Raw genomic sequence first — 140,958 nt, forward strand, 5'->3', positions numbered from 1 at the left:
TCCTCACAACATATGGGACATTCTGGGGCCCCCTCTTGGAGGCGCAAAATGGTTTAGTCCGCCTGACAGCGACCGGTGACAAGTGTAACGTCAGTGAGCCCAGATTGAATGATCTGGGGGCGAGACATGATGCTGCACAAAAAGCACAAATCAGGGTGTCAAAAAAAGAAGGAGAGGAAGGAAAAAGAAAGACGGCAGAATGAGGGGAGGCAGCTGCTGACTTCTTTCTTTCCCAAAGGTGAACCCAGTTTGCTCGTTAGTTTGCTTTAAGTCCAATTAAAGTTAAGGTAGTCCACTCCAGACAGCTGCTGCTGATGTTTGTATGCTCACGTGAAGTCTTTAGCTTAGCTAGTTCCCAACCAGGCTGCTTGCGGCAGTACGTATAAAGACAATTATGGGCCAGCTAACGTTAGTCGTCAACATTAACCAGTTTCAGACACAAGCAGTAGCACTGGTGCAGCCGCAGCAGCTGGAGCAGCAGCAGCGACCAGTCCAGGTGGCTCCTCTGAAGATGAGCAAAGACAAGGTGAGATCGTTGTTCCAGTAGGCTATTCAGGGGCGAGCTCCCCCCACCGACCCCCCTTACTGAGAGAGAGAGAGAGAGAGCTGCTGCCTAAATGCGAGTTGTTTCAGTTTAACGTAAGTTAGCCTTTTGGTTCAGTGTGTGTGCTACAGCCTATTGTCTACTAACACAGCATAGCTGAAAGTGAAACTCTGTGCTGAGACTTAATAAATGATCCACCAAGCAATATTTCTACTGCATATCAACATGTAAATCGCCTGCCAATATCACTGTAGGCTCAAGTGCACACTAGTAATATATTAATTGAACAATAAATCAATGTTTTATTTTTGTCTGGTAAAAAGCCTCAGCATTGCAGTGCAGTACTGTGCTTAAAAGCTATTGTCAATGCTCAATAAATTCATGATGTTACCAAAGCCAATGAATAATCATGTTAAATAACTGTGATCTCAGTATCAATCAAAAATAATTGTGATGATGGATCTCTCACAAGAATTTGAAAATGAAGTGCTACACTTCCGCACCATATATGATGCTACATTTCCAAAAAATCTGTCCTCTCTTGAGCTCCTTAATGCCATCTGGAAGATGCAGCTACAGAGCATTTTTGGAGAACTTTGTATTGCTTTGAGAATTTTCTGCACACTTCCTGTCACAGTTGCAGGGGGTGAACGGGCTTTCAGCAAGATGAAGCTGGTTAAAAACTACCTGAGATCAACAATGGGCCAGGACAGACTGAACAGCCTCGCCATTCTGTCGATTGAAAGCCAATTAGCCAAACAATTGGACTTTACAGATGTTATTAGTGACTTTGCAAACAAAAAGACCCGTCAGTGGGCATTCACTGGGATGTAAATTACATCTTTACATCTCGTGTCAGGAAGGCTTTATTTCTTTTTCTGCAAGCTGAATAACAATTTGACAGTTGGCATTTTGTACTATCGCAGGCTCTATTGATAAGATGACATAGGCCTTTGATGTAAAAAGCAGAAACCAGTCCCAACTTCTTTTTTTCACATTGAAACTTAATATTTTTCTGTTCATTTCTACTGTACCTTCTCATTACAAAAGTAATGTAGCTTATTTGATCTGATTCTGAGTGTACAGTTGTCTCCTGTTCCCCTGTTCAAGAATAAATGTTTTTTCAAAATTTGCACGAGTGTCAGGGATCAAAACGTTAGTACACAAACCAGATATAGGCTAATGTTTTAGGTATTTGAGCACAAGTAGGTCAAATGCATTAATTCAGGTGGTGAATGAAAGAACCATTCATCAATATAATCTGATTGTAGCTTAAAACCCTATTTATGCTTTTTTATTTGAAATAAATACCCCTTTTTTTTTCTTTTGTGGACCGTGCACTGGCATGGATAGGGGCCCACTGACATTGAGAGTGTACAGGGCCCAGAATTTGGTGCTACGCCCCTGTTTGTATTATTATTATTATATCTGTACAGTCTGTATCCTGCACCACAGACTGTATATAAAGATTATATGACCTCATTATTATTATTATTATTATTATTATTATTATTATTAGATCTGTACAGTCTGTATCCTGCACCACAGACTGTATATAAAGATTATATGACCTCATTATTGTTATTATTATTATTATTATTATTATCATTATATCTGTACAGTCTGTATCCTGCACCACAGACTGTATATAAAGATTATATGACCTCATTATTGTTATTATTATTATTATTATTATTATTATCATTATATCTGTACAGTCTGTATCCTGCACCACAGACTGTATATAAAGATTACATTACCTCATTATTATTGGAAACATCAGTCAGAAACATACCTTAAACGGGTCAAACAAGCTGCTTAACCAGCTTAACCATCTTAACCAACTGGTCAAGCTGTTTTTTTCAGCAGGGATATCACCTTACATGAGAAACTTTGCAAATTGAAATGTGTGAAACAAATGCAAATTGATATATGTAAAGGTATATGTTGCAGTATTTAAATATATGTGTATTTATGGCTATTTATCGTGTTTTTCAAGTGTAGAGCATCAGATTAGATGCTCTACACTAAAACCATCCTTGAAATACGAACTGTGAAGAACCCGAGTTTCTGAATAACTTTATTGACTTTACATGGACTCAGTCAGGTAGTGTTGGGATATAAAACAGTGACAGGAAGAGAAGCTGCAGATGTAAACACGAATATGGCGTGCTGCGGTAACACTGGAGCTCTGGGCGAATTCTGAAGCTCTGGACGAACTCTGAAGCTCCAGGTGAATATGGAGTGGCGGCTCAGATCATGGCGAAGCTTAACCACTGCAGGAAGAAGACAGAGAAACGTTAGTTCACTGACAGGTGAGTCCTGCTGACCTGGGTCTGGGTCTGGGTCTGGGTCTGTGTTCTTCAGACGATAGTTTTGTTCTCACCTGGTTGAAGTCGAGCTCGATGGAGCCGCTGTCGTGAGCGTCAAGCTTCTTAAAGATCCCTGAGGAGGAAGAGAAATCACACAGTTTTTCTGACTTCATGTTTTGAAGCTGTTTCGTTAGCTCAGAAGACAGCTAGCTACATGAGCTATCAGTAGCCAGTAATTACCTTTACGAGGGACAAACATGACAGAGTCCCCGGTTAATTGTCTTTCTTTCTTTACAGGGACATCAGCTTCCTTTGCTAGGGGGCAACTTTTGCAAAATGACAGGAGGCCTGGGGCCGGCTGCAGCAGCCCACCATGTTAGGGTCTTACGTAGGACCTCTGTCGGGGCGGGGGATCCTCCACGGGCTCTTTTTTTGATTAACAAGCTTTATTTGATGTTGTAGTAAGAAAACTTTCACATTTGAACAAGAATTTTGACAGTTTGCTTTCTTTCTTAGCTTTCTATGTAAGGTTTCTTTGTTAGTTTTCTTCATTAGCTTTCTTTGTTAGCCTTCTATGTTACCTTTCTTCTTTAGCTTTTTTGTTTTTGCTTTCTATGTTAGCTTTCTTTGTCAGCTTTCTTCATTAGGTTTCTTTGTTAGCTTTTTGTTTTCCTTCTTCGTTAGCTCTCTATGTTAGGTTTCTTGTTTACTTTTTTGTTAGCTTTCTATGTTGTCTTTCTTTGTAAGCTTTCCGTGTTACGTTTCTTCGTTATCTTTCTGTTACCTTTTTGTTAGCTTTCCTAGGTACCTTTCTTTGTTAGCTTTCTATGTTAACTTTCTTCTTTAGCTTTTTTGTTTTTGCTTTCTATGTTATCTTTCTTTGTTTGCTTTCATCGTTAGCTTCCTTTGTTAGCTTTTTTTGCTGTCTTCATTAGCTCTCTACGTAAGCCTCCGTCTGACTCACTGAACATCATCTCCAGCCTCATCAGGCAGCCCACGAAGTTATCAAAGTCGATGGTCATGTCTGGGTCAGAGTATCGAGCCACCAGCTGCTGGTAGATGGTGTTGTTGAGAGTGAAACCTGGAGGAGCAGAGCAAAGCGTCATCATCACGCCATCATCACGTCATCATCACGCCATCATCACGTCATCATCACGCCAACCATGTGCAAGCTATCATAGCATCAGCTAACTAAGCTGAATAACAGCACAAACAAAAACAAGTGATCGGTCGATGCTTCGTTGCATCATTGCAGCGCTGACGAAAGCTCAACTTGACCCTCGTGTCATCGGCTTCCATTGAAAATGAAGTGTGAACTCAGCGTACATTGTTAATGGAGCTAACGCTGCAAACTATGCTAATAGTGCTAAAACTGCTTACTATATTAATAAAGCTAACACCACTAAAATTGTTAATGGAGCTAACACTGCTAATGGAGAGAAAAAAAGCTCATATCAATAATACTGCTAACAAAGCTAACATTAATAATAGATCAAACAACACTAACAGTTATGGTTTGAAATATAGCTAAATACAGCTTGGAGCTTGGGTCTGTGCAATATGACAGGACTTTTTTTTAGCCCTCCTCCAGCAGCTCTTCAGTTCAGCATCATCTTAACTGTTTCTTCAGTAGTTTCTAATGTTTATGTTCTTCTATTGCTCTATACAATATGTTTGTGTTTTTATGTCAGACATCCAGTTGTCAGTTTGGCAGATAAATTTACCTCAGAGGATTTAAAGCATCTTCCTTCCTTCGCTAACATGCTAACATTAATAATACTGCCAACAATGCTAACTGTTACAAAACTGCTAACACTGCTAGCAGTAATGACACTGCTAACAATGCAAACAGTAAGAATACTGCTCAGGGTGCAAACAAAGCTAACAGAGCATGTGCAGCAGGACGTAACATACCATGAGCATCAGTTTACTGACAGTAAAGTGTGACGAGTCCAGACAGCAGCAGAGAAAAACACAAACACAAAACACATTAATTTATGGAGAGAATGCATTAGCAGAACAGGAAAAACATTGTATTTTGAGAGTTGTGAGAGTGAAGCTTATCAAAATAAAGGCAGCTGGGAGGAGCTCGGTCCACCATCAACACAATGGGTACGTGCCGTTTACGCATCCACGTTCCCCTCGTTCGCGTCTCTTCCTTGCGTCTTAGTCCCTCTCACAGGAGATACGAGTGCAGGAGCCAAGGAGGAGGTGTGAGAAGAGAGATGTGTCTTTATACGTCCTTTTCTCTGGAGCGTCACGAGACGTATTTCTGATGACGGCAGCAGCCGATCCCAGATGGATCAGCTGTCTGTTGGCTTTATTAACAGATGATGGTTACAAACTTCTGATGGAGTTTGTGTCTGCACACGCAGAATGTAGGCTTAAATATATACAGTATATATATATATATATATATATATATACTATATATATGCGGTTATGTGGTTTGTTTAATATTTCCATCTGTCTCTACAGATATTCTGATTGTAGACGTGTTATTTAATAACACAGAATATGATCATTCGTCTTTAACGCTGGCCATTATTTATTGGACTAAATGTTTCAGGGAAAATCTAAATCCTGTAACTCCTCAAAGCCGCCGCTCAGGAACGATCAGCCTCACGTATGGATGGAAATGACGATCAGTGTTATAATAAAAGTTAAGGGGGGAAACGACAGATCATGACAAGGTGGTGGTGAATCAGGAAACATTAATGTATAAATTTGGGAGTGATGCAGTGATGTTGATGTGTCCGATTGGTCTGATCAGCTGGAGCTGCAGTGTCTGATCATTCACTGATATCTGCTCATGGGGGTGTGTCGGTGTGTAAGACATTCGTGAAGGCCGCCCTCGTGTATCCTGACTCCCATCTACTCCGTGAGCCTCCCGCCTCCTCCACTCCCAGACTCCTCCACTCCCAGACTCCTCCACTCCCAGACTCCTCCGAGTGCATTTGAGCAATTGGGATGTCCTTACGTCCTTCGGCCTTGATTGGTTTCCGGGTCAAGTGATCGAGGATAGAAGATGAAAGAGTCGAGGAGGGATATTGGGATATACCCAATATGTCCTCAGGGATGTATGTGTCCATGGACCAGTCAAGACTGTTCCACAGTTTACAGCAAGTCTGTGAGGACATGGATGCTGAAGAAGAACAACAAGAGACTGACCTGCGTCTTTGAAGGCAACCCTCATCTCTGGAGTGCTCATCGTCCCCGAATTATCTGTATCATTCTTCTTATAGATGGACTGAAGACAGACGGAGAGACAGATGAATGGACAGATGGATGGACAGACAGACAGAGAGAGAGACAGACAGAGGGACAGTTTGTGGATCTTTGTCTCTGTGTTTCAGATCTTTGGGGTCAAATGTCACCAAGGTCTTACCAGGTATCTCTGCACTTTCTTCCACAGGGTAGCAAACTCTCCGAGGCCAAGCTTCCCGTTCCCGCTGTCCTGCTGTCAGTTAAAGATCCGATTCAATCTGTGCCATCAAACCAACGCCTAACCCGTCACACCGAACTACAGCGCCAAAACCTCCGCCATCCTTCCAGATCAAGTTATTCTGCTGTCAGAAAACTAACAGCTCAGAAACACGCAGACCAGCAGACCAAAGGTTACATACATCTGCCAAAAACAGAGTTTTTCAAATGCTGGAGCTCAGCCAGAGTTTAGACAGAGTTTAGCCAGAGCTCAACCAGAGCTCAACTAGAGCTCAACTAGAGCTCAGCCAGAGCTCAACTAGAGCTCAACCAGAGCTCAACTAGAGCTCAGCTAGAGCTCAGCCAGAGCTCAGCCAGAGCTCAGCCAGAGCTCAGCCAGAGCTCAACTAGAGCTCAGCCAGAGCTCAACTAGAGCTCAGCCAGAGCTCAACTAGAGCTTAGCCAGAGCTCAACTAGAGCTCAACTAGAGCTCAGCCAGAGCTCAACTAGAGCTCAACCAGAGCTCAACTAGAGCTCAGCCAGAGCTCAACTAGAGCTCAACCAGAGCTCAACTAGAGCTCAGCTAGAGCTCAGCCAGAGCTCAGCCAGAGCTCAACTAGAGCTTAGCCAGAGCTCAACTAGAGCTCAACTAGAGCTCAGTCAGAGCTCAGCCAGAGCTCAACCAGAGCCAGGGGCGTCGTAGTGGGGGGAAAAGTGGACCCGACTATCCAGGGCCCGAGCAGGGAGAGGGGCCCATGACAACCCTGATATTTTTTTTTTGTGTGATGTTTATTTCAAATGAATTGGGCCCTCCAATTAATTGGTGTTATTACATATATTGATAACATCAACGGAGAGAATGAACTATGTCACAGTCCTCACAACATATGGGACATTCTGGGGCCCCCTCTTGGAGGCGCAAAATGGTTTAGTCCGCCCGACAGCGACCGGTGACAAGTGTAACGTCAGTGAGCCCAGATTGAATGATCTGGGGGCGAGACATGATGCTGCACAAAAAGCACAAATCAGGGTGTCAAAAAAAGAAGGAGAGGAAGGAAAAAGAAAGACGGCAGAATGAGGGGAGGCAGCTGCTGACTTCTTTCTTTCCCAAAGGTGAACCCAGTTTGCTCGTTAGTTTGCTTTAAGTCCAATTAAAGTTAAGGTAGTCCACTCCAGACAGCTGCTGCTGATGTTTGTATGCTCACGTGAAGTCTTTAGCTTAGCTAGTTCCCAACCAGGCTGCTTTGCGGCTTGCATTATAAAGACAATTATGGGCCAGCTAACGTTAGTCGTCAACATTAACCAGTTTCAGACACAAGCAGTAGCAGCTGGAGCAGCCGCAGCAGCTGGAGCAGCAGCAGCGACCAGTCCAGGTGGCTCCTCTGAAGATGAGCAAAGACAAGGTGAGATCGTTGTTCCAGTAGGCTATTCAGGGGCGAGCTCCCCCCACCGACCCCCCTTACTGAGAGAGAGAGAGAGAGAGCTGCTGCCTAAATGCGAGTTGTTTCAGTTTAACGTAAGTTAGCCTTTTGGTTCAGTGTGTGTGCTACAGCCTATTGTCTACTAACACAGCATAGCTGAAAGTGAAACTCTGTGCTGAGACTTAATAAATGATCCACCAAGCAATATTTCTACTGCATATCAACATGTAAATCGCCTGCCAATATCACTGTAGGCTCAAGTGCACACTAGTAATATATTAATTGAACAATAAATCAATGTTTTATTTTTGTCTGGTAAAAAGCCTCAGCATTGCAGTGCAGTACTGTGCTTAAAAGCTATTGTCAATGCTCAATAAATTCATGATGTTACCAAAGCCAATGAATAATCATGTTAAATAACTGTGATCTCAGTATCAATCAAAAATAATTGTGATGATGGATCTCTCACAAGAATTTGAAAATGAAGTGCTACACTTCCGCACCATATATGATGCTACATTTCCAAAAAATCTGTCCTCTCTTGAGCTCCTTAATGCCATCTGGAAGATGCAGCTACAGAGCATTTTTGGAGAACTTTGTATTGCTTTGAGAATTTTCTGCACACTTCCTGTCACAGTTGCAGGGGGTGAACGGGCTTTCAGCAAGATGAAGCTGGTTAAAAACTACCTGAGATCAACAATGGGCCAGGACAGACTGAACAGCCTCGCCATTCTGTCGATTGAAAGCCAATTAGCCAAACAATTGGACTTTACAGATGTTATTAGTGACTTTGCAAACAAAAAGACCCGTCAGTGGGCATTCACTGGGATGTAAATTACATCTTTACATCTCGTGTCAGGAAGGCTTTATTTCTTTTTCTGCAAGCTGAATAACAATTTGACAGTTGGCATTTTGTACTATCGCAGGCTCTATTGATAAGATGACATAGGCCTTTGATGTAAAAAGCAGAAACCAGTCCCAACTTCTTTTTTTCACATTGAAACTTAATATTTTTCTGTTCATTTCTACTGTACCTTCTCATTACAAAAGTAATGTAGCTTATTTGATCTGATTCTGAGTGTACAGTTGTCTCCTGTTCTCCTGTTCAAGAATAAATGTTTTTTCAAAATTTGCACGAGTGTCAGGGATCAAAACGTTAGTACACAAACCAGATATAGGCTAATGTTTTAGGTATTTGAGCACAAGTAGGTCAAATGCATTAATTCAGGTGGTGAATGAAAGAACCATTCATCAATATAATCTGATTGTAGCTTAAAACCCTATTTATGCTTTTTTATTTGAAATAAATACCCCTTTTTTTTCTTTTGTGGACCGTGCACTGGCATGGATAGGGGCCCACTGACATTGAGAGTGTACAGGGCCCAGAATTTGGTGCTACGCCCCTGACCAGAGCTCAACCAGAGCTCAGCCAGAGCTCACCCAGAGCTCAACCACAGCTCAACCAGAGCTCAGCCAGAGCTCAACCAGAGCTCAGCCAGAGCTCAACCACAGCTCAGCCAGAGCTCAGCCAGAGCTCAGCCAGAGCTCAACCAGAGCTCAACCAGAGCTCAGCCAGAGCTCAGCCAGAGCTCAACCAGAGCTCAACCAGAGCTCAGCCAGAGCTCAACCAGAGCTCAACCAGAGCTCAACCACAGCTCAGCCACAGCTCAGCCAGAGCTCAGCCAGAGCTCAACCAGAGCTCAGCCACAGCTCAACCAGAGCTCAGCCAGAGCTCAACCAGAGTTTAGCCAGGTGCTGCTGGTGGATTCTGTATTTTTTGTGTGTTTTGTGTTAGTTCCTGATAAAGTCCATGATGGTAGCATCATTTTGGTTTGTTTTTTTTTTTTTGGTTAACACATTAACACGTTATCATGTGATCAATACGTTATCTCTACAGGATGATGTTTTGTGCCCATTCTGCTGCAGGTGTGTTCCTGTTTCTGTTGGTGTTTGCTCACAAGCTAAAGTTTGTGAAAAGAACGAGATGTCTGTGTGAGGATACGTCCATCAGGTTGACCATCACCCTGGTGGTCTCCAGACTGAAGCCATCCGTCTTTATGTCAGTCCCTGTGGACAAAAGACAGGAACAATAAGAACAGATCATTTCAGTTTTTAAGTTTCTGGCCATAATAAATATAAATAAACATAATAAATCATTTTAGTGGTTTCTATTTGTAGGGAAAAAATGCCAATAATAAAAAAAAATCCATACATTTTTTAAAAAACACTTTGGAAGGCATGTTTTCTTTACAAATCAGCCAAAACTGAAACAAGAAAATAAATCTGTAAATGCTTTCAGGGGAAAATATTGCCAAGAATAAAAAAAAAATGCTTTAAAAAGCTTTAAAAAAATCACCAACAAAGGTTAAAAGGAACAAAAGCAGTCTGGAAAGCATGTTTCATTACAAAGGTTTTGCTTTTTTCCCCACAGAAGTCTGAGCAGATGAGCAGGTGATCAAGTAAACAGGTGAGCAGGTGATCAGGTGAACAGGTGTTCAGGTGAGCAGGTGATCAGGTGAGCAGGTGAACAGGTGTTCAGGTGAACAGGTGATCAGGTGAACAGGTGAACAGGTGTTCAGGTGAGCAGGTGATCAGGTGAGCAGGTGAACAGGTGTTCAGGTGAACAGGTGATCAGGTGAACAGGTGTTCAGGTGAACAGGTGAACAGGTGAACAGGTGTTCAGGTGAACAGGTGAACAGGTGAACAGGTGAACAGGTGATCAGGTGAACAGGTGTTCAGGTGAACAGGTAAGTAGGTGATCAGGTTAAATGGTGATCAGGTGATTAGATAAACAGGTGATCAGCTGAAGAGGCGATGAAGTAATCAGGGAAATAGGTGAACAGGTGATGAAGTGATCAGGTAAATAGGTGTTCAGTTCAGGTGTTCAGGTGAACAGGTAATAAGGTAAATAGTTGATCAGCTTGTTACGTGCTGTTGTGTTTTGCAATGCTGTTTTCTCTGACATGCTTCAGCTGTGTGTGTGTGTGTGTGTGTGTGTGTGTGTGTGTGTGTGTGTGTGTGCTTCTCTTTGTTCCACAGTGCAGCTCAGCATTGATCAGGGCCTGATCACTCTGATCAGGAGCAGCTGTGGGCGGAGTCTATATTAGCTGCACGCACGGCTCACATCTCTGCAACCAACACACCTTTTTGTTGTGTTGAGGATCATTTTTGTAAATAAATGTTTTTCTTTTTGCAAACAGCCCGGTGTGTGTGTGTGTGTGTGTGTGTGTGTGTGTTTGTGTGTGTGCGTGTCCTTGTATGTTGCGGCATTTGAGCCAGTTGTAACAAGCTGAACAGGTAATCAGGTGTTCAGGTGAACAGGTAAATAGGAAATCAGGTGATCAAGTGATCAGGTGATCAGGTGAACAGGTAATGAGGTAACCAGGTGATCTGGTGATTAGGTGATCAGCTAAATAGGTGAACAGGTGATCAGGTGCTCAGGTGTTGGCGGGGAATCCCCCGAGGGCAAGTGCTGAGGGGAAGTGAAGAAGGACATGTTGAACGACTTTTGACTTGTGCACAGCCAAACAGGTGAGCAGGTAAACAGGTGAGCAGGTAAACAGGTGAGCAGGTAAACAGGTGAGCAGGTTAGTGAGGCGTCGGCTCACGTTTGCAAACGATCTTGTTGAGGATGGTCCTCAGCTCGGCAGCAGAGATCTCCATGTCCTGAAACACGACAGAAACACGTCACACCTGCAGGCTGTGGCACACCTGGTCTGCTGTTTGACCTTTGACCTCTGCAAGATGACTGGTGATGATGAGTGATGTCACACTCACGTCTCCGGCCAGTTTGGTGAAGAGTCCTCTGAATCCTGCGTCCACGTCCTCATCAGACACTGTCTCCTGGAAACGATCACCATGGCAAAGGTCAAAATGTGCACATCTTTATTTACACAGCGACACATAAACATTCATCCTCCAACAGAAACACAAGGAAAAGGCAACTAACGAGAAATGTCGCACAAAACGCAGGTGATTTATAAAGGTGAAAAAGAACCAATGCAATAGAAATGACAATTCAACTAAGTAGTTGTAATTATTATTAACATATATTTAAAATGATGTTACAGAATAAATATTTATTTATTTTATTTTATCTCGCTCACTTTTTCCAGGTCATTTTTGTGTTTATTTTTGCTTTTACCTTTTTTTGACGATGATTTGCTTTAATTAGAGATTAGAAGATGCAAAAACATAAGCTAAAAGCAAACTGAAGTATACACAGAGAGACGATGCACTAAACTAACCCTAAAGCTCCCAAATGAATCAGAAATCATCGGAGTTGTTTGTGAAGTTCCTCGTCGGGGCTCTCCGTGTTTTTGAAAGAAATCAAGCCTCTTTTCAGGTTTCAAAGGGTTAATCTTTCTGATCTGTGTCTGCACTCTGACAGGGGTGTCTCAGTGTCCCCGTGTCTCTGTGTCCCCATGTCTAAGTGTCCCTGTGTCTCAATGTGCCCTTGACTAAGTGTCCCTGTGTCTCAGTGTCCCCATCTCTAAGAGTCCCTGTGTCTCAGTGTCCCCATCTCTAAGTGTCCCTGTGTCTCAGTGTCCCCATCTCTAAGTGTCCCTGTGTCTCAGTGTCCCCATCTCTAAGTGTCCCTGTGTCTCAGTGTCCACAGCAGGTTGAGATTGTTAAGATTTTTTCAGACCTCTGATTGGATGAAAAGGGATCACCTGCTTGTTGGACAGCAAACCACAGAGGACACGAGGACAGACACTGTCAATCAGCCTTTACTCACATCGTCCAGCTCCGCGTTGACAGGGTCGTCACAGGGTCTGACAGGACAGACAGAGACATTTAAAGGTTAGAGGACAAACAAAGGCATTAAAGTTAGAGGATAGACAGAGACATTTAACAGTCTGACGCCTTCGACCAACAAACAACCAGCGAGCAAACAACGCCTAGAGACAACGTTCAGCCTGCAGGACAGGGGGACGGTCCCTGCAGGACAGGGGAGGGTCCCTGCAGGACAGAGGAGGGTCCCTGCAGGGCGCTGCTGTGTCTGTACGTCCCTGTACATCCTGAGGTCCCCAGCCCCCAGAGCAGTGTTACACAGGGGCCAAAAGGGTCCTGGGCCCCAAAACATGATGACATGGAGACCAAAAAGACTTTCATTGTGAAAGTGCCGTGTGCAAATCAGTGTAAACTTTTCTTTATAGAAATGACTCACTGTAAAACTTCAAATTATAGGCCTGGTCCCGCTGTGGCTCCACACTCTGTGGTACGCTGTGGTTACCATGGTTACCATGACGAGCTTGTTTATACAGGTTGTTCGGGTGTATAGAGAGTGTTGTCGGCTTCCTGCTGCAGATAACGTCAGTTAGATACTCAGATCACACGGACAGACGTGTTTAAATGTTTACACGTGTGTCCGTACGGACTCACATCGTCAGCTCGCTGAGATTAATGATTATAATTTTATTTCATAATTTTAAATTTTAAAAACCACGAGCAGGAAAAAACCCCTGAGTGAATGAGAGAGATGCAAAGAGAAGAAATAAATAATCTGATTGCATTTCCGTCTTTGCTGATCGACAGTTTTACAGGAAATAAAAGTCCGTTCTGTACAGACGTCTGTCCCAAATATCAGCCTGCTCAGGTCTTTGGTTTAAGAAAATAAAAGACGTTAACGATGGTATTCAACAATCAGGAAATTTTTGGTAATTTTAATTTTTTGCCACTTTTTGGGGGATTTTTTTTTCACTAAAACTTTTTTGCTGTTTTTTTTTCTTTTTTCTAGGTTAAAAAAAAGAAAGAAGCTTTCCAGGGCTATTCCCAAAAAGCTGCGAACGCTCAGGCCTTATGGCGCCACTTCTCAGCAAAGACTTCCTGTTGCTCTGGCAGCAGGGTGGAGACATGCGAAACTTTGCCAAAATAAAAGCGGGGAGGGTTTTTCAAACAGATGACTGGCTGCTCGGCGCCAGTCGAAACACGCGCACCGCGAAACACGGAAACGGCCAGACGTTTGCTCGCTGGTTGTCGTGTCGTCCAGTCAGGATGAGGTGTGACCGGAAACCCCGAAGCGTCGTGTGAGGACAGTGTGTCGCGCCTTACAGCGTCTCTGACTGCTTCTCGGAGAAGACACGGATGCAGAAGTCTCCATTCAGGTGCGGCTCGAAGGTGGATGGGACGATCAGGTACTCTCCGGGCGGAAGCTTGAAGCGGTTGCTGACCTCACGCAGGTTAATGAAGGTCTCAGACCTCGCCGTCTGAGCGTGTGTCAGGAAGAAGTTCTTGTCCAGGTGAACCTCCCTCTGCCCACTGAACTGAGGAGACAGCAGCCAATCAGGACACAGAGCACAGGAACATTATGTACGGACAAAAATACCTGAATACCTGGGCACCTGGATACTTAAATACCTGGATACCTGGATACTTAAATACCTGGATACCTGGATACTTAAATACCTGGATACCTGGATACTTAAATACCTGGATACTTAAATACCTAGATACTTAAATACCTGGATACTTAAATACCTGGATACTTAAATACCTGAATACCCGACAGCTGAAAGTTGTCTTAAACACTGGGGGGAGTTTAAGTTGCCTTTAAAAAGATCCAGAAAATAAGATTCGGTGGCGACTGTGAAGTTGACAGTGAAATGTGCACGTGTTGATTTTAACGTGGCGCTCTGCCGCTCGCTGTCTGTGACACGTGGCGGTCTGTGACACGTGGCGGTCTGTGACACGTGGCGGTCTGTCTGCTCATATTTACCGTTTTCTGTTATTTACTGTTATCCTCAGAATAACGCAGTTGAACGTTGCTTCTTTGTCATTTAACCTCACAGGAACATTATTTGAAATGAAAAACATTCTCAAAACGTTCTTGAATGTTAGATTCAAATGTTTTCTGTAAAACATTATTACAACTTGTAGGGAACGTTAGCCAATGTTGTGGGAACATTCCCTGTAGTTTTGGCGGTTTGCGCTCAGCAGCTGAAATCTGGGATTCTCAGTTTCCCGTCGTCATCACAGACTCTCGTTTAGCGTTTTCAGTGTTTGACCTTTGACATGTGGCTGCTGCCGGGCTCCGCGGCTCACCTGTTGGGGGACCTAAAGTCAAACACAGAGGTCAGAGGTCAGAGGTCAGAGACTCCTCAGCGTCTCGATGAGGTCTTTGACGTGGTCTCTGAGGCAGTCTGACCTCGTAGATGGCGAATCCAACGGTGTGCATGTCCTCGCCCTGTTTGCGCAGCTTCCTGCGGTTCTTCTGGATCAGACCGACCACGAAGCTGCAGCCGTTCTCGCCGTCGTCGGGGTCGTCGTCCTCCTCCTCCAGCTTGATCACAAACTGCGGGTTCATCCAGAACGTGTCTGCGGAGACAGAGCGGCTCACATAAGCCGGCCCAAACAACCCGGCTCAGACACACTCAGACTTCCTGTACTCACAGGGGTGGTTCCTGCAGCCTCCGGCGGTGGACCCTCTCCGCCAGGACCCGTCAAACTTGCTGACGCTCCAGTGTTTAACCGAGTCGTCTAAGATGGTGTCAGGCGTCAGGGTGCACACCTCGATCCGAGAGTAGTGACGCAGGAAGTCGTTGTAGGACATCCTGCAGATACGGACAGGACAGAGAGGTGTCTCACTCTGCAGCCGCAAACACAGAGTCTGAAAATGTCCCCCAGACTCACCAGAACTCTCCGTCCTCCGCGTTGGCGTGCGGACAGTCTCCCTGCACAGAGTTCCACTCAGACGACCTGCGGGGACGACAGGACGAGTCAACGCACCACAGACAACACGCCAACATGCAAAGACAGGCTCAGACTGCTGGGGGGTGGTTTTTTTGTCTCGTGTTTTGTCCTGTTGTGTCGTGTTGTAGCGTGTCATATCGTGTCTTGGCGTGTCGTGTCATGTGGTGTGCTGTCGTGTCGTGGCGTGTTGCGTGCAGTGTCTTGTCACCCGTCGCTCCAGGCTCCAGTCCACTCCACCTGACCCCAGGGGTTTCTCACCCTCACCAGCTTCTCCATGCGGCCGCGGTAGTTCACCTGCAAACAAAATCAACATTCACACGTTTCTCGCCATATTTCATATCGACTCGTCTCGGTTCATTCTCAGGAAGTGACATCACCTCCACGGCGCCAGTCAGCGAGTAGGCGTGGCCTTTCACCAGCTTCTGACGAGTGACGGCCTCTGAGTCTGAGGCGCTGGTGATCTGCAACAACAGACAGAAAATAAAAACATCTCCATCATCACAAATGTAATTCTGTAAACCTGATGTCTTCATCCTCAGGGCGGGCATGTCCAGGGTTCCAGGACACTGGGGGGTTTGAGGACACTGGGGGGTTTGAGGACACTGGGGGGTTTGAGGACACTGGGGGGTTTGAGGACACTGGGGGGTTTGAGGACACTGGGGGGTTTGAGGACACTGGGGGCTTAGCCCCTAAAAGTTTTGTTTTTAAATTGCCAAAAGTTTTGGAATCACGTTTTCCTTAAAAAATTTTGGCAAAATTTTTCTTTAAACATTATTCACTTTTTTGTCCCTTTAAAATGTCCAATGGTTTTTAAAACCTTTGGTAACACACTATAGACACGGTCTTCATAGAAAGTGTAACCAAACAATTTTATCAGTTCTTTTTTTCTTTTAATATTTTTGGCAATGTTTTTTCTTTGAAACTTTTTGGGGGTTTCTTGGCATTTTTTTAAACCATGTAGGTGATTTTTTTCTCTAAAAAATTGTTGACATTTTTTTGCACATTTTTGATGATTTTTAAAGGAAACATGACTTCCAAAATGGCATCATTTATCACAGCTTGAAACTGTCACAACAGAAAGCATGTTTGGATTTTCAAATTTTGGACAGTCCTTGAACAGATATTTTTTATGCTGATTCTCAAACGTTCGGGGACATTCTGATGTCTCTGGACATCACAGGTCATCAGTTTTTACGGGCTAATCTTTGTTACTTTCTTCTCCTCAGAGTGAAACATTCACACACACACACTCGGTGTGAAGTGGAGGGCAGAGCCGACCGTTTGAGGTCAGCTCCCTGTGCCACTGAAGCTTCAGACTCACGTCGATAGAGCAGCCAAGCAGCGCTCCAGCCTCCAGAGCCTTCTTGATGATCTGGAACAGGTTGGACGGCGGGCGCTGGAGGTCGTAGTTCTCTGCGATTCCTCCCGTAAAATCCTCAAAGCCCTCAGTGGTAGAGCCGCCAGACAGAGCTTCATAACAGCCGTTCACCCTGAGAGCATCAAACAGAGCATCACACACACAGTGTCACACACAGAGCATCAAACAGAGCGTCACACACAAAGCATCACACACAGAGCATCACACAGAGCATCACACACAGAGCATCAAACAGAGCATCATTGAGCGCCTCATGCTTCCACACATCAAAGACATTACTGACTCACACCTGGACCCCCTACAGTTTGCCTACAGAGCCAACAGGTCTGTAGATGATGCAGTTAACCTGGCCTTGCATTTCATCCTCCAGCACCTGGACTCCCAAGAGATCCTATGCCACAGAGCATCAAACAGAGCATCACACACAGAGCATCAGAGCATCACACACAGCAGCACACAGAGCATCACACACAGAGCATCAAACAAAGCATCACACACAGAGCAGCACACAGAGCATCAAACAAAGCATCACACACAGAGCAGCACACAGAGCATCAAACAAAGCATCACACACAGAGCAGCACACAGAGCATCACACACGGAGCATCAAACAAAGCATCACACACAGAGCAGCACACAGAGCATCACACACGGAGCATCAAGCAAAGCATCACACACAGAGCAGCACACAGAGCATCACACACGGAGCATCAAACAAAGCATCACACACAGAGCAGCACACAGAGCATCACACACGGAGCATCAAACAAAGCATCACACACAGAGCAGCACACAGAGCAGCAGGAGTTACAGAGCTGATTGTTTCTACAATCTGATCATCAGTCAGCGGGTTTCCATTAATTGAAATTGCAAATATGAATTATGTCCAATGGAAACAAGCCAATTTCAAGAAAAAAAACTCCCAAAAGTTTTTAATCTTTTCTAGATCACATGACACTGCGAGGTCACATGACGCTGTGAGGTCACATGACACTGTGAGGTCACATGACACTGTGAGGTCACATGACACCGCGAGGTCTTACTTGGCGTAGGCCTTCTCCAGAAGCGCGCTCCAGAACTCCCTCCCCTCGGCTGAGTGCACAAACATCAGCTCGCCATCTTTGACCGGGAGACGGTCGTCAATCACAACGTCCACCCATTCCCCGAACTGCCAGAACTGCAGAGAGACAGACAGAAGTACAGAAAGACAGAGAGACAGACAGAGAGACAGAGAGACAGAGAGACGTTTACTTTGGATTGACCCCCTTCAGCCACCGTAGCTCAGCTTCTGTTGTGTTCAGCCAGCCAATCAGAGCGTCCCGTTTCTGTCACCTGGAAGTGGAAGATGCCGGCGTAGTCGTCTCCGAAGCCCTGATCGGTGGGGACGACTCTGGCCATCACGAACTCGTTCAGTGTCAGCGAGGCAATGGCGGCCAACAGCCAGCAGTCACCTGGAGACAAAGGACACACCTGAGGGTGAGCGCTGCTCCTGCAGGCGGCACTGAGACACTGCAGCTCAGAGAGACAATGTCCGTCCTCAACATGCGGACGCTGCAGGAGACAGCGTGGACAGGAGAAAGTAATATCGAGAATTTTGGACTTAAAAACTGATTTGTCTTTCACCTTTCTGTAGCTTTGGATTATTCAGTAAGAGGGACACAAACGTCTTTACGGACGCAGGCAAAGAAAGACATTTACAAAATGCTGCAGAGGACTCTCTTAGTTAATTCTATTAATTTAATGGAAAACATGACTTTGTCCTTCAGACGACAAACAGAAAAGGAGATAAATATGAGGACAAAGTGGACTCTCACAGTCAGTCCATGTTGTGGCTTTTGTCCGTCCTCTGTTGTTTCAGACCTCACCTGTTAGACGTCTTCTTAGAAAGAAATATGAAAATAAAAGAACTGGTCTTTTAACATTATATAAATGATTTAAATATAAAATGTGTGGGAAATGTTTTAAATGACATAAAGACAAACTTAGTTTAAGAACTAAAGTTTTCACCGAGACACAAACTGCTTTTCCTCTCAGCTTCCTCAAACGCTCAGGAAGCAGCTGAAACACAAACTGCTGACGCTTCAGCGGCGCCGACGAGGACGCACGTGGACACGCAAACAACAACAACAATAATATTAATAATATTAATAATAGTGATGAAAGTGTCCTGAAGCGTATCAAACAAACCTCACTGGGTTTGATTTACTCTGATGGTGAGACAGTGGATTAACCCTTTCATATCTGCATCAGCATGACTTTTTTTTTTGCATTTTAATGCCTTTTAGAAATATATTAACCCCTGACACTCCAGCAAACTTGTTTGATTTGGGTCATTTCTTGTTAAGTTGCTCTTCTTCATGTGTTTTTAAAAGAAATCAGCTTTTAAAGGGTTAAACTCTCAGCAGGAAATGACTGCCTGCTGCTGCTCCGCCCAACCACAAACATTCACTGTTTCAGTGTTTAACTGAACAACCGACTGTAACACACACACAGACACACACACACAAATACACGCACACACACACACACACACACACACACAAATACACACACACACACACACACAAATACACAAATACACACACACTTTTCAGCACACAACTAACTCTGTGTGTGTCTGTGTGTGTGTGTGTGTGTGTGTGTGTGTGTGTGTGTGTGTGTGCGTGTGTGTGTGGGTAAACAGATATTTGCAGCAGTTTCACAACAACATCACAGTCTGTGGTTTAATGAAGGCACGACACGCTGATGACTCACACACACTCACACACACCCAGTGTCTGACTGTGTGTGTGTGAGTGTGTGTGTCTGTCTGTGTGTGTGTGAGTGTGTGTGTGTGTGTGTGTGTGTGTATCTGACTGTGTGTGTGTGTGTGTGTGAGTGTGTGTGTATCTGACTGTGTCTGTGTGTGTATCTGACTGTGTGTGTGTCTGTGTGTGTGAGTGTGTGTGTATCTGACTGTGTGTGTGTGTGTGTGTGTGTTTGTGTGTATCTGACTGTGTGTGTGTGTGTGTGTGTGTGTGTGTGTGTGTGTATCTGACTGTGTGTGTGTGTGTGTGTGTGTGTGTGTGTGTGTGTGTGTGTGTGTGTGAGTGTGTGTCTTAGGGTGTGTCTCTCTCTCTCTGATGTTTGTCTCTCGCCCTCTAACAATAGCTGGCAGGCCTCTCCTGTCCCTCTCCTTCCTGCTCGGCCAATCAGGGCTCAGCGTGGCAGCGCCCTATGATTACAGTGGATCAGGTTCTCATCAGGTTCTCTGCACAGAGAACCTTCTGCTGTAAACACATTTGTTCTGTTCTGTTAAAACACTTAATCTCAACTCTGATGAGTTTTTTTTAAGGTTTTAGAAAATGACTCATCTGTGAATCTGTTTCACTTCAACCTTTCAACAGTTTAAACTGTGTAACTGTTAAAGGGTTAAACGTTTTATAGTTATAGTTAAGTAATGTATGAAACCTGTAACAGTGTGAACGGTGGTTATAGATTTATAGCTATAGTTAAGTAATGTATGAAAAACGTGTTACAGTGTCAACGTTGGTTAGAGGTTTATAGTTATAGTTAAGTAATGTATGAAAAACGTGTTACAGTGTCAACGTTGGTTAGAGGTTTATAGTTATAGTTAACTAATGTATGAAACCTGTGATGTGTGAATGGCGGTTATAGATTTATAGTTATAGTTAAGCAATGTATGAAACCTGTGACGTGTGAACGTTGGTTATAGATTTATAGTTATAGTTAAGTAATGTATGAAACCTGTGACGTGTGAACGTTGGTTATAGATTTATAGCTATAGTTAAGTAATGTATGAAACCTGTGACGTGTGAACGTTGGTTATAGATTTATAGTTATAGTTAAGTAATGTATGAAACCTGTGACGTGTGAACGTTGGTTATAGATTTATAGCTATAGTTAAGTAATGTATGAAACCTGTTACAGTGTGAACGTTGGTTATAGATTTATAGTTATAGTTAAGTAATGTATGAAACCTGTGACGTGTGAACAGTGGTTATAGATTTATAGTTATAGTTAAGTAATGTATGAAACCTGTGACGTGTGAACGTTGGTTATAGATTTATAGCTATAGTTAAGTAATGTATGAAACCTGTTACAGTGTGAACGTTGGTTATAGATTTATAGATAGTTAAATAATGTATGAAACCTGTTACAGTGTGAACGTTGGTTATAGATTTATAGATAGTTAAGTAATGTATGAAACCTGTGACGTGTGAACGTTGGTTATAGATTTATAGCTATAGCTAACTAATGTATGAAAAACCTGTGACAGTGTGAACATTGGTTATAGATTTATAGTTATAGTTAAGTAATGTATGAAACCTGTGACGTGTGAACGTTGGTTATAGATTTATAGTTATAGTTAAGTAATGTATGAAACCTGTGACGTGTGAACGTTGGTTATAGATTTATAGTTATAGTTAAGTAATGTATGAAACCTGTGACAGTGTGAACGTTGGTTATAGATTTATAGCTATAGCTAACTAATGTATGAAAAACCTGTGACAGTGTGAACTTTGGTTATAGATTTATAGTTATAGTTAAGTAATGTATGAAACCTGTGACGTGTGAACGTTGGTTATAGATTTATAGTTATAGTTAAGTAATGTATGAAACCTGTGACAGTGTGAACGTTGGTTATAGATCTATAGTTATAGTTAACTAATGTATGAAAAACCTGTGACAGTGTGAACGTTGGTTATAGATTTATAGTTATAGTTAACTAATGTATGAAAAACCTGTGACAGTGTGAACGTTGGTTATAGATTTATAGTTATAGTTAAGTAATGTATGAAACCTGTGACGTGTGAACGTTGGTTATAGATTTATAGTTATAGTTAAGTAATGTATGAAACCTGTGACAGTGTGAACGTTGGTTATAGATTTATAGTTATAGTTAACTAATGTATGAAAAACCTGTGACAGTGTGAACGTTGGTTATAGATTTATAGTTATAGTTAACTAATGTATGAAAAACCTGTGACAGTGTGAACGTTGGTTATAGATTTATAGTTATAGTTAACTAATGTATGAAAAACCTGTGACTGTGAATGTTGGTTATAGATTTATAGTTATAGTTAAGTAATGTATGAAAAACCTGTGACAGTGTGAACGTTGGTTATAGATTTATAGTTATAGTTAACTAATGTATGAAAAACCTGTGACAGTGTGAACGTTGGTTATAGATTTATAGTTATAGTTAACTAATGTATGAAAAACCTGTGACAGTGTGAATGTTGGTTATAGATTTATAGTTATAGTTAAGTAATGTATGAAACCTGTGACAGTGTGAACGTTGGTTATAGATTTATAGTTATAGTTAACTAATGTATGAAAAACCTGTGACAGTGTGAATGTTGGTTATAGATTTATAGTTATAGTTAAGTAATGTATGAAACCTGTGACGTGGGTAGGAACCAGAGCCTTCAGCTACCACGCTCCTCTCCTATGGAACCATCTTCCATTTTCGGTCAGGGAGGCAGACACCGTTTCAACTTTTAAGGGTAGACTTAAGACCTTCCTCTTTGATAAAGCTTATAATTAGGGCTGGCTCAGGCTGCAGCCCATAGTTAGGCTGACATAGGTTTAACCTGCCGGGGGACTTCCTCTGATACGCTGAGCTCCTTTCCTTCTCTCAATGCCGCCATCAGAAATCATGCATGTCTGTTTACTGCATTGCCATGTGCAAGCTTAGCTTAGCTCTGTGATAGCCATGTGGTACTCTCACTACCTGGGGCTCGCGATTACAGAGCCTGGGTCTGTTGAACTGCACTACGCTAATCCTGCTGCCTCTCAGGAGCGTTCCTGCTCCCTTGTTTCCTAGTTTCCCTGGATCCTGGCCGTAACCTTGACTGTGCCTGACCGTGGTGATAGCTGTGCTGATGCTGTTATCCTGCCTTTGGTTGTGCTCGTGCTGTGGCTGTACTGATTCTGTGCCCCCCGCTCGCCCTGATCGTGGTCTGGTCCTGGTTGCGCCGATGCTGTGATCTTGCCTTTGGACAACTCCCTTTCACATATGCATGAGACTGTTATCATCTCTATCAACATCATCATAGAGAGCAATTACTAATTTCACACCTGCTGTTATTGTAATATGACATGCATCTGTTTCTATTATTGCTGTGCCTCTCTCCCGCCTCTCTCCCCCTCTTTCTCTCTCTTTCCTTTTTTGACATGATTGTATTTCATTTGCTATTTACGACATCTATTGCTCGTCTGTCCGTCCTGGAAGAGGGATCCCTCACTATCCTCTACCGCTCATCCTGAGGTTTCTTCCTCTTTTTTTCCCCGTTACAGGGGTTCTTTTTGGGGAGTTTTTCCTCGGGTGATGTGAGGGTCTAAGGGCAGAGGGATGTCGTACACTGTAAAGCCCTCTGAGGCAAACCTTGTTTTGTGATAATGGGCTATATAAATAAAACTGACTTGACTTGACTTGACATGTGAACGTTGGTTATAGATTTATAGTTATAGTTAAGTAATGTATGAAACCTGTGACGTGTGAACGTTGGTTATAGATTTATAGTTATAGTTAAGTAATGTATGAAACCTGTGACGTGTGAACGGTGGTTATAGATTTATATTTATAGTTAAGTAATGTATGAAACCTGTGACGTGTGAACGTTGGTTATAGATTTATAGTTATAGTTAAGTAATGTATGAAACCTGTGACGTGTGAACGGTGGTTATAGATTTATAGTTATAGTTAAGTAATGTATGAAACCTGTGACGTGTGAACGGTGGTTATAGATTTATAGTTATAGTTAAGTAATGTATGAAACCTGTGACGTGTGAACGGTGGTTATAGATTTATATTTATAGTTAAGTAATGTATGAAACCTGTGACGTGTGAACGGTGGTTATAGATTTATAGTTATAGTTAAGTAATGTATGAAACCTGTGACGTGTGAACGGTGGTTATAGATTTATAGTTATAGTTAAGTAATGTATGAAACCTGTGACGTGTGAACGGTGGTTATAGATTTATAGTTATAGTTAAGTAATGTATGAAACAGCCGTGAACACAGAGGGTTTATTCTGATCGGCTGCTGATCAGTGAGCTCGGTAATAGCAGCTGCTGTTCTCTCTGTTAGAAAGGGTTAAATCCTTAAACTGTGAAAGGGTTAAACGTTTATAGGGTTAAACTGTTAAACTAGACTAGTAAACTGTTAAAGGGTTAACTGCTGTTAACACTATTACAGGTTTTTCATACATTAGTTAACTATAACTATAAAACGTTTAACCCTTTCACAGTTTAAGGCTTTAACCCTTTCTAACGGAGAGAACAGCAGCTGCTTTTATCAGCAGCAGTCGGTCAGACTTCAGTCTGCCGAGGAAAAACTGATCCGGGTCCGCCTGGAGCTCTACGGCGTTTCACTGCTCACAAACATAATTCACCAAACGATCTTCAAGGAAATTCAGCTTCAAACTCACCCAGAGCTCCCTGACAGATATCAGTCCTGGTGGCTCCACCCATGATGAACTCAGGCTTACTGACCAGCTCCTGAGGGGGGACAAGACCAGATCAGGGACACTGAGACACTGAGGACACTGAGATACTGAGACAGTGAGGACACTGACATACTGGGGACACTGAGACACTGAGGACACTGAGGACACTGAGATACTGAGACAATGAGGACAATGAGGACACTGAGATACTGGGGACACTGAGGACACTGAGGACACTGAGGACACTGAGACTCTAATGACACTGAGACACTGAGGTATTGACGTTCTACCACCACACTGAGAAAATACTCCACTGTCAGCAAAAGTGCTGCATTAAACCTGACTCCTCTTTACTTCCTGTTTTTAAAACGTCTCACAGTGAGACATCTGCACAAGGACGCTTGTCCGACGCTCGTCCTCTGAAGACGCTCGTCCTCTGAGGACGCTCTTGACTCGGTCACCGTCACTCTGTGTTTGAGAATATAACAAAAACACAAACTAACGCTGAATAAAAACACACAAACTTTCCTCCCGATCATCAGTTTCTGACGAGAACATCGAGAAAAGTGTTTTCATTTAAGTTTAGGACGAATAAAGGACGGCTGAGGGGAGGGAAACACTGGAGTTTCTTCTTTAACCCTTTGAATCCTGGAGCCTGATCAGTTTTCTTGTGCTACTTTCAGACGTATTTAACAAAAATTTGAAGCTTTAAAAATCTGCACAAACTGGTTTGATTTCTTTCAACAACATGAAAAAAACCAACAACGAGCGACTCAGTGAGAAATGTTTCACAAACTGTGACAACATTCGTTGATTTAGAAAAAAAATTTAAGCTCGGGAAAAATATTAAGGAAAAAAAAAAGCTGGAGAAAAACTGTAATTATCATTGTAATATATTTAAAGTTATGTTACAGAATTATTGTGATATTTTTCTGGGTTATTTCCTCATTTGTTTTTGAAGCTCTTTCGCCTCTTTTCTTCTTTTATTGATTCATTCACATATTTACTAATTTTCACGTCAGTTTCTATTATTATATCTAATTTGGGGTCATTTCTTCTTTGCTCAGTGAAGAAATGAATCATTTGAGGATTGAAAGGGTTAAATTCTTGAGGTTTCTTTGGGCGTAACGTTGGCTCCGTTTTTAAGGAGTTGTATGTTCTGAAGGAACACGAGTGTCGTGACGGCCTGTTTGCACATCGAGCACAGACTCGCACTTTGACTTTGATGAAATGACTTTTAGACTTTCACTCGGTGAGTTTCGGACAGAAACGACGTCATTTTCCGCTCAGAAATCTGAGCTCCGGTGTTGCCTTCAGGTACTTGTTGCTGTTGTTGGAATGAAGAGTTTTGACTGCGAACGCCGCCTTTTTTATGAAATGGTTGAGCTGATGTTTCCTCGCAGGAACCTCCTGCATGTTTATGGGAGCAGAGTGACTCATCTGTTGGGTATGAAGGATCTCTGATGACTCACTGCGACTGCGTGTATTTCAGCCACAGCTGAACATCCGGCTTTGAAACGATCTCTGAATATTACAGATAACATATTTAATAAACAGTCATAATCTCTGAAACCTGAAGGCATCTCTGTAACATTGTTTTGGTTTTGACTTTGTGAGCCGTCAGCTGATCACGAGGACGTTTGACATGTTTTTATTTTCTGCATCAAGTTTCTATAAATCTGTCATTTCTTTTTCTTTCCCACTTCCTGTTTGTTTTAATTGCATCTGTAACTCCGTCATTGTGATAATCATCGACATCAAAAGTTTTCCATGATTTACTTTCATTTATTTACATGATTTCTGCAGTTCCTGTTCACATACACTCACAGCATTCTTAGGGACTGTTGGTTATTTATGGGCGGAGGGGCTCGTGCAAAAAGGAAACAGTGGTCAGAGTGTGTTTGGCAGCTTCCCCTGACTAATGATTTGTTATTTTGACGGGCAAACGATGTTAAATGGCTGGATTTTGTTTTTGAGTTACTGACTTTGAAAGAGAACACGCACAAGTCTGCAGAAGATATTTTCCTTGATTTTTTTTTTTTTTTTTTTTTTGCCAATTTTCAAAAAAAACTTTTTTTTGGTGCTATTTTTAATGTCTTTTTTTTCTTCAATATTTTTTGCCATTTTTAAGGAAAGTCCTTTTTTCTGTAAGAGCTTTTTTTCTTCAAAATGTTTGTGAATAATTGTTTTGTTGTTTTTTAAAAAAAAATTTCTTTATCTTTTATCTTTATTTTCTTTAATTTTTTTGGGCAATTAAAAAAAAATCAAAAGGTGATTCAAGAAGGCACTTTTTTTTCTCTAAAAATTTTTGGAATATATTTTTTCTTTAATTTTTTAAAGAAAGCATTTTGTCAAACTTTTTTTCTTTTCTTCCCTTTTTTGTGATCTTTTAGCTTTATTCTTTAAAATGTTTGGCTTTTTTTCTTTATCATTATTGGGTAAATTTAAAAGAAATAGTTCTATAATTTTTGTTTACTTAATTTTTTTTGAGAAATAGTTTTGAATACCCAAAATGACAGCAGAAAGTCGAAAATCTGAAACTCTAGTTGCATTTTCACATTTCTGACGGTGCTTGAACGCATCGTGAGTCCCGCTGGGAGGAGCCGTCTCCTCACATAAATACTGAACAGTCCCTAACTTCAGGGCGGCGTCTCGCAGTTATGTGCCTGAAGGGAGTCTGACAGCAGATCTTCTCCCAGCCCCACCCAGTCCCGGCCTCGGCCCGGGCCTCCGGTCCCGGTGGTCTTACCGTGGGCCTCTTCCAGGTGACGCCGCGGACCTTGTAGGAGCTCCGGCCCAGCTCTTTGAAGCCCAGCGCCTCCGGGGCGGCGGGGAAGGTCGGGTCACAGAAGAGCCTCCCGGAGGACAGACACTGAGCCCGCAGCGCGCTGAAGTCCTGGTTCAGGTACCGGACCGCTTTCGCGTTGGTCCCGAAGCCCGCAGCCATGGCCCGCTTCTTGGCCAGGGTGCTGGCCACTCCGGACATGATGGAGGAGCCGAGGAGAACAAGAAGGAGGACAAGAAGGACAAGAAGGAGAGAGTCGGTCCAACGGTCCGCAGAGAGACGAGAAAAACTTTTTCCTCCCAAACAGATTCAGTCTGTCAGACCTCCGCCCCAAAACCAGAGGAGGAGCCGGACCTCCCCCTGCACCACCCTCTGTCTCTGCACCTCCTTCACAGTCGGCAGGGAGCATTCACACAACACTAACGTTACCTACAGGTTGTAATAATGTGTTAAAGAAAACGTTGTAATCTAACGTTCAAAGAACGTTTAAAGGATGTTTCTGATTTCAGGCGAAGTTCCCGTGAGGTTAAATACTGATGTGTTTCAGTGATGCAGAGGGGACAGACAGAGTGGACACCGTCTGGACATGGAAATGAACACAGGGGGGACAGACGGTGTCCACTCTGTCAGCCTCTTCTCTTTGTTTTAAAACAATATGTTTACTGCTTTGTTTTATTATATGTTCCAAATAAACGTTTCAATCAAACACTGAATCTCACTTCCTGCCTCACTGTGACAAACACAACATTTACCAACATTTACCAACACTTACCAACAGTTACCAAACATTTACCAAATATTTACCAACATTTACCAACATTTACCAACACTTACCAACATTTACCAACACTTACCAACATTTACCAAATATTTACCAACATTTACCAAACACTTACCAACATTTACCAACACTTACCAACACTTACCAACATTTACCAATATTTACCAAACACTTACAAACATTTACCAACATTTACAAACATTTACCAACATTTACAAACATTTACCAAACATTTACCAACGTTTACCAAACATTTACAAACGTTTACCAAATATTTACAAACGTTTACCACACTCACTAAATCCTGATTATCCACAAAAAACTGCCGTTTATATCTGGAATATCATCATAGACGAAGAGAAATCAGCTCTACGCCAAATGTTTCTACGTAACTAAAACAGAACGTATATAATACGTGTCTCAAATATATTTTTGTAATGTATTTAATAATTTAACAATCTGTTATTTTGCTTTGGCGACAACATAGCAAAAACATCCGTGCCAATAAAGCTGATTTGAATTTGAGAGTTGACGGATCAGAGAATGTTCTTTTATGAAACGTTCCCACTATGTTACATGAGAACCAAGGAGGAACATTTCCAAAGCACATTCAGAACATGTTATCGAGGAATGAGATTACACAACATTTTTTTAATCAAAATGTAATGTGGTATTTTAACAGTATATATATATATATATATATATATATATATATATATATATATATATATATATATATATGAATGTTGCCTGAAGTTTAACAAAAACGTTTTGGGAACATAAAGAAAACCTGCTGAAACAGTCAGTGGTTGCATTTAAATGTTCTCAGAACGTTTTTAGAACCAAACCCTGCTGCTGTGCTCTCTGTCTCCCTCTGTTGTCTGACAGTGTCTCTGTCTGTCTCTGTGTCTCTGTCTCTGTCTTCCTCTGTCTCCTTCTGTTGTCTGACAGTGTCTCTGTCTGTCTCTGTGTCTCTGTGTCTCTGTCTCTAGTGGACAGAGGCAGGAAACAAACATTAAAACATGCCACAGAAAAACTGGATGGCCATAAGTATGTGGACGGTTGAGGTTGCGTAACGATGGGTTAATGAGTGACCAAAAAAAACTGTGTTCATTGACATGACGCTCACTCTCTGTTTCCTGTCAGACACCAGGGCCGTCTCTCAGTCTGAGGACTCGGGGGCCTCAGCCAGGACGGCGATCAGCTGGGATCCTGGATCGATTTCACTACTGAAGACGTGTTTTCTTACAAACTTTTGCTGTTTTTGTTTTCTGTAAAAACGTTTTGGTGATTTTTTCCTTAAACTCAGCTTCTCAGGTTACGGTTCGAACGTCAGGCGAACACCACGCAGGACGTGATTCCCATGATGCATTTCTGTGGCAGCTGTTTCTGGGGGTTGTCGGTCTTGATTTCACCGCGGGTTGCCGTGTCTCATCGCTCGCCTAAAAACGTCCCGTTCAGTGCTCAGCGAATAATTGATGAGTCCAGTTCATCCTGTCAGCAACCCTCCGTCTGTTTCCGTCTGTTTTTTCCCACCAAAATTATCAGCTGATGTCAGAATGAACAGGATTCGTGGATGCAGCTCGTCGACCGCATGAGCTGTCATCAGCTGAAGCTGCGAGCTCCGCCCTCTCAGCCGCAGCCCAAAATATGAAACCAAACCCGAGTGTGTCAACAGCTGCCGACTTTATCACACTGTTTGTTCTCTGAATAATTCACGGCCAAGTGATATCACAAAGCCCCGCCCCCTCACACCTGACCACTCTACACCTGATACACACTCACACACACTCACACTCACACACACACACACACACACACTCACACTCACACACTCACACACACTCTCACACACCCACACACACACACACACACACACACTCACTCACACACACACTCTCACACACCCACACACACACACACACACACTCACACACACACACACACACTCACACCTCTCAGGCTGTCGACAGACGACATTTCACTGACCTCCACAAACGGTTTGACTCGGATGAATCTCAGTTCAGTTATCGATTTCTGAAGCAGAGGTTCGTTTTCTCGATCAGCTGACGCTCAGCTGACTGTTTGTGACCTTTTAACAGACCGGCAGATTTTCGGCTGCTCCTTTGTAGAACTTTGGTGCACCTTCAGCAGACTCGCGTTCTGTTAACCTTTCAGCAGACTTCTGTTAGATTTTCGGTGCTTCTTTGTAGACTTCAGCAGACTCTTTGTAGACTCTCCGTAAAACCTTTGACGGCGTCTCAGATGGCGAGCGCGGCAGCAGAGCTGGCCCGGAGGAAGGCCCGGGAGGAGGACAGGAGCGGCAGCCGGACCAACGCCGTCCCCTTTAACGGGCAGGACTTCGAGCAGCTGCGTAACGAGTGTCTGCAGAGCGGCTCGCTGTTCTGCGACCCGACCTTCCCAGCAGCCTGGGACTCTCTGGGATACAACCAGCTGGGACGCTACTCTTCCAAAACCATCGGCGTGGAGTGGAAACGACCCACGGTGAGTGGAAACACGCTGCTCTAAACACACGAAACTGATTTAGTGATTTATTTATTTAAATGGAGTCTGGCTGGTTGGCTTTTAGGGATTTCAGCTTTGTTTCGGGTTAAGAAAAAGGATCTAACATGTCTCTTATTGTCAAAAATAATTCTGAAAAAGAAAATTAACAAAAAAAACCAACTAAAATATTTAAAAAATCTCCAAAAATGTTAAAGGACAAAAAATATCCAAACATTTTTTAAAAAATTTAAAAACTTGGGCTTTTAGTCATAAACAACTATTTTAAAGGGTCAGGTCAGGTCAGGTCATCACGCCCCCTCTAAACATGTCTATAGACCGTTAAAGCCCCACTGTCCTAAAATCCTAGAAACGCCCCACGAACTGACATCATGGAAACTTTGACCAATCATATTGATCGTATTGTCTTACATCATCACGCAGTCACAATGACATCACCTGCTGTCTCGTCCAATCAGGAGCTGTGTTCAGACCCACAGTTTATTATCGACGGAGCGAAGAGGACCGACATCTGCCAGGGAGAGCTGGGTGACACACACACACACACACACACACACACACACACACACACTGCAGACGCACACACACACACACACACTGCAGACGCGCACACACACACACACACACACTGCAGACGCACATACATACACACACACACACTGCAGATGCACACTGCAGATGCACACACACACACACACACACGTACACACAGACATGTGCTCACCTGTGTGAGGCGTGCTCATGTTGCCCTGCTCTGTGTCTGTCAGGTGACTGCTGGTTGCTGGCTGCCTTAGCCTCTCTGACTCTGGACCCTCAGATCCTCAGCAGGGTCGTTCCTGCCGGGCAGAACTTCAGCTCGCAGTACGCCGGCATCTTCCACTTTCAGGTCACATGACTCTACACACACACACACACACACACACACACACACACACACACACACACACACACACACACACAAACACACACACTTACTGCCTCTCTCTCCCGGAGTTTGCAGCCCTGAGTGAACTGCATTCTGGGAGATCAGATGTTTGTTTTCTTTGCCTGTGGCGGTGCGGGGAGTGGGCGGGGCCTCCACAGGAAGTGACTTCAGCCGTGTGTGTCTGCAGCTGTGGCAGTACGGCGAGTGGGTGGACGTGGTGGTGGACGACCAGCTGCCCACCAGAGACGGGAAGCTGCTGTTTGTCCACTCAGCCGAAGGGACGGAGTTCTGGAGCGCCCTGCTGGAGAAGGCCTACGCCAAGTAAGACCACACCCTGACCCTGACCCTGACCTCTGACCCTGACCTCTGAACGTGACCTCTGACCCTGTCCTCTGACCCTGACCTCTGACCCCGACCTCTGACCCTGACCCTGTCCTCTGACCCTGACCTCTGACCCTGTGCTTTGACCTCTGGCCCTGACCCTATGCCAAGTAAGACCACACCCTGACCCTGACCCTGACCCTGACCTCTGACCCTGTCCTCTGACCCTGACCTCTGACCCTGACCCTGTCCTCTAACCCTGACCTCTGACCCTGTCCTTTGACCTCTGGCCCTGACCCTATGCCAAGTAAGATGGCACCCTGACCCTGACCTCTGACCTCTGGCCCTGACCCTACGCCAAGTAAGACCGCACCCTGACCCTGACCTCTGACCCTGTCCTCTGACCCTGACCTCTGACCCTGTCCTCTGACCCTGACCTCTGACCTCGACCTTACGCCAAGTAAGACCGCACCCTGACCCTGACCTCAGACCTCAGATCTCTGACCCCGACCCTATGCCAAGTAAGACCGCATCCTGACCCTTACCTCGCACCACGACCCCTGGGGCCAACATGGGCCCCGGGGCCGATCCTGAACTTTCGAAGTATTTCGCTGTTTGTGTCTGAAGCTCCAAATGAAACAATGATCTGACTTCAGGTCAGCCTGAGCACACCTGCAGAGTCACAGCAGAGCTCAGCTGCAGCCTGCTGTGTGTGTGTGTGTGTGTGTGTGTGTGTGTGTGTGTGTGTGTGTGTGTGTGTGTGTGTGTGTGTGTGTGTGTGTGTGTGTGTGCAGGGCGGAGGACGGTTTACTCAGTCAACACTTCGGTCGACAAGCCTGGAAAACAAACAGAGCTGCTGACTCAGCTCGTTGTGTTGAACAGGTAGCATTCACACGTGTCGCTCTGATTTATTCCGCCTCACTTCATCACGTTCACACAGCGTTCCCTCATTTCTCTCCCACAGTTTGAAGGATAAAATAAGGATTTTATCAACGTGTTCTCAAAACTACATCAGACGGCGCCTCTTCAGCACAGAGCTTTACTCAGGTTGCTGTTTAGATTTATTTTTATTTTATTATTTTTTATGTTCCTGAAAAACTTAAACTTAAGATGTTTCTGCAGCTTTCACTTTAAATGACAAAACGACCACAAAGACACACAAAACGACCACAAAGACACACAAAACGACCACAATGAGACACAAAACAACCACAAAGACACACAAAACAACCAAATGACCACAAAGACACAAGAGACACAAAACAACCACAAAGACACAAAAACACACAAAACAACCACAAACAGATACAAAATGACCTCCCTCCATTCACACAGCAGACTGTCCATTTCATCTGGACACAGACAACATTCACACACAACCAGCACGGCTTTAATCTCAATATTATATTTAATATTAAGAAGGCAGTCAGAGAAGCTGATGAGATCAGCTGCTGCTTTGATTCATCTCCAGCAGGGACACTCACCCTGCTGTGATTGGGGGCCACTTTGCAAAATGCCAGGGGCCAGGGGCCAGGGGCCGCAGCCCCACACTCGTTTCTTGGATTTTAAGATGTTCTGGGATTTTAGGGCATTTCTACCTGTGCTACAGTGTCAGTGTCACTCTGAAGCGCTGCCGTGTGAACGGTATCCTGCAGGGTGAACAGCTCATACGAGGCTCTGACTGGAGGTTCGAGTATTGAAGGTTTTGAGGATTTCACTGGAGGAATCTCAGAGAGCTATGACCTGAAGAAAGCTCCGCCCTCACTGTTTCACATCATGAGGAAGGCTCTGAAGCTCGGCTCGCTGCTCGGCTGCTCCATTGACGTAAACATTCACACTTCAACACGTAAACATTCACACACTTTAACATGTAAACACGTACTCACTATAACATGTAAACATTCAGAAAGTTTAACACAAAAACATACTGACACGTAAACATTCACCCACTAACACGTAAACATTCACACACTAACACGTAAACATTCACACAATCCAACACTTGAACATTCATAAACTCTAACATATAAACATTCACACACTGACACATAAACATTAACACACTATAAACACACAAACATTCACACACTCCAATAGGTAAGCATTCACACACTCCAATATGTAAACAGTCACACACTCCAAAACGTAAACATTCACATAATTACACCATTCATGTACTGACATGTAAACATTCACACACTGACATGTAAACATTCACACATTGGAATGTAAACATTCACAAACTGACATGTAAACATTCACATATTGGAATGTAAACATTCATACACTGACATGTAAACATTCACACATTGGAATGTAAACATTCATACACTGACATGTAAACATTCACACATTGGAATGTAAACATTCACACACTGGCATGGAAACATTCACGCACTGACACATAAACATTGATACGTTGACATGTAAACATTCACACATAAAAAGCATGTTGTGTGTTGATACCCTGACAGGCGTGTGAAGCTGCTCATGTATGATCTGCTTTTTGTCAGATTTCCAGCTCGTTTGAGACGGAGGCCATCACCAGGCAGAAGCTGGTCAAAGGTCACGCCTACTCCATCACTGCAGCACGGCAGGTGAGGCATGATGGGAAATGACAGCGTGTCTTACAGGAAGCTTGCCGTCTGAGGCGTGAACACTTTGAAAACCTTTTCTTGTGCTGCGTTCAGGTGCTTTTCGCCGGTATTAACCAGTTGAGTTCTGAGCACAGTGGTTTAATTTCTGTCAAGAAAAGAAAAAGAAATTAATTCTGGTAAGAAATGTTCCCAAAACTGCAAAACATTTGTAGGTTTAGAAAATTATTTTTAAAAAAGCTGCTTGTCAAAACTATTTATAATGATCATATTTATTTACAAAAAATTATGTTACAAAATCATATTATATTTGAACACATTTTCCAGATCTTTTATTTTTTCATATCTTATTTATCTTTTTTCATTTTTCATATTTTTCCCCTTTTTTAAACACATTTTCAGGTCATTTTCTTCTTCTTTTTACTAATTTATTTGAATTTTTGGATAGTTTCTTCTGTTGCTCGGTGTCCTCGTGTTTTTGTTCAGGTTTCAGAGGGTTTTCACCCGAGTCAGCGGCTCTTCCTCTCGGGGTCACAACAGACTGACCGTTGAACGTTGTGCGTATGAAAACATAAAACCGGAGGTCATTGGCTGTTTTCGGTGCTGCTGTGAATTCTGGGTGATGCGTCTGCAGCTGGACGAACTCAGACTCGGACTCGGAATCGGACTCGGACGTGGACTCAGACTCGGACAGTCTGGATCACGGGAGTTTTTGGAGGATCCGGCCGCAGACGCTCAGCTCTTCATGACCTTCCATCAGCTGCAGAGCTCGTTTGCGTCACGGCCAACAAACACAACAGTAACCAGCAGACACAGCTGGCGTCACAGCGGGACACGCCCACAGCTCGCTGACATCACCCAGCAATTTGTGGATGTCAATACTCGATGTGAGTCCCCCCGAATCTTAATGCTCTGAATCATAAAGCTCCAAATCACGTAGGGACTCACGCTGAGTGGGGACTCTCATCGTGTATTAACGGTCGTTTGAAGCCCTGAGTTCTGCATTTCAGGCATCGCCAACTTTTGCAGGCAGCGGTGACCATATTTGGACAAGAGGGAGCTAATGCTAGTGGCTATGGTGAGTGATGGTTAAGTGTGATTATGCTAATACAAAGTTTTGCTGGTGGATTTCCATCATCCTCCGTGACCGAAACATGAAACCAGAATCTGAGTAATTTTCAGCAAACAGGTGAGCGCCAGCACCGGAAACACCGTCAAAACATAGGCTGAAAACGTGTTAAATGAGGTCACCGTGACCTCAACCTATGACCTTTAAGAGCAGATACTAATCAGTTCAGTCTGAGCCTGGGGAAACTCTCTGAAGCTGTTCAGCATCAGGAGCACTTTGGGGTCTAATCAGCTGATCACTGAGTCGTTTGTCCCTTGTGTGGTTGAGAGACGGCATTCACAGACCGTGCTGGACGGACAGATCTCAGACATCACTGGCGCAGAGACGTAAAGTCGTCTTGAGTGTGTGAACGCTGCAGAGAGCCGAGGGCTGAGAACGCGCAGACCTCTTCGGTCTGAACTCGGGGCTCTGCGGGGGCTGAGTGTCAGAGCCTCTGCAGGTTTGGACTCAGGTTTAGAAGGTCCCCCCCTTGACCTGAGCTCAGACTTGGCCTGGCCCCGCCCCGGCTTCACCCCTGACCCTGTCACTGTCCTGCAGGTCCATCACCAGGGCTCTGCGGTGGAGCTGCTGAGGATCAGGAACCCCTGGGGTCAGGTGGAGTGGACCGGAGCCTGGAGTGACGGGTGAGTCTCCAGTCTCCAGTCTGGGTCCCGAGTGAGGCGTTCAGGGACCCTCTGATGTTTGTGTTTGTCAGTTCTAAGGAATGGTCCGCAGTGGAGCCGGAGGAGAAGCAGCAGCTGGATCACGCTGCCGAGGACGGCGAGTTCTGGTGGGTCAGACACAAACACCGTCAGCAGCTGCAGAGAGCAGCGTCTCTGAGTTAGCTTTAAAAGCGCTTTATAAATGAAATGTTTATGGATATTTAGATTATATTATGTGTATATTATTATTACTACTATTATCATAATTATTACTATTATTATTGTTATAATAATTAGTAGTAGTAGTATTTATTATTATTATTATCATTATTTTTACTATAATTATTATTAGTATTTATTATTATCAGACTGTATTTAGTTTTGAGTACAGGACTTGAAGATGTAACACAGTATTTGTACCTTGTTGTGGTACTTGGTAAAACTTGTTCTGTGTAATCTGAGTAAATGTGTCTGTATCAGATCTGAGGTCAGAGGTCAAAGGTCAGTGACTGTCTCACTGTGGAGAGGACGGGGACAGGTGAGTTCATCAGCAGGATAGAGACATAGTTGGTAAATATGTCTCTCTTCTTCTTTGTCTCCGCAGGATGTCCTACACCGACTTCCTGCGTCAGTTTACCCGCCTCGACATCTGTAACCTGACACCCGACACGCTGAGCAGTGACGAGGTGGGACGCTGGAGCTACGGCGAGTTTGAGGGCATGTGGAGGGTCGGTTCCACCGCCGGCGGCTGCAGGAACTACGCAGGTACGACTTAGGACATGTCCGGGTCACATGACTCTGCTGCAGTCACGCACAGGTCACATGACTCTGCAGCGGTCACGTCCGGGTCACATGACTCTGCAGCGGTCACGCACGGTGGACGCTCAGCCTGGACCCTGCAGGAAGAAAAAACAAAGTTTTTGTTTTGTTTATTTTTGTTTTAAAATGTTTGGCTTTTTTTTTCCTGTAACATTTTTGGTGATGTTATAAAACTTTTGGAGACTTTTTTTTAATCTTAGGCTACTTCTTTTTATTTAAAAGTTTCAGTGATTTTTAAAAACTTTTGGCAGTTTTTCTTTCTTTTAAAATTTTACCCATTTATTTTCATCTGAAAGAAATTTTTGATTTTTCAAATCAATGTGTGGCAATTTTCTGTATTTGGCAGTTGTTTTCTGTAACATGTATGCTGATTTTTGACCAAAAACCATTAAAGAGAAAAGAAAAAGTGGAAAAACTTCCTAAAAATGTTTATAGAAAAAAAACTTTAAAAAGTTTGTAAAGGATTTTTTTTTTAAATTGCAAAAAAAAGTTCAGTAAGTCAACAATTAAAACAGTCAGTTAATTTTGTTTTTATTTGATGATTAAAAAGTCATTACATTTTTAACTAATTTTCACTGAAAAAAAACAGTATTGTAATTTGTTGAAGAAATTAACTCCATCTTCAGCATTGCACAGATATGTTCTCATATTTATTTGTTTTATTAATTTTCTTCTTCTGGAAGTTTTTTGGCGTGGTCAAACTTTCTCATACTTAAAACTTTAAAAAAAAATTCAACTTAACTTCAAACTGTTGGCTGATTTATGATGCATCTGCTTATATTTACTTTTCTTATAATTTTCATATTTTAAAGATTTTTTTGGGGCATTTTTGCTCAGACCTCCTCTGTTTGTGTGTCTGCAGCCACGTTCTGCTCCAACCCGCAGTTCTTCATTCGGCTGGACGACGTGGACGACGACCCTCACGACGGCAAGGATGGCTGCACCGTCCTCATCGGGCTGATGCAGAAGGACGGTCGTAGGGAGAGACGCTTCGGACGAGACCTCAACACCATCGGGTTCGCCATCTACCAGGTCAGAACACACACACACACACACACACACACACACACACACACACACACACACACACACACACTTCTTTTCTTTCAAAATTTTTGTTAATCAAAAAAAAGACAACGTGCCTGCAGGTTTGTAAGAGATGTTTTCTTTACAAATGTTGGATGTTTTTTTTTTTTTTTTTAAATTTGTTTTTCTTCTCAAGTTTTTGGTGATTTTTTTCTTCTCTACAAATGTTTGATTTTCTTCTGGTGAATTTGTGATGATGATGTGATTTGTAAAGAAAGCATGTTGTCCAAATTCTGAAAATAAAAAACTCCAAAATGACCCAATTTATCAGCCAGAAACTGTAAAAACTGAAACTGTGTGTTTGAATTTTGTCCGTTTGTTTGTTTTTCTCTGTTTGTTTGTTTTTCTCTGTTTGTTTGTTTTTCTCTGTTTGTTTGTTTGTTTTTCTCTGTTTGTTTGTTTGTTTTTCTCTGTTTGTTTGTTTGTTTTTCTCTGTTTGTTTGTTTTTCTCTGCTAGGTTCCTGTTGAGGTGAGTTCAACCAACCTGAGAACCACAAATACTTAAAATATCTACTGACCTCTTCTTCTGTGGTCAGTATAAACTCTGACCCTCCTCTTCTTCTGTGGTCAGTATAAAGGTCGCAGTAACGTCCACCTGGGCGCAGACATCCTGCTGCGGCGTGCGGCGGTGGCTCGCAGTCAGACCTTCATCAACCTGAGGGAGGTGTGTGAGCGCTTCAAGCTGCCACCTGGAGAATACGCCATCATCCCGTCGACTTTCGAGCCGCATCGCAAAGGAAGCTTCATCCTGAGAATTTTCACGGAGAAACACGCTCACAGCAGGTCGTACTGGGACTCTGTCTCATACTGGGACTCTTCTGTCTCATACTGGGACTCTTCTGTCTCATACTGGGACTCTTCTGTCTCATACTGGGATTCATCTGTCACATACTGGTCACATTGGTCCTCTGTCTGTCTCAACTCTGTCTCTGTCCATGTCTCTGTCCATGTCTCTGTCTCAGCCCGATGGAGGAGGACCTGGACGCTGACGTCCCTGAGGTTTGTGACACGTCCGGTTCATGACTTAAATATTTAGTTTCTGAGTTTAAAATGTTTCACTCAAAAATATCTGCGATACTAGGATTAGATCCTCCCGAGCAAAGATATAAACTGGTTAGAACAAGAGAGACCGAGATAACTCGTAAGAATGACAAAATAACAAAGAAAATAAATAGAATAAAAACAAGATCATCTGGAAGATTTACTCGTTAGAGCAAGATAACTCGTTAAAATGTCATAACTCGTTAGATCAGGATAACTCGTAACAACATAAGAACTTATTAGGATGAGATAAGTTTTTAGAACAAGCTATTAATTAGCTGCAACGAGATAATAACTTGTTAAAAACGAGATAATAACATGTTCAACTGAGATATTAACTTGTTAAAATGAGATATTAACTTGGTAAAAATAACTTCCTACACAAACCTTCAGGTCAGTTTAAGTCTCTGATGTCTCGTCTGTCATGTCTTGTTGAGACAACGTTTTATTTAACGTCTGAGTCTCTGTGTAAAAATGTGGTATTTTGTTTTTATTTTTTCATCCATGGTTTTAAATGTTGTCCGTGCAGCCAGACATTGGACAGGAGGACGTGGACCCACACTTCAAACGTCTCTTTGTCCACATCTCTGGAAATGTAACTAAACATTTTATCAAAATGTGGTCTTCATCTGAAAAGGTAATTTCCTGTCCACCTGCTGGGACACTAAACGTCTCACATTTTATATCCTTCTGTCTCACAGGACTCTGAGATTTCTGCCTTCGAGCTCCAGCAGATTTTGGACAAAGTTGTTGCTCAGAGTAAGAAAAGTCTAACGTGGCGTCACCTTGATGTGATAAAGAGTTTAATTTATTTATGGTTGTAATGTTATATGAAGTTTACTGTTTTTTATAGATGTTCATCATTTTAAGTGTGCTGAAGAGTTCTGATGTAGGAATAATCAGTGTTTTCTGATGTAGGAATAATCTATATTTTCTGATGTAGGAATAATCAGTGTTTTCTGATGTAGGAATAATCTATATTTTCTGATGTAGGAAAAATCTATATTTTCTGATGTAGGAATAATCAGTGTTTTTTGATGTAGGAATAATCAGTGTTTTCTGATGTAGGAATAATCTATATTTTCTGATGTAGGAATAATCTATATTTTCTGATGTAGGAATAATCTATATTTTCTGATGTAGGAATAATCAGTGTTTTCTGATGTAGGAATAATCTATATTTTCTGATGTAGGAATAATCTATATTTTCTGATGTAGGAATAATCAGTTTTTTGATGTAGGAATAATCTATATTTTCTGATGTAGGAATAATCTATATTTTCTGATGTAGGAATAATCTATATTTTCTGATGTAGGAATAATCAGTGTTTTCTGATGTAGGAATAATCTATATTTTCTGATGTAGGAATAATCAGTATTTTCTGATGTAGGAATAATCAGTTTTTTGATGTAGGAATAATCTATATTTTCTGATGTAGGAATAATCAGTATTTTCTGATGTAGGAATAATCAGTGTTTTCTGAGTCAGTTGTTGCACTTTACTTTTGTACTTTTATTTTGTTGTTGTTGTTGTTTGTGTTTGAGTCCAGAGGGACGGATGTGTCCTCAGCAGCTCACAGAGCGGCTGCTCTGCATGCAAACTTTGATGGAAATGAAGCGCTGCCTTCACCGAAGTGCTGACCTACTTATTTTCATGTATTGTTGTTTTGTGTTGTTGTGTGTTACTGTGTGTTTGTCAGAGTAATGCAGGTATGTGTGAACGTGTCTGTTGTGTTATTATTCTGTGTATTTGTGTTGTTGTTGTGTACTTGTCTCTTTGTCAGACCGAGGCAGGCTCCTGTGTGAACGGATACTCTGTTGTGTGTTTGAAGGGTCAGACGTGAAGACGGACGGCTTCAGTCTGCAGACGTGCCGCAACATTATCAGCCTGCTGGACGTATCCTTCAAAATAAAATCACAGCAAGCATCATCAGCAGTTTTATAAGTATTTTCTGATGTTTTCATCAATTCATAATCTGGATATTATTCACCAGGTGTATTAAAAATAAAAATATAATCAGTTATGACAGGAACTATGTCCACTTCTGTATGAGCAGAGCACCAGAGTTTTGTTTTTTTAAAATCATGAAACACGAAGTAGAAAAAATCTAAAGATTCAAATTTCATCAACATACAATTTTTAAAAAAGTAAAACTAGTAATTCAAGTTCAAAATTCTACAACTACACATGATTTTCCTGCCTACCTGCAGACAGTTAGTTCTCTCTGTGTAGGTCTTTAACTGGTCTTAAGATGGATGGCAGCAGTAAACTGGGTCTGCTGGAGTTTCACTGTCTGTGGATGAAGATCCAGAAATACCTGGTGAGAACAATGTGACAGACAGACAGACAGACAGACAAGTGGCAGGACAAGTCTGAGCCAGCCCTGACTATAAGCTTTATCAAAGAGGAGAGTCTGAGCCAGCCCTGACTATAAGCTTTACCAAAGAGGAAGTCTGAGAAGTCTGAGTTACACAAGTTACACAACAAGGTGCTTTTAACTCTTTGAAACCTACGAAAAAAAGAAGACAATGAGCAAAAAACTGTCTTTTTTCCCCCCAGAAACACAATTTTCAAGATACTGTATAAGAATAAGATTTAATATACTATACTTTTCTGGACATTTTTCCCTTGATTTTGAAAATATATAATCCCCACACTTAGTTTTCAGATCTTTTTTTTGTTACGTTTGTCCATTTTTAGAATTTGCAGGACATTTTTTGCCAAGTTGGTCATTGCCTTTTTCCATGTTTCCATCAAACCAGTTCTCTCAGGTTCCAGAGGTGAAGACGCTTGTGGAGGGCATCTTAATGCAGCATACTGATGCAGGACCAGGTGTTTAAGGGTTAAACAGCTTTTTCCTCCTTCTTGTGGTTCTGCAGGAGATCTTTAAGAGTCACGACTCGGATGGTTCTGGGACGATGAGCAGTCACGAGATGAGAGCAGCTCTGGCTGAAGCTGGTGAGAGTCCTGATCTGATGTCCACAGGTTCTTTACAGAACGTTCTCTGATTCCTTTACGTAGAACCCGATGCAGGTCCTGAGCCTCTCATTGGACTGACAGGGTCAAGACATCAGCTTGGTTCTGTCAGTCATTTAGAGGACATGTTTCCAGCGCCGTCTCACATGTTGTAGAAGCTCTGAAGGTTTTACGAGAAGTTTCATGGTTCGTTAAAGATGCTTCTTGTTCGTGAAATGATGGAGAGGTTCTCAGATCTCAAAGACGGTTCCCTCAGTAAGACCTTCCTGGTCCCGATCCCCCTCTGCTCTTCTGATTCTCTTATATTCCTCTTCCTGTGTTCAGGGTTCCAGCTGAACAGCGCCATCATTCAGGAGATTGTCAGTCAATACGCCGACACCAACTACGCCATCGACTTCGACTGTTTCATCGGCTGCTTGATCCGCCTGGAACTGCTCTTCAGTGAGTCTCAACTGATGACGACAAGAGGGCGTCGACGCGCTGCGATCGTAGCTATAATCATACCGATGACAATAACAATAGCTGTAACTATTACTGTAACTATAACATTAACTATAACCATAACTATAAACTATAACTATAACCATAACCATAACTATAACATTAACTATAACTACAACTATAACTATAACTATAACCATAACTATAACATTAACTATAACCATAACTATAACTATAACATTAACTATAACTACAACTATAACTATAACTATAACATTGACTATAACTATAACTATAACTATAACTATAACATTAACTATAACTATAACTATAACTATAACTATAACCATAACTATAACTATAACTATAACATTAACTATAACTATAACTATAACCATAACCATAACTATAACATTAACATTAACTATAACTACAACTATAACTATAACTATAACTATAACATTAACTATAACTATAACTATAACCATAACTATAACATTAACTATAACCATAACTATAACTATAACCATAACCATAACTATAACATTAACATTAACTATAACTACAACTATAACTATAACTATAACATTAACTATAACTATAACTATAACTATAACTATAACCATAACTATAACATTAACTATAACCATAACTATAACTATAACATTAACTATAACTACAACTATAACTATAACTATAACATTAACTATAACTATAACTATAACTATAACATTAACTATAACTATAACTATAACCATAACTATAACTATAACTATAACTATAACATTAACTATAACTATAACTATAACTATAACTATAACTATAACTATAACCATAACTATAACCATAACTATAACTATAACATTAACTATAACCATAACCATAACCATAACTATAACTATAACATTAACTATAACTACAACTATAACTATAACAATAACATTAACTATAACTATAAACTATAACTATAACCATAACCATAACTATAACATTAACTATAACTACAACTATAACTATAACATTAACTATAACTATAACTATAACTATAACTATAACTATAACTATAACTATAACTATAACCATAACTATAACCATAACTATAACTATAACATTAACTATAACCATAACCATAACCATAACTATAACTATAACATTAACTATAACTACAACTATAACTATAACAATAACATTAACTATAACTATAAACTATAACTATAACCATAACCATAACTATAACATTAACTATAACTACAACTATAACTATAACATTAACTATAACTATAACTATAACTATAACTATAACTATAACCATAACTATAACATTAACTATAACCATAACTATAACTATAACATTAACTATAACCATAACCATAACCATAACTATAACATTAACTATAACCATAACCATAACCATAACCATAACTATAACCATAACTATAACTTTAACTATAACTATAACCTGTAACTATAACATTAACTATAAACTATAACTATAACTATAAACTATAACATTAACTATAACTATAACTATAACTATAACTATAACTATAACTATAACCATAACTATAAACTATAAACTATAACTATAACATTAACTATAACTGTTTACTATAACCATAACTATAAACTATAACTATAACTATAGCTAGTAACTATAACTATTAACTGTAACCATAACTATAAACTAGTAACTGAAATGTATTAATCATATTTATTTATTTTTGATTATTTTGGGGTCTTTTGTTGTCTTTAATGGACAGTTTAAGGATGAAGGGGGACAGAGAGGGGGGACATGCAGCAGAGGGTCAAGGCTGGAATCGAACGCGCGGCTGCTGTGGCGAGGATATAACCTCTGTAAATGGCGCGCCTCTCTTTCCACTGAGCACCAGGTGCCATAATCACAGGCGGGACACAGAGATGAGGACTCATTAAAGGCTGTTACGGATCACGGAGATGCTGACGTTATCACGAAACTCCTTAAACTTTCTTGAGTAGCAAAATGTGCCGAAACGTCCCGATGAGCCCAAAGTGAAGCTTTTAAACTGCGAAAATCAGCAGATCAAGCTGAAGTTTGTCGTTTCTTCTCCTCCTCACAGAGGCTCCGTCTGCTACCGTCAGGGAGAGACAGCCAGGCAGGTTTCTGATCAGTTTCTGATCAGTTATTGATTGGTTATTGATCAGTTTCTGATCAGTTATTGATCAGTTTCTGATCAGTTATTGATTGGTTATTGATCAGTTTCTGATCAGTTATTGATCAGTTTCTGAGGACTACACTCACAGGAAGAACAACACAGACAAAGCACGCAGTCCTCTGATTGGCTGTCAGTGTTTCTGTCCTTCAGGAAGTCTCTCTCAGAGATCCAAATGATGTCCATTAACCCTTTCATCGTCATCACCGTCGCAGTGTGACTCCACCGTCCACTGCAGCTGGAACCCTTTAAAACCTTCTGTTTATGGTTCTGGTTCTGGTTCTGGTGTGGACGGACCCTCACAACATTACTGCCACCATCAGGCTTCAGGGTTCCCAAAAACCACCAGCTCTCGGGTTCCCATTGTTCTCCTTTTGTCTTTTTGCGTAAAGGTTCTCACACTTTGTTTGTGCTCCTCAGAGATGTTCAGGACTCTGGATAAGAAGAACCAGGGGAGGATCCAACTGGACCTGCAGCAGGTAAAACTGACCCCAGACCAGTACAGCAGTGCAGAGCTGTGCTGGGAGGCTCGGGCTTAGTCCTGGACAGGTACGGTCTGATGACGTCGTCAGTGAACTCTTCTTCTTCTGCTCCTGCAGTGGCTCTGCCTCGCCATCAACTGACCGTGCCAGCTCCAGGTGCATGCTGGGAGAGTTTTGACGCATCAGCTGATGATTTCATGAAAAGTCTTTCAAAGTCTGTAAAACTTTATTCATTTTGAAATCAACGAAAGTGAAGTTGAGCTGTTTTCTGTGATTAAAGACAAAAAGACATGAGACAATAAAGCTGAAGAGACACTTTGTGTCTCACAATCTGTCTCAATGTTGTCATTTTATAACCAATGAAGAGAGACAGGAGACAGACAGACAGAGACAGGAGACAGTGTGGACATGCTGGGAGGACACAGTCTCTGCTTCCATTGTTTCTATAAACGGTGATAAAGTCTCAGATTTTTGGAGAAAATATTGTGTCTGATCCACTGACATAGACATCAGTGTGACGGAGCGACGCAGATCAGACTGCAAAAGGTTAAATTCTGATGCGCGTCCATCAGAGTCTCAGAAACAGCAGCTTCAGTCTGAGCCGATCAGCTGTTAACCCTTTCTGCTTCAGACTTGCACGCTCACAGAGGACCAGTAACACGACGCTTTCATGGTTTGACATTATAAATAACTGATAGCGTGCCCCCTGTGAAGAATATTAAAAAGTATTTCAGCACAAACAACACCGTGGCTTCAGCTCAGAAAACGACGTTTCGTGAATGAACAAGTAGATATTTTCGATCCGTCTCCGCGTTATTTCAGCTGCTCATTCTGCAGCTGCGACACTTTAAACTCGACGCAGCAGATTTAAACTTTATCATCAGTAACTATATTTAGGTCTGACTGTGATGAAGGAGACTATAAATCACTTTAGTTTTTGGACGAATCAGAGTCGAATGAATGTAACTGATTGAATAATATCTATGATAAACATTAACAGACGGATGCATCAGCTGTAATATAACAGTAAAAACAGACTTCGGCCAATCAGAACTAAGCGTTTAAACGTGAGAAGTGGTGACTCCGATCTGATCTGAAGGAATTACGTCACATTTAATGTGAATTAACATCCTGAGTAAAAATGTAAAGTGAGCTCTTCATGTATAATGTGATCTGTGGTTTTACAGAAGCTTTTAGAGTCACTATGGAAACATTTAGCACCAAAAACCCAAACCTGAGCATTTCAGTCACATTACACCTATCAACGGTTGTGTAAAGTGTATTTATAACATTTTCTGTTCACGTGCTGGCCGATTATAGAGAAACGCTCCTCAGAGACGCTCTGGAAGACGCTCTGCAGCTGATTTTAAACCCAGAACATTAATCTGCTCCTGACCAGGTTCAGTCTGCAGCATCAGTTATCATGGTGACCCAGTCTGCAGCATCAGTTACCATGGTGACCCAGTCTGCAGCATCAGTTACCATGGTGACACAGTCTGCAGCATCAGTTACCATGGTGACCCAGCAGGTTAAAGAAAGCCACATTTGTAGTCCAGGAAACCCTGATTTAAGAATAAACAGACCTTGCTAAAACAATAATCTGGTTTGGTCGTACCTCTGGAGGAAACATTTTGGGAAGGGTGTAAGAGGCTGTAATCAGAGCAGAGTGAGGGCAGGTGTGTGTGTGTGTGTGTGTGTGTGTGGGTGGAGGAGTGACACTGTGTTAAGGAATGAGGCTGTTTGTTGAGTCTCTGAGCCAACAGGAACACGCCCTTCCTGCTCCGCGATGACACATTTAATTCCAATAGCACAGGAAGCCTGACATGTGCTCTTCACAATAAAAGCACCAAGCCGTGCCATTAGGTACACACACACACACACACACACACACACACACACACACACACATACACACATATAGTACATACACCGACAACAGAGATGCAAAAAGACCCCAGATACAGAAAGAATGCAAAGAGATGAAAAGCAGCTACAAACGTTTGTACGTTTGTCCTGTGGAAGACAAAAAAGACTCATCTTATCTTCGGACATCTGAGAATAAAAGCTGCTGTAAATCTTTGTCTGGTTTGTGAGTCCGTTAAAAACTCAGAGTGAAGATCTTTACGATGGCGACGTGGTTTTATCGGTTTGCAACGTTTTATTTTATTTTCATCTGATATATTTCATTGCTTCCTGCAGACTTCAGGCTGGTTAAATACTGGCTTTATTTTGAAGCTCCTCACCGGAAGTCTCACCTGTGACGGTGTCCTGGTGACTGTGTCAGATCTCCACAGACTTGGACACACCTTTCCTGGCGTCGCACACCTGCAGCTTCTCTGCGCTCTCCAAAACTTTCCAGCACCCCACAGACCCTCCAAGTTCCAGGTTCCAGACCAAGCAGCATGTCCGGCATCGCGCAGACCCTGCTGCACAAGCGGGACCGGGACAGGGGCGTCGGCTCCAACAGCCAGGCGCTCAAGTACCTGAACCAGGATTACGAGAGTCTGCGCGCGCTCTGCTTCGAGACCGGCTGCCTTTTCCAGGACGAGACCTTCCCGGCGCTCCCATCCTCCCTGGGATTCAAGGAACTGGGCCCCGGTTCCTACAAGACCCGGGGGGTGTCCTGGCAGAGACCCACCGTGAGTCCCGCAGAGACACTTTGAGTTCTCAAAGCTCAGAGAGAGAAACCAGTTTAACCCTTTAACCATTCATTAGTTTTAGAATCCAACAAACACGTTTCAAAACTTTTCCAAACTTTCCAAAGTGCTGAAATACTGAAATAATCTGAAGTGACGTCAGCTGGCGCTCACTGATTGGCTGACAGGAGCAGCGCACCTGTTTCTGGTCAGAGTTAATTAGAGTAGCGTCACTGATCAATACTTGTGAATATTGATTCTGCTCTCCATAACTGATCAGACTGACTGACTGATTGATTGATTGGTTGATTGATTGATTGATTGGTTGATAAGGCGGTGCTGCAGTTTGACACATTTTAACAAGACGTTTCCAGGACATTCCAGGACTTTGAGTGAAATTTCAAAGACCAAACATTGTCTGAAACGATCGTCCTGATTGGTTATTTAAAAAATGATTTTCCAAAAAGAAAATCATGAATTCAGACCAGGATTATAACTTAATATTTCAATATAATTTAGGGACGGTTAGTCATTTATGGGGGGGGGATTTCAGTTAATTTTCACAGGAAACATTGACCAACAGAAAAATGACAGCCGAGAGCCGACAGCCTCACTAATGTAACGAAATATTTATCAGACGAGCGGCGGGAGACTGCGAGTGGAGAGCGGCGGCGTCGAGCAGTTCCCATTTCAGAGGGGGCGGGGCAGAGCGCTGCACGCCGTCTGTGTCATGTGTCCTGACTCTGGAGCAGCTGAGAGTGAAGACGAGAAACTCCGCGTGATAAATTCAGTGAAGCGGTTTGACGTTTGTCTTCAGGTCAAAGCGGCTCAATGTGAAAACAAAGACGACTTCCTGTTCCTGTAAAGACGACTTCCTGTTCCTGCAAAGCTTTGACCTCCTGTCTGTCTGTCTGTGTGCAGGAGTTGACCTCTGACCCCGAGTTCATTGTATCCGGAGCCACCAGGACCGACATCTGCCAGGGAGCGCTGGGTGAGACACACACACAAACAAACAAACAAACAAATTAACAAACACACACATATCTCCGGCATGTTTTAATCTCTGGTGGCGTTTTCTGTGTGTGTGTGTGTGTGTGTGTGTGTGTGTGTGTGAGTGTGTGTGTGTGTGAGTTTGTGTGAGTGTGTGTGTGTGAGAGAGAGAGAGAGAGAGAGAGAGAGAGAGAGAATGTTTTCACCCTGTGAATTCTGGGTAAATTTGTGTGATTCCTTTAAAAACACAAAAACAAAAGAGCGTCTTTGTACGAAATGATGAGAAAAAAAATTATATATTTTATTTTATACTATTAAAAAAAATATTTTAAAAAAGTGGAAAAAACGTCTCAGTAGAAAAAAATCAGAGAAACTATTTTATATTTACCATAATTACACATTTATTACACAAATCTGTTAAAGCGACTGTCCAGGTCTGTGTCCAGGTCTGTGTCCAGGTCTGTGGTCTGTGTCCAGGTCTGTGTCCAGGTCTGTGGTCTGTGTCCAGGTCTGTGTCCAGGTCTGTATCCAGGTCTGTGGTCTGTGTCCAGGTCTGTGGTCTGTGTCCAGGTCTGTGTCCAGGTCTGTGGTCTGTGTCCAGGTCTGTGTCCTGGTTTGTGTCCTGGTCTGTGGTCTGTGGTCTGTGTCCAGGTCTGTGGTCTGTGTCCAGGTCTGTATCCAGGTCTGTGGTGTGTGTCCAGGTCTGTGGTCTGTGTCCAGGTCTGTATCCAGGTCTGTATCCAGGTCTGTGGTCTGTGTCCAGGTCTGTGGTCTGTGTCCAGGTCTGTGGTCTGTGTCCAGGTCTGTGGTCTGTATCCAGGTCTGTGGTCTGTGTCCAGGTCTGTGGTCTGTATCCAGGTCTGCGTCCAGGTCTGTGGTCTGTATCCAGGTCTGCGTCCAGGTATGTGGTCTGTATCCAGGTCTGCGTCCAGGTCTGTGGTCTGTATCCAGGTCTGTGTCCAGGTCTGTATCCAGGTCTGTGTCCAGGTCTGTGGTCTGTATCCAGGTCTGCGTCCAGGTCTGTGGTCTGTATTCAGGTATGTGGTCTGTATCCAGGTATGTGGTCTGTATCCAGGTCTGCGTCCAGGTCTGTGGTCTGTATCCAGGTCTGTGTCCAGGTCTGTATCCAGGTCTGTGTCCAGGTCTGTGGTCTGTGTCCAGGTCTGTATCCAGGTCTGTGTCCAGGTCTGTGGTCTGTGTCCAGGTCTGTGTCCAGGTCTGTATCGTCATCTGTGTTTTTCTCGGTGATCGGGTGGTTTCTTCTGCTCATATATTTTTGATTAATTTTTGGTTTGTTCAGGTTTTAAAGGGTTAAACCTTTACAAACAAGAGCAAACAGGTTTAGCTGAAAGTCAAATTTTAGAAAAAATACACCTGAAAGGAAAGTAAATCAGCTGTTAAAGAACAAAACAAAACACAAAGAACCCAAATTTTCAGAGAAATAAACATCAGCGAAACGTTAGAAGACGAAGCTCGAGGTCTGCGGATTTCTGCTCGACTCAGACGTTCAGCTGAAGACGCTGAATCAGGTTTTATTTCGTTTGTGGCTCAACAGGAAAAGTCAGTCAGTCGCAGTGAGCAGCCATGTGAACGCTCAGCGTGTTGAAAAAAAACCAGTTCATTTATTCTGCAGCCGGTCAGACTGGAAGTACTGGTCCCAGTAAGCCACACCCCCGAGCTCCACTTCAAACAACTTTATTATTCAGCAGCACAGAGACGATGATGACACTGACCGAGGACGCCACGAGAGTCTGACATCAGCAGGAAATATAAACAAACAACAGGAAATAAAGACAAGCATCAACAGGAAATACAAATAAACCAATTCCAATTTCATTTTTTCAATTTTTAACCAGAAAAACAAGTATGTATGTTTCTATCGCACAGGTGTCAGGTTACCTGACGGAGTGTTTAAGGACACCGAGGCTGCGTTTGAACCCGCCGACTACACCAGCAGCTCGTACTGATGTGGTCAAAACATAGTATGGAGTATGCAGTATTCAGTGTGCAGTATGCAGTATGCAGTATGCAGTATTCAGTGTGCAGTATGCAGTATGTAGTATGCAGTATGCAGTATGTAGTATGCAGTATGCAGTACGCAGTATAGAGTATGCGAACAAAAGCCAAACCCACAGTATGCCAGAACTATGCGGATGTCATACTGATTCTGAAAAAATCCTCCGTCTGCATCGGACCAGCCTGCCTCGCCTACTGTTTCCCACAATGCATTGCACTGACATTTACCAGTCAGAGCCAGAGAATGACGGAGAGCTCATCTGAGGCTGTTGGTGACGAACACAAACGTTGGGGTCGTTAGTTCGCCCTGGTGTTATACTGTATTAATTAGGCCAAAATCCTTTCCAAAATCCTACAATTACACAGAAGACGAGTAACGTATTTTATTGAAAATATTTGGCTTCTGTAAAGCGGATATGGTTCATGATCCGACCAAACCAGCGTGGACTTTAACGTGAAGATACAATTTAAAGATGAATGCAGTGACTGAAGCAGAATGATAACAGCATGCAAAGCTAAATTCACGCTGGGGGAACGTGACGGCGGTGTATCGGGGCGTTACCTGTCTCACAGGTGAGCCTTCATCAACTGTAGTACGATGGACGCCGTTTTGAACACAGCCCGTGACATCACGCAGCCATGTCATGAGGCTTCACTTCCTGCCTAAGCTCCGCCCCTTCTTGTGTGCCTACAGGTGACTGCTGGCTGCTTGCCGCCATCGCCTCTCTGACCCTCAACGAGGAGGTCCTCACACGAGTTGTCCCTCATGGACAGAGCTTCAGGGACGGAGAGTATGCCGGCATCTTCCACTTCCAGGTACACAAACCTGAACACACCTGAACACACACCTGAACATAACTGAACACACCTGCACACACACCTGAACACACACCTGAACACACACCTGAACACCACTGAACACACACCTGAACACACACCTACACACACCTGGACACAAATGAACACACACCTGAACACCACTGAACACACGTGAAAACACACCTGAACACACACCTGAACACCACTGAACACACACCTACACACACCTGAACACAAATGAAGACACACCTGAACACACGAAAACACACAGCTGAACACACAGCTGAAATATGACCAAAATGAAAACACATCCCCTCTGTCTGTCTGTCTTTCTCTGTCCCTCTGTTTCTGTCTGTCTCTCCGTAGTTTTGGCAGTTCGGGGAGTGGGTGGACGTGGTGATTGACGACCGTCTTCCGGTCAAAGACGGAGAGCTGATGTTCGTCCACTCGGCTGAGGGGAGAGAGTTCTGGAGCGCGCTGCTGGAGAAGGCCTACGCCAAGTAAGACACGAGTCTGAGAGAGCACGAGTCTGACAGAGAACATGAGTCTGACAGAGAACACGAGTCTGAGAGAACACGAGTCTGACAGAGAACACGAGTCTGACAGAGAACACGAGTCTGACAGAGAACACGAGTCTGACAGAGAACACGAGTCTGAGAGAGAACACGAGTCTGACAGAGAACACGAGTCTGAGAGAGAGCACGAGTCTGACAGAGAACACGAGTCTGACAGAGAACACGAGTCTGAGAGAGAACACGAGTCTGACAGAGAACATGAGTCTGACAGAGAACACGAGTCTGAGAGAACACGAGTCTGACAGAGAACACGAGTCTGAGAGAGAACACGAGTCTGAGAGAGAACACAAGTCTGACAGAGAACACAAGTCTGAGAGAGAGCACAAGTCAGAGAGAACATGAGTCTGACAGCGAACACGAGTCTGACAGAGAACACGAGTCTGAGAGAACATGAGTCTGACAGAGAACACAAGTCTGAGAGAGAGCACAAGTCAGAGAGAACATGAGTCTGACAGCGAACACGAGTCTGACAGAGAACACAAGTCTGAGAGAAAAAAACTGTGAAACCTTGAAGAACTTCAAAGAACTCTAAAGTTCTCTAAACTTCACTGACTTGTGACTCGTATGCATGTCATTATTGATGTGTCTGCAGATCGTTATTGACGTGTCTGTAGGTTAAGTCAAGTCAAGTCAAGTCAGTTTTATTTATAGAGCCCATTATCACAAAACATGGTTTGCCTCAGTGTAGGACATCCCTCTGCCCTTAGACCCTCACATCACCCGAGGAAAAACTCCCCAAAAAGAACCCCTGTAACGGGGAAAAAGAGGAAGAAACCTCAGGAAGAGCGGTAGAGGATAGTGAGGGATCCCTCTTCAGGACGGACAGACGAGCGATAGATGTCGTAAATAACAACTGAAATACAATCATGGCAAAAAAGGAAAGAGAGAGAGAGAGGGGGAGAGAGGGGGGGGGAGAGAGGAGGGGGGGGCACAGCAACAATAGAAACAGATGCATGTCATATTACAATAACAGCAGGTGTGAAATTAGTAATTGCTCTCTATGATGATGTTGATAGAGATGATAACAGTCTCATGCATATGTGAAAGGGAGGTGTCCAAAGGCAAGATCACAGCATCGGCGCAACCAGGACCAGACCACGATCAGGGCGAGCGGGGGGCACAGAATCAGTACAGCCACAGCACGAGCACAACCAAAGGCAGGGTCGCAGCATCAGCACAGCTATCACCACGGTCAGGCACAGTCAAGGTTACGGCCAGGATCCTGGGAAACTAGGAAACAAGGGAGCAGGAACGCTCCCGAGAGGCAGCAGGATTAGCGTAGTGCAGTTCAACAGACCCAGGCTCTGTAATCGCGAGCCCCAGGTAGTGAGAGTACCACAAGGCTATCACAGAGCTAAGCTAAGCTTGCGAATGGCAATGTAGGTTGTTGACTCGTGACTTGTGTGCAGGTTGAATGGCTGTTACGAGGCTCTGTCGGGAGGATCGACCACGGAGGGTTTCGAGGATTTCACTGGAGGAATTGCTGAAGTTCATGAACTGACTCGACCTGATCCCCATCTGTTCCACATCATCCAGAAGGCTCAGCAACGAGGCTCCTTGATGGGCTGCTCCATCGACGTGAGACCGCACAGGGGACAATGGGGGGACAACAGGGGGACAACACATGCGACGACATTGGGGGACAGCAGTAGACAACACAGGGACAACAGGGGGACAACACAAGGGACAACAAGGAGGGACAACAGGGGCACAACACGGGGACAAACATAAAAAAGTCATCAGCTGCTTTTATTTTTGGAATGTTTCAGATTGTGAGCTGCTTTTATTTTGAAATATTTCAGATCACGAGCTCAGCCGACTCGGAGGCGGTGACTCGTCAGAAGCTGGTGAAAGGCCACGCCTACTCTGTGACAGGTGCAGCTCAGGTGAGAGGACACGCCCCTTGACCTCACCACAGTGTCAGACCACATTTCCCATGGGTCTCAGCAGTGGGAGGGGCTCACAGTGTGTACCTTAAAGTTCGGCAGCTCACCTGTAGGGCGAGGCTTCAGCTGTGTGAAGGTGAATGTGTGAGGTCGTGGTTGTCCAATCAGCTGTATTCTGTGCTCCGCTCTGCATATGATGGCTGCAGGTGGAATATCAGGGCAGGTTGGAGAGTCTGATCCGGATCAGGAACCCATGGGGTCAGGTGGAGTGGACTGGCGCCTGGAGCGACAGGTATGTCGTGAAAACCTGTAGACATTGCCCCTCTGGCTTTTTAGAATACTAAAATAAATGATTTCCTGCAGTTTGTGGAACATTTCTCACCAAGTCGCCTTTTTTTATGTTTCTGGAACAAATCAAACCGGTTAGTTCAGATTTCTTAAAGGGTTAAATTCTTGTGGACATCGTCTGAATGCAGCGCGAGACATCCATCCAGGTTTCAAAGGGTTAAATATCGACTTAGTTTCTTGTTAAATAAAAACATCTTAAGTGTTGTTTCTGTGAATTTGGTGGTACATCCAGTTGACGTGTGACCGCAGCAGCTCAGGGAGCAAAACTGAGAGCGGACATGTCGTCCTAGCCACCGTCTGAACCCGCCGGCAGCTCAGCTTGTCCGGTCCTGTCTCGTCTCGAACCCTGCGGTTTCTGACTGATCGGTTGAGCTGTCAAATTCACAGAAACTACACTGAAGACATCTGATGGTGATGAAACAAACTTTCAGCACTTTGAGTCAGCTTCAAGTTTTTGTGAAACGACGACAGTGTTTGAGTTTTTGTTGATGATGATGATGGTGATGATGATGATGATGATGACGATGATGGTGACAATGATGGTGATGATGATGATGTGATGATGGTGGTGATGGTGATGATGATGGTGGTGATGATGATGATGGTGATGACAATGATGGTGATGATGGTGATGATGATGACGATGATGGTGATGATAACGATGATGGCGATGATGGTGATGATGACGGTGGTGATGGTGACGATGATGGTGATGGTGACGATGGTGATGGTGGTGATGACGATGATGGTGATGATGATGGTGGTGATGACGATGATGGTGATGATGATATGGTGGTGATGATGATGGTGATGACGAATGATGGTGATGATGACGATGGTGATGATGGTGGTGATGACGATGGTGATGATGATGGTGGTGATGACGATGATGGTGATGATGATGTGGTGATGACGATGGTGATGATGATGGTGATGACGAATGATGGTGATGATGACGATGGTGGTGATGACGATGATGGTGATGATGATGGTGGTGATGACGATGGTGGTGATGACGATGGTGATGATGATGGTGGTGATGGTGACGATGATGGTGATGATGATGGTGGTGATGGTGATGATGGTGGTGATGACGAGGATGGTGATGACAATGATGGTGATGATGACGATGGTGAAGATGGTGATGATGGTGGTGATGACGATGATGGTGATGATGATGACGATGATGGCGGTGATGGTGATGATGACGATGGTGATGGTGACGATGATGGTGATGGTGGTGATGACGATGATGGTGATGATGATGATGGTGGTGATGACGATGATGGTGATGATATGGTGGTGATGATGATGATGGTGATGACGAATGATGGTGATGATGACGATGGTGATGGTGACGATGATGGTGATGATGACGATGGTGATGATGGTGGTGATGACGATGATGGTGATGATGATGGTGGTGATGACGATGACGGTGATGATGATGATGGCGATGGTGGTGATGATGACGATGATGATCGTCATCATCACCATCACCATCGTCATCATCACCGTCATCGTCATCACCATCATCGTCACCATCGTCATCACCATCACCATGATGATGACTATGATGATGGTGATGGTGATGGTGATGATGGTGATGATGATGGTGATAACGACACTGTTTCCTATTCCAACAGCTCGTCTCAGTGGCGTTACATCAGCGACGAGGACAGAGAGCGCCTGAGTCACCGCTCTGAGGACGGAGAGTTCTGGTAAAATTTTTCAATGTTTTTCATCGAGCTGAACATCACCTGCAGGCTGTGCAGTCAAACCTCTGCTGTGTCTTCCAGGATGTCTTTCGATGACTTCCTGTCTCATTATTCCCGCCTGGAGATCTGCAACCTGACGCCCGACGCGCTGAGCGACGACTCCATCTCCAAGTGGGCTCTGAACAAGTTCAACGGTGGCTGGAGGCGAGGCTCCACCGCCGGAGGCTGCAGGAACTACGCTAGTGAGTCAGCCTGACAAACAGTTAGCAAATTAGAGAGGCTGTTTTCCAGGCCTGGAAATGCCTTAGAAATAACAGAGTGTTGAAAGATGGTTTGAATTGTTTTAGTTATTGTCTCAATTATGTTCATAAAATTCCTTAAATGTGTCAACAACACAAGAAATTTGTTCTTGTGGTCCTGAAAACCCTGGAAAAGTCATGAAATTTGCAAATAATTTCCAGGCCTGGAAAGTATATTTAGAAAACTAAATATACCCTGAAATATTGGGAAAAGTCATGAAAATTTGTTTTACAAACCTGTATAAAAACACATCATGTGTTGGGGCGCCTGGTGGCTCAGTGGATGGAGCGGGCGGCTCACGGACAGAGGCTGCGTCCTCTCTGCAGCCGCAGGTTCAATAACGGCGTCGGCCTTGTGCTGCACGTCGCCCCCTCTCGCTCTCTCCCTTTCACCTGTCCGATCTTAAAAAGGCAAAAAAGACCCTGAAAATACTCGTGTTTAAGGACCTATAGAAATGTAAAACTTCAGCGATAATTTCTGTTTTTTCAGTTTCTGTCTGATGAAATGGGGAATTTTTTGGTGATTTTTAAAGAAACCTCCTGAATAAAGTCATGAGTCAGATATTGAGGAAAATTGGTCGGTGAAGCTGAAGTTTTGTTTCCAACCTGCAGACACGTTCTGGATGAACCCTCAATTCGTGATCCGGCTGGACGAGGAAGATGACGATCCCGACGATGGCGAGGAAGGCTGCAGCCTCGTGGTCGGTCTGATCCAGAAGGACCGCCGCCGCAAGAGGAAGATGGGCGAGGACATGCACACCGTCGGCTTCGCCATCTACGAGGTGAGAAAGCGGCGCGTTCCTGGATCAGGGGACAGACACTCAGAGCAGACAGTAAATGTTTCAGCTCAGGACGCTAACTTGTCTCTGGTTTTTCAAAATAAAATCTGTTCTCTTTGAGATTCAGACTAAAAGTTTGTTTTTCTTCTGTTTCAGCTTCCTGATGAGGTACAAAGACCAGCTGATCACTTCCTGCTGTCTCTGCTCTCACCTGTTGTTTCTGCTGCTGTCTCACCTGCTGTCTCCATCCATCAGTTCTGCGGTCAGAGGAACGTCCACCTGAACAGGAACTTCTTCTTGCGTCACGCCTCGGCGGCACGTTCTGAGACCTTCATCAACCTGCGTGAGGTCAGCAGCCGCTTCGTGCTGCCGCCCGGAGAGTACATCATTGTCCCGTCCACCTTTGAGCCGCACAAGAACGGAGACTTCTGCGTCCGCGTCTTCTCCGAGAAACAGGCTGACTTCCAGTAAGTTTCATTCGGACCGAGAGATGTCCAAATGTCCACACGTCCACGTGTTTTTTTAAAGTCATTTTTGGGTAATTTTCTGGTAACTTTTCACCAATTTCTGTTTGTATTTGGGTCATTTTGGGTCAACCGATCAGCTCAAGTTTCAAAGGTTAAATAACATTGTGTAATTGCATTTTTAATGAGGCTGTTTATTCCTGCAGAGAGCTGGACGACCCCATTGAGTGCCGAGCAGAGAAGGTGAGAGTGGCTGATCGAGTCGCTGATGATCGAATCAATGATGATCGAGTCACTGATGATCGAATCAATGATGATGATCGAGTCACTGATGATCGAATCAATGATGATCGAGTCACTGATGATCGAATCAATGATGATCGAATCAATGATGATCGAGTCACTGATGATCGAATCAATGATGATGATCGAGTCACTGATGATCGAATCAATGATGATCGAGTCACTGATGATCGAATCAATGATGATCGAGTCACTAATGATCGAATCAATGATGATCGAGTCACTGATGATGATCGAGTCACTGATGATCGAATCAATGATGATCGAGTCGCTGATGATCGAATCAATGATGATCGAGTCACTGATGATGATCGAGTCACTGATGATCGAATCAATGATGATCGAGTCGCTGATGATCGAGTCACTGATGATCGAATCAATTATGATCGAGTCACTGATGATCGAATCAATGATGATCGAGTCGCTACTGATCGAATCAATGATGATCGAGTCGCTGATGATCGAGTCGCTGATGATCGAGTCACTGATGCTCGAATCAATGATGATCGAGTCACTGATGATCGAGTCATTGATGAGTTTCTGGTTGCAGAAATTAGAGATTTAAATTAGGACTGCAACTATGGATTTTTTTTTATAATTGATTAATCGGTAGATTGTTTTTTTTTTTGATTAATCGATGAATCATATTGAAAAGAATTAAAATAGAAATAATAAAATAAGCATTTTTTTCCCACTTTGTTCAAAAACAGATTGTCAACATTGCATTAAGTGCAGTGCATAAACACCCCTGAGCTGTCAAATAATATTAAATTAGAAATAACTTCTTTGTGCATACCATTACGTTTCCTTACTTTAAAACTGAACATACTTAGTTTTTTGTCGACACTTTCGGTTTAGATACTTCATCATAACAGTCGTGCTCGCAAGCCGTGTGAGTTTTGCATATTTTGTAGCTATTTTGCTAGCTCTCCACTTAACACGAAGACTGTAAACTTAACTCTAAATCTTAATTTTAATCTTTTATTTTGCCTTTAAGACTAAATACCAGAATTCATAAACATCTTTACCAAAACATTTCCAGGATTCTTTCAGTTTTCAGGCAGATGTTAAAGACCAAACATTCTCCGAAACAACCATTGATGCCCCTTATCGCTTCTTTTTCATCACTGTATAACAGCTTTTTAAATATATGTTATTCAAAATATAATAAAACTAATTGTTAAAAAAAAAAACTCAGGTTCATTATTTGTGAGCAGGGAGGAGGTGGTGCAAAAAGAGGGCAGCATGTCAAATCATTTTTTAAGCCCTGTAGGGGGACTTCTGTTTGTTCATCTTTTTGAATTAAATATCTTTAAAAAGCTGTGATATCATGATGAAAAAGATCCGATGAGGAGTATCGATGCTCCGTTCAGACAATATTTGGTTTTTAAGATTTGACTTAAGACCTGGAAAAGTTTTTGTAAAAATGTGCGAGCCCCAACATGGAATGACGCGAAGTGTAAAGAATATTCTGAATGTATTTTTGTTTCAGATCGAGATCAATGAGGACGACGTGGACGATCGCTTCAGAGGTCTGTTTGAGCAGCTGGCAGGACGGGTGAGCCGCTCACGCACATCTAATATGATTGATACATAAAATATTCAGCTGAACAAAGATCATTAATAATATTGTTCATATATAAAAACATTTCTATAAACAGAGATCACCTGTAGTATGATTCATACATAAATATATATTTATATAAAGACCAGCGGTTCTCCTGTGCAGGACTCTGAGATCTCAGCCTTTGAACTGCAGAGGATCCTCAACAAAGTGGTGACCAAACGTAAGATGCTTTACCTTATCAGCAGGTGTGAACGGTGCTCAGGTGTGTCTGCAGGTGTGAACAGTGCTCAGGTGTGTCTGCAGGTGTGAACGGTGCTCAGGTGTGTCTGCAGGTGTGAACAGTGCTCAGGTGTGTCTGCAGGTGTGAACGGTGCTCAGGTGTGTCTGCAGGTGTGAACAGTGCTCAGGTGTGTTTGAAGGTGTGAAAGGTGCTCAGGTGTGTCTGCAGGTGTGAACAGTGCTCAGGTGTGTCTGCAGGTGTGAACGGTGCTCAGGTGTGTCTGCAGGTGTGAACGGTGCTCAGGTGTGTCTGCAGGTGTGAACAGTGCTCAGGTGTGTTTGAAGGTGTGAAAGGTGCTCAGGTGTGAATGGCGTCTCTGTGTGACAGGTGGAGACATTGAGACGAGTGGCTTCAGCCTGACGACGTGTCGTAACATGGTCAACATGCTGGACGTATCCTTCAGAACAATCATCAGTAACTTTAACGGATTTAAATGAAATTCAGATTTTTTTTGACGAAAGATTCTTTGAGAAAATCTCAAACTGAATGAAAATCTTCGTTAGCTTCAGTGAATAAAACTTGTGTGAACGTCACTTCCTGAGCAGAGGCTGCAGAAAGATGGCAGCGGTAAACTGGGTCTGGTTGAGTTTAAGGTGCTGTGGACCAAAATCGAGAACTACCTGGTGAGTCTCAGATTTAGAAGCAGGTTCCTGACTGACCTCAGACCAGGGAGGCTGTAGTTCCAGGGTCAGCTCCTCCAACTCCAGGACTCAAGGACTCCGGGGGACCACATCTGTGCTGACAGGAGATCTTAAAAAAATCTGATTTACATTCTGAAATCCTAAAAAGATCCTACAGATTTTTAAAACCTGGAAATGTCCTTAAATCCCAGAAAAGTCCTAAAATCCTTTAAACGTCCAAAAATCCTAAACTTCTGGAAATGTCCTGTCCATAAGTCCCAGAAATGTCCTGATGTCCCTCTGAGTAAAGCAGGGCGAGTAGCTCTGACGGCCGCCGTTTCTTCTGCTTCATGTTTCACAAACGAAAACATTCGTGCAGCTACTTTCTGTGCAGTCTTCTAAAAGAACCTGATCAGAGTGTCTCTGCCGTCCTCTCTGTGTGACAGAAAATTTACCGGGACAAAGACGTGGACGGAAACGGGACGATGAGCTCCGCCGAGCTGAGGACGGCTTTGGAGGAAGCTGGTAAAACACGACATTTCACAATAAAATACTTCCTGCTGCGTGTCCTCAAAGACTAAAGACATCATGCTAGGACACTGTCATGTCCTGTAACCCATGTATCCCCTATTAGCAGTGTGTCCTCTGTGTCCTCAGTAGACTGTCTGTGTGTTCCAGGTTTCAGTCTTAATAACCCGCTCCATCAGATCCTGGTGGCTCGTTACAGAGAACCTGATTTCACCATCGACTTTGACAACTTTGTCAACTGTTTGATTCGACTGGAGAGCATGTTCAGTAAGTCCCCACTGTCCCCACTGCCCCCTATGTCATGATGGTGATGGTGATGAAGATGTCTCCTGTCCACAGACACGTTCAGTGCCTTCGACAGGGACGAGTCAGGGACGGTTCGGCTCACTCAGCTGGAGGTACGAAGCTTCGCTCTGAACGTTAAACAAACAGCTGCAGTTTCTTCATCCGTTAACTCGTGTGCTTCTCCTGCAGTGGCTCAACGTGTCCCTGATCTGAGGACCAGGACCCCCTGATCCTGGACCGGGTTACAGCCGGGACCTCGCAGCCTTTATGTGGTCTATGGGGGGGCAGCTTAGACACTGTCAGCTACACTCGTGTCATCAGCGTTTCATTCAGCCACACTTTTATTATCGTCATTAAAGATCTCTGATCTCCTCATCATGTCGTTTATTATCTCTTCATCATGTTTATTATCTCTTCATGTTGTTTATTATCTCTTCATCATGTTTATTATCTCTTCATGTTGTTTATTATCTCTTCATCATGTTTATTATCTCTTCATCGTGTTTATTATTTCTTCATTGTGTTTATTATCTCTTCATCATGTTTATTATCTCTTCATGTCGTTTATTATCTCTTCATCATGTTTATTATCTCTTCATGTTTATTATCTCTTCATCATGTTTATTATCTCTTCATGTCGTTTATTATCTCTTCATGTCGTTTATTCTCTTCATCGTGTTTATTATCTCTTCATCGTGTTTATTATCTCTTCATCATGTTTATTATCTCTTCATGTCGTTTATTATCTCTTCTTCCTGTCGTTTATTGTCTCTTCATGTTGTTTATTATCTCTTCATCGTGTTCATTATCTCTTCATGTCGTTTATTATCTCTTCTTCCTGTCGTTTATTATCTCTTCTTCATGTCGTTTATTATCTGTTCATGAAGCAGACTGACACCAAAGATCAGAAACTTCTGATCCTGCAGGTTTTGTCTCTGTCTTTTCTTAATCATGTCTTGTTTTGTGTCTGATATTAAAACGCACCTGGACGCCCTGTTTGTTATACAGGTGTTATTAAGGCCTTAATGAAAATAACAATAATAATAATAAGTAAGCGGACCAGTGATTTTTTTGAAAAAAAAATGGAGATTTATGAAATATCAGTTATAAATAATAAACCATCACACCTGATAATAATCATCTGTACACCACTCACACCCAACTCACAGCAGGGGCCCCTGAGTTGAGTGTGAGGGGCCCCTGAGTTGAGTGTTGACTGCTGTGAGGGGCATAATGACTTCAAAATAAATCAATAAATGAGTGAATCTGATTTATTACAAAACAAAAATCATCTGTCATAAATAATAATCCGTCACACGTGACCGTGTCGTCCAATCAGGAGGGCCTGACTGCAGCAGTGGGTGGGGCTTACAGTTACAGTTAAATTGTAAAATCGTATAGAGGTCTCTGATTGGCTGAAAGCAGCAAAGGGAAGCCCCGCCCACCCACCAGGCCGCACTCCCACTTCCCACATGGTGCCCCGCCCCCACACTTCCTGTCCAAAGAGGAAGCAGCTCCTCAGTACAGCAGATACCTGATGACATCATCGCTGTATTTTGTGGCGAGCGAAGTCCTCGGCCCACCTCAGAGCCTCCGTGATGTCATCGCTGCTTCCTGTTCCCTTGGCGACCAGCGCAGAGCCCCCGGCGCTCCCCCCGAGGTGACGACACACCGCCAACGCCCAATCAGCGGCCGAGAGGGACGACGAGTCCTGAGAAGAGAGGACAGCCAGTCAGACGCTTATGGCAGGCCCCGCCCCCTCTGTGAAGTCACAGGTGAATCGTCATTACCTTCGGAACCTGGCAGGCGCACAGGACCCTCCCAGAATGCCTCTGGTGAGCAAGCAGCATCACGTGACTGTGCGGCGCTGCGGCACTCAGCTGGTTCACCGTCTTCATCACCACCTGAGGACAGCAGACAGGCGTGATGTCACAGTGATGACATCAGAGAGGAGCCTCTCAGCACTGATGCATGATGGGAAACGATGGACCTCACCGACAGAGAGTCCGTCTCTACGGCGTCCACCTGCAGCGTCCGTATGCCGTTCTTCTCCAACAGAGCCCGCGCCCTCAGCGCTGCCTGAGCAGAGCATGATGGGAAAACACAGTCAGACATGGAGAAGAGACAGGCAGCAGGCGGGGTCACTGACGCCCTGATCCTGGTCTGTCAGGGGTCAAGCAGGGCCTCCAGGGGCCAAACTCACAGCTGAGTCACTGATGCCCTGCACCAGATGTGGAATGCGGCCCTCAATGATGTTGAATGCGGCCCTCAGTGAAGTGGAATACGGCCCTGCGGCCCTCAGTGAAGTGGAATGCGGCCCTCGCTGTGCTGAGGATTTTGGGCTCCTCTGACCGTTTTCACAGATTAAAGATTTTCAGCCTGAAAAATTCGTTCTTCGTGATCTGATGTCTGATTTAAGGGTTCCCTGATAATTTTTTTTTGGAGCTTTAAAAATTTAGTGATTTTCAAAAGAAAAATTTGGGCGATATTTTGTTTTTGTTTTTTTCCCCTATTTGTCTTTAAAAAAATGTTGGTGATTTTAAAAAAATCAAAACAAATTGGGTTATTTTTTTCTTTAGGTTTTTTGTTTCTTCATGAAATTTTGGTGAGTTTTAAAGAAGACACACTGACATATTCTCTTCGAAAATCCCCAAAAAGACCCCTTTTACCAGCAGGACACTAAAAACGGAGAAAAAGGAAACGTACAGTTTTCATCGATGCCGATTTTCAACTGCTGCCAGTTCTTTTGACCCTGAGCAGTGTCTGTCAGGCTGAAGAGCTCAGCCAATGGTTCTGCGTTTCCTGCAGCAGGGGGCGTGACGTCTGGAGGCCTTGACGAGGAACGCCGTGAACGCCGTGAACACCGTTTGGGTTCGAACTCTGGAACCTTTGTGCTGTTTATAACCCTGAAAACTGCAGCGGCCAATTATTTCAAAGCTCCAGAATAAAATATCACTAACTCACCCTGTCAACATCCCAGAAACACTGGAGTCTGATTTTGGCTGCAACACTTAACCCTTTGAAACCTGCATCTTTTTGTTTGACTTCTTTCTGAAACACGATGGGAAAAAGGAAATTAGCAACTTGGCATCAAATGTCTGACAAAAAACAAAAATTTAGTAAAAAGTGACGAGATGACCGGAAAACCTGATTTAAAAAAAAAGAAAAATAAAAAAAAAAAGATTAATTAAGTTTTAATTTGACACTTTACAGTTCATTTCCTGGTTTTGAAGTTTTTACTTTCCCTGATAATATTTTTAAGTTGATCTTTGCGTGTATGTGTGAGTGTGTGAGTGTGTGAGTGTACAAGGTAAGTGTGTGTGTGTGTGTGTGTGTGTGTGTGTGTGTGTGCTGACCTCTCGGTCCTGTAGTTTTCGGACGCTCGTGTTGCTGCTCCTCTGCAGGACTCGCAGGCGGCTCTTCAGCTCTCTGCGCTGCCACTGAGGGATGGGCGTGGTGTCCACAGCCTGACAGACGCAGCGCAGGGACAAACGGCTGTTAGGACGTGTTTAATCACCATCTCAGTGGCCGTAATGCATCGTGGGTAGTGTACCTACATCAGAGAGGAGTCCGACCTCCTTGGCGAAACGCTGGGCGGACTCCAGGCCGGAGGGGGCGGAGCCAGAGAGCCTGACAGCCAGGGAGTCCACGTCCTGAGACAGCAGCTGACCGTCCTCCCTTGCCTGAAGACAACGAGACAAGATGGACGTCATCCTGCTGGTCAGAACCATCTGTTTATTCTGACCGCCTGACTTCAGCTGATTCATCATCAAACAGCCAATCAGACGCAGAGATGTTATTCTGAAGATGACTGTCACATATTTTCCAGCCGTTCAACGCTCATCATCAGGATTTTCTCTGACTTCACAGAGAATTTGTGAAATCCAAAATATTCTTTGAAACATTTAGAAGGAGATCAACTCTCATGCATGTGTCCTAAATGTAGTCCAGATTGTGTATTTGAGTGTAATCAGTGAATTTGCAGCTCAGCTCCTACAATAAGTCTAAAATACACTGTGGAAACTAAATAGTTACATTCAGACTGTTCAGGTCCAAAAATGCTCCATTGAAACCCATTCAAACTGACATTTTTGATCCCACAGCCATCAGAGCAGAAAAACAGGACTTGTATTATTTCTGGGTGTCATTCTGGGCTTTTGACTCTGAATTTGTCATTTTGACTATTTTCCACCTGATGAGGTCATTTTGACCATATTTGGCATATGGAGGAAATACATGCTATTTCCACTAGGTGACCTGTCACAGTCAATGTAGCTGCTGATCACTGACATATCCCAGACTGTCAGCAGCTACACTCACACACTGACATATCCCAGACTGTCAGCAGCTACACTCACACACTGACATATCCCAGACTGTCAGCAGCTACACTCACACACCGAGGAGGAGGACACTCAACATCATTCATTATTTAATCTAAAAACATGATGGCATCACGACAAAAACCTGGCATTTAAAAGGATAAAGTTCTGAAAATTAATGCATAATTGATATTCATGATGCTGGTTAAAAAATAAACTCAATGAAAAAAGAAAATTATATTAATATATATTTGTCTAAAGATTTATTTTGAAAAGTGCGTTTTGTGTGCAGAGCAATGTGAGTAAGGGGCAGTAAGGGTTAATGACTTAAAAGTCAAAGTGACGTAGGTTATTACTGTCGTGTGAAACTAAAGATCTCAGGAGTCCAGTGCTGCCGAGCAGATTGCGCTGGCTCCAGTCAGGAGTCACGAGAAAAGTTAGGCTACATTTGGCGATGTCATATTGTAATCATTTTGATCTGTAACTTTCATTTAATTACTTTTTTTCAGTAATTTGACTATAATTTGATTTGAAGTTGATTGTCATAAAATACTGTGACTAGTTACATGTAACTTGTATTTACCCAACACTGAGTGCAAATACAGTTTGTATAAAACACGTTCTACACAGAACCAAACCAGACAGATACAACAAAATTACAAAGGCTCATTGACTCAGAAAAGTCGCGTCCCCAGAACGTATCCCTGTGGTACATCGCTGTTAATAAAATTAAATAATTTGAACAGAGATACACGAAATGTGTTTGTCACTAAATCTAAATCAAATGATCAATCTGTCAATCAATAACTGTCATTCTACATTTCACAGCTGCTGAGAGGAGTTCGTATCTTTGACTCTTGACAGAACGACGCTAACTGTTTTGCTATGCCGCCAGCCTTTGTGCTTTGCTCAGCTGACAGGCGCCTGGACGTCTCTGCTGGACATGCAGACGAAACCGATAAGAAGACGTGTTTGAAACTGACCCTCCTGGCGTCCCGTCCCGTCACGGCGACGATCCGACTGATTCCTCTCACCATCTGTTTCTCAGAGACGATCACCAGATCCTCCACGACTCCAGTCTGCAGCACGTGACTGAACACAGACCACAGCACACGCTAGTCACCTGCACCAGGTAAACACACACACTCACACACTCACAAACACTCATAAACACACTCACACACACACATAAACACACTCACAAACACTCATAAACACACTCACACACTCACAAACACACACACATAAACACACACACACACATTTTTTGGCAATTTCAAAAAATAGTTTTTTATTCTTAAGAAAAAAAAGTGCAGATTTTTTTCTTGAAAAAGTGTTTCAGTGTAAGAAGTTAACAGGTGTGTCTCTGTAAGAAGTTAACAGGTGTGTCTCTGTAACAAGTTAACAGGTGTGTCTCTGTAACAGGTGAACAGGTGTGTCTCTGTAAGAAGTTAACAGGTGTGTCTCTGTAACAAGTTAACAGGTGTGTCTCTGTAACAGGTGAACAGGTGTGTCTCTGTAACAAGTTAACAGGTGTGTCTCTGTAACAAGTTAACAGGTGTGTCTCTGTAACAGGTGAACAGGTGTGTCTCTGTAACAAGTTAACAGGTGTGTCTCTGTAACAAGTTAACAGGTGTGTCTCTGTAACAAGTTAACAGGTGTGTCTCTGTAACAGGTGAACAGGTGTGTCTCTGTAACAGGTGTGTCTCTGTAACAGGTGAACATGCGTGGCTCTTAGGTCTTACGTTCCACAGCAGAGCTCCACAGACGTCTCTCTGTCCGTCTCGTCGTCCAAAAGGTCAGAGGCCGCCACCCCGACAGACACAACCCGAACAGGGTCAGGATACACCTGCAGAGGGACAAGAGAACAGAGTGACAGTCAGCACACCGGCAGAGAGACAAGAGGAGAGAGACAGTCAGCACACCTGCAGACACAGACAGACAGACAGACAGAGACAGACGGACTGTCACCTCGTCCACTGTCCTCAGTCCACTGATGCTCCTGGCTGCCTGCAGAGGGAGCTCCTGGCTGTGCACTATGTGATTGGCTGAGATGATGTCATTAATACACCTGTCCACCTGCTGCAACTGGGACACGTCCAATGAACCCTGAGGACAGAGGACATCAACAGTGGACATTTACAGAGAATAGTTAGTGATTGATAAGTGTGAGTGATTGGTTAGTGTAATTTAGTGATTGGTCGATGTTGGTGAATGATTGGTTGGTGTAAGTGAGTGATTGGTTTGTATTGGTGAGTGAATGGTTGGTGTTAGTGAGTGATTGGTTGGTGTTAGTGAGTGATTGGTTGGCTTTGGTGAGTGAATGGTTGGTGTTAGTGAGTGATTGGTTGGCATTGGTGAGTGATTGGTTGGTGTTACTGAATGATTGGTTGGTGTTAGTGAGTGGTTGGTATTACTGAGTGATCGGTTGGCATTGGTGAGTGATTGGTTGGTGTTAGTGAGTGATTGGTTGGTGTTGGTGAGTGATTGGTTGGCGTTAGTAAGTGATTGGTTGGTGTCGGTGAGCGATTGGTTGGTGTTAGTGAATGATTGGTTGGTGTCGGTGAGCGATTGGTTGGTGTTAGTGAATGATTGGTTGGTGTTGGTGAGTGATTGGTTGGTGTTAGTTGGTAAGAGGTCGGTTTTGGTGATTTTTTTCACCTTGACACTGAAGTCAAAGCGGAGGCGATCAGCTGACACATGAGATCCTCTCTGCTGAACTGAAGGACCCAAAACTTTCCTCAGAGCAAAGTTCAGGATGTGAGTCGCTGTGTGATTCACCATACAGGACAACCTGTGGACCTGAGACAAACATGGGACAGACAGAGGTGTAATGTCCAGATGACACTATTCCTACTGTTGGTTCTAGCTCCAGAATTCCTGCAGCTGTCTTTTTCTGCTGCACATCGACCTGTGTGGGTCGGGGTTTACCTGGTCCAGGTGGAGCTGCACCTGGTCTCCAGTCTTCAGGCTGTCGGCTGCAGTCACCTGATGGACCACGTACCCCCCCACCAGGACCACGGCCTCCACGGGGTATAGGACGTCCTAAGAGACAGGAGACACACCTGGAGTCAGAGCAGCCCCGCTCTATGACAAATCAGCAAATGTCTCGTGGATCTTTACTGGTTTTTCTTTCAGTTTTTGTTTTATTTCACAGTTTTTGGTAAAGTAAACATATGCTCGCCCACGATTTCTCTTTTGCCTGAACACATTTGTCCAGAGGTTTCTTTAATTTAAAAATGGTCACACTGAATCCAGCTCTCAGCCTGAGTTCGTCCGGAGTACCTGAACCATTTGATGATACATCAGAGTTCAGGTCAAAAAAGACAAAGACAGTCCGAGTCAGAGCGTCACTCGTAGCCTGAACTCTGCAGCGCTCAGAAACTCTTTACACCTTTCTGACATTTCCTCTTGAAATACGGTAAAAAAGTTTCTATCCATTTTACTTTCATATTTAATGCATTTATCACGGAACAGGATCGTCACGTCAGCGGTGCTCAGTGCAAAGCATTGTGGGACTGAGTGCAGACCAGCCGGCAGGTGGCGGTAATGCACCGAACGATGTTTGCAAACAGCCAATAAACCTCTCAGACGAAGACGACGACGCTGCCGTGGAGTTTATCCAGTTTGCAAAGACGGCGTGACGGTGAGGGTTTGCTGATGGAACGGTCTCACTGGTGGTCAGACGGTCCGCAGTGAGATTTTTTATTTGTTAGCTTTCCAGCTCGAAACTAAACGGCTGATCTGAAGTCGCCGACTCAACAAAGGGGAGCCGCGTGACATCATCATCAGCTGTTTGGCTGTGGGTATCGTTACCGTGGCAACATGTGACAGGGTGTTTTGGAAGATTAAAGGTCGTTTTCTAAAGCTGAGATTGTTGAGTCTGTCTCACTGATCGACTTTCAGACAGCGAGACGGACGACCGCTACCGTCACGCCACGTCACGCTGCTACACGCCGCCGTCACGCCCCGACACGCCGTTCACCAGTTCTCTGTACAAAACCGTATGGATTTGTTATGTCGCGGTGTGATGTGTCCCCCATGTGACGCCGTAGTGACAGCGCACCAGCTGACCTGTTGTCCGTCCCGGCTGAAGTAGCCCTGGTCATGTGACTGTCCCCCCTGCTCGGAGTAGAAGCAGGTGTGATCCAGGACGACCCCGCAGAGCTGACCCTCCGTGACCTCTGACACCAGACGCCCCCCCGCGTACAGAGCCACCACCGATGCACGGCATGCTGGGAACACTGGGGGGACAGAGAGGGACACCAGGTCAGCTGCTGAGGGACAGAGAGAGACAGAGGGATAAACAGAGGGACAGCGGACGTACCGTATCTGTCCTGCTCCATTCTGTACTGGTATTTGAGGCTGTCGTCTGTATGAGGGACGCCGAGACGCTGCAGCTCGGCCAAGCTGAGGACATCCAACATCACCTGAGACTCAACACCTGACTGCAGGTCAGACTGCACCTGAGAGGGACACACAGGGACACATGGGGGGCCAAGTGAGTGAGGACATCACTACTGCAGCCTTTTACACAATAAAAGTCTTTCACTGTAAAAAAAAACTTAGCGGATCAGAGGGGACACAACGTCCATCTTTATTGACAGTCTGCGTCTCAGACCTTGTGGTTTTCTGCGATGAGACAGTCCAACTCCTGACGGTCCACCTGGACTCCTCTGTCCTCCAGCATCAGGTCCACCAGGTCTAGAGGGAAGCCCAGGTCCCTGTGCAGAGACCAGGCCACCGAGGCTGTGGGGGGGGCACAGGGAGGGGACACAGTGAGAGGGGACACAGTGAGAGGGGGCATAGAGAGAGGGGACACAGAGAGGTGAAACAAGAAGAGGGGACACAGATAGAGGACACAGCGAGAGGGGACACAGAGAGGTGAAACAAGAAGAGTGGACATGGACAGTGGACATAGAGAGGGGACAAAGGAAGGAGACACAGTGAGAGGGGGCACAGAGAGGGGGGAGACAGAGTGGGGACGCAGAGAGTGGGGACACAGAGAGAGGGGACAAAGAGAGTGGGGACACAGAGAGGTGAAACAAGAAGAGTGGACATGGACAGTGGACACAGAGAGGAGACACAGTGAGAGGGGACACAGAGAGGGGGGAGACAGAGTGGCGACAGAGAGAGGGGACAAAGAGACAAAGAGAGTGGGGACACAGAGAGAGGGGACACAGTGAGAAGGGGCACAGAGAGAGGGGACACAGTGAGAAGGGGCACAGAGAGAGGGGACACAGAGAGAGGGGACACAGTGAGAGGGGACACAGAGAGTGGGGACATAGAGAGGGGACACAGAGAGAGGGGACACAGAGAGTGGGGACACAGAAAGGTGAAACAAGAAGAGGGGACACAGAGAGAGGACACAGCGAGAGGGGACACAGAGAGGTGAAAGAAGAAGAGTGGACATGGACAGTGGACACAGAGAGGGGACACAGGGAGGAGACACAGTGAGAGGGGACACAGAGAGGGGGGACAAAGAGAGTGGGGACACAGTGAGAAGGAGTACAGAAAGAGGGGACACAGAGAGTGGGGACACAGAGAGGTGAAACAAGAAGAGGGGACACAGAGAGGTGAAACAAGAAGAGTGGACATGGACAGTGGACACAGAGAGGGGACACAGGGAGGAGACACAGTGAGAGGGGACACAGAGAGGGGGGACATAGAGAGTGGGGACACAGAGAGAAGACACAGTGAGAGGAGACACAGAGAGGGGGGACAAAGAGAGTGGGGACACAGAGAGTGGGGACACAGTGAGAAGGGGTACAGAGAGAGGGGACACAGAGAGTGGGGACACAGAGAGGTGAAACAAGAAGAGGGAACACAGAGAGAGGACACAGCAAGAGGGGACACAGAGAAGTGAAACAAGAAGAGTGGACATGGACAGTGGACACAGAGAGGGGACACAGGGAGAGGGGGCATAGAGAGTGGGGACATAGAGAGTGGGGACACAGAGAGAGGGGACACAGAAAGAGGGGATACAGAGAGGGGGGAGACAGAGTGGGGACACAGAGAGAGGGGACACAGAGAGAGGGGACATAGAGAGTGGGGACATAGAGAGTGGGGACACAGAGAGAGGGGACACAGAAAGAGGGGATACAGAGAGGGGGGAGACAGAGTGGGGACACAGAGAGAGGGGACATTTATGTGGTCAGTTTTCGGTGGTATGAAGAAATAACCAGATGAAAACTTGGAAAAATAAAATCCGAGTTTGAGCAGTTTGAGTTTGTGAGCTGATGATGGAAGTTTAACGAGTCCACATTCACACAGAGACAATAACTTAATGTCCTGATGGACGTCAACATGTGGACATTTTGTCAGTCTGAGTGCTTAAACATGACAGAAGTCTCTGTGACCTTTCAAACACGAGCTCAAGTTTCTGATAACACATTTCTGTACCTGTTGTGTTTTTAAAGAGTCACTGACTTCCTGTGATCACATGACCAAACTGTCAGGTCACATAATAACTACTACACTGTCTCCATGACAACTCCATCCCCCGAGGAAGTCCACGAAGACGGGCTGAAAGCTTCAGTCAGGTGGAACCTCAGATTTATTTTTTTTTGCTGTGATTAGGTGTCTGCTGAATGTCTGTCTGCCGAACGTCCGTCTGCTGCACGTCCGACTGCCGAACGTCCGTCTGCTAATCTGTCTGCCGAACGTCCGTCTGCCGAATGTCCGTCTGCCACACGTCCAACTGCCGAACGTCCGTCTGCCGAACATCCGTCTGCCGAACGTCCGACTGCCGAACGTCCGACTGCCGAACGTCCGATTGCCGAACGTCTGTCTGCTAATCTGTCTGCTGAAGATCCGACTGCCGAACGTCCGTCTGACGAACGTCCGTCTGACGAACGTCCGTCTGCCGCACGTCCGACTGCCGAACGTCTGTCTGCCGAACGTCCATCTGCTGAACGTGGTTTTGTGTGAACATGTTTTAGTGTTTAGTGTTTCTCACTCGTGTTTTCCGTTTGTTGTTTTTTTTGTGAAACTTGCGGCACTGCTGTCTCGGCCTCGACTCCCTGATAAACAGGTTTTTAAATCTCAGTCGGACTGTTCCTGGTTAAATAAAACTAAAATCTTGCCGCCTGCTTCCTGTCCAGGTGGCTGATGGGAGAAACTGACCAGGGAAGACTCCATGTTTGTAGTCCTTCCTGCTGAGCGTGCGTTGGATCAGCCGGCTGCCCTGCTGCAGAGATGACAGGAAATGAGCCTCGTTCTCGTTGATGACGTCCACAATCTGAAAGAACATACAACAACTTGCTGTCACCCAAAAACATCCAGAGGAGCAACTGGACCTGATCTGAATCCAGCTGATCCCGACTCACATCTTCTGACAGGACTCATGCAGTTTTACCAATAAACCTTTTCACGCTTTTCTAAAACCCTCAGAGTGTATTTAGTTTTTTAAAACTTTTCCAGGCCTTCAAATTGCTATCTGTGAAATGAGCGTACGAAGGAGCAGACGGCGTAATGTTACTCACCCTGTCGGCCTCCCTGTGGAGCTCAGGATACACGTCACCCTGACAACGCAGAGAGCGGGATCAATCAATCAATCAATCAATCCATTAATTACTGGTCCACGTCACTAATCTTCTTGCGTGCCTGTGTTTGTGTTTGTTCAGGGGGGATTGTGGGAGTTGTAGTTTACCAGTATATGTGTGACGGTGGGAACCAGGCTGGCCAGCGCTCCCGGAGGAGCCTGAAGGACCTCGACACAGAACCGAACTGCCCGCCGCAGGATCCTCCTCAGCACCAACCTGACACACACACACACAGAAACAGACACAGACACAGACACACACACACAGATAAACAAACAAACAAACCAACAGGTAATCATGGTTATCCGCCAGCTGATTGGTGGAGGACTCACTCTGCTCCTGACATGCCTGGATACACGCCGTCAGCGATGCACACCGACAAAGTTCGCACGTGGTCGGCCACCACACGGTACGCCATGTCCACCCTCCCCTCATCTGCTGCGCCTGTCCTGCCGCCGTACGGCCTGACCTTTGACCTCTGAGGACAGACACATCGCCATGACAACAGCAGGCTGTCAGTCACACCTCACGCACCTGGAGTGACTACCTGCTCTGTGTGTGTGTGTGTGTGTGTGTGTGTGTGTGTGTGTGTGTGTGTGTGTGTGTGTGCGTGCGTGTACCTGGTGGATGGCGTGCAGCAGTGGTGTGAACAGGTCGGTGTCGTAGTTTGACCTCTTCCCCTGCAGGACGCATACCAGTCTCTCCAGTCCCATCCCAGTGTCCACACTGAACTGGGGCAGCAGCTGCAGACTGTGGTCCAGCTCCCTGACACACACACACACACACACACACACACACACACACACACACACACACACACACACACACACACACACACACAATCACACTGGGAACTGACCAGTTTAACCAGCACACACTGACATTCAGCCCCTCCAAACATTTTCTTTTTCCCCATAAACATACGTGACTGACACGGAACAGCTTTTGTCGAATCAGAGAGCAGAAAACCCCATCAGCACAGAGGGCCCAGACCCTCAGATCGTAAAATCACAGGAACATGGCGCCCCTGGCCAGGTTTGGGGGTCCTGGTCTAGGTATGTTTGCACCTGTTGTACTGCATGAAGACTATGTTCCAGATCTCGACCACCTCGGGACTGTCGGCGTTGACGAGTGCCGCGGCGTCGCGTCCTCCCACGTGGTCGTAGTGAATCTCGGTGCAGGGGCCACAGGGGCCAATGTCCCCCATCTCCCAGAAGTTCTCCTTCAGCCCGAAGGGCAGGATGCGAGCAGGAGGCACGCTGAGGAGGACACGGAGGCTCTGGTCACTGACTGGACCATCAGTCTCACCTGCGGCAGGTGTTCAGACAGTGGACCAATCAGCAGACAAAATAAGCTGAGAACTCACCCGACCTCCAACCAGATCTGTCGAGTCTCCTCGTCAGCTGCCAGCCCCGAGTCAGCGTCGCCCACAAAGTACGACACGTACAGTCTATCTGCAGGTATCCCATAATGCTCTGTGAGGAGACTCCACGCCATGCTGCACGCCTCCTCCTGAAAACAACAAAAACAACAACAACATCAGTGTGGCGCTGTGCTGCCCCGCCTTGCAGACAGGAAGTCCCCTACCCCACAGACAGGAAGTCCCCCCTCACCTTGAAGTAGTCTCCGAAGGACCAGTTCCCAAGCATCTCAAAGAAGGTGTGGTGGGAATGGTCTCGGCCCACATCCTCCAGGTCGTTGTGTTTGCCGCCGGCGCGCACACACTTCTGACTGTTGACGACTCGCCGATACGAGGCCATCGGGCTGCGAGGGTCGGCGGTGCCCAACAGGATCGGTTTGAACTGAAACCAAAAAACAGAGCATGACCTGACTTTCAAGTGGTCTGATATCAGATCTGCGTTCAGTGTCCTGTTTCTCATTTTTATTTTCTGTCATCTTAAAAATTAAAAAACAAGTCACAGACAAAATTCAGAGTCCTCAGTGTGTTGACACTTCATACAGTTTCCTTCTTTTAAATTCTAGGACGCCATTGATATCAGTAAAGGGACTACAGATGAAAACCAGGACCCAGTTTAAGCCTGATCCAGACCGCTGACTGAGCCTCAGAGTTTTTGGTTCAGAGCAACTGATCAGCTTCAGCTCACAAAGATCATCAATTTTTATCATCTTTACATCCAGTCTGACTGTGTTCAGCCTGAGGAGACGTTCAGCCTGAGTGTTCAGCCTGAGGAGGCGTTCAGCCTGAGTGTGTTCAGCCTGGGGAGACATTCAGCCTGAGTGTGTTGAGCCTGAGGAGGCGTTCAGCCTGAGGAGGCGTTCAGCCTGAGGCGTTCAGCCTGAGGAGGCGTTCAGCCTGAGTGTGTTCAGCCTGAGGAGGTGTTCAGCCTGAGGAGGCGTTCAGCCTGAGTGTGTTCAGCCTGACTGTGTTCAGCCTGAGGAGGCGATCTTTAAAAATAAATGTAATCCAGCAGCTGCAGCTTAACAGTGTGAGATGGCATCATTGGGAAAATATTGTAGAGCGTTAATGTGTCAGTTTTAAATACTATAAAGTTTATGAAGTCCACTCATTCATGAATTACTGTCTGTGACGTGTGCGTGGCTGAAAAGCGGCTGATGTTAAGTAGACTATGAATATGCAGTATACCTATGTGTATTATATGTATAAATACAGACCTCTTGTCAACCACCTAAAATGAAATCATAACATCTACGAGTCACTAATTACGAATTTTGTTGAATGATTTGGCTGTAGGTAGAAAGAGAGAAATACTGACTAGATATATAGACATTTCCTCAAAGTTATTACACAAAGGCGTAATTAATGGCGTGCAGTGTCTCAATATGTGATTAAAAGAGAGAGTTACATGCTGCCAACAAGAAGCTGCAGGACATCGAGGAGGCAGAAGTAGTCCCTGTCCAATCCAGACATAACACTTCTCATAAGACATAAGACATAAGCAGCACTGTGAAGAGACGGAGCTGCAGAGGATCAGACACTGCGCATATTTCTGAGCGCATGGAGTTTGAAACTGATTTAAAATGTACGATTTTTTTTTTTTTTTTTTTTCCCACAAACAGGAAGAAACTGAATTTCAAGCTAAATAAACCGTGTGATGAGTGGGGAAACTAGACGCAGTAAACGACAGACATGAAAACTCCGAAACAAAGCACAAGAGGAGCTCACTATGGAGGAGAAGTCAGTCGACGAGGAGATGCTAAGAGCTAACACCGTGTCACTGCACAAGGAGCTAACTAGCATAACAAAGGAGATACGAGAGCTCAAACAAGAAATGAAAAACGAGCTAACCACTTTTAAGGAGGAATTCAAAGCCGACTTCAGACAAGAGGTCAACGTCTTCAAGGAACAAATTGACAGTAAATTGTCGGCAAACAGCAAGGAGCTACAGGAGCATAAACAGAGCATCACAGAGGCACAGTCACACATCAGAGAACTTGAGGAGTGGAACATCGAGGCTAAAGAAGCCCTACTAACAGCACTGAAAGAACAGAGAAATCTTAAAGAAAAATTGACTGACTTGGAGGGAAGGTCGCGAAGAAATAATGTGCATATTTTCGGAGTCCCAGAAGGTGCAGAAGGCGACTCGGTGCCCCACTTTGTGGAGAACCTGTTGAGGAGAGAGTTGGCACTGCCGGAGGAGACACACCTGCTGATCCAGCGTGCACACAGAGCAACGGTGGGAAGGCCCAGACCCGGAGCGACACCACGATCCATAATTGTCAACTTTCTCCAATTTGACACGAAGGAAATGATACTCAAGAAAGCATGGCAGAAGCGGATAAAAATAGACGGCAAGCCTATATTTTTACGACCATGACTATGCAAACGAGGTGGTACAAAAACGCAAAGCCGATGCAGAAATAAAAAAGGTGCTAAAAGAAAAGGGGATCAAGTTCCAGACTCCGCTGACTAGGATTAAAATACATTGGTCAGACGGCCCTAAAATCTACAGCAGTGCACGGGAAGCAGTGAGCGAGATGGAGAAGCGTGGAATCGTCGTTCGGATGAGAGACAACGAGGAAGAGGACTCGGTGGAGAACCGAATTCAAGGAGCCTTCCATTGGCAAAAAGTCAGGGGATCAGCAGAGCAGTACGACGTGAGACAGAGGTCAAGAGAGGAGCTCCAGGAGTTTCGGAGATAATACAGACAACCAGGAAAAACGGGAGGTAGATGTAAGTAGGACATATAATGAATATGACATTTGAAAACAAGAAACATTAACAAAAAATAACAATATGCTGTAAAGAAGATATGTTTTTGTTTATAAGCACCTTTTTAAAGCTGTGACATTATTTATTTTTCCTTAATTTTATTTTTTTTAAATTTTTTTCTTGATTTTACCAACTGGATAGGTCACAGGACAATTTTATTTAATTAAATTTTATCTGAATACAGCAATTTGATGCAAAATTGCAGTCTACCTCCCAATACATACAAACTGTGATATTTGAAAAACATGACTGGCAGAAAAATATAATGATTAAAGTTGGACTTAATTAGAAGGAAAGGAGGACTCATGGAAGAGTCAGCATCTTCCTCTCCTGAGGGGCCCTCCCTTGCTAGGAGGTCTTTCCCCTCTCCTACCAACGGGACATTGGGACCAGAAGAAGGACCCACATGGTATCAGAAGTATGTTCTTGGTTTTGATGTTAGGGTTCTTATAGTTCAATATGTTGTTAGTGCCAGAAGCACAAAGAAGTGTAAAAGTGATGGAAAAAATGCAAATTAACCATCTGAAAATAGCCTCTCTTAACGTGAATGGGTTTAATAACACGATAAAAAGGGGTAAGGTTCTTACAAAGTTTAAAACAGTGAAAACACAGATCATGTATTTGCAAGAGACTCACCTTTCTCCACAGGAACATCAGAAACTAAAGAATCTGGGATTTAGAAATACTTTTAAAAGCTCATTAAGAAGGGCTAGTAAAAAGGGGGTTGCAATTTTAATCTCCAACAAGATAAGATTTGAGATTCTAAAAGAAACAAATGATAAAGAAGGCAGATACATTATCGTAAAGGGGAGACTGGAAGACCAAATGGTCACATTAATCAATATATACGCGCCACCAGAATCTGATAAACATTTTTACAAAATTTTGTTTGACATTATCTCCCTTGAAACTGAGGGAATACTGATCTGTGGAGGGGATTGGAGCCTTGTATTGAATCATAACTTGGACACAACTAGTACCAAAAAAAGTAGTAAAATACAACTGGCTCGTTATATAAATACAACATTAACAGAATTAGGAGTAATAGATGTTTGGAGAGAAACTCACCCATTAGAGAGAGATTATACATACTATTCCGTTCCCCATCTGGTACACACGAGAATTGATTATTTTTTTATGAGCTCTGAGGACAGATTTAGGGTGGTAGAATGTAAGATAGGAGTAGCAGACCTGTCAGATCACTGTACCCTATATCTGACATTAAATTTAAATAAAAGAAAAAAGAATACAACCTGGCGACTAAATCTTGACCTATTAAATGACACAACGCTGGTAGAAGCATTAAAGAGGGACATAAACGCATACAGAAAAGAGAACGATAATGGAGAGGTAGATCCCACTATTTTGTGGGATGCTATAAAAACAGTAAAGAGGGGCAAACTAATATCCTACGCCTCTTATATTAAAAAAAAAGGGCTAAGGACTTTCAGGAAAAGATTGAAAAGCTTAAAACATTAGAACAAAAACGTAAAAACACAAATGATCCAGAGACATACAGTCAAATTAAAGAAGCCAAGAAAAAAATTGATGAAATATTAGGGAAAGAAGTAGAAAAGAAACTTAGATTTTTCTTAAACAAACTTATTATGAAGGAGGACCAAAAGCAACTAAATCGTTAGCCAGGCGCTTAAGAAATAAACAACAACTCAACACAATTCATAGAATTAGAGAACCTACAACAAACTCATTAGTATTTAAACCAGAGGAGATTGAAAATTGATGATGATTGAATGATTTGAAAAATTTGAAGAATACTATAAAAGCCTTCACTCTCAACCTGTTGCTGCAGATGATGAGACAATAAAAACATTTTTAAATTCATTGGACCTTCCAACAATAGGGGAATCACAAAATACTTTAATATGTTCACAGATTACAGAAAAAGAATTAGAAAACGCCATTAAGAAATTGAAATCAAATAAAGCCCCAGGAAGTGACTTTTAGAAAGGAACTAAACCCGCTATTATTAGCGTCATTGAATCAGACAATAAAAAAAGGCATACTCCCCCCCTCATGGAAAGAGGCCATTATCACTGTTATCCCAAGGAAGGTAAAAACAAGGAATACTGTAAAAATTATAGACCAATATCGATACTAAATTGTGATTACAAGATATATACACGTCGATTTAAGCCAACAGATTTGAAACCTTCATGACAGAGCTAATAAGTGAAGATCAATCTGGCTTCATTAAAGGGCGACAGACCCAGGACAATATAAGACAGACATTGCATATAATAGAAGAAGTACAAAAAAAAGGAGAAAGTGCCATATTAATAAGCTTAGATGCTGAAAAAGCCTTTGATAGCGTTAGCTGGAGAGTCTTGGATCTTTGCTTGGAGAAATTTGGCTTCAAACCAGAGTCTGTTTCATGTGTTAGAACACTGTATCAGGACCCAATAGCAAGAATAAAAGTAAATGGCAGTCTTACTAAGTGGTTCAAGTTAGAAAGGTCCACTAGACAGGGGTGCTGTCTCTCCCCCACCCTATTCGCAATCTTTATTGAACCTCTAGCTCAAGCAGTGAGGCAAAAAGAGGAAATAGAGGGAATAAATATAAGAGATACGGAACACAAAATTGGGCTGTTCGCGGATGACGTCTTTTATATTTTAAAAAAACAGACTCCAGCCTACCAAAATTGATGATAAGGTCATCAATTTTGGTAGGCTGGAGTCTGGTTTTTTTAGAATTCAGGTGCCCATAGAATTCTATGGGCACCTGTCTGGATATAAATTAAATGTTGAAAAAACACAAATCTTGTCCATTAATTACTCCCCATCTATAGAAATTCAACAAAGATATAGTTTCAAATGGGACAAAAAATCCATCCATTATTTAGGAATAAAAATCACAAAAAATCTATCTGAATTATATGAAATAAATTACAAACCTCTAAATCAAGAAATCTTAAAGGATATGGAAAGATGGGAAGTTCTGATGTTAGATTTTAGCTCAAGAATAGAAATTATCAAGATGAACGTGTTGCCAAGAATTTTGTATCTACTTCAGTGTTTGCCAGTGCCGATCCCTCCCTCACAATTTATAGAGTGGGACAAAAAAATTTCAAGATTTATTTGGAAGGGATGCAAACCAAGAATTAAATATACAACACTTCAAATATCTAAAGATGGGGGAGGATTGGCGCTGCCAAACCTTAAAGAATATTACTATGCTGCACAGCTCCGGCCGTTGATATGCTGGTGTGCAACAAACTGTGCCACAAGATGGAAGGAGATAGAGTTAAATATAGAGAACTGTCATGTGCAGAGTATGATTGCTAATAGAAATATCTTCAAACAAAAAGAAGGAAAGCTGGATCCAATCACCAAATTCACCTTGGAGATTTGGTTCAAAGTAGTAAAGAAGTACAGACTGGAAAATTAGATAAAAGTTTTGAATTGGATGGCCTATGACACTAATTTCAAACTAGGGACTCTGAACCAGAAATTTAAACAATAGGCAAATAGGGGCCTAAATATATTAGATACAGTAATTGAAAAAAGAGAAATCAAAAGCTTTCCTAAATTAAGAAGGGAATATGGATCAGAGCATCAAGATTTTTACATGTATTTACAAGTCAGAGACTACTTTAATAAAGAAATAAAGCCAAACCTCCCAGGTGAACCAAATAAAGTGATTGTGACTCTATGTAATACACACAAGAACCAATTTGGAAGAGTAATATCTGAATTATACCAAGGTATGGTAGCAAACAGAAACACTTCAACTTTATACATAAGAGACAAGTGGGAGAAAGAACTAAAGGAAGTAATAACTGACGATATGTGGTATAATATATTTAAAACACAGCAAACAACTAGTAATTCCAGAACATGGAAAGAATTTTGCTGGAAAAACATTGTGAGATTTTTCATCACACCGAAAACGCAAAAGGGACGATCACCTACTCAACAACTCTGCTGGAGACTGTGTGGGGAACAGAATGTGGGTCATACACGTTTTTTGGCATTGTACCAAAATTACAAGATACTGGGATGATGTGTGGAAAGAGATGAAAAAGATATTAGGCTATGAACTGCCTAAAACATGCACTGTACTATACTTGTGAAATGTAACTCGAGAAAGCATTCAAGACAAAGACTGGTATCTGATCAAGATTTTACTGGCGGCTTCAAAAAAAGCCATCACAAGGAAATGGCATAAAGAAGACCCCCCTACTCGGAAGAACTGGATGGAAATCATTGATGAGATACACGTTATGGAGAGACTCACGCATATTATAAAACTACAACAATCATTATGCGAAAGCAGATGGGAAAAATGGACTGTCTACAAAAAACATCATAAAGACTGAAAGTGATTCCACTGACACTATGTTCTATATGTATTGTGTTGTTTAAATGAGAAAATCAATAAAATATGAGTTAGAAAAAAAAAAAAAAGTACGATTTTAAAGCTTTAATTTGAAAAGAGTCCGTGTAGTTTACCAAAACGATTAAAGGCTTCGATTCGCACATTTCAGAAGATAAAAATGTCACCATTGCAAAGCCGGCAATAATCCTGCTCCCAATGATCCTGCTCTCTGCAGCCCTGCACCCAATCCACTTGTCAGATCCTCATCACATCACCTGTTCATCTGGATCAACAATCACCTGCACCTGATCCACCTGCACCTGATCCACCTGCACCTGATCTACCTGCACCCGATCCACCTGCACCTGATCCACCTGCACAGAAGAGTTTGTCCCACATGATCCCAACAATAATCTCTGTTTACAGTTTCTGGCTGATAAATGAGTGTGTTGACATACACGAGAGGCGTGTTGTGTTCTGGTTTGGGTTTTGGGGTTTGGGTTCTGGGTTCTGGGTTCTGGTTTGGCTTATATCTGTACTAAAGATCGACAGGTTCACTGCACAGACAGACACATGAGCTTCTGTGTCATATAAAATATCCAGTTATCAGTTCATATTAAAGCTGACTGCAGTAAAATGCCGTGTTATATTCTTCAGAGGGAAGTTATGAATGTTGGCGTGTGTGACAGTTGTTCAAAATGATTTTGTTTTTTTTAATGATCCGATGTCTCTGGGCTACATGGACGGAGTTTATGTCCCATTTTGACAGAATAAATCAATAGTGCATGTAAATACAGCTACTTCTAAAATGATTGAATCTTTAAATGTTGCAACACTGACATAAAAACACACGTTACCTTCGACACAAACAACAGGAAACAGGAAGTGCTATTTGTGTCATTTCCTGTTCTGACAGTGGAGGAAAAAAATCACCAAAAAACAATATATACATATATATTAATAATAAAATAAAAAGAAAAATTGACTATGTTTTTAAGGAGAAAAAAACAAAAAAAATTTAAAAAAAGAAAAAGCCACATTAATTTTAAGAGAAAACAACTGCAAACCCACAGATTGTTTTTATAATGCAGTAAAATAATCCAAAGTCTTGCTCTTTGTAGCTGTCTGTCCCTCCTCAGAGATTCAAACATCATCTGCACCGCCCCCTCCGCTCTCATAAATACCGAACAGTCCCTAAATCCCGTGAAACTGCGCTTCAGCACTGTGCAAATTTAGAGGACTCTTGTTTTGAAACAGTTAGCTGTTAGCCGCTAGCTTACGGGACGGACCGGGTCTGGACTGACCTGGTTCATGCCGGCGTTGACAAACAGCAGGCTGCGGTCTCCTCGGGGTCGGACCGGGGACGACGGGACCAGCAAGTGTCCATGTCTCCGCCGGAAGAAGTCCAGGAAGCTGCTGCGGACCCGTTCAGCGGGCACTTCCGGCGGAGGAGAGCAGCTGAGGGAGCGCGCGGAGAGGACAGCCGGGGACCCGCCGAGGGACCGGAGCCTCCGGAGGGACACTGTCCACATCCCGAGGACACGTTCTCACTCAGCGCGGAGACCGGGAGCAGAGACAGCAGCGAGGACAGCCGCGGGGACAGAGACAGCAACGGGGGCAACCGCGGGGACAGAGACAGCAACGGGGGCAACCGCGGGGACAGAGACAGCAACGGGGACAACCGCGGGGACAGAGACAGCAACGGGGGCAACCGCGGGGACAGAGACCATGGCGGCGACCCGAACAGGTTGTTATGACGCACATGCGCACTGCGGGTCTGTTCTTCTTCTCCTGTGAGAATGTGAGCAGGTCTCAGTGACGCCCCCTGCTGAGGACACACTGAGAGACACACTAAGGACAGACTGAGAGACACACTGAGGACAGGCTGAGAGACACACTGAGAGACACACTAAGGACAGACTGAGAGACACACTGAGGACAGGCTGAGAGACACACTGAGAGACACACTGAGGACAGGCTGAGAGACACACTAAGGACAGACTGAGAGACACACTGAGGACAGACTGAGAGACACACTGAGAGACACACTGAGGACAGACTGAGAGACACACTGAGGACAGGCTGAGGACAGACTGAGAGACACACTGAGAGACACACTGAGGACAGACTGAGAAACACACTGAGGACAGGCTGAGGACAGACTGAGAGACACACTGAGAGACACACTGAGGACAGGCTGAGAGACACACTGAGGACAGACTGAGAGACACACTGAGGACAGGTTGAGAGACACACTGAGAGACACACTGAGGACAGACTGAGAGACACACTGAGAGACACACTGAGGACAGACAGAGACACACTGAGGACAGGCTGAGAGACACACTGAGAGACACACTGAGGACAGACTGAGAGACACACTGAGAGACACACTGAGGACAGACAGAGACACACTGAGGACAGGCTGAGAGACACACTGAGAGACACACTGAGGACAGACTGAGAGACACACTGAGGACAGGCTGAGAGACACACTGAGAGACACACTGAGGACAGACTGAGAGACACACTGAGGACAGACTGAGAGACACACTGAGGACAGGCTGAGGACAGACTGAGAGACACACTGAGAGACACACTGAGGACAGACTGAGAGACACACTGAGAGACACACTGAGGACAGGCTGAGAGACACACTGACTGACAACACACTGAGGACAGACTAAGAGACACACTGAGGACAGGCTGAGAGACACACTGAGGACAGGCTGAGAGACACACTGAGGACAGACTGAGAGACAGACTGAGAGACACACTGAGGACAGACTGAGAGACACACTGAGGACAGACTGAGAGACACATTGAGGACAGAGTGAGGACAGACTGAAAGACACACTGAGAGACACACTGAGGACAGACTGAGAGACAAATTGAGGACAGACTGAGAGACACACTGAGGACAGACTGAGAGACACATTGAGGACAGACTGAGAGACACACTGAGGACAGGCTGAGAGACACACTGAGAGACACACTGAGGACAGACTGAGAGACACACTGAGGACAGGCTGAGAGACACACTGAGGACAGGCTGAGAGACACACTGAGGACAGACTGAGAGACACATTGAGGACAGAGTGAGGACAGACTGAAAGACACACTGAGAGACACACTGAGGACAGACTGAGAGACACATTGAGGACAGAGTGAGGACAGACTGAGAGACACACAGAGACACACTGAGGACAGACTGAGAGACACACCGAGGACAGACTGAGAGACACACTGAGGACAGACTGAGAGACACACTGAGGACAGGCTGAGAGACACACTGAGGACAGACTGAGAGACACACTGAGGACAGACTGAGAGACACACTGAGGACAGGCTGAGAGACACACTGAGGACAGACTGAGAGACACATTGACTGACAACACACTGAGGACAGACTGAGACACATTGAGGACAGACTGAGAGACAAATTGAGGACAGAGTGAGGACAGACTGAGAGACACACTGAGGACAGACTGAGAGACACACTGAGGACAGGCTGACAGACACACTGAGGACAGACTGAGAGACACATTGAGGACAGAGTGAGGACAGACTGAGAGACACACAGAGACACACTGAGGACAGTCAGGTCAGACAGATCAGTGTGTCTCTGTCTCCTTGTCTCTGCGTCTCTCTCTCAGTGTCTCTCTGTCTCCTTGTCTCTGTCTCAGTGTGTCTCTGTCTGTCTCCGTGTGTCTCTGTCTCTCTGTGTGTCTCTGTCTCCATGTGTCTCTGTCTCCGTGTGTCTCTGTCTGTGTCTCTGCAGAAACATCAGATGTTCAGCATCACTTTATTGTCTCTGATTCGACTCGTTTTATTGACGAACTCGTTCGGACAGACCGAGGTCGAAAACTAATGAAGACCCAAAAATTAGCAAGAAATTAGTCAAAATTACAAGAAAATTACCTGAAAAGTATCCAAAAAGTAGAAAAAAAACAGGGAATGACCAAAAAAAATAAAAATAAAAGGTGATTATTAATCACTTTTGCCTTTTATAATTATAATATTGGTTTGACGTCTTGATAATTTTTTTCTGAGGTTATTTCATCGTTTTCTGATTCGTTCTTATTTCGCGTATATCAGAAGTTACCCTCCTTGTAAGTGGTGTGTGAATGCAGCACAGGGACACTGTTGTCAGGGACACCGTTGTCAGGGACAAAGGGACACTGATGTCAGGGACAAAGGGACACTGATATCAGGGACGCTGTTGTCAGGGACACTGTTGTCAGGGACAAAGGGACACTGATGTCAGGGACGCTGTTGTCAGGGACACTGTTGTCAGGGACAAAGGGACACTGATGTCAGGGACAAAGGGATACTGATGTCAGGGACACTGTTGTCAGGGACAAAGGGACACCGATGTCAGGGACACCAATGTCAGGGACACCAATGTCAGGGACACTGTTGTCAAGGACAAAGGGACACTGTTGTCAGGGACACTGATGTCAGGGACAAAGGGACACTGATGTCAGGGACACTATTGTCAGGGACAAAGGGACACTGTTGTCAGGGACACTGATGTCAGGGACAAAGGGACACTGATGTCAGGGACAAAGGGACACTGTTGTCAGGGACACTGATGTCAGGGACACTGATGTCAGGGACACCAATGTCAGGGACAAAGGGACACTTTTGTCAGAGACAAAGGGACACTGATGTCAGGGAAAAAGGGACACTGTTGTCAGGGACACCAATGTCAGGGACATCAATGTCAGGGACACCAATGTCAGGGACACTGATGTCAGGGACAAAGGGACACTGACGTCAGGGACAAAAGGACACTGATGTCAGGGACACTGTTGTCAGGGACAAAGGGACACTGTTGTCAGGGACACCGATGTCAGGGACACCAATGTCAGGGACAAAGGGACACTGATGTCAGGGACAAAGGGACACTGATATCAGGGACAAAGGGACACTGTTGTCAGGGACACCGATGTCAGGGACACTGTTGTCAGGGACAAAGGGACACTGACGTCAGGGACAAAGGGACACTGACGTCAGGGACAAAGGGACACTGACGTCAGGGACACTGTTGTCAGGGACACTGATGTCAGGGACAAAGGGACACTGATGTCAGGGACACTGTTGTCAGGGACAAAGGGACACTGATGTCAGGGACGCTGATGTCAGGGACAAAGGGACACTGATGTCAGGGACGCTGATGCAGGTTTCAAAGGTTAATGGGTGTGATTTTTGTAAAGGTACAGTTTGGCGGCTCAGAGTCCTCTGCATTCACAGTGCTGACCTTTGACCTCTGGGTTCGTTCGTTTGGCAGACACGACGATGCAGGTGTGGTGCCTGTCGTTCCGGCAGCCGTACGCCGGTCTGGTTCTGGATGGCGTGAAGACGGTGGAGAGCCGCTGGAGGCCCCTGCTGGCCCCACTGGAGGGCCAGACTCTGGCGGTCCACATCGCCTGGCAGGACTGGGAGGGCGAGGAGTGGAGGGCGGTGCTTAGTGGTCCGCTGGGGATGAACGGCGTCCAGATCCAAACGCTGCTGCAGTCTGGAGAGCGCTTTGGCCGCAGCGTGGTGGCAGGTGGGAAACAATGTCAAAACACATCAACATTTCATTGTTTTCTGAAATGCTGAAGTGTTTTCTGAAATGCTGAAGTGTTAACTGAAATGTTGGTGTTTTGACACTCTGGGCCACCATAATTGCCTGCCTGGGTGTACCTGAAGGCCTCACCTGTGAACCTCTTTCAGGATTGGTGGATGTGGGCAGGTCGTGGCAGTGCCCCGCCTCCCTGCAGGGGGAGGAGCTACAGCAGCTGGAGCAGTCAGCTGTTCTGATTGGTCTGCAGGAGAAACACCTGACTCACCTGTCCAACCCTCGCTGGCTGAAGGAGCCCCTGAGCGTTCGGGGGGGTCGCGACCTCTGGACTGTGGACATCCCTGCGGAGCTGTTACCATGACGACGTGTCACAGGACTCTGCAGTCAACGTCTTACGGGACGACGATGTTCCTGTCTGCAAGCCTGTTAGCATAGCCAGGCGAACGTTCGGTATGAAAACGTTTTGCAGCGTTTTGTTGTTTCCTGTTTGAACAGCATATTTCTGTGAAGCGGTGCGACACGGCTCACAGGTGTTTTCTGATTGGTGGGCAAATAAATGTGTTTACTTTTCACGTGTGTTTGGTTCATTTAAGCGTGTTTCCCATGATGCCAGTAAAGCTCTTTGAATAAACCTGCGCTGTTTAAGTCGGAGCGCTGCATGACATCAGGGCGTTCACACTGTGTTTAAATAAAGGTTTGTTTGGAGCGGTCTGTAAGAAACAGCACACGTGAGGTCAAACATGAGCTTCGGTCTGTTTCACCCCGACCTCTGCGCAGACCACAACCAGCGACAGAGCTCAAAGATCTAAGACACAAGGACTCAAAGGCACAACAACATTTAGGCACAAAGGCTTTAAGATAGAGACTCAAAGACACAAAGACTCAGAGACTCAGCTGAAGCTCCTTCAGTGCGCTGAAGTGAATCTGAGTGTAGCGTTTTTCTGTTTTTATCAACACTGAGAGCAGACCCTCTTCTACAGAGACCGCCATGATGCACCCCCACGTTTCTATGGGAACCCAGAGAGGACAAACCAAACTCTGATGACGGACACAGACATTCATGTTGTCATGACGACAATGCAGCCAGAAGCCAGCAGCCCAAACACAAACATGAACACATGAAGACATGACAACATAAACACGTGTGAACCATGAATGCATGAAAGCATGGACACATGACAACATGAACACGTGAAAACGCATTGGTAAAATCAGAGCGGGATCATGTGACCCTCAAAAGCATCGTGTTCTGCTGGTGAGTCAAACTTTATTCATCCGGAAACAAAAACAAACCAGTTTGAACAAACTTCAACACAAATACATCCCATCATAAACAGGGACTGGCCACACCCCCCTCGCTCTGATTGGCTGGTTGAGAAGATCATCAAACACAAAACTGAAACCATGCCGGCAACATCAGCACTGTCAGCACTGTTAGCACCGTTAACACTGTTAGCACCGTTAGCACTGTTAGCACCATTAGCACTATAAGTACAACTGGCAACTTTAGCACTGTTAGCACCATTAGCACTGTAAGCACCATTAGTACTGTAAGTATAATTGGCAACTTTAGCACTGTTAGCACCATTAGCAACTTTAGCACTGTTAGCACCATAAGCACTGTTAGCCACAAGCTAACAAAAGAACAGGTTAGGGGGTCTTAGAGGGAGGGGAGGGTAGTGGGGGACGTGTGATGGGGCGGGGCAGTGATGTAACCCACCATGTGGGCGGGGCTGGGGGCTGGGCAGTAAACACGTGCGGTGTGGCCCCTGTCGGCAGCGCCCCAGTGGGGGAGGGGGGGCAGGTGTGATAGGAAGAGTGGTGGGAGAGGTGAGGAGGAGGAGGGGAGGAGGGGAGGGGCAGAGGGCAGGTAGGCAGCCGGGGTGGAGCTTCATCGGCAGGTGCAGCAGTGGGGGGGAGGGCATTTGATCCAGGTACAGGTGAGCAGAGGAGGGGCGGGGCCTGCAGGGGCGGGGCTGACAGACGAGGAGGGGGTCCATGGAGGGGGCGGGACCTGATGGAGGAGATACAGCAAATTACAAGACCGTTTAAAATGACAGACTTCCTGTTGGGTGGAGAGTCGTCAGGACATTGTTAAAAATGTCTGCCATCTTTGTTTTTTCGTTCAAAATTTGACTGTTTTTCCGTTTAAAAAAATCTGATGATTATTTTATTTTTTTTAAATCACCAACGATTGTGGTGTGTGCGTGTGTGTGTGTGTGTGTTCGTGTGTGTGTGTCTCCACTGATTACTGACCGCCAGTGTGTCCCTCTGTCTGTCCGTCTCCTGCCCTGCTGGATTCTGGGTAAGAGGAGGGTGGCTGATGGGGGCCTCGGGTCGTCTCCGGGTACGAAGGGGGGACAGCTGGGGACAGACGACCAGGACAGGTAAGACAGTCCACAGGAGGGAGACATTCTACCTTCCTGCTGCTTCCCTGTTCAACTAAATGGATATAACAGGACTCTTACTGTGAAAGTCTGGGTGGTTATAACAGGACTCTTACTGTGAAAGTCTGGGTGGTTGTAACAGGACTCTTACTGTGAAAGTCTGGGTGGTTGTAACAGGACTCTTACTGTGAAAGAGGGAGTGCCTTACCGTGTGGGGGGGGCTCCTGGCTCAGGTAGGGGCTGTAGTGTTGGTAGGGGTAGGAGGCGTCAGGTGAGGGGGGGGGGAACAGCTGCTGCTGCCAGCAGCTCTGATGGTACCACTGTGGGGGGGAGACGGTCACTTCCTGTCTGACTGTCACCTGTCTGTAGCTCGTTAGTTAGAGTAAACTCACCTGGACTCCCAGGTTGAAGTAATACTGGAGGACTCTGCAGTCTGCACACACACACACACACACACACACACACACACACACACACACAAAATATTAAAGAGACAGGAAGTGAGGCAGGAAGCAGCAGTGAGTTGTTTGGCGATGACCTCTGACCTCTGGGAAAATCGCTTCCGTTGGGGTCGTAGGAGTAAGGGGGCGGAGCCACCACGGTGCAGAGAGGTTCGCCCAGCTCATTAATCAACCAGGGAGAGGCAGCTGGGATCGCCATGGCAACTGAGAAAAGGAAACACCACGTTACACACGACACTGTTTGTGTTTGTTTGTGTGTGTGTGTGTGTGTGTGTGTGTGTGTGTGTGTGTGTGTGTACCTGGGCGTGTCTGTGTGTGCGTGGCTGTCGGCAGGTGAGCGGCTGCAGGTCCGTGTGATGAAGGTGAGGAGGGCGAGGATGAGGAAGAGGAGGGTGAAGAACAGATCACTGCTAACGGCTTTATCACCTGAAACACACACACACACACACACACACACACACACACACACACACACACAGTAGTGAATCTGATAATGAGGTGATGATCCTTATGTGTTTGTGTGTACCTGCTCTGTGTGTGTGTGTGTGTGTGTGTACCTGCTGCGTGTGTGTGTGTGTACCTGCTGCGTGTGTGTGTGTGTACCTGCTCTGTGTGTGTGTACCTGCTGCGTGTGTGTGTGTGTACCTGCTCTGTGAATGTGTGTGTACCTGCTCTGTGTGTGTGTGTGTGTGTGTACCTGCTGCGTGTGTGTGTGTACCTGCTGTGTGTGTGTGTGTGTGTACCTGCTGTGTGTGTGTGTGTGTGTGTGTGTGTGTGTGTGTGTACCTGCTGTGTGTGTGTGCGTTTGTGTGTGTGTTTGTGTATATGTGTACACCTGCTGTGTGTGTGTACACCTGCTGTGTGTGTGTGTGTGTGTTTGTGTATATGTGTACACCTGCTGTGTGTGTGTGTGTGTACCTGCTGTGTGTGTGTGTGTGTACCTGCTGTGTGTGTGTGTGTGTGTGTGTACCTGCTGTGTGTGTGTGTGTACCTGCTGCGTGTGTGTGTGTACACCTGCTGTGTGTGTGTGTGTGTGTACCTGCTGTGTGTGTGTGTGTGTGTACCTGCTGTGTGTGTGTGTGTACCTGCTGTGTGTGTGTGTGTGTGTGTACCTGCTGTGTGTGTGTGTGTGTGTGCTTGGTGTGTGTGTGTGTGTGTGTGTGTACCTGCTGTGTGAGTGTGTGTGTGTGTGTGTGTGTGTGTGTGTGTGCCTGCTGTGTATGTGTGTGTGTGTGTGTACCTGCTGTGTAAGTGTGTGTGTGTGTGTGTACCTGCTGTGTGTGTGTGTGTGTGTGTGTGTGTGTGTGTGTGTGTGTGTGTGTGTACCTGCTGTGTGTGTGTGTGTGTGTACCTGCTGTGTGTGTGTGTGTACCTGCTGTGTGTGTGTGTGTGTACGTGCTGTGTGTGTGTGTGTGTGTGTGTACCTGCTGTGTGTGTGTGTGTGTGTGTGTGTGTACCTGCTGTGTGTGTTTGTGTATATGTGTACACCTGCTGTGTGTGTGTGTGTGTACACCTGCTGTGTGTGTGTGTGTACACCTGCTGTGTGTGTGTGTTTGTGTATATGTGTACACCTGCTGTGTGTGTGTTTGTGTGTGTGTGTACACCTGCTGTGTGTGTGTGTGTGTGTGTACCAGCTTTGTGTGTGTGTGTACACCTGCTGTGTGTGTGTGTGTACCAGCTTTGTGTGTGTGTGTACACCTGCTGTGTGTGTGTGTGTGTACCAGCTTTGTGTGTGTGTGTGTACCTGCTGTGTGTGTGTGTGTGTGTACACCTGCTGTGTGTGTGTGTGTGTACACCTGCTGTGTGTGTGTGTACACCTGCTGTGTGTGTGTGTGTGTACCTGCTGTGTGTGTGTGTGTGCCTGCTGTGTGTGTGTGTGTACCTGCTGTGTGTGTGTGTGTGTGTGTGTACCTGCTGTGTGTGTGTGTGTGTACCAGCTTTGTGTGTGTGTGTACACCTGCTGTGTGTGTGTGTGTGTGTGTGTGTACCAGCTTTGTGTGTGTGTGTGTGTGTACCTGCTGTGTAAGTGTGTGTGTGTACCTGCTGTGTGAGTGTGTGTGTGTGTGTGTGTACGTGTACGTGTGTGTGTGTACCTGCTGTGTAAGTGTGTGTGTGTGTGTGTGTACCTGCTGTGTAAGTGTGTGTGTGTGTACCTGCTGTGTGTGTGTGTGTGTGTGTGTGTGTGTACCTGCTGTGTAAGTGTGTGTGTGTGTACCTGCTGTGTAAGTGCGTGTGTGTGTATGTGTGTGTGTGTGTGTGTACCTGCTGTGTGTAGTTGTAGTTCATCTCTGGTCTCGTTGGGGAGTCAGCAATTCCTCCTTCCTGCTCGTCCTTTCACAATAAAACATAACACATTTTGTCCTCATGACATCACTGATCATGTGACGTGATCATCACATGTGCTCTTCAACACGTCGTCTTCACTGGACAGTATTATATTATTGTTGTTGTCATTATTATCTTAGTTGTTTGTGTGTGTGTGTGTGTGTGTGTGTGTGCAGATGATGCGTGGGCGGAGCCTCAGCGTTGATTTTGCCTTTAGGAAAATACAACTTTAAACAGCTGTATTTTATTTTCATTTTAAACTTCAAAAAAATCTGCAATTTAGTTTTTCTTGAAAAAAAAGTTTAATTTTTAAAAAATGCAATTTATTTTTCTCTTTAGTTTTTGCTTCATTTTCCTTTAAGATTTCTGGTGAATTTTAATTTTTTTCTGAATGTGTTACCTGGTGGGTGTGTTACCTGGGTGGTGGGGGGGTCAGCGGTGGTGTAAACATCAGAGGTCTGATAGCTCTCATCTGAAACACATCGAGACTTGAGTCACTTCCCCTCGGAGGAATCCCCGCTGGCGTCTTTAGGGTCGATCCAATAGTCTGAAAAGCTGAAGTGAACTTCTATATCTATATCACCCACAATGCATTGCAGCTATGCATGTGATGCAGAAAATACATCCACGGTGAGTAGACGGTAAAGCTGAGGTATCACCACAGAGGAAGAAGAGGACGAATAAACCCGAAAATAAATTAAAAAATCAAATCTTAATTCAGATACATTCACCATCTGATGCTTTTCATTTCCACTTCTAATATATCTCATAGGTCTGTGTAGGTCCTCTAATATATCTAACAGAGGTCTGTGTAGGTCCTCTAATATATCTAACATAGACTGTATTTCCAACATTATCTGTAAATACACGGGAAAATGCTGTTTTGCAAGATAACCCATAAAAAATAATATTTATGATAATTGCGATATTGATCACACAGAAATTATAAAATCAGAAACTGATGCAGCTGATAATTGATTGACTATCTGTGTTTGCAAATATCAACAGAAGACGCCTTCAGCTCACAGACAGGAGTCTGCAGGTTTTGACTATATATATATATTTCTGATGATTATGATATTTGCCTTTAGGAAAATACAACTTTAAACAGCTGTATTTTGTTTTCATTTTAAACATCGTTTTAAACTTAAAAAAAATCTGCAATTTAGTTGGTCGACCTGTGACATCACGCTGAAGGTGAACGAGTGCAGGTGTGTTTCATTTCAGTCTCCTGCCGGCTTTGCCTCAGTTTCGAAAGAGGCCTCCGTGCGACGTCAGCTGTTACATAATACAAAAGGGCCAAGAGGAAGTGAGAGGGGGCAAGTGGAACAACTTTTGGAACGCAGCCACTTCCTGTGGACAGGTGTGAGCCACTTCCAGGTGTGTGTGTGTCTGATGATGTCACTGACCTTGGGTCAGGTAGATGTAGTCCTCCGTGTACTCGGCTGGTGGAAACACGAGAATCACAAAGTTACAATCCATCACACTTCCTTCTTTGCCGGCAGAAGAGCGTATTTTTTAAAATGTTTTTAAATTTTGTTTTTAATGTTTATTTTTAATGGGTTTTTTAAAATTTTTCATTTAAATGTTTTTAAATGGTTTTTTTATGTTTGTTTTTTAGTTGTTTTTTTTTTTAATTCATTTAAATGTTTTTCAATGTTTTTTTAACATTTATACGTGTAGTCCCTCGTACTCACCCTGGTCCTCCACGGTGCTAGCGTCCTCCTGCTCGTCCTCTGATGAGCAGACGGGGGTATTTCCAAGTGGAGGTGGAGGGGGGAGGGGCCCCGAGCCTCTCTGGACTCTGTAGGCGGGGCCTGCCGGAGGGGGGGGTGCTGTCAGGGAGGGGGGTGGGGCCACCGCCGGGCCCTGTGGGAGAAGCCACATACAAAGTGTGTAAACGATCTTGTCACCGTGCTCGCCGCACATCTCAGTCAGTGACGAGTACGAGGCTGCGTGTTCTCACCGGCAGTGGCGGGAAGACGGCATCGGTGGCGTCGTCCAGCTGGTAGTAGGTGATGGCGGCATCCAGGTCAGCCGGCTCATCCGCCGCGTCCGCAGTGAAACCAAACTGACACTCTTTATTCAGAGATGCCGCCAGCTGACGCCGACTGCGCCTAAACGCACAGGAAGCACAGGAACTTGATGACATCACTTCCAGTACCTGCACATTATCATGATCACGTGATGTCAGATGAAAGTACCACAGGAAGTAACGTCAGCTTCCGTCACTTTCTGCTTTGGACAGCGTGTCATCCGTTCACAGGTAACGCAGGGTTAAAGTATCAGGTGATAATCCTGTTGGCCAGCTGCGTAAACGTGAGCAGATGAGGCGGCCCTTGGCCAACACGGCGCCCGGTCAGCACCGAGCACGACCACGACCCTCACATGACGCTTTTTTTTTAAAGAAAAATTCGGTTTTATTTTTTTGTGATCTGTAAAGAAAACACCTTTTCTTTTAAATATTTTGGACATTTCTGTGTATGAGTTATACAAGCTTTTATTTTGGTTGTTTTTTATGCTAATACTTTTATTATGTGGGCAGCACGGTGGCTTTGTGGTTAGCACTGTTGCCTCACAGCAAGAGGGTCCCTGGTTCAAATCCCAGTTGGAACGGGGTTCGGTCCGGGCGAGGGCCCTTCTGTGCAGAGTTTGCATGTTCTCCCCGTGTCTGCGTGGGTTCTCTCCGGGTCTCCAGCTTCCTCCCACAGTCCAAAAACATGCAGCTCAGGTTAATTGGTGACTCTAAATTGCCCTTAGGTGTGACTGTGAGTGTGTATGGTTGTTTGTCTATATGTGTCGGCCCTGCGATGGTCTGGCGAACTGTCCAGGGTGACCCTGCCCTCCGCCCGATGACAGCTGGGATTGGCTCCACCCTTACGAGGACAAGCGGTTACAGAAAATGACTGACTGACTTTTATTATGTTGCACTTTGAGATTTGTTTCAGATGTAGAGTGCATTATTATTATTGTTATTATTATTAATTATTGTTATTATTATCACTAATTATTATTATTATTATTATTATTATTATTATTATTATTATTATTATTATTATTATTATTAGTATTAGTAGTAGTAGTAGTAGTAGTAGTAGTATTACTATTACAAGTTTGTGAAACAAAATTCCAGGACTTTTACAAACTTTCAGGGTATATTTAGTTTTTCACAAACTTTTCCAGGCCTGGTGACTCTTCCAGGTTGTTCCCGAGCGTTTGAGTCCTGTAGCTTTTTCCCAGCTGCCTCAGCTGTAGAGCAGCACGAGTAAACACATGATACAGTTTGCAGCTCTCTCAGCTGGTTTTTTGGTTATCAGATATTTATTTATCACCTGCGCTCTGACGGATTATGACTGTTGTCTTTTTCTGGAGTACGTTGGGCAGCAGGAGGAGCTGCTGGTGATAATGTCGTTGTACGTTTACGTGTTAAGACCGAAATGTCTGATTCTGACTTAAAGACTTTTTCACTGACGTCGTCGCTCTGTGTGTCCCCAGCAGTCACGCTGTGGGTCCAGTTTGGGTAAAATAGGGCTGGGGCTCGTCATATTTACCGTGACCTGAAGGCGAAGTTCTCGTAGTCGTGGTAATATCGTCTGCCGGGGTGGTAATAGGTCAACTGTGGACCAATCAGGTGACGGTTCAGGAAACGGGTGGAGCTTCTGACCAGAATCCATGAGACAGGTGAACACACACACACACACACACACACACACACACACACACACACACACACACACACACACACACACACACACACACACACACACACACACACACAGGAGCTCCTCAGTATCAGTGATTGGTTCAGCTTCATCAATCAATAAACAAACAGTCAAATGTTCAGACGACCTCTCGGTTCTCCCACCTGGAAGCTCCGTATCGAGGTGGTCTGCTGACGGGGTGGTGATGGTGTGGGGGGGCGTAGGGGTCATACGTCATGGCTCCCGGTGCAGGCGGTGGACGGGGGTGACCCGCTGGTTGGAAGCGGGGGGGCAGGGCTGAGGGGGCGGGGCTTCCGTAAGAGGACGGTGGCGCCATCAGCAGCTCCCCCGCCTTCATTCCGCTGCTACCGCGTGACTTCCTGAAGTACCGATGACGGTGATGTCGCTGACCACGAGAGTCTGAGTCTGATGGGGACAGTAAAAGACAAGGACAGAGACAGAAAGACAGGGACAGGAGGACTGTCAGGACATCACAGTCAGTCTGGAGGTAGTTTCTGTGTTTCAGCAGAAAAAGTGAATCTCGGTGTAAACAAACCCAGTTCTCCTTTTCTGGTTGGAGCAGCGACGTTCCACGCAGGAACCGGATTCACTGGTTTCAGGTCAGTCAGAGGAACCAGATGTCTGCAGGACACGGAGGGAGAAACTGAGGACCGAACTCCATGTGTGTGTATGCGTGTGTGTGCGTTTGTGTGTGTGTGTGTTTACTTCTCTCCCAGTTCCTCGATGAACACGGTGACAGCTGAAGAGTGTGTTCCTACTTCCTGGATGAAGGCGTTGTAGTACTTCCCCTTCGGCTCCAGACACACCCCACCACACACACACACACACACACACACACACACACACACACACACACACACACACACACACACACACACACACACACACACACACACACACACACACACACACACACACAGGTAACTTCACAGCTGAGGCTGAAACCCTCCTCCGGTTCAGTTCATTAACCCTTTCACCTGCAGCGTGCTGTGCTGTGTATTGGCGTGAGAGGAGAACGTGTTTGCGTTACATTAACGTTAGAATCAGCTGAAACCGAACTGAGCTTCGGCGCCTCCCTCCATGAGACCGTCAGGTCACACGGGTTAATGATCTATTACGTTTATATTCTGACGATGAAAACATGAAATCATTTTTGGGGAGATTCTGAAATCTGCGTCACCTTTGAATCAACAAATTCCATCATATCTGTGAATTTAACAGTTTCGACTGTAAGAATAATGAGTCCGTAATTAAAGCGTTATCGGATCCACAGATACAAACAATGACCCTAACTCTTTCACTGTCGTTACAGCCGCAGTCACAGACCGTCCACTGCAGCTGGAACCCTTTAAAACCCTGTTTAACCCTTTAAAACCCTGTTTATTAGGGCTGGCACAGGCTGCCTGGACCAGCCCATAGTTAGGCTGACATAGGTTTAACCTGCTGGGGGACTTCCTCTGATACGCTGAGCTCCTTTTCCTTCTCTCAATGCCGCCATCGGAAATCATGCATGTCTGTTTACTGCATTTCCGTTTGCAAGCTTAGCTTAGCCTCAGTAGTTTAGCTTAGCCTCAGTAGTTTAGCTTAGCCTCAGTAGTTTAGCTTAGCCTTAGTAGTTTAGCTACTGTGGTACTGTCACTACCTGGGGCTCGCGATCACGGAGCCTGGGTCTGTTGAATAGCACTACGCTAATCCCGTTGTCTCTCCGGAGCGTTCACGCTCCCTTGTTGCCTAGTTTATAGCTGTCCTGATGCTGTGATCCTGCCTTTGGACGCCTCCCTATCAACATGTGCACGAGACTCTTATCATCACCCTCAACATCTTCATAGAGTGAAATAATGATTTCACAACTACCATTATTGTCATATGACATGCATCTGTTTACATTATAGCTGTGCCTCTCTCCCCCTCTCTGCCTCTCTCTTTCTTTTTTGCCATGATCATATTTCATTTGTTATTTACGACATCTATCGCTCGTCTGTCCGTCCTGAAGATGGATCCCTCATCATCCTCTGCTGCTCTTCCTGAGGTTTCTTCCTCTCCTCCTCTCTTACAGGCGTTCTTTTTCGGGAGTGTTTCCTCGGGTGATGTGAGGGTCCGAGGGCAGAGGGAGGGTGCCTGCAGTAAAGCTCTCTGAGGCAGACCGTGTTTGTGATAATGGGCTCTATAAATAAAATAAAATTGAAAAAAAATGTATGCTTCGAGTTACACTTGTACTTCGAGTTAGAGTCGTAGTTATGGTTATCGTTCCGTTGATAGTTTTAGTTGTGGTTCTTGTTACGGTTGTATCGTTCATGTAGTTATAGTTCCTGTTGTGGTTCCAGTTCTGGTTCTCGGAGTGGTCGGCCTTTAAAGAACCAGCAGAACTGGTCCTGATGCAGAACCTGGGCTGTGTTACCTGACACTTGTCTCCCAGGAAGTACTGCCTCCCTGCAAACACCATGTAGTCCGTCTTCTGCATCTCTGTCAGACACACACAGTAACCTGATTACAGTAGTCTGATTACTCATAACATCGACACTTTATTGTCCTCTCAGAAGTTTTCCAAATTCACATTTCTACGTTGTGCAGGCAGCTCGTGTGTTGTGTACAGTTACTGTGTGTTACCTTTACATGTGTCCTGCCACACGTCAAACTCCAGGTTTCTGTACACGTCTCTGTCCAGAGACTTCATGACCTTAAAGGGCAGGGACAGCCTGGATGAGGGCGGGGCTTCTGCTGCAGGCTGACCAATAAAAACACACAGTTAGGATCAACACAGAAATATATATATATACACCGAAAGTCATCCTCATCATCACGACAAAGACGATTGAGACACGTGACGGGAGACGAGTGAGACACGTGACGGACACGTGTCCAACACGTGACAGGGATGAGTGAAACACGCAACAGAGACGGGTGAGACATGCGACGGAGATGAGTGAGACACGCATGGGGATGAGTGAGGCTGTGTTTGAAACCGCCGACTACACCAGCAGTTCGTACTGATGTGGTCAAAACGTTGTACATAGTATGTAGTATGTAGTATGCAATATGTAGTATGCAGTATGTAGTATGCAGCATGCAGTATGTAGTATGCAGTATGCAGTATGTAGCATGCAGTATGTAGTATGCAGTATGCAGTATGTAGCATGCAGTATGTAGCATGCAGTATGTCGTATGCAGTATGTCGTATGCAGCATGCAGTATGTAGCATGCAGTATGTAGCATGCAGTATGTAGTATGCAGTATGTCGTATGCAGTATGTCGTATGCAGCATGCAGTATGTAGTATGCAGTATGCAGTATGTAGTATGCAACATGCAGTATTTAGTATGCAGTATGTAGTATGCAGCATGCAATATGTAGTATGCAGTATGTAGTTTGCAGTATGTAGTATGTAGTATGCAGTATGCCAACAAAGCCCGATGTGAGCGAATTTTAACCAGCACGCGAGCTTGGGCGTTCACGTGAACAACATCCAGTCAGAGCGTTTAAAGGGACAGTCCGTGTGACTGATGCAGAACAAAGAGTCCGTGTCCCGAACAAAGATACGTGAATACTGGGGGAACTCGTAAGGCAGTAACGTAACGGCGGTACATCAGGTCACTACCACCTGTTATAAAGGTGTTCTTCATCTCACAGGTGAGCCTTCATCACCATCGTCTGTACACATCACCTGTTTACTCCGTTTCAAACCGTAAATCAATGCTGCGCGGTAACAGTTTTACTGTTTGTTCCGCTTTCAAAAACCAGAAACCAGCCGAGTCTGACTCATACTGGTTACTGCATACTACTGCATACTACTGTGGAACACAGTATGTAGAAGATACTACTGCATACTACTGTGGAACACAGTATGTACAGGATACTGCATACTACTGTGGAGCGCAGTATGTAGTATGTAGAGGATACTACTGCATACTACTGTGGAACGCAGTATGTAATATGTAGAGGATACTGCATACTAGTGTGGAACACAGTATGTAGTATGTAGAGGATGCTGAGACGTGTCGGTCACATGATCGATATGTGAAAATAAGAAGAAAAACAGGAAGTGACATCACAGTGAGCCTCCCTCTCACCTTGGCATCGTCAGCTCGCAGTTTCTCCTCGGCCGCTCCGCCAGACTCCGCCTCCTCCCTGCGGGTACAACGGGATGTCATTTTGCAGCCATTTGTTGGTCATGTGACAGGCTCTGATGATCATGTGACAAATGATGTCATCACTCATCTGTCTCATCTGATACAAACAGGCTGAAAATTGGTGTGTGTGTGTGTGTGTGTGTGTACCTGTGACATCGGTCCTCAGGTGTGTCATAGCCGCACTCGACATCACTACACACAGATGGGCTGTTTCTATAGCGACGACCTCCGACCCTGAAGGCTTCCATGGCCTGACAAAGCTCCGCCTCCTCGAAGCCAAACACCTGAGTGTAGAGCAGCTCGTAGAGCACCGCTACACACATACACACACACAGACATTAAATACACACACACACACACAGACATTAAATACACACACACAGACATTAAATACACACACACACACAGACATTAAATACACACACACAGACATTAAATACACACACACACAGAGACATTAAATACACACACACAGAGACATTAAATACACACACACAGAGACATTAAATACACACACACAGACATTAAATACACACACACACACAGACATTAAATACACACACACACACACACATTAAATACACACACACACAGACATTAAATACACACACACACACACACACACACACAGACATTAAATACACACATACATAGACATTAAATACACACACACACACACACACACACACACACACACACACACAGACATTAAATACACATTACACACATGCAGATACACACATTACACACATGCAGATACACACATTACACACACGCAGATACACACATTACACACACACACGGTCGGGCCTACTGGGACTCACACTGGCAGAGCGCGGCGGACGCTGGGTAAGTCCTCGGGTAAACGATGTCATAGTGACCGTTGATGGAGCAACACAGCGTCACCTAGGCAACACAGGAGACTCAAAAATCAGCACTGACCAATCGTATGACAGAGATCAGGGTCATGTGACCTTTCATCATCAAACTTCTTCACCTTTTCCACAAAGTCGTCCTCCGAGATCACGTTGGCTGGTTTCCCCGGGTAACGGAAGATCACGAAACAACGCCTACACACACACACACACACACACACACACACACACACACACACACACACACAAGGGGTGATGCTGATGTCGCTAATGTCTGAACAGGAAGCTGAGTCAGCAGGTGAACCAGGTGAGGTTCTCACCTGTACAGCTGAGACAGTGCCTTGATCTCCACCTGACCCACTGTCTCCTGGAAACACACACACAGAGTTACACACTGCTACACACTGTCACACACACACAGAGTTACACACTGCTACACACTGTCACACACACACACACACACACACACACACAGACATAGTGAGGTGACTCGTCTGCATTGCCCCCTGCTGTCTGTCTGCAGTACAGCTCCTTGGCCCCGCCCCTTCGTGTTACTGAATGGTCACAGGCTGAAAAAAAAATTCACAACAAATAAATGTTTCCCAGAGAAGGTTTCTGTCCCTGAAGGTAGCCCTCATCACGTTTGTTGAAGTGTTTATTTTCATGATACGTTCTGTTTTAATGAGCTTTTCCATCATGATTGACAACTGTAACAGCCAATCCGTGCGCTCGCATTCAGTGGAGCTGCTCACGATTGGTCGGACGGGTGTTTGCACAGTAATGCGCAGATGCAGGGCTCCCAATGACATCACCCTCGCAAGATGTCAACGCTCGTACCCGGGATATTTTAACCTCAGTACACCCAGGATATTTTAAAGTGTTTACAGTCTATGGTCAAAGGTCACCTTAGGGTCCTCCAGACGTTCCAGATATTTCTCAAAGGAACCTTCAACAAACTGGAAGAGAAAACAAACAGGAAGTGACATCAGTGCATCAGGTTGTCATGGTAACTGACGCTGCACAAGATTTATGTTCTGACCTGACCTGTGTCAGAACAGAGGAACGTGTTAACATGACCTGTGTCAGAACAGAGGAACGTGTTAACATGACCTGTGTCAGAACAGAGGAACGTGTTAACATGACCTGTGTCAGAACAGAGGAACGTGTTAACATGACCTGTGTCAGGACAGAGAAACGTGTTAACATGACCTGTGTCAGGACACCTGAGGAACATGCGTGTGCAGGTAAATGTTCTCTGCAGGTGGATCAGAAACTCACCGGCTCAAAATTGCATCTGTTGGCTCTCATGAAGTCGGCACAGTCCTGACGGATCCTCTGATGGTAGTTCTGAGAGTAATACAACTACACACACACACACACACACACACACACACACACACACACGTTACACTTTAAACACTTTAAACTCAAACATGCACATTTATACATTCACTAAGAAACCGAGTCAAGAGAACCAAGAGAGTCTGACAGGTGAGTCTGACAGGTGAGTCTGACAGGTGAGTGTGTAGCACTCAAACTTCACAGTTTTGTGTTGATACTTCTTCATGTGGAGGATTTTCTGGCGTCACAGTCTAAAGCAGGGTTCCCACACCTTCTCAAACATCACATTCAAGGACTTCTCAAGGAATTCCAGACCCAATTCCCTCAAATTCAAGGACCTGACAATGTAATGCGATGAGGGATCTGGGTTCCACACTGCATGAAGAGGAGCTGAGACCACAGACTGCATCAAAACCACCTGTTTTGACTTTTACACTAAATATATGACTTCAAGCACTTTCAATGACCCATGTCTATTTCTGTCTGTTTTCAAAAACTTGAAACTGCAGCAGCAGGACGCGGTCTGCTGAGTGCCACCAAGGATCAGGAGAGGGGAAAGAAATGTCAGATTCTGAGAATAAAGTCAGAATATTACCAGAATGAAATTATAATTTCAAGAAAAAAGTTATTATGAGAAAAAAAACACGTAAATATTTGAGAGTAAAGCAGCGATATTAGGAAAAAAAGTTGTACATTTAAAATAAATCCTAATACTATGAGATTAAACTCCTAAATTCAAGAGAATAAAGTTGCAATATTACAAGATTCGACCTTTGTGTCTCATAATTCAACCATTCATCATCACTTCTGATCATTTATTCATGCTTTGTCACTTTTAACCCCGTATTACCCAACTCTCCGTTAATAATCTGAGACTTTTTTCTCATAAAATCTCGTTTTAATCTCATAATATTGTGACTTTTTCCTTGTGAATTTAACAGTTTTAGCTCATAATATTAGAACTATTTTCATTTAATTTCATAAAATTGACTTTTTTGGTAAATGTATTAGTTTAATCTCACAATATTGTGAGTTTTATTTCTAGTGAATTTATGAGTTTAAATTCTTGATATTATGACTTTTCTGAATGATGTAACAACCAATCAGAGGCCAGGACGGACTGACATCATGACCGGGTTAGCCAATCAGATACAGACACCTGGAAATACACCTGGAGCATGCCCATTACTCTGACTGAAAAAACAGTCCCAGGCGAACCTAAGGGATCTGTTTCCATGGCAACCGACGTCAGACTTCATCAAACCGGGATTCACTGACACCAAACACACACACACACACACACACACACACACACACCTGGGAACACCTGAGCCATGTCTGACCTGTGACCCCCCCACCCCCGGGTCTGTCCCGGTGTATTACCGGCTGCTGTCTCACCTGCTCGGACACGGCTCTGAAGAGACTGGACGCGTCTCGCGCCACCATCTTCCGGTAGAGACCTAGGCTGCTCAGGTACTCGTCCATGTTGACGAAGTACTTCTTCAGACCTTTCTGCATCCCGCCGCCGTCCGGTTCTCCCGTTAGTCCTCACGGTCACCGCAAACTCGCTCCGGTTGAGCTCGAGCCGCCGCGTCACTCCGACAGGTGACTTTAATCATGTCTGATGAGCGCGCGACACCCGCAGCTGCAGTGAGGCGTTCACGGACCCTCCGGCAACATTAGACAGGTCACAGGTTACTGAAGGTTACCTCCACGTGCAGTAGGTCCTCAGGTTCTCAGGTCCTCAGGTTCTCAGGTCCTCAGGTCTTCAGGGCTTCAGAGCATCAGGTCCTCAGGTCCTCAGGTCTTCAGGTCTTCAGGGTGTCAGAGCATCAGGTCCTCAGGTCCTCAGGTCTTCAGGGCTTCAGAGCATCAGGTCCTCAGGTCTTCAGGTCCTCAGGTCTTCAGGGCTTCAGAGCATCAGGCCCTCAGGTCTTCAGGTCTTCAGGGCTTCAGAGCATCAGGTCCTCAGGTCTTCAGGTCTTCAGGGCGTCAGAGCATCAGGTCCTCAGGTCTTCAGGGCTTCAGAGCATCAGGTCCTCAGGTCTTCAGGTCTTCAGGGCGTCAGAGCATCAGGTCCTCAGGTCTTCAGGTCTTCAGGGCTTCAGAGCATCAGGTCCTCAGGTCCTCAGGTCTTCAGGGTGTCAGAGCATCAGGTCCTCAGGTCCTCAGGTCTTCAGGTCTTCAGGGTGTCAGAGCATCAGGTCCTCAGGTCCTCAGGTCTTCAGGGCTTCAGAGCATCAGGTCCTCAGGTCTTCAGGTCTTCAGGTCTTCAGGGCGTCAGAGCATCAGGTCCTCAGGTCTTCAGGGCTTCAGAGCATCAGGCCCTCAGGTCTTCAGGTCTTCAGGGCTTCAGAGCATCAGGTCCTCAGGTCTTCAGGTCTTCAGGGCTTCAGAGCATCAGGTCCTCAGGTCTTCAGGTCTTCAGGGCGTCAGAGCATCAGGTCCTCAGGTCTTCAGGTCTTCAGGGCTTCAGAGCATCAGGTCCTCAGGTCCTCAGGTCTTCAGGGTGTCAGAGCATCAGGTCTTCAGGGCTTCAGAGCATCAGGTCCTCAGGTCATCAGGTCTTCAGGTCTTCAGAGCATCAGGTCTTCAGGTCTTCATGTCTTCAGGGCGTCAGAGCATCAGGTCCTCAGGTCTTCAGGGCTTCAGAGCATCGGGTCCACAGGTCTTCAGATCCTCAGGTCTTCAGGTTCTCAGGTCTTCGTGTCTTCAGGGCTTCAGAGCATCAGGTCCTCAGGTCTTCAGATCCTCAGGTCTTCAGGTTCACAGGTCTTCATGTCTTCAGGGCTTCAGAGCATCAGGTCCTCAGGTCTTCAGATCCTCAGATCATCAGGTCCTCAGGTCTTCATCATTAACCCTTGATCATCACCACAGACTCCACCAAACCTCTCATGTTTTACTTTTAAATAAATTACGCGTGTGTGTGTGTGTGTGTGTGTGTGTATGTGTGTGTATGTGTGTGTCTAGTGCTAACCTCCATCCACACAGGAGGTCTAAAAACAGGTTATAAAAACTAAACTAAACAGGTTATTAAAACTAAACTAAACAGGTTATAAAAACTAAACTAAACAGGTTATAAAAACTAAACTAAACAGGTTATTAAAACTAAACTAAACAGGTTATAAAAACTAAACTAAACAGGTTATAAAAACTAAACTAAACAGGTTATAAAAACTAAACTAAACAGGTTATAAAAGGTAAAACCTGCAGCAGAGACTCGGTGTTATCTCACAGGAACAGAGATGATGATGATTAATCTGCTTTTGGATAAATTAGTTATTTTTATTTTGTTGAAAAATGAGAGAACCAGCCGACACAGCTCAGAGGAACATCTTTGTATTTGTATATATGTATAAATATACAGATTTATAAATAATTTTCATTTTCAGTGACAGCAGGTAGCGCCGTTGTGACGTAACGTGGTGACGTCACCTCCAGCCGATGAGCGTTGAAGGGGAAGCTGCGCATGCGCCCAATGGTGTGCGGCCATAGTGAAGCCAACATGGCGGCGGCTCAGATGGAGGTGTCCGTCAGCTGTCCGGGCTCCAGCTGCACTAACTGGAGGTTTCCGGGCGGATCTTCGGTCCTGGACGTCCTGAGGCGGTTCGTCCAGCAGCAGGTGAGCGCTCACAGCAGACCGAGGCGGGAGAACAGGCGTTATTCCGGGATAAATGTGAGGGATGGTGTCGCGGTGTTAGCTCGATGCTAATGTTAGCAAACACACACACACACACACACACACACACACACACACACACACACACACACGGAAACGGTCATTTCACGGTTTTATTGACGGTTATTGTCGGTTTATTGATGGTTTATTTTAGTGTAAGTGTTCAGAGAAAAGTTTTAGATGAAACTGTAGTTTAATGCGGACGTGCAGCTGTTTGTGTGTTTGTTAAAGCCTTTGCTTTGTTAAGTTTTATATTCGGTTTTAATTATGTAATTTATAATTAAAAAACATTATTTTTAATAATATACCTATTTCTCGTGCTTCATTTTTATTTACCATTTTTGGCCCGCGATTTTTACAATGTATTTATTTGTAGCCTATGCTTTTTTTCTTATTTGTTTGTTTTTTTGTTAATGCAGTTTTTGTTTTTACTTCTCTAGCTTGTGCTTTATATTTTATTTTTGGTTTTTGCCTATGCTATATATTTTATTTATTCTATAACCTAGCCTAATCTTTATTTCTATTTATATTTTTAGCCTATGCTTTATTTTTTTTTTTTTTGTTTTTAGTCTGTGCAGCTTTATTTATTTTTTTGCCAATGCTATATATTTTATTTATTTTTATAGTCTAATTTTCATTTCTATTTCTAGCCTCATGCTTTATTTTGTTTATTTCTTTGGTCTATGCTGTACTTTATATACTTATTCATTTATTTACTAAGCCTGTGCTTTGTTTTTTGTTATTTATTTAGTCTGTGCTTTATCTAATTACGTATTTAGGTTATCCTTTATTTTTTAAATTAATTATTTCGCCCACGCTATGTTTCTTTAACCTCTACTTTTTGTATTTATTTTTTTTGCCTATGTGTTATTTGCTTTCTATTCACCCATTTATTTAGCCTTTGCTTTATTTTACTCTATTTCTTTTACTGATATACATCCTTTGTTTTATTGTAATCAAACGCTAGACGACGTTTGAAAGTCACCTCCGGCTCACAAAGTTTCTAAATAATGTTCCTTGTCAATAATAATGAGATTGATCACATTAATGGAACATAATTCCTTCAGTGTGGAATCAAATTGATTATATTTTATTATGAATATTTAAAAAAACAACATTTAATAAAATACTATGCACATAAAAAACACAAACAGAAATATTAGTGAACATATATTACAAATTTTCAATGAGCAACACGAATATTTCATTTCATACCTGTCTGCCATCCTTTTATTGATCTTGTTTTTATTTTTAGTATATTTAATTGATTTTAATCGACTTGTTTTTCTCCCTGTAAAGCACCTCTGAGCATTGTGCAAAGCTCTCTATGAATAAAATGCATTATCAATTAGGGCTGGGCAATTAATTAGTTAATAATTAGTTTCGATTTAGATTTTGGCTTTCCTCGATTTTCAAAACAAAATAAAATGATTATGCGCGCCATAAAGAGTCAAACAGTGTTGCTCCCGTTTTGTCTTTTACTTTGTAAATCAAGCGCACGCTCGTCTTGTGCTCTGTCCGTCCCGCCAAAGTCCAAACAGAAGTTTCAGCTCCGGGTGAAAACAGAAAGTCTCATTTTGTTTCCGGACAGCGCTTGCAGCAAGAGAGAGCGCGAGCGACAACAAGCTGAGCGGGAAACACGTTCGTACCTGTGACGGTCACGGCGAGAGGAGCAGAGAGTACGATGTGAAACCAGCCAGCTGCTGATCGAAGTCACACAAGTTAGCCTCAAAGTGAGCAAGCTGCATTAGCTTCCCACTGGAAACAGACCAGGCTCTCTTAAGGTGGACTGTTAAGGTGGACCAGCTTTTGTCTGTGTGCCAAGTCTCTCCTGAGTCAGTGAAACCATCACTGAGCCCGACTCAACGCCTATTTTACTGTTATTGATGCAGCAGCTGTTATGTTTTGTTAAATTATATCAGTTGGATTATGTTTTATTATTATGTGAACAAACTACAGTAAAGTTCAAGGTGTGTTACAATCGTGGCTGCACCACAAAGCTTTTATTGTTTTTATTGTTTTTATTTACTTAAAATACCTGGATTTAAAGTTAAAGATCATCCAGAGTTAAAAAGAGTCAATATTCAATAACTGCATGATGCACTAAAGGCCAATGAGTAATCATGTTAAATAACCGTTAAATAATCGTGATTTTACTATCAACCAAAATAATCGTGATTATCATTTTTGCCATAATGGAGCACCCCTATTATCATTATTATTATTATTATTATTATTATTATTATTATTATGTGAGAAGAGGAGAAAGAAGAAGTGAACTGTGTGTCGAGTCGGGCCTCTGATTTATTTAAACCCACTGATCCACGGTCAGGAACCGTCTCACCGCCCTGCGTCCGTCCTCAAACCCAAACCGCTCTGTTCACACTCTTCATATAATCATCAACAATGTTTTCCCAAAACAGAAGAAAAGAAAACAGATGACGACAAACTCATGTTGACATGCTTTCCTGCTGTCGTCTCTCTGCAGAAATTCTCTTAATGAACAGATTTTTACACTGACCGATTTTCTTTGTTTGATTTCTTCCTCCAGATGTTAAAATCACATTACAAACAGATTCATACAAACTTTTTAATGTTACGTTGTTTCAGGGTTAATTTTTGTCCTGTAGGAGGTTTTATTCACCTCCTCTGTCCAAAAACAGCTGGGGAGAAGATTATTTCTGGCTCTGCAGAGTTGAATCCCATCATTCATCAGTTTCAGTGATTGTGACTTTAAAATCCAACTGTTGGTCTTTTCTCGTGTTTATGGTCCTTCTGGCTGTTTTTGGCAGGATGATTCTGTTTGGGTCCGTGTTTTTTTCGGAGTCGCCCCAAACCTTTACACAGTGATACAGACGGCGTAAAACTAATTTAGTCTGCCAGTCAGTTATTTAGTTTAGTTAATAACTGACTGACAGACTAATGTAAACTAAACAGAGTGACGTTTTCAGTCCTGACTGGTACGTGTGTATTTATTCGATAGGTTTTATTACTGAATGATGTGCTGATATTCCTTATGAGCGGGATGGTGGTGTACGGGGCGTTTGAACGGTTACGGTTCTTAAAAATTTGGTGTTTTTTTGTGATTTCTGGTGAAAAGATGCCTTACATGGCTCTGGGTTGTAAAGGTCTCTTTCCTTTATGTAGTTATATTGGTTTAATATCGGTGTCTAACATTCCCGTGAACTGCTGCTTTGGTAACATGCTTAATGAAGACTGTGTTGAATGCGTGTTTCCCTGCCGTGTGTGTTGATCTAAAATGAAGTCGAGCGCTGAGGACGAGCCGACAGCGGGGCGCTGCACGCCGTCAGATCATCTCGAGCCTGAACTCGAGTCTGTGACAGATTCTGTGGGCGAGACGTTCAGACCGCCGATGTTTGGCTCTCGCGTTATTGTTTGAGTGGACATCTTTATTCTCTGAATGAACGAAGCAGCAGTTAAACTGCATCTCCACGTTTAAAGAGTTGAATTCAATCCTTTCACCTCTCTGCGTCTGTGCAGGGAGTTTCTTCCTCTGAGGATTTCTACGTCATCCGAAATGGTCGACTGTCTCAGCCTGATGATCCACTGCAGCCGGGTGCCATCTATCACCTGGAGCCCCGCCTCTGTGGAGGGAAAGGAGGTGTGTTCCAGGACATACACCGAACCAAAGTCTACAGCAGACATCAAGTCGTGACTTTGTGTCATCGTCTTCTTCTTCTTCTTCTTCTTCTTCTTCTTCTTCTTCTTCTTCTTCTTCTTCTTCTTGTTTAACAGCGTGTGTGTGTGTGTTTCAGGGTTCGGCTCCATGCTGCGAGCGCTGGGCGCTCAGATCGAGAAGACGACGAACCGGGAGGCCTGCAGAGACCTGAGTGGCCGACGCCTCCGAGACGTCAACCACGAAAAAGAGTGAGAATCACAGAGCCGGCGTTACACCATTGTAACCACCTACACCTGCTCAGAGAACAACAACAGCAACAGTAATAACTATAACAACGACAATAACCAGAACAACAACTACAACAACTACTACTACTACTACTACTGCAACAGTAATAATTAGAACAATTAGAACAATATCTATAACAACAACTATAAGAATTATAACAACATCAACTAAAATAACTATAACAACAACAACAGCTATAATTAAAGCTGCAAGCAGCAATGAGCGGGCCCTCGCACCTCCATGCACGTCGGGGCTACTGACAGGACGCGACGTCTTTCTATGAAAGCAGAAAACTGGATGCAGCAGAGAATAAGTGTTTCCTCCATGAGCTACGCAGCTGGATTGCAGATTGGATCATCTACAACAGAGTTTTAATCAGCTTCCTTTTTTAGTGGCGAAACACCTAAATTCTAGGCCTCATAACGTCCACACTGTTAAACAAAGACGATACACGATTCGATTTTTATTGATCCAGTTGCTACGACATCAGTTTCAGTTATGTGTGTAGTCAGAAATACTTAGATAATTCATTTCAATACCTTAATTTATTGATTTATTTTTGTAAGTTTTTTTGGGGGGGAATGACATGCATTTCTCTTCACTGGCTTCCAGTGGCAGCCAGAATCAAATTCAAAGCACTTCTCTTGGCTTACAAAACAATCACAAGAACTGCTCCGGCCTACCTGGAATCCGTGATCCAGGTCTACTCTCCTTCTCGCCCACTACGCTCTGCATGCGAAAGACGCCCGGTGCTTCCAGCCCAGCACGGCTCTAAATCTCTAGCCAGACTCTTCTCTTCTGTTGTTCCCAAATGGTGGAACAAACTTCCAAACTCTGTGCGATCTGCTGAGTCCCTTTCTACTTTTAAGAGACAACTGAAAACTCATTTGTTCCGAGAACACCTCGGCACTTAACCCGACTCTTCTCCGCTTTGCCCTTTGGGATAGATTAAGTCAGAAGGTCCAAAACCCAGCACCTAATGATTATCTAGCACTGACAAAGTTGTGTGATGTTGGATGTTGACTGTCATCGTAAGTAGTTATACTGAGACTGTTGAATTTCAGATGCTGAGATCGCTACTGGTTATTACCTTGGTTTCAAAAAAAAAAAAAGGGGGCTGTGCGGCACTTCTTCTGCCACTAGACAGCAATACCTGTGACCAATCACACCTGAAGCACTTTTTGCACTTACTAAGGGTTTTTTCCTTAAGTCTAAATTCTTGCTTGTGTTGTACGTCGCTTTGGATAAAAGCGTCTGCTAAATGAAATTGTAGAATTGTAGCACAGGGCCACAGGTGGGATTCGAACCCGCGCCGCTGCAGAAGCCTCAGGTGTGTGGGCGCACACTCTCCCTGGAGAGCAGGAGGTCGCCCCGTTCGAATCTCTGATCTGTGTTCGATAAAGAGTGTATTCTCTGTATTGATTTAGCACAAACTGACGCCTAACTCTTAAATCTCACCGTTACATTATTCTTTATAAAATGAAAATCAAAACTAAAAATAAGTACAGAAAAGTGCACATTTTTGCCTGAGCCGAACTTATCAAAAGTAATAAACATTTCTGCAGGATTTGTGTGAACCTCAGCTTTAGCGTGAGTGGTGTCGGCTCAAACGGTCACGCAGGTTCTTCGTATCGTCGCAGTGTTTTAACGCTGACTCACGAGGCTCACACACAGTAGCTACTATCAACTTTATGTAACGTTGGCTTTTAATGTTGTCGGTGCTGATTTTAACACACTGCTACCCCGCCACTGTCGCCATTTTAATGAATAAACAACAGACGTTTTTGGGGGGTCAAGCGGGGCCTCTGAACAACATCAGTCACACTCTAGAGGCGCTCACACGGCCCCCTCAGGAGCCGGGCGTCATTACAACGGAAATCTTCGATCTCAGGATTTTATGAATCGATATTGAATTGGCAAAAAATATACTGCAGTGCACTGATGAGGCGATTTTTTTACCCAGCCCTACAGTCTGAGGCTGCCCCAGTTGAAGGTGGGATTTACTAAATGTGATGTCATTTGTTAAAATCTGGAGAAGATGGTTAAATACCAACACCAGAAAATCACAAAAAATGACATTTCAGTGAAGTGACAAACATTTTCAGAGCAACTTCAATAGGGACCTCATACCTTCCGGTGCTCGGGCCCTAACAACCGGAACAGTAACCATAACAACAACACCAATAATAACTATATCAACAACAATAACTAGAATTACAACCCTGATACTATTACATAAACAACGCTGCATAGGTACGTCCACTGATGCCTGTGTGGACACGTCCTCAGATGTTCCATCATCGGGTGTTTCAGGTCTTTTAACATCTGACACCCTCATCCAGGTTCTGGGCACTCCAGGCCTGGACCCCGGGCCTGGACTCTGGGCCTGGACTCCGGGCCTGGTGACTCTGGGCCTGGACCCCGGGCCTGGTGACTCCGGGCCTGGTGACTCCGGGCCTGGTGACTCCGGGCCTGGTGACTCCAGGCCTGGTGACTCCGGGCCTGGACTCCGGGCCCGTCAACTCCTGCGTTTCACCAGGTTGTACACCTGTGCGTTGTGTTGCTTCTGCTCCCACAAGACAATTCATCCCAGTTCTGTCTCTTTAGGCCACAACTGTTCTTACAGATCTTGCTACATGTACACTGTCGGCCCATAATCCTTTGTTCTACAATAACTAATAAATTAATAATAACGACAATGGTGATAATGAATAATAATAATAGTAAAAATAATAATAAAAACAACGACTGTGATAATAATAGTAATGGAAGCAATAATATTTCACTGTACTATGAGTACACCGACATATCAGACTGCAGGTGTTTCTTCTTCTGTGGTGTTTGCAGGATGGCGGAGTGGTTGAAGAAGCAGGCGGAGCGCGAGGCGGAGAAGGAGCAGCGCCGCCTGGAGCGTCTGCAGAGGAAACTGTCTGAACCCAAACATCAGTTCACCGACCCTGAGTACCAGCAGCAGTGTCACGACCTGTCCGAGAGACTCGAGGACTCGGTCATTAAAGGTGACAGCACAGCAATAATGGTCACAATAACGTAACATAACAATAGTGAGTCATATAATGAATAATAATAACTGTAATTAACCCTTTAGTGTCTGTTTGTCTCGTTTTAGTCTCTTTTCTTCTTCCTGTTGTGATTATTATTATTATTATTATTATTATTATTATTATTATTATTTCTGGGTGTCATTCTGGGCTTTTGACTCTGAATTTGTCATTTTGACTATTTTCCACCTGATGAGGTCATTTTGACCATATTTGGCATATGGAGGAAATACATGCTATTTCCAGTAGGTGACCTGCACAGTCAATGTAGCTGCTGATCACTGACATATCCCAGACTGTCAGCAGCTACCCTCACACACTGACATATCCCAGACTGTCAGCAGCTACACTCACATACTGACATATCCCAGACTGTCAGCAGCTACACTCACACACTGACATATCCCAGACTGTCAGCAGCTACACTCACACACTGACATATCCCAGACTGTCAGCAGCTACACTCACACACTGACATATCCCAGACTGTCAGCAGCTACACTCACACACTGAGCACAGAGAACACTGACAATAATTCTTTTTCAGTGTTTTTTAAATCTAAAAATATAGTGGGATCATGATAAAAATCTGGCAGTCAATGGTTTAAAATTCAGAAAATTGATGAATATTTGATATTCATTATTAGGACTGATGTTGATTAAAAATAAACTCAATGAAAGAAGAAAATAACATTCATGTATGATATTTTTTGAAAAGTGCATTTTGTGTGCAGAGCAATTTGAGTGTGTGTAATATTAAAGTGGACAGGAAGGGGTTAATAACTAAATCGTCAGAAATGCAGTGAAATAAAAAAAGAACTCGCTGAGCGATTTCACACCTTTTCAGGAGGTTCAGATATTTCAGTAACGGCCGTGTGCAGGCACACAGTGATGATGTCACGTCTCAGAGTGATGACATGCGTCTCTGTCGGTGTGTCTCAGGCCTGCAGGTGTCCTCCAGCAGCCAGGTGAGGCCGGACGATGTCTCTGCAGCAAAGAGACCAATCAGCGATGAGAGCGAGCAGCCACACAGGAAGAAGAGGAAGCAGCCGGCAGCTGCAGCCGCCTGTTTCTGGTCAGTCTGATCCTCATTTATCATACAGATTAACCCTTTCCAAGCCGAGCAGCCGCATCGTCCAAAAAACACGACCCCAAATAACCCCAACGACCTCGAATGACCCCAGATGACCCAGACCAGTGAGACATCAATCAACAGGTCGGAGAAAATTACCTAAAAACAGGGAAAAAAGGAAAAGAAACAAAGAAACGACCCGAAATTTAGAAAACAAAGAAACAACAAACAAACGAGGAAATTATTATTAAAAACTTCTGAAAATTTATGTTTACATCATACGTTAAATATGAAACACGCCAACAAAAACAATAACGAAAATCTAAAAACCATAAATTATCAATACTCCAGTAAAGAACTCCAAAATCATCTGCTGAGTCTCTGCAGCCCGGTGTCTCCTAGTCTCTGCAGCCCAGTGTCTCCTAGTCTCTGCAGCCCGGTGTCTCCTAGTCTCTGCAGCCCGGTGTCTCCTAGTCTCTGCAGCCCATTGTCTCCTAGTCTCTGCAGCCCGGTGTCTCCTAGTCTCTGCAGCCCAGTGTCTCCTAGTCTCTGCATCCTGGTGTCTCCTAGTCTCTGCATCCTGGTGTCTCCTAGTCTCTGCAGCCCGGTGTCTCCTAGTCTCTGCATCCTGGTGTCTCCTAGTCTCTGCAGCCCGGTGTCTCCTAGTCTCTGCAGCCCAGTGTCTCCTAGTCTCTGCATCCTGGTGTCTCCTAGTCTCTGCAGCCCGGTGTCTCCTAGTCTCTGCAGCCCGGTGTCTCCTAGTCTCTGCATCCGGGTGTCTCCTAGTCTCTGCATCCTGGTGTCTCCGAGTCTCTAAAGGACCTGCAGCTCACAGTGTTCACTCAGTCTAGATCCACAGAGTCTCTAACACTGAGGGTTAAATTCTGTCGCCACGGTTACAGGATGGGTGTGGACGACATGCTGAGCTCAGAGGACGAAGACGAGGAGGAGGAGGACGAAGAATCTCCGTCCACGTCCTCCACCTGCTGCAGTGCTGCTGTTGTTACCATGGCGATGCAGACAGAGGAGTCCGAGCAGAGCAGCAGGTATAGACCAGATCCACCTCACACCTAATCCACACAATCCACAAGACCTGATCCACACAATCCACCAGATATTTCATATTTACTCAAATCGTCTCCTCCAGCTCGTGTGCTGCTGCAGACTGCAGCTCCTCCATCACACCTGCAGAGACCTCCAGACCTGCAGAGACCTCCAGACCTGCAGAGATCACCAGACCTGCAGAGACCTCCAGACCTGCAGAGGAGCAGAAACCTTTAGAGGAGTCCAGCTGTTTGTCCAAGCAGCAGGTCAGTTGTTTGTCTTCTGTCTTCTGTCTTTTGTCCATCCTATAACAAACTCATGATTTTTAGAAAATGTATTGATTTGGTTTTTCTTTAAAACATTTTGCTCCTTTTAAAAGTTTTAGTGATTTTTAAAATATAAAATTATTGAATTTATTATAATTTTTTTCTTAACATTTTTGATCATTTTCTTTTTAAATTTTTAGTAGCAGTTTGTCCTCTGTGTCCATCCCATAATATAATCAGTTGTGATTCAGAGCTGAAACGATGAATCAAAATGAAGTATTTTATTTTGGGTGTGTTTGTGTGTCGGTGCTGAACGTAAACGTACCCTTTAACCCTTTTTAGTCAGAAACAGTCTGAAAACCTGCCATTCGATGGCATTTCTTCAACGTACTTCAGTTTGGCTGTCTCGACATTTGAAACAGCAGTTTTTTCATACATTTTTTGACAAGCTCAAGTTTTTAAAAAACATTTTTCTATGACTTTTTGAGATTTGGAATAATGACTTTTTGCAAATTTTAAACTTAGTTTTTTCGATTTTTTTTTATTATTCTATGACTTTTCAGCACGTTTTTTCATCGTCTGTCAGTCTCATTTTCAGGGCTGATATGGGTGCTTGAAATCCTTGAAAATGCTTGAATTTTAATGTGTTTTCAAGGTTAGAAAATTTTGGATGAAATGCTTGAAATGAGGTTCAGGGTTATAACTGTAGTTTCTTCACAACAAATCGTCATCTGACTGAGCAGTTCGTTGATTAGATGAAGAAATGAAATAAAAAGCTGAAATGCAGAGCGCTGCGCCCGGACCGCGAGTGTGCCTCTGAGTCTGCGCCCGGACCGCGAGTGTGCCTCTGAGTCTGCGCCGGGACCGCGAGTGTGCCTCTGAGTCTGCGCCCGGACCGCGAGTGTGCCTCTGAGTCTGCGCCCGGACCGCGAGTGTGCCTCTGAGTCTGCGGCGCTGAGCCAGCGGTCTGATTTGAGGGGTAACAACAATGAGACGGGAGGCTGCCGGTTTAATGAGCGCTGACTTCAGAGAAACAGAAATAGTGGATAAGACGTGGACCGAGTCCAGGAGGGGCCTCCTGCAAAGTCTGCAAAAGGACGTGCAGCTTTTCGGTGCAATCCGCGCTCTCGGGTCTCATGAAAGGTAAGTTGTTGTAGAGAATTTTTGAGTAACATTTGGCTAACTTTACATCGTAATGCTAATTTGTTTATGGTGTCGTGCGTGTGATACAGTCTGCTAATGCTAGCACCGCATGTTTAATTTTGTGCTGTATTTCTGTGCTGTGTATCTTTTTTCTGTTTTTATTTGTATTCTTGTATTTTATCTGTAGTCTTTGAGCCTTATTACTCTGTAAAGCGTCTTAAGAATATGTCTATGGAATATGCCGTAAACGACGTCATGTAACAGTAATGTTGACATTAGTAACTTCCTGCAGGCTGAGCATGAATTTAGAAAGATGAACAGACGGTTAAACTGGTGGAAGTTCGATCAGACCTGAATAGTCGCCCGTCTATAAAAGTTGCCCGTCTTTAAAAGTATATGAAAGGTATCTGATTGATATGTCACCATTGTCAGTAGTAATAATAGCAGTGATAACGGTGGATAAAATCACTGCAGAAACCATGTTTTGTCTTCAGCAGAATATCAGACGGCTGCTCGTTCTGTCAGTTTTGGGTTGAAATTATGGCTCTTAGTCTGACTACATCAACGTTTCGCCGACGGTATCACATGCAGCAACGTAGTTGATGACATATATCATGTTCAGCATCTTACAGATGATATTTACAATAAACATTTGGGATTTTAAAAATAAAATGTTACTCCTGTGTTTGTGGTTATTCAGGAAAGAAGCATCAAGATCTGATGAGAAGACTTCAGAGTCCAGGTCCTGCAGTGGTGGATTTTGTTTTCCAGCAGATGAGCAGTATATTGATCAGCGCATCCACACTTTGTTTTTATTTTACTGTGAAAAAAGGTCACTGAGCTGATTAACTGCCTGCTTTAAGAAAAATGTTATTATTTTTCACATTTTTATTAAATCATTTATTGAAAGTGAAGCTTTTGTCAAGTTATTCTGTCTGCTGACAGACAGAAATCCTTCCAAACAGAAAACTTTTTTAATGTTAATTTCTTATTGTAAATTTTTTCTTGTGCTTCTACAAACTTAATTTTGGTTGTTTTAAGCATAATGCTGTCTCTGTTAATCTCATGAAGAAGTAAAACAATAATTTGAGTGTATATTCATTTGTATTAATATGTCATTACTATAGCTGTGAGGTGCTGGAAAAGCTTTAAAATGGATCTTGAAAGTGATTCAAAAGTGCTTGAATTTGTCCCAGGAAAAGGTGTATGAACCTGCATTTTCGTAACTAATATGTCTAAAACACCACAAGGGATTTCATTCAAATTTTGCAAAAAAACGCGTACTAAAAGTTAAATAAATTTGAGAGCTGTTGTTCAGATCTGCAGCCATGAAAACAAGAATATTAAACTGAAGTGATTTATTCGCAGGGTCGGCCTCCGGTGGATCTGTCCTCAGTGTCTTCTGTGTCCCAGCTGGAGTCTCTGGGTCTGGACGTTCTGAAGGAGGAACTGACGTCTCGAGGTCTGAAGTGCGGGGGAACCCTGACAGAACGTGCCGCCCGGCTCTTCTCCATCAGAGGACTGACTCCAGATCAGATTGACCCGGCGCTGCTCGCCAAATCGGCCAAGACAAAGAGGAAGTGATGAGGTCAGAGGTCACCGCTGAGGCGGATAAAAAGACCTCACTTTGAAATTAAATGAGCAGTCCGGCTTTTTTTAACTCGACAGTCAAGTGTCTACTTTTGTGCTTTTCGCAGAACTGAGGAAGATGTTAAAACTAATTTACGGTGTTTTGTCATTGGAGCTTCACACTGCTGACAGATGATTTATTAATGTTTTTTCAGACTGTTTATCAAGAATTTTGTCATCACTCACTCATTTGTGGATTTTGTCCAATCAGAAAGCATTTTTTTCTCATTTTATTTTCTTCTTTTTTGTCTCTTATCAGTTTAATGAGGGTCGGCTTTGACTCAGTCTCATTGGCCTGTCAATCGACTTCAAGTGTCTTTATTCATGACGATTAATGTGAAATAAAATGTTTCTAAAACAAAACAAAAACAGCTGTTCAACTTTTAGGGCTTAAAAGAAAGAAGAGTCCCCGTAAACCTCCAGCTGGCTTTGCTGAGCTTTGTATGTCAAAATGAGGACGACAGGAAGTGATGTCACGCTGATGATTCACGATCGAAATTCAAAACGTTACATAGATAACGTTGACGAAACTAATTTTAGATCTATCAGTTCAGTCTGCTGAACTTCAGCACAAAAGATGCCGAGACTCGGTGTTCAGAAGCCAGGGTCCCAGGACGTAACCTGCGGAGCCTCCAGCTCCTCGAAACAGACGACGACGTCACCGGGCATGAAGTCGACCTCGGCGTCAGCTGACAGACCGCACTCCATCCCCACCTTCACCGTCTGAACGTCGTCTTTGTGGTGCTTCAACGCCACCAGAGAGAGAGGCACACCAAAAAAAGTCACGACGGAGCGGGTCGAAAAATGTAACAGTGCAGTATGATGATAAAACGCTGGAAGAGTCACAGTTAAATTTGTTAGGAAGAACTCAGTATAGTACGTTGAAAAATGCCAAGATAAAACATGCTGATAAAACCGAAAAAACTCAGTCTAGCATGTAGATAAGATGGCCGAAGAAATTGTTTTGAATATCAAAAAGAACATCAAAAATAGTGTTGTCATTTTGTCAAAAAATGCCATAGTATAGGCATGTCAAAAAATCGGGAGGGAAAAAGTCTCGGCCTACATCGCAAAAAGCATCATAGTATAGCCGGTGTCCGCTCCGCTCTCATTCTCCACTGGTGTCCAACCTGCAATCATTCTCCGTCTGTGTCTCCGTCTGTGTCTCCGTCTGTGTCTCCGCCAGTGTCCGTTCCACTCATTTTTGGCCCGTTGTCCACTTTCCTGTCATTATCCGCCGGTGTCTCAGCCGGTGTCGCCGAGATCCGTGCTACCAGCTGCTGATTCGGAGATCCTCGCTGTCAGAGATCCGTGCTGCCAGCTGCCATGTAGGAGATCTCCGCTGCTGCGGTCTGTTTGACCCACTGCACTGCTGTCGGACAATCAGCCGTTTCATCTGCACATAGAACCCCAAATGTGGATTAATCCGCTGCCATAAGTAGCCCTCGACAAAGTCCCTATTTTTGTTTGTTTGTGAAAAACTACAATGAGTTTGAGGAAACTACTTAAACTTAAAAAAAGAAACTTTATATTTGTGTGGCGTTTTTTAAATAATAATGTTGAATCGTGAAAATGAATGACAGAGGAATGAAGCTCAGCGTCGCCTGAAGCTGTAAAAGAATACTTTCTCACCGAGTGACCGTTTGTTTGTTAGTGTCTCACTCCGTCAGTACGTTTCCAGTCCCACTTTAGTGCCGCTCAGGTTCCTTAACTGGACCCTTGTCATCCTGAATTTTAACTTTTAAGTCAAAATTAAAAACACAAGTCCCTCCTCAATGTTGACATTTTGAAGTAAACCCCCCATAAATAACTATCAGTCCCTACGTCTAACCACGAGGAAGGCCGGCGCAGCAACTACGAGCTCAGAACTGTGGGTTCAGTCAGTCTTTGAAACCTGAGAAAAATGACCAGATTTCTGTCAAAATATGGGAACAAGGCCAGAAGAAGAAATAAAAATTACCCTTACGTTAGCTAGAAAGTGGTAAAAAGTACAGGAAAATTACCTGAAAAATAGAAATCAAAAGCAAACCAAAACAAAGAGAATAAAAGAAAACCAAATTAAATAACAAGGAAATTACCTTGAAAAAGTGCTAAATAAGATACCTAATAATCCTGTAACTCTATGGTAAATATGCAATTATATAAATATAGTTTTAGATCAATGTTTATTTGTGGAGTAAATGAAAATGATGTGACAAACTCAAAAAAAAGACAAATGACGTTGATATGATAATTTTTAAAGAAGTAATTTATTCTATTGTAAGACCTCTGACCTATTATGTAGTCTGTCTTTTCAAAAGGGAATTTCTCCTAAAAATATGAAACGAGCAAAGTTAATTCCAGTATTCAAAAATGGGGACTGCATGGACAATTATAGACCAAATTCCCTTCTTAGTTTTTCAAAGTATTAAAGAAATTATTTGTAAAACAATTAGATTCTTTCATCAGTAAAAATGAATTATTGAGTGAAAATCAGTCTGGATTTAGAGAAAAGAGAACTAGTTATGTAGTTAATGCAGATGTTGACGTACAGAAGGAGTTTGATAGTGTAGATCATGGCTGATTACTGATGAAACTGGAGAAGTATGGATACGTGGTGCAGATTAGGGTTAGGATGAGGGAAGTGTGGACTGTGTCACGCCGAAGGCGTGGCACAGTCCCATGCTCTCTCCATCCATCACATCCCGTGTCTGGGACTTCTCAGTGACTCCCTTACAATAAACAAATTCTCCAACAGGAGCTTTATTCCCAACAGTTGTGAAGAACGGATTTATTTATTTATTTATTAATTTATTAATTTTATTTGGTTATATTGTATTATATTTATTTTATTTATATATTAGTTTATCTATTAATTGGTTTGTTCATGTATGGTATATTTTTAGGGGGGTAAATTGATTTGTTCATCTATTAATTACTTATTTTGTATAATATGATATCCAATTTAGGGTTTGGCATAATTAATAGGGATAGGGGATGATTAGGGTTAGGAAATTTGTCGGTAGAGACATATGAGGGGTATGGGTCTTGAAATAAGAATAAGGGTCCCAGTTGGGGTTAAGCGTTATGAAATAAATAATTGGGGGTTAAAGGGATGGTTAGGGTTAGGGTCAGGGGTTAGGGTTAGGGTTAGGTTAGGGTTAGGATGAGGGAAGTGTGGGCTGTGTCACGCCGAAGGCGTGGCACAGTCCGATGCTCTCTCCATCCATCACATCCCGTGTCTGGGACCTCTCAGTGACTCCCTTACAACAAACAAACTCTCCAACAGGAGTTTTATTCCCAACGATTGTAAGAACAGATTTATTTATTTATTAATTTATTAATTTTGTTGTATTATATTATGTTATATTTATTTATTTATTTATTTATTTATTTATTTATTTATTTATTTATTCTATTTTGTTATATTATATTTATTTTATTTGTTTATTAGTTTATCTATTAAAGAAAAAAAAAAGGGGGGGTTTTATAATAAATTGGTTTATTCATGTTTGATATTTTATAGAGGGTAAATTGATTTGTTTATCTATTAATTTCTTATGTATATAATTTAATGTCCAATTTAGGGTTAAGTATTACATGAGAGGTATGAATCTTGTAATAGGGGTTAGGATGAGGGAAGTGTGGACTGTGTCACGCCAAGGCGTGGCACAGTCCGATGCTCTCTCCATCCATCACATCCCGTGTCTGGGACCTCTCAGTGACTCCCTTACAATAGAAAAATTCTCCAACAAGAGCTTTATACTCAACAGTTGTGAAGAACGGATTTATTTATTTATTAATTTATTAATTTTATTTTGCTATATTATATTATATTTATTTTATTTATTTATTAGTTTATTTATTAATGGGAAAGGGGGTTATAATTAATTGGTTTGTTCGTGTTTGATATATTTTTTTAGGGGGGGTAAATTGATTTGTTTATCTATTAATTTCTTATTAATTATAAATAATTTAATATCCAATTTAGGGTTTAGTATTATTAATAGGGATAGGGGGAGGAAGGTATGAGTCTTAAAATAACAATAAGAATCCCGGTTAGGGTTAGGTGTTATGAAATTAATAATTTAAGGTTAAGGGGATGGTTAAGGTTAGGATGAGGGTTAGGGTTAGGGTTAGGGTTAGGGTTAGGGTTAGGTTAGGGTTAGGGTTAGGGTTAGGGTTAGGGTTAGGGGTTAGGGTTAGGGTTAGGGTTTAGGGTTTAGGGTTTAGGGTTAGGGTTAGGGTTAGGGTTAGGGTTAGGGTTAGGGTAGGGTTAGGGGAGGGTTAGGTTGGGGTTGGGGGTTAGGGTTGGGGTTAGGGTTAGGTTGGGGGTTGGGGTTGGGGTTAGGGTTAGGTTAGGGTTAGGGGTTAGGGGTTAGGGTTAGGATGAGGAAAGTGTGGGCTGTGTCACGCCGAAGGCGTGGCACAGTCCGATGCTCTCTCCATCCATCACATCCCGTGTCTGGGACCTCTCAGTGGCTCCCTTACAACAAACAAACTAACTCTCCAACAGGAGCTTTATTCCCAACGATTGTAAGAACAGATTTATTTGTTTATAATTTATTAATTTTATTGTATTATATTATGTTGTATTATATTATATTTATTTGTTTATTTATTTATTCTATTTTGTTATATTATATTTATTTTATTTGTTTATTAGTTTGTCTATCAAAGAAAAGGGGGTTATAATAAATTGGTTTATTCATGTTTGATATTTTATAGAGGGGTAAATGGATTTGTTTCTCAATTAATTTCTTATTTATATAATTTGATGTCCAATATAGGGTTAAGCATTACATGAGAGGTATGGGTCTGGCAATAGGGGTTGGGGTTAGGGTCAGGGGTTAGGGTTAGGGTTAGGGTTAGGGTTAGGGTTAGGGTTAGGGTTAGGGTGAGGGTTAGGGTTAGGGTTAGGGTTAGGGTTAGGGTTAGGGTTAGGGTTAGGGTTAGGGTTAGGGTTAGGGTTAGGGTTAGGGTTAGGGTTAGGGTTAGGGTTAGGGGTTGGGGTTAGGGTTAGGGTTAGGGTTAGGGGTAGGGGTGGGGGTTAGGGTGAGGGGTAGGGTTAGGGGTAGGGTTAGGGGTTGAGGTTAGGGTTAGGGGTTAGGGGTTGGGGTTGGGGGTTGGGGTTAGGGTAGGGACTCTCCTCCCAGAAGGGAAGCGTGGTGCCGGTCCATCCCCCTCGGAGCGTCCAAAACCTTGGTCCCATCTGGGCTGGCGGGCAGGTCGACGCCCCCTCCCATAATGGACAACTGTCCATCCGCCATCCATGGCGTTTTTCCAAAAAACAACTTTTTTTTATTTATTTTTTAAGTTTTTTAATTTTTTTGTTATTTTTTAATGTTTTTTAAATGAAAAAAACAAAAAAACTCTTATAATGTTCTAAAACTGAACAACAAAGGAAGGTGTGCCAAAAAAAACGACGTTTCGACCCTTCCCGGGTCTTCCTCAGGTCTGGCACACAGAAAACTATGCTGGTTAGCTGCAATGACTGTGTTCCCTATGATGTTGACTGTCTGGTGTTCAACAAGAGAATGAGCTCCCTATCACTCTCCCTCTATTTATACCCTCTGTTTTTCATGCAAGGGTTAGGGTTAGGGTTAGGTTAGGGTTAGGGTTAGGGTTAGGGTTAGGGTTAGGGTTAGGGTTAGGGTTAGGGGTTAGGGTTAGGGTTAGGGTTAGGGTTAGGGTAGGGGACTCTCCTCCCAGAAGGGAAGCGTGGTGCCCGGTCCATCCCCCCTGCGGAGCGTCCAAAACCTTGGTCCCATCTGGGCTGGCGGGCAGGTCGACGCCTCCCATAATGGACAACTGTCCATCCGCCATCCATGGCGTTTTCCAAAAACAACTTTTTTAATTTATTTTTTAAGTTTTTTAATTTTTTTGTTATTTTTTAATGTTTTTTAAATGAAAAAAACAAAAAAACTCTTATAATGTTCTAAAACTGAACAACAAAGGAAGGTGTGCCAAAAACGACGTTTCGACCCTTCCCGGGTCTTCCTCAGGTCTGGCACACAGAAAACTATGCTGGTTAGCTGCAATGACTGTGTTCCCTATGATGTTGACTGTCTGGTGTTCAACAAGAGAATGAGCTCCCTATCACTCTCCCTCTATTTATACCCTCTGTTTTTCATGCAATGTTTTGCTTTGTGCATTTAACATGTTACTTGAGTTTCTTTTAGTTTTTTGATTACCACCCCTTCTGTTTTAACCCTGTGTGTTCCAAATGAAATGAAATGAGTTATATATTGTGTTTGTAAATGAATTATGATATTTAAAGGAATAGGTCTACCCCATAATTTTTTAACCCTATGTTTTCCAAATGAAATTTTTAATAATGTATGTGTTTTTATGAACCCAATTAGTTATGATTATGTTTTTATGAAACCAATTATTATTATGTTTTGAAATAGAATTTACCCTTTCAATGAATTTTCCTCACCCCAAATTTTTAACCCTATATTTGCCAATTGCATGTATTTATCCCAATTCACTTCTATGCAAAGCCAATTATGCCCTTACTTAGTGTGTTTTTAAATGAAATATAGTACTTAAACCAATAGCCCTGCCCACAAAATTCTTTAACCCTATGTTTGCCAAATGAAATATTCATTAATTTATATGTTTTAATGAACCCAATTATTCATGTTTATGGTTTTAAATAGAATATAACTTTTAGATGAACTTTCCCCTACCAAATTTTTAACCCTATGTTTGCCAATTGTAATAAATATAATCTTTCTTTTGTTTTCGTCTATGAAATCGATTATTAATTTATTTATTCTTTTAATGTTGGGTTAGGGTTAGGGTTAGTGTTAAGGGTTAGGGGTTAGGGTTAGGGTTAGGGGTTGGGGTTGGGGTTAGGGTTAGGGTTAGGGGTTAGGGTTAGGGTTAGGGGTTTAGGGTTTTAGGGTTAGGGGTTAGAGTTAGGGGTTAGGGTTAGGGTTAGGGTTAGGGTTAGGGTTAGGGGTTAGGGTTAGGGGTTGGGTTAGGGTTAGGTTAGGGGTTGGGGTTAAGGTTAGGGATAGAGTTAGGTTTAGGGCCTTAATTGGGATCAGGGTTAATCTATAACCTCCACATGACTCTAATCGTTCTTGATATTCAACCCAAATGGTTCCCTGGTACTCAATAAATAAATCCAATACCTTTCCTCTTCTTTCGTTCCCAATCCGTCCAATTAATGTCTCTTTGTAACCCAGCCATCCTCATAGCAGCTAAACCATGTTTCAAAAATGTTGAACTAAAAGCGTGTCCACTTCTTTTTTGTTCCTTACATTATATCTATGCTGTGTCATACGTGTGGACAGTGTATTTTTTGTTTCTCCAACATATTTAATTCCGCACTTAACACAGAATAAAACATAAATACAATTTCTCGATTTCGGATTGAATCCTTGTTGGATTCTGATAACTGATTTTTCCTTCTCATTTTTGATAAATTTCCGTCTGGAGAATTGTGTTTCAAGCATCTGGGGTTTCTCCACATTCAAAGACGGTAACTTGGCCTGAACCAAGAAGTCCGACAAATTTCTATTTCTTCTATATGCCGAGATAACCCTTGAGTTTGGAATTATTCCCTCTTGGCCTATCATGTTCTCAAAATTAGCCTTAAATTTTGTGTTGAGAGTCTTACTAATTGAAGAAAATGTTGTAATGAGAGGAATTAAATTCCCATGATCCTTCTCTCTCTTTTCTTGATATGTTTTTAGACAATGCCTCAAAAAGGTTCTAGAATATCCTCTTTCCGCAAGGCCTTAAACAAAATAGTCACCGCTTCCCTGAAATATTCTTCTTTAGTGCAAATACGGTTAAATCTAAGAATCTGCGATTTTACTAAACCCCTGAAGGTGTGTTTTGGGTGGAAGCTATTTTTATGAAGCAGCTGCGTGTGTATCTGTGGCTTTAAAATAAACCTTAACATCCAATTTAAAATCTGTGAGAAAATTTGGTCCTTTAAATACCGTGGTATCCAAAAATCTATAGATTGCTTATTAAGTTCTGTTTTAAGCTTGATTGACGGATCATGGAATTTAAAATTTTCACAAATTCTTCAAACTCTTGTTCAGATCCCATCCAAATTCCCCATATATCATCCAGGTAACGTAAGTAATGTGTTGGCTTCTTCTCACATTTTGAAAGAACCTCCTCTTCCCAATAGGCCATGAAAATGTTGGCATAAGCCGGGCAAATTTCTTTTCCCATGGCTGTACCTTTAATTTGTAAGTAAAATTTCCCATCAAACATAAAATCGTTTCGTGTCAAATTGATTTCTAGTAATTTCAGTAATTCGTCATCCGGCCTTTTTGGGTCAGGATATTTTTCAAAAATCTTTTGGACACAGTTGATGCCCGCCTGAATTGGGATATTAGTGTACAAATTATCTACATCCATGGAGAAGAAATAGAAATCTGAAGGGATCCTCAAACTTTTAACAATTTCAATAAAATGATAAGTATCTCTGACATAAGCAGGGTGTTTAATTGACAACGGATTCAAATAATAATCTAAATATTCTGCCGTGAAATATGTCTCACTACCAAGCAGTCTGAAACTATAGGTCTCCCTGGGGGACCTCATATGGGATTGTCCATTTCTCTGGAGCTTTGTGAATTTTTGGTAAAATGTAAAATCTTCTTTCTCTTGGCTGTAAATTCCCAATCAAATATTGTCTCTGTTTGGCATTAATAAAGTGTTTCTTTTTCAAAGAGTCTACAATCTTGACTACTGTAGGAATAGTCTCCATATACATTGGTTTATCCAATTTCCTGTAATAGGTCCTGTCATTTAGTTGTCGCTCAACTTCAAATATGTACTGTTCTCTGCTTAAAATCACAACAGCCGACCCTTTGTCCGCTGGCTTTATTACTATGTGTTTGGTGTTTTTAATTCCCTCAAAGCTTGTGCTTCTACTAATGAAATATTCAATTTTTCTTGAGTCAATTTGTAATGTTTTTAAAGTTCTCCAAATCTCCATCAATTAGTTTTTTGACGTCTGGCGGCAACTCATGTAATGGTGGTGTCCAATTTGACGGTCCGATGAAAGGTAATTGTTGTGTTTTCTTCGAATTTCTAAAGTATGTAGCTAATTTGATCTTTCTATGATAATTCTGCATATCCAATTGAAGTTGCGATTTTGATCCCTGCCTATAGTCAGAGTCGGAACAAACGATAAACCTTTGCTTAACAAGTCGTATTGTGGTCTGGAAAGTTTGAAATTTTTTGCCAAAACCACCACGTCTTGAGAATGGAAGGATCTGTACTCCCTCCACCCCCTCCTGTTCCAGACTCAGGGGGTGCGGGAGTTTAAAAATGCCATCCAATGGTCAAACATGGCACTTCCAGTATCAGACGTCCAATGCACGTCATCAGCCTCCGTCTGAAACTTATCGTCAGGAAGGAGGGGGATGAAGGGCATGTTTCTTCGATGTGCTCGTTTAGAGTCTGGAGATTCTCCCTTTCGTCTGCGGGGAGGGTAGAAGAAAAATTCACAAGGGGATCCAGATGTCTGCGTAGGGAAATTTCCGCTTTGTAGATCTGATCGCACCCTGTACATTTTTAACAGTTGTCTCTTTGGACTTATTCCCCCTGCTATTGATGCCGAATGATAAAATGATCTTTTCAACTGCCACATCGGTTGGGGCCACAGTCTTCTCCATGAGGGCCTGTCCGTGACGGAAATGGCCCCCTGGAAAGCTCTCAACCTGTAAGTTTTTGTTGTAAAAATCTGGTAGACTGCAAAGGTTAGAGTCTCCAATAATTAGCCACTTTTTCTCGATCACCAAGCTCCAATCTGTCAATTTTCTTTGTGTATTTGGGTGTCTGTAAACCCTTGACCTTTGTGGCTCTGGAGCGGTGAACTGGTCAAAAGACTCTTCAAAACATCCTCCGTGGGCCGGCCTCTCGATGGACCTGGGCGGTGACTCGCCTTAAGGTCTGAGGAGCCTGCGCCTCGCCTCCTCTCTTTCTTCTTCGGCTTGCAGCTCATCGAAGAGGGCCACCAGGTCTGAGTGGGTGGGGCTGGGAATGGGGGATCCCCACGCTCCCAACTCCTCTGCCAATTCAGGTTCCTCAGTCTGAAGAAGATTGTCTTCAGCCACAACCTGAGTTGCAGTCGCTCTCATCCTCCTCCTCACTTCCCTCTGCTCACCGGGAGGTTCTGCCCACTGAGGGCTTTGTTGCTCCTCTAGCCCCTGGTCAGTTCGGTCGGTCATAGTGGCCACTGAGCTCCTGGCAATAGGTTGCCGTGGCTCCCTTGGCTGTGTTGTCTGGACCGTGACCTCCCTTTGTTGCGGGGCCTGCACTTGTACCGGTTCTCCGGTGTCCGCCCTGGCTGTAATAAGGGCCTCGGCGTGATCAATCACATCCTGTGTGATGCGGGGCAGATTTCGTTTAGCCCAACGAACAGCGACCTCGAAAGCTGTCTTCCACTCAGGGGTGAGGAGATCAGCCAGTTCCCCCAGAAGTTCTTCGAGGCGTGTTTCATAATGTTCCATCAGAATTAAAAAGTATTATAGCCCCAGTTCTTAGCGTTCCCAGTGATCATGTCCACCGTGACGCTGTGTGGGAGCCGCCGGTTTAATCATGTCTGACAAGATTTCCACCATCCTGGCAATCATACGGGCTCTGGCTTCCCAGGCTTGGGAGCCACATTTTGCAGATGGTGAACCATTTTCACCACCCCATGCAGTTTACGAACTAGTTTCCCAAACTGGGGGTCAGCTGGTTCGCGTCTAACTTCGGACCCCCTGGCCCGCGGAGAAAACCACCTCCGGGCCGGTCGTGGGTTGGTTTGACCAACTACCGCTGCATACGAGCGGGACTGGGGACCGGTGTTCTGGACCATCCTAGGGGGAGGCACTGGCCGGCTAGGGTAGGGGACTCTCCTCCCAGAAGGGAAGCGTGGTGCCCGGTCCATCCCCCCTGCGGAGCGTCCAAAACCTTGGTCCCATCTGGGCTGGCGGGCAGGTCGACGCCCCCTCCCATAATGGACAACTGTCCATCCGCCATCCATGGCGTTTTTCCAAAAAACAACTTTTTTTAATTTATTTTTTAAGTTTTTAATTTTTTGTTATTTTTAATGTTTTTAAATGAAAAAACAAAAAACTCTTATAATGTTCTAAAACTGAACAACAAAGGAAGGTGTGCCAAAAAACGACGCTTCAATTCTTCCCGGTCTTCCTCAGGTCTGGCACACAGAAAACTATGCTGGTTAGCTGCAATGACTGTGTTCCCTATGATGTTGACTGTCTGGTGTTCAACAAGAGAATGAGCTCCCTATCACTCTCCCTCTATTTATACCCTCTGTTTTTCATGCAATGTTTTGCTTTGTGCATTTAACATGTTACTTGAGTTTCTTTTTAGTTTTTGATTACCACCCCTTCTGTTTTAACCCTGTGTGTTCCAAATGAAATGAAATGAGTTATATATTGTGTTTGTAAATGAATTATGATATTTAAAGGAATAGGTCTACCCCATAATTTTTTAACCCTATGTTTTCCAAATGAAATTTTTAATAATGTATGTGTTTTTATGAACCCAATTAGTTATGATTATGTTTTTATGAAACCAATTATTATTATGTTTTGAAATAGAATATACCCTTTGAATGAATTTTCCTCACCCCAAATTTTTAACCCTATATTTGCCAATTGCATGTATTTATCCCAATTCACTTCTATGCAAAGCCAATTATGCCCTTACTTAGTGTGTTTTTAAATGAAATATAGTACTTAAACCAATAGCCCTGCCCACAAAATTCTTTAACCCTATGTTTGCCAAATGAAATATTCATTAATTTATATGTTTTAATGAACCCAATTATTCATGTTTATGGTTTTAAATAGAATATAACTTTTAGATGAACTTTCCCCTACCAAATTTTTAACCCTATGTTTGCCAATTGTAATAAATATAATCTTTCTTTTGTTTTCGTCTATGAAATCGATTATTAATTTATTTATTCTTTTAATGTTGGGTTAGGGTTAGGGTTAGTGTTAAGGGTTAGGGGTTAGGGTTAGGGTTAGGGGTTGGGGTTGGGGTTAGGAGTTAGGGTTAGGGGTTGGGGTTAGGGTTAGTTTAGGGTTTTAGGGTTAGGGGTTAGAGTTGGGGTTAGGGTTAGTTAGGGTTAGGGTTAGGGGTTGGGGTTGGGGTTAGGGTTAGGGGTGAGGGGTTAGGGTTAGGGTTAGGGGTTGGGGTTAAGGTTAGGGATAGAGTTAGGTTTAGGGCCTTAATTGGGATCAGGGTTAATCTATAACCTCCACATGACTCTAATCGTTCTTGATATTCAACCCAAATGGTTCCCTGGTACTCAATAGATAAATCCAATACCTTTCCTCTTCTTTCGTTCCCAATCCGTCCAATTAATGTCTCTTTGTAACCCAGCCATCCTCATAGCAGCTAAACCATGTTTCAAAAAATGTTGAACTAAAAGCGTGTCCACTTCTTTTTTGTTCCTTACATTATATCTATGCTGTGTCATACGTGTGGACAGTGTATTTTTTGTTTCTCCAACATATTTAATTCCGCACTTAACACAGAATAAAACATAAATACAATTTCTCGATTTCGGATTGAATCCTTGTTGGATTCTGATAACTGATTTTTCCTTCTCATTTTTGATAAATTTCCGTCTGGAGAATTGTGTTTCAAGCATCTGGGGTTTCTCCACATTCAAAGACGGTAACTTGGCCTGAACCAAGAAGTCCGACAAATTTCTATTTCTTCTATATGCCGAGATAACCCTTGAGTTTGGAATTATTCCCTCTTGGCCTATCATGTTCTCAAAATTAGCCTTAAATTTTGTGTTGAGAGTCTTACTAATTGAAGAAAATGTTGTAATGAGAGGAATTAAATTCCCATGATCCTTCTCTCTCTTTTCTTGATATGTTTTTAGACAATGCCTCAAAAAGGTTCTAGAATATCCTCTTTTCCGCAAGGCCTTAAACAAAATAGTCACCGCTTCCCTGAAATATTCTTCTTTAGTGCAAATACGGTTAAATCTAAGAATCTGCGATTTTACTAAACCCCTGAAGGTGTGTTTTGGGTGGAAGCTATTTTTATGAAGCAGCGCGTGTGTATCTGTGGCTTTAAAATAAACCTTAACATCCAATTTAAAATCTGTGAGAAAATTTGGTCCTTTAAATACCGTGGTATCCAAAAAATCTATAGATTGCTTATTAAGTTCTGTTTTAAGCTTGATTGACGGATCATGGGAATTTAAAATTTTCACAAATTCTTCAAACTCTTGTTCAGATCCCATCCAAATTCCCCATATATCATCCAGGTAACGTAAGTAATGTGTTGGCTTCTTCTCACATTTTGAAAGAACCTCCTCTTCCCAATAGGCCATGAAAATGTTGGCATAAGCCGGGCAAATTTCTTTCCCATGGCTGTACCTTTAATTTGTAAGTAAAATTTCCCATCAAACATAAAATCGTTTCGTGTCAAATTGATTTCTAGTAATTTCAGTAATTCGTCATCCGGCCTTTTTGGGTCAGGATATTTTTCAAAAATCTTTTGGACACAGTTGATGCCCGCCTGAATTGGGATATTAGTGTACAAATTATCTACATCCATGGAGAAGAAATAGAAATCTGAAGGGATCCTCAAACTTTTAACAATTTCAATAAAATGATAAGTATCTCTGACATAAGCAGGGTGTTTAATTGACAACGGATTCAAATAATAATCTAAATATTCTGCCGTGAAATATGTCTCACTACCGCAGTCTGAAACTATAGGTCTCCCTGGGGGGACCTCATATGGGATTGTCCATTTCTCTGGAGCTTTGTGAATTTTTGGTAAAATGTAAAATCTTCTTTCTCTTGGCTGTAAATTCCCAATCAAATATTGTCTCTGTTTGGCATTAATAAAGTGTTTCTTTTTCAAAGAGTCTACAATCTTGACTACTGTAGGAATAGTCTCCATATACATTGGTTTATCCAATTTCCTGTAATAGGTCCTGTCATTTAGTTGTCGCTCAACTTCAAATATGTACTGTTCTCTGCTTAAAATCACAACAGCCGACCCTTTGTCCGCTGGCTTTATTACTATGTGTTTGGTGTTTTTTAATTCCCTCAAAGCTTGTGCTTCTACTAATGAAATATTCAATTTTTCTTGAGTCAATTTGTAATGTTTTTAAAGTTCTCCAAATCTCCATCAATTAGTTTTTGACGCCTGGCGGCAACTCATGTAATGGTGGTGTCCAATTTGACGGTCCGATGAAAGGTAATTGTTGTGTTTTCTTCGAATTTCTAAAGTATGTAGCTAATTTGATCTTTCTATGATAATTCTGCATATCCAATTGAAGTTGCGATTTTTGATCCCTGCCTATAGTCAGAGTCGGAACAAACGATAAACCTTTGCTTAACAAGTCGTATTGTGGTCTGGAAAGTTTGAAATTTTTTGCCAAAACCACCACGCCTTGAGAATGGAAGGACTGTACTCCTCCACCCTCCTGTTCCAGACTCAGGGGTGCGGGAGTTTAAAATGCCATCCAATGGTCAAACATGGCACTTCCAGTATCAGACGCCCAATGCACGCCATCAGCCTCCGCCTGAAACTTATCGTCAGGAAGGAGGGGGATGAAGGGCATGTTTCTTCGATGTGCTCGTTTAGAGTCTGGAGATTCTCCCTTTCGCTCATGGGAGGGTAGAAGAAAAATTCACAAGGGGATCCAGATGTCTGCGTAGGGAAATTTCCGCTTTGTAGATCTGATCGCACCCTGTACATTTTTAACAGTTGTCTCTTTGGACTTATTCCCCTGCTATTGATGCCGAATGATAAAATGATCTTTTCAACTGCCACATCGGTTGGGGCCACAGTCTTCTCCATGAGGGCCTGTCCGTGACGGAAATGGCCCCCTGGAAAGCTCTCAACCTGTAAGTTTTTGTTGTAAAAATCTGGTAGACTGCAAAGGTTAGAGTCTCCAATAATTAGCCACTTTTTCTCGATCACCAAGCTCCAATCTGTCAATTTTCTTTGTGTATTTGGGTGTCTGTAAACCCTTGACCTTTGTGGCTCTGGAGCGGTGAAATGGTCAAAAGACTCTTCAAAACATCCTCCGTGGGCCGGCCTCTCTCGATGGACCTGGGCGGTGACTCGCCTTAAGGTCTGAGGAGCCTGCGCCTCCGCCTCCTCTCTTTCTTCTTCGGCTTGCAGCTCATCGAAGAGGGCCACCAGGTCTGAGTGGGTGGGGCTGGGAATGGGGGATCCCCACGCTCCCAACTCCTCTGCCAATTCAGGTTCCTCAGTCTGAAGAAGATTGTCTTCAGCCACAACCTGAGTTGCAGTCGCTCTCATCCTCCTCCTCACTTCCCTCTGCTCACCGGGAGGTTCTGCCCACTGAGGGCTTTGTTGCTCCTCTAGCCCCTGGTCAGTTCGGTCGGTCATAGTGGCCACTGAGCTCCTGGCAATAGGTTGCCGTGGCTCCCTTGGCTGTGTTGTCTGGACCGTGACCTCCCTTTGTTGCGGGCCTGCACTTGTACCGGTTCTCCGGTGTCCGCCCTGGCTGTAATAAGGGCCTCGGCGTGATCAATCACATCCTGTGTGATGCGGGGCAGATTTCGTTTAGCCCAACGAACAGCGACCTCGAAAGCTGTCTTCCACTCAGGGGTGAGGAGATCAGCCAGTTCCCCCAGAAGTTCTTCGAGGCGTGTTTCATAATGTTCCATCAGAATTAAAAAAGTATTATAGCCCCAGTTCTTAGCGTTCCCAGTGATCATGTCCACCGTACGCTGTGTGGGAGCCGCCGGTTTAATCATGTCTGACAAGATTTCCACCATCCTGGCAATCATACGGGGCTCTGGCTTCCCAGGCTTGGGAGCCACATTTTGCAGATGGTGAACCATTTTCACCACCCCATGCAGTTTACGAACTAGTTTCCCAAACTGGGGGTCAGCTGGTTCGCGTCTAACTTCGGACCCCCTGGCCCGCGGAGAAAACCACCTCCGGGCCGGTCGTGGGTTGGTTTGACCAACTACCGCTGCATACGAGCGGGACTGGGGACCGGTGTTCTGGACCATCCTAGGGGGAGGCACTGGCCGGCTAGGGTAGGGACTCTCCTCCCAGAAGGGAAGCGTGGTGCCGGTCCATCCCCTGCGGAGCGTCCAAAACCTTGGTCCCATCTGGGCTGGCGGGCAGGTCGACGCCCCCTCCCATAATGGACAACTGTCCATCCGCCATCCATGGCGTTTTTCCAAAAAACAACTTTTTTTAATTTATTTTTTAAGTTTTTTAATTTTTTTGTTATTTTTTAATGTTTTTTAAATGAAAAAAACAAAAAAACTCTTATAATGTTCTAAAACTGAACAACAAAGGAAGGTGTGCCAAAAAAAACGACGTTTCGACCCTTCCCGGGTCTTCCTCAGGTCTGGCACACAGAAAACTATGCTGGTTAGCTGCAATGACTGTGTTCCCTATGATGTTGACTGTCTGGTGTTCAACAAGAGAATGAGCTCCCTATCACTCTCCCTCTATTTATACCCTCTGTTTTTCATGCAATGTTTTGCTTTGTGCATTTAACATGTTACTTGAGTTTCTTTTAGTTTTTTGATTACCACCCCTTCTGTTTTAACCCTGTGTGTTCCAAATGAAATGAAATGAGTTATATATTGTGTTTGTAAATGAATTATGATATTTAAAGGAATAGGTCTACCCCATAATTTTTTAACCCTATATTTTCCAAATGAAATTTTTAATAATGTATGTGTTTTTATGAACCCAATTAGTTATGATTATGTTTTTATGAAACCAATTATTATTATGTTTTGAAATAGAATATACCCTTTGAATGAATTTTCCTCACCCCCAAATTTTTAACCCTATATTTGCCAATTGCATGTATTTATCCCAATTCACTTCTATGCAAAGCCAATTATGCCCTTACTTAGTGTGTTTTTAAATGAAATATAGTACTTAAACCAATAGCCCTGCCCACAAAATTCTTTAACCCTATGTTTGCCAAATGAAATATTCATTAATTTATATGTTTTAATGAACCCAATTATAAATGTTTATGGTTTTAAATAGAATATAACTTTTAGATGAACTTTCCCTACCAAATATTTTTAACCCTATGTTTGCCAATTGTAATAAATATAATCTTTCTTTTGTTTTCGTCTATGAAATCGATTATTAATTTATTTATTCTTTTAATGTTGGGTTAGGGTTAGGGTTAGTGTTAAGGGTTAGGGGTTAGGGTTAGGGTTAGGGGTTGGGGTTGGGGTTAGGGTTAGGGTTAGGGGTTAGGGGTTAGGGTTAGGGGTTTAGGGTTTTAGGGTTAGGGGTTAGAGTTAGGGGTTAGGGTTAGGGTTAGGTTAGGGTTGGGGTTGAAGGTTAGGTTAGGGTTAGGGGTTGGGGTTTGGGGTTAGGGTTAGGGGTTGGGGTTAAGGTTAGGGATAGAGTTAGGTTTAGGGCCTTAATTGGGATCAGGGTTAATCTATAACCTCCACATGACTCTAATCGTTCTTGATATTCAACCCAAATGGTTCCCTGGTACTCAATAAATAAATCCAATACCTTTCCCTCTTCTTTCGTTCCCAATCCGTCCAATTAATGTCTCTTTGTAACCCAGCCATCCTCATAGCAGCTAAACCATGTTTCAAAAAATGTTGAACTAAAAGCGTGTCCACTTCTTTTTTGTTCCTTACATTATATCTATGCTGTGTCATACGTGTGGACAGTGTATTTTTGTTTCTCCAACATATTTAATTCCGCACTTAACACAGAATAAAACATAAATACAATTTCTCGATTTGGATTGAATCCTTGTTGGATTCTGATAACTGATTTTTCCTTCTCATTTTTGATAAATTTCCGTCTGGAGAATTGTGTTTCAAGCATCTGGGGTTTCTCCACATTCAAAGACGGTAACTTGGCCTGAACCAAGAAGTCCGACAAATTTCTATTTCTTCTATATGCCGAGATAACCCTTGAGTTTGGAATTATTCACTCTTGGCCTATCATGTTCTCAAAATTAGCCTTAAATTTTGTGTTGAGAGTCTTACTAATTGAAGAAAATGTTGTAATGAGAGGAATTAAATTCCCATGATCCTTCTCTCTCTTTTCTTGATATGTTTTTAGACAATGCCTCAAAAAGGTTCTAGAATATCCTCTTTTCCGCAAGGCCTTAAACAAAATAGTCACCGCTTCCCTGAAATATTCTTCTTTAGTGGGGTTAGGGTTAGGGTTAGGGTTAGGGTTAGGGTTAGGGTTAGGGTTAGGTTAGGTTAGTTAAGGTTAGGGTGGGTTAGGTTAGGTTATGTTAGGTTAGGTTAGGTTAGGTTAGGTGAGGTTAGGTTAGGTTAGGTTAGGTTAGGTTAGGTTGTGTTGAAGTTACAGGTTGGTTAGGGGTTAGGGAAGAAGAAGGTTGTTAGGTTAGGTCAGGTTAGGTTGTAGGTTGTGTTGGTTGAAATAAAGAAGAAGAAGGTTAGGTTGTGTTGTGTTAAAGGGGTTGAAGGTTGTAAGGTTGTGTCAGGTTGTGTTGTAGGTTAGGTTGTGTTAAAGAGGCTAGGTTGTGTCAGGTTAAATAGTTGTGTTGTGTCAGGTTGTGTTGTGTTGTGTTGTGTTGTGTTGTGTTGTGTTGTGTTGTGTTGTGTCAGGGGTTGTGTTAGGTTGTGTTGTGTTGTGGGTTAGGTTGTAGAAGTTGTGTTGTGTTGTGTTGTGTTGTGTTAGGGTTAGGTTGTGTTGTGTTGGGGGTTAGGTTGTGTTGTGTTGTGTTGTGTTGTTAGGTTAGGTTGTTGTTAAAGAAGAAGTTGTGTTAGGTTGTAAGGTTAGGTTAGAAGTTAGGTTGTAAGAAGTTAGGTTGGTTAGGTTAGGTTAAAGAAGAAGGTTGTGTTGTGTTAGGGTTGAAGAAGAAGTTAGGTTGTGTTGTGTCAGGTTGAAGAAGAAGTTGTGTTGTGTTGTGTTGAAGAAGAAGAACAGGTTGTGGTTGTCAGGGTCAGGTCAGGGTTGTAATAGGCTGTTGTACAGGCTAGGTTGTGTTGTGTCAGGTTGTACAGGTCAGGCCAGGTTGTCAGGTCAGGTTGTGTCAGGCCAGGTTGTGTTGTGGGCTCAGGGGTTGAAATAGGCTAGGGTTGTGCTGTGGGTTGTGCTAGGGGCTAGGGTTGTGTTGTGTTGTGTTGTGTACAGGCTAGGGGTTGTGGGGTTAGGCCAGTTGGTTGTGGGTTGTACAGCTAGGTTGTGTTAAAGGTTGTGTTGTGTTGTGTTAAAGGTTAGGGGTTAGGTTAAGGCTAGGAAGGAAAGAAGAAGTTAGGGTTGTGTTAGGTTGTGTTGTGTTGTGGTTAGGTTAGTGTTAGGGTTGTGTTAGGGGTTAGGTTAAAGGTTGTGTTAAAGTTAGGTTAAAGTTAGGTTGTGTTAGGTTAAAGGTTGTGTTGTGTTGTGAAGTTAGAAGGGTTGTGTTGTGTTGTGTTAGAAGTTAAAGAAGGTTAGGGGTTAAAGCAAAGAAGAAGAAGAAGAAGTTAGGTTGTGTTGTGTTAGGTTGGTTGTGTTAGTGTTGTGTTGTGTTGTGTTGTGTTGTACAGGGGTTGTGTTGTAGGTTAGGTTAGGGTTAGGTTAGGGTTGTGTTGAAGAAGCCAGGTTGTGTTGTGCTTGTACTCAGGCCAGGCTTAGGCTGTACAGGCTGGGGCTGTGTCAGGCCAGGCCAGGCTGTGCTGCCAGGCCAGGCCAGGCCAGGCTGTGTCAGGCTAGGTTGTGGCCAGGGGTCAGGGGCCAGGCTAGGCTGTGGGCTAGGTTGTGGTTGTGTTGTGCCAGGGGTTGAAAGGTTAGGGGTTGGAAAAGGTTGTGTTGTGTTGTGTTGTGTTGTGTTGTGGTTGTGTTAGGGTTAGTGCTTGCTGTGCTGTAAGCTGAAGGTTAGGTTGTGTTAGGGTTAGGTTGTGGGTTAAAGAAGTTGGGTTGTTAAAAGTTAGGGGTTGTAATGGTTAAAAAGAGGGGTTAGGTTAGCGAGGTTAGTTAGGGGTTGTGTTGTGTTGTGTTGTGTTGTGTTAGGGTTGTGTTGTGTTGTGTTAAAGAAGAAGTTGGGTTAGGGTTGTGTTGTGTTGTGTTAAGTGTTGTGTTGTGTTGTGTTGAAGGAAGAAAGTTAGGTTAAAGAAGTTGTGTTGTGTTGTGTTGGGGTTAAAGAAGTTAAAGTTGAAGAAGAAGAAGAAGTTAGTGCTGTGTTGTGTTGTGTTGTGTTGTGTTAAAGAAGTTGTTGTGTGTTAGTTGTGTTGTGTTGTGTTAGGTTAGGCCAACAAAGAAGTTGTGTTGTGTGCTAGGTCAGGTTGTGTTGTGTTGTGTTGTAGGCCAGGTTGTAAATACAGGCCAGGCTGTGCTGTGTACAGGCCAGGCTGTGTACAGGCCAGTTGTAATAGGGTTGTGTCAGGCCAGGTTGTGCTAGGCCAGGCTAGGCTGAAATAGTGCCAGGTTGTGTTGTGTTGTAACAGCTGGTTGTGTTGCTAGGTTGTGTTGTGTTGTGTTGTGTTGTGTTGTAGGCCAGGGGTTGTGTTGTGTTGTAGGTTGTGCTTGTGTTGTGGGTTAGGCCAGGGTTGTGTTGGGTTGTGTTGTGTCAGGTTGTGTTGTGTTGTGCTGTGTTAGGCTTGGTTGTGTTGTGTTGTAAAGGTTGTGCTAGGGGTTGTGTTGTGTTGTGTTAGGTTAGGGGTTAAAGAAAGGTTGTGTTGTGTTGTGTTGAAGAAGAAGTTAGGTTAGGGGTTAGGTTGTGTTGTGTTGTGTTAAAGAAGGTTAGTTAAAGGTTAGGTTGTGTTGTGTTGTGTTAGTTGTGTTAGGTTAGAAGAAGCAGGTTGTGGTTAAAGTGTTGTGTTGTGTTGTGTTGTGTAATAGGGTTAGGGTTGAAGAAGTTGTGTTAGGTTGTGTTGTGTTAAAATAACAGTTGTGTAACAGGTCAGGTTGTTGTAAAATAGTAGGTTGTTGTGTTGTGTTGTGTTTGTAAATAAATAGTTGAAATAACAGGTTGTGTTGTGTAAATAGGTTAGGGGTTGAAATAGGTTGTAAATAGGCTATGTAAAGTTGTGTTGTGTGTCAGGTTGTAAAATAGGGTTGTGTCAGGTTGTATTGAAATAGGGTTGAAAAGGTTGTCAGGTTGTACAGGTCAGGTTGTGTCAGGTTGTGTTGTGTTGTGTCTAGGCCAGGTCAGGTTGTGTCAGGTCAGGTTGTGGGTTGTGTTGTGTTGTGTTGTGTTGTCAGGTTGTGTTGTGTTGAGGTTGTGTTGTGTTGTGTTGTGTCAGGTTGTGTTGAAGCAGGTTAGGTTAGGTTGGCCAGGTTAGTGTTGTGTTAGGGGTTAGTGTTGTGTTGTGTTGTGTTGTGTTGTAACAGTTAGTGTTAGGTTAGGGGTTAGAAGAAGTTGTGTTAGGTTGTGTTAGGTTGTGTTGTGTTGTGTTGTGTGTTGTGCTAGGTTGTGTTAGGTTAGGTTAGGTTGTGTTAGGAAGAAGAAGTTAGGTTGTGTTAGGTTGTAAGTTAAAGGTTGAAATAGGCCAGGTTGGGCTAGGTTGTGTTAGGAAGCTTGGTTGTGCCAGGGGGTTGTAAGTTAGGGGTTGTGTTGTAGGTTGTGTTAGGTTGTGTTGTGGGCTAGGTTGTAAGGTTGTGCCAGGCCTAGGTTGTTAAAGGTGCAGTTGTCCAGGTTGTGTCAGGTTGTGTTGCCAGGCTAGGCCAGGTTAGGCTAGGGTTGTGTTGTGTTGTGTTGTGTTGTGTTGTGTTGTAAGGGGTTGTGTTGTGTTAGGGGTTGTGTTGTGTTAAAGAAGTTGTGTTGTGTTGTGTTGAAATTGTGTTGTGTTGAAGAAGGGTTGTGTTGTGTTAGGTTAGGGTTGTGTTGTGTTGTGTTGTGTTGTGTTAGGGGTTAGGTTGTGCTGTCAGGCCAGGTTAGGGTTGAAGTTGTGTTGTGTTGTGTTGTGTTGTGTTAGGTTAGGTTAGGTTAAAGTTAAATAGGTTAGTGGGTTGTGTTGTGTTGTGGTTAGGTTAAAGTTAGGGTTGTGTTGTGGGAAATAAAGTTGTGTTAGGTTAGTTGTGTTGAAGTTGTGTTAGGCCAGAAGAAGTTGTGTTGTGTTGTACAGTTGTGTTGTGTTACAGTGTAATAACAGGTGTTGTGTTAAAGTTAATAGGGTTAGGTTGTGTTGAGGCCAGGTACAGGCCAGGCCAGTTGTGCCAGGCCAGCCAGGCCAGGCCAGGCCAGGCTGGTGCCAGGCCAGGCCAGGCCAGGCCAGGCCAGGCCAGGCCAGGCCAGGCTGTGTAACAGGCTGTGTTGTGCTGTGCCAGGTTGTGCTGTGGTTGTGTTAAAATAGGCCAGGGGCTTGAAAATGCCAGGTTAGGTGTCAGGTTGTGTTGTGCAGTGCTGTGCCAGGCCAGGGGTTGTGTCAGGTTGTGTTGTGCTGTGGGGTTGTACAGTTGTGTGCTAGGAAGAAGAAGTTAGGTTGTGCTAGGTTGAAGAAGTTGTGGGGTTAGTGTCAGGTTAGGCCAGGCTAGTTGCTGTACAGGTGGGTTAGGTTGTGTTGTGTTGTGTTGTGTTGTGTTGTGTCAGGCTGTGTTGTGTCAGGTTGTGTTGAAAAGGTGTTGTGGTTGTGTCAGGGGTTGAAGGTTGGGGTTGTGTTAGTAAGGCAATAGGTTAGCCAGGGTTGTACAGTTAGGAAATAGTTAGGGTTAGGGGTTGTGTTGAAATAGTTGTGGCTTGGTTGTTAGGTTAGGTTGTAAGGTTAGTGTTGAAGAAGAAATAAAATAGGTTGTGTTGTGTTGTGTTGAAATAGGGTTGTGTTGTGTTGGGGAAGAAGTTAGGGGCTGTGTTGTGTTGTGTTGTGTTAGGAAGAAGTTGAAGTTAGGTTAGTTGTGTTAGGTTAGGTTAGGGTTGTGTTGTGTTAGGGTTAGGGTTAAAGTGTTGTGTTGTGTTGTGTTAAAGCAGTTAAAGGGTTAGG

The 140,958-nt window shown here is 43.8% G+C and overlaps 7 protein-coding genes, 2 long non-coding RNA genes and 3 pseudogenes across 11 annotated transcripts; 4 read left to right on the forward strand and 8 right to left on the reverse strand.

Moving 5' to 3' along the window:
- Positions 1 to 2,606: 2,606 nt before the first annotated feature.
- LOC121942132 (calpain-2 catalytic subunit-like) lies at positions 2,607 to 27,440 on the reverse strand. Its single transcript, XM_088075103.1, has 21 exons — positions 26,975 to 27,440; positions 24,208 to 24,277; positions 18,103 to 18,221; positions 17,814 to 17,947; positions 16,714 to 16,882; positions 15,770 to 15,853; positions 15,601 to 15,686; positions 15,333 to 15,398; positions 15,093 to 15,253; positions 14,848 to 15,017; positions 14,745 to 14,756; positions 13,755 to 13,966; positions 12,439 to 12,475; positions 11,478 to 11,543; positions 11,309 to 11,366; positions 9,703 to 9,767; positions 6,245 to 6,313; positions 6,028 to 6,106; positions 3,821 to 3,937; positions 2,931 to 2,989; positions 2,607 to 2,820 (listed from the first exon to the last, which is right to left on the reverse strand). The coding sequence occupies exons 1-21, from the start codon at positions 27,209 to 27,211 to the stop codon at positions 2,797 to 2,799; spliced, it is 2,094 nt and encodes a 697-aa protein (XP_087931229.1). The 5' UTR covers positions 27,212 to 27,440; the 3' UTR covers positions 2,607 to 2,796.
- A 1,792-nt stretch (positions 27,441 to 29,232) lies between these two features.
- Positions 29,233 to 46,970, forward strand: capn8 (calpain 8). The gene is made up of 21 exons (XM_088075106.1): positions 29,233 to 30,296; positions 30,773 to 30,842; positions 31,082 to 31,200; positions 31,427 to 31,560; positions 33,216 to 33,384; positions 34,074 to 34,157; positions 35,821 to 35,906; positions 35,978 to 36,052; positions 36,529 to 36,689; positions 37,606 to 37,775; positions 38,287 to 38,298; positions 38,401 to 38,612; positions 38,792 to 38,828; positions 39,400 to 39,465; positions 39,572 to 39,629; positions 40,703 to 40,767; positions 41,123 to 41,191; positions 41,751 to 41,829; positions 42,172 to 42,288; positions 44,898 to 44,956; positions 45,077 to 46,970. Exons 1-21 carry the CDS (start codon positions 30,057 to 30,059, stop codon positions 45,098 to 45,100), a joined length of 2,106 nt encoding a protein of 701 aa, XP_087931232.1. The 5' UTR covers positions 29,233 to 30,056; the 3' UTR covers positions 45,101 to 46,970.
- LOC148190098 (uncharacterized) lies at positions 40,492 to 47,353 on the reverse strand. The gene is made up of 3 exons (XR_015776099.1): positions 47,215 to 47,353; positions 41,076 to 41,164; positions 40,492 to 40,772 (listed from the first exon to the last, which is right to left on the reverse strand). It is a non-coding gene; the product is annotated as an uncharacterized LOC148190098 (long non-coding RNA).
- LOC121938047 (calpain-2 catalytic subunit-like) lies at positions 47,345 to 61,447 on the forward strand. Its single transcript, XM_088075105.1, has 21 exons — positions 47,345 to 47,598; positions 48,517 to 48,586; positions 51,296 to 51,417; positions 51,787 to 51,920; positions 53,405 to 53,573; positions 53,798 to 53,881; positions 54,088 to 54,173; positions 55,876 to 55,950; positions 56,029 to 56,189; positions 56,859 to 57,028; positions 57,182 to 57,193; positions 57,281 to 57,492; positions 57,696 to 57,732; positions 59,285 to 59,350; positions 59,522 to 59,579; positions 59,967 to 60,031; positions 60,194 to 60,262; positions 60,706 to 60,784; positions 60,938 to 61,054; positions 61,127 to 61,185; positions 61,262 to 61,447. The coding sequence occupies exons 1-21, from the start codon at positions 47,362 to 47,364 to the stop codon at positions 61,283 to 61,285; spliced, it is 2,106 nt and encodes a 701-aa protein (XP_087931231.1). The 5' UTR covers positions 47,345 to 47,361; the 3' UTR covers positions 61,286 to 61,447.
- Positions 48,598 to 49,864, reverse strand: LOC148190099 (uncharacterized; annotated as a pseudogene).
- Positions 52,621 to 54,423, reverse strand: LOC148190100 (uncharacterized). Its single transcript, XR_015776100.1, has 2 exons — positions 53,989 to 54,423; positions 52,621 to 53,560 (listed from the first exon to the last, which is right to left on the reverse strand). It is a non-coding gene; the product is annotated as an uncharacterized LOC148190100 (long non-coding RNA).
- Positions 61,448 to 62,321: 874 nt separating the features above from the next.
- aars2 (alanyl-tRNA synthetase 2, mitochondrial (putative)) lies at positions 62,322 to 83,213 on the reverse strand. Of its 3 annotated transcripts, XM_088075100.1 has the most exons (23): positions 82,770 to 83,212; positions 74,552 to 74,740; positions 74,305 to 74,450; positions 74,006 to 74,197; positions 73,559 to 73,703; positions 73,271 to 73,416; positions 73,046 to 73,154; positions 72,879 to 72,917; positions 72,520 to 72,634; positions 70,016 to 70,143; positions 69,722 to 69,860; positions 69,469 to 69,638; positions 68,326 to 68,439; positions 68,056 to 68,196; positions 67,366 to 67,503; positions 67,140 to 67,243; positions 66,378 to 66,486; positions 64,630 to 64,755; positions 64,429 to 64,539; positions 64,037 to 64,123; positions 63,068 to 63,151; positions 62,863 to 62,976; positions 62,322 to 62,783 (listed from the first exon to the last, which is right to left on the reverse strand). In XM_088075100.1, exons 1-23 carry the CDS (start codon positions 82,995 to 82,997, stop codon positions 62,616 to 62,618), a joined length of 3,042 nt encoding a protein of 1,013 aa, XP_087931226.1. In that variant the 5' UTR covers positions 82,998 to 83,212; the 3' UTR covers positions 62,322 to 62,615. The 3 variants fall into 3 exon arrangements, with proteins under 3 accessions (XP_087931226.1, XP_087931227.1, XP_087931228.1); XM_088075101.1 differs by lacking the exon at positions 64,037 to 64,123 and having other exon boundaries at positions 82,770 to 83,210; XM_088075102.1 differs by lacking the exons at positions 62,322 to 62,783; positions 62,863 to 62,976; positions 63,068 to 63,151 and adding an exon at positions 63,158 to 63,451 and having other exon boundaries at positions 82,770 to 83,213.
- Positions 83,214 to 86,766: 3,553 nt separating this feature from the next.
- On the forward strand, positions 86,767 to 87,395 carry LOC121964739 (protein EOLA1). The gene is made up of 2 exons (XM_042514934.2): positions 86,767 to 87,019; positions 87,187 to 87,395. The coding sequence occupies exons 1-2, from the start codon at positions 86,767 to 86,769 to the stop codon at positions 87,393 to 87,395; spliced, it is 462 nt and encodes a 153-aa protein (XP_042370868.1).
- A 1,299-nt stretch (positions 87,396 to 88,694) lies between these two features.
- On the reverse strand, positions 88,695 to 103,876 carry alg13 (ALG13 UDP-N-acetylglucosaminyltransferase subunit). The gene is given in 27 exon segments (XM_088075301.1): positions 88,695 to 88,825; positions 88,828 to 88,929; positions 88,932 to 89,048; positions 89,291 to 89,398; positions 89,630 to 89,741; positions 89,814 to 89,854; positions 89,967 to 90,086; positions 90,182 to 90,308; positions 92,145 to 92,213; positions 92,624 to 92,679; positions 93,617 to 93,652; positions 93,905 to 94,076; positions 94,174 to 94,324; positions 95,759 to 95,866; positions 96,073 to 96,334; positions 96,465 to 96,550; positions 96,635 to 96,731; positions 98,324 to 98,392; positions 98,537 to 98,654; positions 99,996 to 100,053; positions 100,203 to 100,368; positions 100,880 to 100,961; positions 101,053 to 101,125; positions 101,251 to 101,297; positions 101,836 to 101,886; positions 102,209 to 102,292; positions 103,670 to 103,876. Coding segments are annotated over 27 exon segments (2,763 nt in total). The 5' UTR covers positions 103,790 to 103,876.
- Positions 103,877 to 105,735: 1,859 nt separating this feature from the next.
- sde2 (SDE2 telomere maintenance homolog (S. pombe)) lies at positions 105,736 to 118,459 on the forward strand. The gene is made up of 8 exons (XM_088075104.1): positions 105,736 to 105,893; positions 109,452 to 109,572; positions 109,727 to 109,838; positions 112,726 to 112,895; positions 113,879 to 114,011; positions 114,911 to 115,054; positions 115,156 to 115,318; positions 117,830 to 118,459. The coding sequence occupies exons 1-8, from the start codon at positions 105,741 to 105,743 to the stop codon at positions 118,043 to 118,045; spliced, it is 1,212 nt and encodes a 403-aa protein (XP_087931230.1). The 5' UTR covers positions 105,736 to 105,740; the 3' UTR covers positions 118,046 to 118,459.
- Positions 118,460 to 127,355: 8,896 nt separating this feature from the next.
- On the reverse strand, positions 127,356 to 129,080 carry LOC148190101 (uncharacterized; annotated as a pseudogene).
- Positions 129,081 to 132,551: 3,471 nt separating this feature from the next.
- Positions 132,552 to 134,244, reverse strand: LOC148190102 (uncharacterized; annotated as a pseudogene).
- Between the last annotated feature and the right edge of the window lie 6,714 nt (positions 134,245 to 140,958).

The sequence above is a fragment of the Plectropomus leopardus genome, chromosome 3 (genome assembly GCF_026936395.1).
Source record: "Plectropomus leopardus strain MGB_pleo_1.0 chromosome 3, ASM2693639v1, whole genome shotgun sequence".
NCBI classification, from domain to species: domain Eukaryota; kingdom Metazoa; phylum Chordata; class Actinopteri; order Perciformes; family Serranidae; genus Plectropomus; species Plectropomus leopardus.

Bases quoted from the DNA above. Each gene is read 5' to 3' on its own strand.
- LOC121938047 (XM_088075105.1), top strand. From the start codon at position 47,362: ATGTCCGGCATCGCGCAGACCCTGCTGCACAAGCGGGACCGGGACAGG. The intron at 47,599-48,516 runs GTGAGTCCCGCA...GTCTGTGTGCAG, and splicing joins TGTCCTGGCAGAGACCCACC to GAGTTGACCTCTGACCCCGA. The intron at 51,418-51,786 runs GTACACAAACCT...GTCTCTCCGTAG, and splicing joins CCGGCATCTTCCACTTCCAG to TTTTGGCAGTTCGGGGAGTG.
- sde2 (XM_088075104.1), top strand. From the start codon at position 105,741: ATGCGCCCAATGGTGTGCGGCCATAGTGAAGCCAACATGGCGGCGGCT. The intron at 115,055-115,155 runs GTATAGACCAGA...CGTCTCCTCCAG, and splicing joins GAGTCCGAGCAGAGCAGCAG to CTCGTGTGCTGCTGCAGACT. The intron at 115,319-117,829 runs GTCAGTTGTTTG...ATTTATTCGCAG, and splicing joins GCTGTTTGTCCAAGCAGCAG to GGTCGGCCTCCGGTGGATCT.
- capn8 (XM_088075106.1), top strand. From the start codon at position 30,057: ATGGCGAGCGCGGCAGCAGAGCTGGCCCGGAGGAAGGCCCGGGAGGAG. The intron at 33,385-34,073 runs GTAAACATTCAC...GCTTTTTGTCAG, and splicing joins TGCTCGGCTGCTCCATTGAC to ATTTCCAGCTCGTTTGAGAC. The intron at 36,690-37,605 runs GTACGACTTAGG...GTGTGTCTGCAG, and splicing joins CGGCTGCAGGAACTACGCAG to CCACGTTCTGCTCCAACCCG.
- LOC121964739 (XM_042514934.2), top strand. From the start codon at position 86,767: ATGCAGGTGTGGTGCCTGTCGTTCCGGCAGCCGTACGCCGGTCTGGTT. The intron at 87,020-87,186 runs GTGGGAAACAAT...AACCTCTTTCAG, and splicing joins TGGCCGCAGCGTGGTGGCAG to GATTGGTGGATGTGGGCAGG.
- LOC121942132 (XM_088075103.1), bottom strand. From the start codon at position 27,211: ATGTCCGGAGTGGCCAGCACCCTGGCCAAGAAGCGGGCCATGGCTGCG. The intron at 11,544-12,438 runs GTGAGTAAAGGC...GATCGTTTCCAG, and splicing joins TCAACGCGGAGCTGGACGAT to GAGACAGTGTCTGATGAGGA. The intron at 11,367-11,477 runs GTGAGTGTGACA...GTCGTGTTTCAG, and splicing joins TCACCAAACTGGCCGGAGAC to GACATGGAGATCTCTGCTGC.
- aars2 (XM_088075100.1), bottom strand. From the start codon at position 82,997: ATGTGGACAGTGTCCCTCCGGAGGCTCCGGTCCCTCGGCGGGTCCCCG. The intron at 72,635-72,878 runs GTGAGTAACATT...ATGTTCTTTCAG, and splicing joins TCCACAGGGAGGCCGACAGG to ATTGTGGACGTCATCAACGA. The intron at 68,197-68,325 runs GTAAACCCCGAC...TGTTTGTCTCAG, and splicing joins TGCAGCTCCACCTGGACCAG to GTCCACAGGTTGTCCTGTAT.